At 55.2% G+C, this 136096-nt stretch overlaps 9 protein-coding genes and 2 long non-coding RNA genes across 16 annotated transcripts in view; 9 read left to right on the forward strand and 2 right to left on the reverse strand.

The window, feature by feature from the left end:
- Positions 1–12372: 12372 nt before the first annotated feature.
- Positions 12373–14648, forward strand: Hoxb13 (homeobox B13). Its single transcript, XM_003466886.2, has 2 exons — positions 12373–13215; positions 14033–14648. The coding sequence occupies exons 1-2, from the start codon at positions 12399–12401 to the stop codon at positions 14284–14286; spliced, it is 1071 nt and encodes a 356-aa protein (XP_003466934.2). The 5' UTR covers positions 12373–12398; the 3' UTR covers positions 14287–14648.
- A 4899-nt stretch (positions 14649–19547) lies between these two features.
- On the forward strand, positions 19548–75646 carry LOC100715121 (collagen alpha-1(I) chain). The gene is made up of 9 exons (XM_063249766.1): positions 19548–19963; positions 20488–20755; positions 21132–21322; positions 44909–45055; positions 60944–60996; positions 61161–62231; positions 71092–71201; positions 73248–73513; positions 74064–75646. The coding sequence occupies exons 1-8, from the start codon at positions 19548–19550 to the stop codon at positions 73335–73337; spliced, it is 2346 nt and encodes a 781-aa protein (XP_063105836.1). The 3' UTR covers positions 73338–73513; positions 74064–75646.
- Positions 75647–80211: 4565 nt separating this feature from the next.
- On the forward strand, positions 80212–84925 carry Hoxb9 (homeobox B9). Its single transcript, XM_003466887.4, has 2 exons — positions 80212–80894; positions 83417–84925. Exons 1-2 carry the CDS (start codon positions 80375–80377, stop codon positions 83650–83652), a joined length of 756 nt encoding a protein of 251 aa, XP_003466935.1. The 5' UTR covers positions 80212–80374; the 3' UTR covers positions 83653–84925.
- A 5338-nt stretch (positions 84926–90263) lies between these two features.
- On the forward strand, positions 90264–93601 carry Hoxb8 (homeobox B8). 2 transcript variants are annotated; one of them, XM_063251412.1, is made up of 2 exons: positions 90264–91762; positions 92536–93601. In XM_063251412.1, the coding sequence occupies exons 1-2, from the start codon at positions 91339–91341 to the stop codon at positions 92841–92843; spliced, it is 732 nt and encodes a 243-aa protein (XP_063107482.1). In that variant the 5' UTR covers positions 90264–91338; the 3' UTR covers positions 92844–93601. The 2 variants fall into 2 exon arrangements, with proteins under 2 accessions (XP_063107482.1, XP_063107483.1); XM_063251413.1 differs by having other exon boundaries at positions 92539–93601.
- A 1416-nt stretch (positions 93602–95017) lies between these two features.
- Hoxb7 (homeobox B7) lies at positions 95018–98385 on the forward strand. The gene is made up of 2 exons (XM_063251414.1): positions 95018–95411; positions 97474–98385. Exons 1-2 carry the CDS (start codon positions 95033–95035, stop codon positions 97725–97727), a joined length of 633 nt encoding a protein of 210 aa, XP_063107484.1. The 5' UTR covers positions 95018–95032; the 3' UTR covers positions 97728–98385.
- Positions 98386–100936: 2551 nt separating this feature from the next.
- Positions 100937–136096, forward strand: part of Hoxb3 (homeobox B3) — a 53632-nt gene continuing 18472 nt past the window's right edge. For 2 of the 4 annotated variants that reach the window (XM_063251410.1, XM_063251409.1), the window contains exon 1: positions 135789–136096. This exon is cut by the window's right edge and continues 4230 nt beyond it. The gene's annotated coding sequence lies outside the window, so the exon portion shown is untranslated. Of the gene's footprint in view, positions 101091–122292; positions 122752–130951; positions 131129–135788 lie in introns of those variants that run through there. The other 2 variants (XM_063251406.1, XM_063251407.1) reach the window with 2 other exon arrangements.
- On the reverse strand, positions 101515–115039 carry LOC134476539 (uncharacterized). Its single transcript, XR_010048301.1, has 3 exons — positions 114851–115039; positions 104881–104980; positions 101515–101639 (listed from the first exon to the last, which is right to left on the reverse strand). It is a non-coding gene; the product is annotated as an uncharacterized LOC134476539 (long non-coding RNA).
- On the forward strand, positions 107230–109676 carry Hoxb6 (homeobox B6). Its single transcript, XM_023563865.2, has 2 exons — positions 107230–107713; positions 108741–109676. The coding sequence occupies exons 1-2, from the start codon at positions 107299–107301 to the stop codon at positions 108998–109000; spliced, it is 675 nt and encodes a 224-aa protein (XP_023419633.2). The 5' UTR covers positions 107230–107298; the 3' UTR covers positions 109001–109676.
- On the forward strand, positions 111622–114221 carry Hoxb5 (homeobox B5). Its single transcript, XM_003466889.4, has 2 exons — positions 111622–112270; positions 112932–114221. Exons 1-2 carry the CDS (start codon positions 111706–111708, stop codon positions 113177–113179), a joined length of 813 nt encoding a protein of 270 aa, XP_003466937.1. The 5' UTR covers positions 111622–111705; the 3' UTR covers positions 113180–114221.
- Positions 123704–126547, reverse strand: LOC134476538 (uncharacterized). 2 transcript variants are annotated; one of them, XR_010048300.1, is made up of 3 exons: positions 126413–126547; positions 124790–124910; positions 123704–123939 (listed from the first exon to the last, which is right to left on the reverse strand). It is a non-coding gene; the product is annotated as an uncharacterized LOC134476538 (long non-coding RNA). The 2 variants fall into 2 exon arrangements; XR_010048299.1 differs by lacking the exon at positions 124790–124910 and having other exon boundaries at positions 126413–126478.
- On the forward strand, positions 126611–129440 carry Hoxb4 (homeobox B4). Its single transcript, XM_013149427.3, has 2 exons — positions 126611–127058; positions 127909–129440. The coding sequence occupies exons 1-2, from the start codon at positions 126611–126613 to the stop codon at positions 128205–128207; spliced, it is 747 nt and encodes a 248-aa protein (XP_013004881.3). The 3' UTR covers positions 128208–129440.

Raw genomic sequence — 136096 nt, forward strand, 5'->3', positions numbered from 1 at the left:
CTGATCTCTTTCACTGTGATTCCGGGCCCCTTTTCCGTCCCTGTCTGGGGAGGGGACAGACAAGACCCGCTTCTGCAGGGTGGGTGTCGGGGTCAGTACCTCAGGTCTGGTGAATTGGCTCATTGGGAAGGGGGACCTGGGCTACTGCCGACAAGGACAGACAGAGCCCTGATAGCTCTCAGCCCCTCTGTCTGTCCTTTGATTGGGGGCACGGTCTGCGGTGCATTTTGGAGCAGAAAAGTTAGCAATCCATTCCTCCCCCCCCCCACTTACTAAATTCCCACACACTTTGAAACTGAATCACACTTATTTGAAGCTGAAAATTCAAGTGGGCTGGAGAGAGGAAGAGGATTTTATTTTGTTTCAGTTTGGTGTCTTCTCAGCCTGCCCATGAGTAGGGGAAAACAAAACAAAACAAAATTTTGGATGGAAGCTCCAGCCAGACACAGATTTTGGCCCATTGTGAAGGGGCTCGGCCCTGCAGTCTGCAGAGCTCAGGGCTCCGGAGAGAACCTACAGATGTTTGAGATTTAACCTCTTTTTTTGACTATTAAAAAAATATACCCTGGCTTCCAAGTCAAGGGAGGACCTTGAAGAAGGCAGCAGGGAGGAGAAAACCAGGAAGAGAAAGGCTTCGGGACCTGTCTGGGCTCAGAACCCGCGGGGCACGGCGATGGTTGGTCTCCATTCCGGTTCAGTTCAGTTTCTGCTTCCTTCCTTCCCTCAGAGACCCTCTGCTCAGGCAACCTCCCGCCCCTTTGGTTAAATTCTGGCTGGAGGCTCCCCCTGACCTCTCTCCTCTGCCCTCCCACTCCCAGGTGCCCCCATGAGGGTTACTTGGCTCAAAGGTCTTGGTCACCGAGCCTCCCCTACCCTCGGGAGTGGCCAGCCAGAAGCCCCAGGTCCTGCCGAAATGAACACGGATGTCAGCTTCTCCAACTCTACCATCCCCGAGGATTTAGGAATGGATTGGACTCCTGCAGCTGTGGTCCTTAACAGGGACCCCTCACCCACCCTGGACACACCCTTGCTGGTGCTTGAAAGTTAGGCAGAAGGGAGAATGAACCCCATACGGAGTAACTGCAGCCCTCCTAGCTACCTGAGGTAAATGTGGATTCAAAATTCAGATCTGCCAAAGTAAAACTCAGTATAAATTTGTACTCTGACAGCTTCATGTTATCTGTGTCTTTTGCAGATATTGCAAGACAAGTGACTAAAATATGTAAATGTGTGTAATGTATATATAATATGCATATATAGAAAATGCGATTTTTTTTGAGGTGGAGACTTGCTATGCAGTGAGGCATGAATTCACTACGTAGCCCAGGCTGGCCTCAAACTCTGGGTAATCCTCCTGTCTCAGCCCAGGCATGCACCTCCACCCCTAGATATTCAGTCTGATTTTGTACATATTATATAACAAAACTGTATTTTCTTTTTTTTCCCAAAACTGTATTTTCTAAGAAAGAAATTTTGTGATATAAAGAGTTGGGGGGAGGACCAAAGCATCTCAGTCTCTTTAGTGCCCGGCACCCAAGGCTTCTGAGTACTACCTTTCTTCAGGCCCACCCTGCATGTGAGTGTTCCCCAGCCCCTCAGAACATAAATAAGAATTTTGTGTCAGCCTCCTCCTCTGGGCACCACCTGACATTCAGTTCACCAGGGCAAGTTGCCTTTCACACAGGAGTCTCCTTGAATAACCTGATAATTAATTAAAACCTTGTCCTGCAGGGGAGAATTTATAACCCGCGCTGGCTTTTAATGAGCGAGGTGTAGATTGGAAATGAAACACATCAGGGATGCCGCGCGGCTCTGGGGGTCCCCTTATACTCGGGTCCCAGGGAACAAGGCTGGGGACAGAGGGAGGCCCTGAGCGGGCTGTTTGGCGCTGCTCGGGGAGCTGCCAGCCAGCACTGCCCTGGGGGAGAGGCTGGGTGTGGAAGTCTTGGGGCTCCCAAAGAGGGAAGGCGGGGCGCGAGGGAGGCGCAGGAGGAGGCACAGGCCTGCAGGCCGGGCACCCCCAGGGCGCCTCTCTCCTCTCTGTGGGTTTGGGGGGGGGGCAGCAGGCCCGGCTTCCTTCCCCAAGACGGGAGGTGATAAACAGGGAGCCTGTGCGCGGCTCCTCTGGCTGAGCGGGAGGAATCCTTGCTCCCCTCTGCAGACCACCCTGCAGGGAGGCTGGACAGGGCCAGGGAAGGTCACTTTCATTCTGTGCAGGAGAAGGCGTCAGAGCAAGGAAATGGCCAGGCTGGGAACACATAGCTGGCCCAAGTGGCAGAGCCCCGTGGTGGAGTCACCGCAGCCCCCAACACTCTAGGAAACCCACCCTAAGACCCACCGGAGGACCCCTTCTTGGCTGCCTGGGAGTCAAGAAGAGGCCTAGTGGGGTGGGCAGGACATTGCTGGCCCAGGTCCCCATTCTCAGGAAGGGAGCCCAGGAGGAAACTGGAGACTCCTGGCTGTCCTCCAGGCTGCCAGCTAGAGACCTGGAAGAGGGAGGGGTCGGTTTAAGAATAAGGCGTTCGGGGCTGGTGCCGTGTGGCTCAGGGGGAGAATGCCTGACCAGGTTTCACCCCAGCACTGCAGAAACATGAACTAAGCCAAAATTGTGGCTGCACCTGTGGGGTCAGCTACGCTGAAGGCTGAGGCAGGAGGGTTGCCAAGGTCAAGGTTGCACTCCAAACATTGAGATGGGAGGCTGAGACAGGTCAATCAACCCAAATTTGAGGCCAGCCTGGGCTACACAGTAAGACTGTCTCAAAAAAAAAAAAAAAAATAGTGGCTGGGAATTTAGCTCAGCGGCATAAGCGCTTGCCTTGCAAGCAGCCGGTCGTGAGTTTGATACCCGGTACCGATAAAAAAAAGTAAGAATGAATAAATACATAAATAAGCTTAGAATGTAGGTCAGGGGTAGAGCACACCTAGGTTTGATACCCTGGTCCACAAAAAGGAATGAATAAATCAAATCAATCAATGAATCATGTGTGCAAAGTAGACCAGCGATCTTTTTTCTCCACGGGTGTTTGTTTTTTGAGGCAGGGTCTCCCTGGTCGGGAACTCATTATGTAAAGGGAGTTGGCCTCAAACTTGCAGGGATCCTCCTGCCTCGTCCTCCCAAATTCTGGGATTACAGCCACACACCATGCCCAGTTTGACCCAGATTTTAAATGCAATACACGTTATTAATAGGAGAGGAAATTGTTACTGTTGTAAGAGAATTAAAGATCTATCAACTCAATGTAGTTTGTGGGCTTTGTTTTTTAAATTTGTAAGGGCTGGGTTTAGATTCTGATTAGAACACACTAATTGCAACATTTGTGAGACAGCTGAGGAAACCCGAACCTGGGCATTACTAAGGGAGTAAAGATCCTTTTGTTTTGTGTGGTAATCAGATCGGGACAGTGTAAAGACAAAGAAAAAGAGGAACAGAACTGCCTGCCAAAGAGTCAAACTGATGCATTTTAGGTGAAGCAGTGCGATTTGCTTTGCAATACTTTAGAAAAATTTCCAGACCTCTGCTCTGCTGGTTCCCGTTGAAGCAGGAAGCTGAATGTGAGAACTTACATGATGAGACTTTAGTGCTTTTTGGAGGGAGTGAGATCTGCAGTTCGTACAGCCAGGTGCCCACAGCCCAGAACACCACCGAGCTCCAAGGTCCCCTCTACATTTCAAGGTGGGAGCCACCCGTGGAGTGGAGTAGGACTCCTTGGTCACTTCTCACCAAAATGTTTGTTTTCCCCCACAGAGCAGAGTTGGAAAGTGATTTGGTTTTGCTTTTTGAGGCAGGATCTTGCTATGTAGTCCAGGCTGGCCTTGAACCCCTGGGAATCCTCCTGTCTCAGCCTCCTGTGTGCTGGGATTACAAGCATGTGCCACCATACCCAGCTCAATGTTCTGATTTTTTGCCCTAAGTAACTTTCTGAAATATCTTAGATCTAGTTTAATGCCAGTTTGAGGGACTAGTGAGACTTACTTCCATTTTGAAAACCATCAAGGACTTATGTTTCACACAGGGAAGGAGCACGGTACCCTCACTGCCTGTAATCCCAGATACCACTGCCTGCCAGGAGGCTGAGGCAGGAGGAAAAGAAAAGAAAGAAAAAGGAATACAGAGGAGAAATGACATAGCCAGCTGGCATGGGGTTGGCACTCAAGCTTTATTATTTGCCTCTGTCAATGGGAGAAATTAATCTCCCAGCCTCAGTTTTCCTATCTACAAAATGGGAGTAACCCTCGCCCCCTCCTCCTACCCACTTTGAAGTGGTACAGATTCAATGAAAGCGGCTTACAGCGTTCTGCTTCAGGGGCAGGGACATAGACCAGGATTCTGAAGGAGCATCCCACAGAGCTCAGCCTAGCAGGTGGCGGGCACATGTGCACCTGCCACACAGAGGAAAGGAGCTGGGAGAGGCTCCTGTACCCCAGCTACTGCCTCAGCTCCCCCCCCCCACTCCAGGCCAGGCAGAGACTTCACCCAATAAGAGCAGCAGGCAAGCCCTGCTTGTGGGGTACAGCGCCCTCAATCACCTGCTAAGGATGCTCCTTGGGAGGCCTTGCTTCCCTGTGTGACTTCCCTGGACTGCACCCCTGAGAGATGGGGTTCTCCCCATGTCCCCAGCTGTGCTCCAGATCTCAGCCAGGGCTGAGGTGCTTCATTTCCCTTCTGTTGGAGCTGCAGGAGCACAGGCCTGGCCACTGGTCTCTGAGGTCAGTTTTCTCTGGCTTGGGCAGGGCGGCATCCATCCCGGCTCTGCTACCCGCCCTGTAAGCACAGGGTTGGGGAGACCAGGAGCACCACGGATTCTTTCTCCCAGCCCCAAAGGCTGACTCCTGGCAGGAAACCTGAGGAATTTGGAGTTTCCTCTTCTGCAAGGGAAGAAGGGAAGAGGAAGCCGCAATATTCCATAATCAGACACTGCCCTAATGAATGACTTCCTAGAAGAAAGCTTGTCTGTCCTCCTGAGCTTAAGTCCTCAACTCTCAGGGTTACTTTCCACCCAGTAACCCCCAAGATTGGAGTCTCCTGCCCCAGAGCTCCAGCCCCCAAGGTCATTAGGTTTCCCAGGGAAGAGGTCAGGCGTGTGTGTGTGTGTGTGTGTGTGTGTGCGCGTGTGTGTGATTTCACAATCTGAAGCCCTAGCATTTCATTTGCCAGGAACTCTTAGACCCCTCAGAAGTACCAGTGTAAACCCAAATGACCGGGGGCCTCGGCATATCAGGAGCTGGGTTTGAAACCCTAAGGATGCAGGGGCGCCGTGAATGGCCCAGGATCAGCTCTGGACTAGTAGCACCAGTTAGAAGGCCTGCAACCAGCCAGGCCAGGTGTGGCCAGTCTCAGGGGCAGGGTAGGGGTCAGTGGCTGACCTAGAGTCTGGAGGATGCAGAGCACTGAGTGTCCCCAGGCCAGAGTCCACAGGGCAGGGGCCGGGAAGCTCCTGACGTGCACCCCAACCTGGGGTGGGGGGCATTTCATGCACAGACTGGGCAACAAGAGGATATTTTTAAACATTTATTTATTGAGCCCCAATGGGTTGGCCTTTTGTGGGGCTCAAGGGTGGGACCCATGAGCACCACAGACGACATAGGATGGAGTTGCGTTAGGGCTAAGCTGGGGACCACTTTCCTTTCTTCCCTCCCACTGTGTGTGTGTGTGTGTGGGCGTGTGTCTGTCTGTCTGCTTCACTGCTGTCCCACCTTTTTTCCTGGAATAAATAATTCAGTGGAAAGAGGAGAGGACAGAGGTGGGCCACAGATGGCCAAGCTCTCTGCATTTGAAAAGGTCACAAGATTCCCAGCAGGAAAATACAGAAGATGGGAGGCTGAAGCAGGAGGATCTCAAGATGGAGCCCAGCCTCAGCATGCTGGGACTCAGTGAGACCTGTCTCAAAATAAAAAACACAAAAAAGGGGCTGGGGACATAGCCCACATGAAGGCCCTGGTTCAATCCCTAGGACTGAAAAAGACAAAAAAAAAAAAAAAAAAAAAGCAAAAACATGGAAAACAGAATAAGAATTGTTAAGACCCTGCTTTTTCCCACACCTCAAATGTACAGCTTCACTCCAGGCCACAAGGGTGGGCTTGGAGTTTGAGAGGCCAGAGTGTTAGTATGGAAATAATTTTGATGTAAGTTTTTGTCTGTCTGTTTGTTTTGTTTGTTTTGAAACAGGGTCTTGCTACGGGGTTCAAGCTGGCCTTGAGCTCCTGGGGATGGGTGCCCCTCACCTCAGCCTTCCAAGTGCTGGGATAGCAGGTGTGTGCCCTACACCCACCGGGGAGATTCCTTCTTGACTTCAGGAATGAGGACTTGGTCTTTGTTTCTAGCAGCAGAGCAGAGCAGAGCCAGCATTTCCTCCTGAATTTACCAACACCCGGATCCTGAAGGAAAAGAGAGCAGAGATGGAGGGGGAGTTTTGAGGAACTGAAATTGCTTTTTGCTTGCAGCAGGGACTTTTCACATAGCCTCCATTCCTGAGGGGATCCAGACAAAGGAGGCCCAGTCCTCCAGGCCCCGAAAGCTGCTGCAAAGCCCAGAGATGATTTTAAGTCCTGACTTGGTCTTTGGGGTCCTCCACTCCCGTACTGTCTTTGAGGTGATAGGTAGAAGGGTTCTCCCAGAAATGTAGGAGGTAATGCCTCATATTCCCCCTCTTTTCCCCTCCTTTTTTTTCTTGAATTGGACATTGAAACCAAGGCCTTTGCACTGAGCTACATTCCCCACCCTTTTAAAAAAAAAAAAATATATATATATATATATGCATATTTTGAGATAGGGTCTTGCTAATTGGCCCAGATTGGGCTTGAATTTCTGGTCCTCCTGCCTCAGCCTCCCAGAATTCTGGGATTACAGACGTGCACCACCATGTGTGTCCAGCTTCCAGTGCCAACTGGCTGCCATTGAATGGACTACGGAGGAGCTGACACGCATCAGCCTGAGGCAGCCGCTCTGCAGAGGCTGGAGGCCGGCCTGGACTCCCTGTGGGCCTTGGAACTTCCCTGCCCTTGGTCGGTGTGGGAACATCCTTCTCTTCCTCCTGCCTGTTGTCTTTGCCTTCCTTCAGGGTTCAGCTGGGGAAGCCGGCAGGGAAAGGTCCTTCCCTACACACTGACGGGCTAGAAGGACCTGTGTGCAGGGGACCATCTAAGCCCAGAATTCCTCTGGATTGGGCTAGATCTGGCCTGGGGTTCTCTGGATGGGGTGCTGGGGTTGCAGGATGGGCTGGGCCTCTGGGGCCGGCCAGCTTGGCTTCCTACTTGGCACACGTGGCAGTCAGGAGAGGCAGCCGGTTCCCAGGGCTGCAGGACCAGCGCGCCGAGGGCTCTGGGCCTCTGCCTGCGGCCCTTGGTCTCAGGCCCTTTCTTTTTCCCTTCTTACTTCCCCCATCCATCTGCTCCGGATCCCGCTCCTGGCTTCCCAGGTTGGACTCCAGGTGCCTGGACAGCTCTGGACACTTACATTTATCCTGAGAGGGTCGGATCCCGAGGGGTCCAGGGCTGCCAGGGCCTGGTCCTCTGTCCTCTGCACCTTCCCAGCTCTCCTGCCCGGCCGATCAGATCCCCCGAAGGATTCTCCCCGCCGGTGCCAGTGCCGGTGCCGACAGTCCAGCCTGACTTCTTTCTGAGTCCTGGTCACCCAGGTCCCTAGCCACACGAGCTCTGCCCCAGGGCCAGCCTGACCCGTCCAGACAGGAAGAACAAGCAATGCGACAGTGCCAGTGCGCCAGGGCCCAGGAGGAAGGTGTGGGTCGGGGGGAACAGGGGCAGCAGCTAGAGACAGGGAGAGAGGAGAAGGGAAGGGACACAAAAGCGAAGACAAAAATAATGCAGCGGGTGAGGGGGGAAGCAAAGGAAAAATGGCGACGAGGAAAACCTTTTAACAGGAGAGGCCAGAAAGTCAGCGACAGACAGACAGAGGAGATAAAAGGAAGAGACCCAGAAGGGGCAGACCAAAACAGGGTGACTGAAATCCAGGGGGAAATGAAACACAAATATAAAAGGGAAAAGAAAGAGCCAGGAGGCTAAAATGGAGATGGGGGGGGGGGACACAGAGAGAGACAGAGAGACAGACAGAGACAGACACCGCGCGGAGGACGGAGGAAGGGAGAAAGAAGCCGCGCCGCTCAGGCCGACCAGGAGCCTGGAGCAGCCAGGCCACCGGGGCAGGGACAGCGGCCCCAGCTCTTCACGACTTTTGGGAAGGAGACGACCCCGCTGCAAAGAATAAACCCTCAGCCCCAGGCCGCAGGCCCTCACTTAGCAAAAGCAAGAACAACCGCAAAACCAGTAAAACCCCAAGTTAGCAAAAGTCCCCCAGTGGGCTGGGTAGGCGACTCCCCTCCACCTCCCCCTGGCCGGTGGGCCCGGAGGTGACACCGAGGTGCCAAGTCTCCACGGCCGGAACCCCTGGGGCGCGGCGGCCACGCTCAAAGCCAGGCTGTAAAGGTCAGCGGCGGAGTGCGGCCGGCTGCACGGGCGCCCGGAGGTAAACACGCTCTTAACTTTCAACTTGGCCTTGAGCTGCCGAGTGTCTGGCGCGTATGTAAAGGAGCGGGCTGAGGCTTCCAGCGCCTTGGCTGGGTCTGTAAAGGGGCTGCAGGGGCCGGGCTCCTCCCGGTGGCCCTGCCAGGAGGGGCCCAGCGGGACACAAAGGACTCAGTGGGCTGGGGGAGGAGCAGGCCCGGCTGGCTGGGGGACCTGGGACACCTGGGTTGTGCAGGGATTCAGGGCTGAACTCCACACAGGGAGCCTCTCCCTCCAGGGGGTACTGGGACTCTCGATCAGAGCCTCAGTATTCTTAAACTCAAGCTCACCCTTCTACAAGGAAAAGTGACCAGTGCTCTCGATGACAAGTGTCCTTTCCGGACCGTAGACCCACAGGTCTTGGATTTATGAAATGCTTTCATAGACACTGTCACGGCATTCCTGAGGGGGAAAATGGTCCCTTGATGCCACCTGAGACCTCCGATCCGCCCCGAGGGCTGTGGACACACACAAACAGACAGGAAGTAAGGATGCAGGCTGGGGTGCTAAGTAAATGTGGGCTCCAGATCTGCTCCCTGGGATCTAGTAGGTGCTGAATAAATTGTAGAGTCAGGAAAACAAAACAAACTTGGCATTAGCATTGAAATGGAATCTGGGAGGGGGTCCTCCAGCCCTTCAGGATGAGATTCTCTGGGGGGCGAAGTTTTAAATGGACCCCTTCTGTATTCAGCCACCCCGCAGAGTGACCTGGGCTGCTTGTCTCCACTGGTGAGGCTTCTGACACTGAATCTTCAAAAAAAAAAAAAAAAAAAAAGTTGCAGGCAATGCTGCTCTGAATGTTTATTTTTTATTTTTTTGTCTTTTTCGTTTTTATCAGTACCGGGGATGGAACTCATGACTGCCTGCTTGCAAGGCAGGTGCTTACGCTGCTGAGCTAAATCCCCAGCCCCCCTGAATGTTTAGAAAATGATATTTTGTGGGTTTGAGGCTGGAACCCAGGGCCTCAGGCATGCTAGGCAAGGGCTCTGCCACTGAGCTGCACGCTGGCCCTGCTGTTGTGAATTTTTCTGAGTTTTTCATTAATTTACCTTTACAATTGAGATACTACTCCCGTCCAGAGGAGAGCAAAAATCCCGAGACTGCAGCTTGAGGTGTCCTTGCTTTCTCCCCTTCTTGGTTTTCATTTCTCTCCCCCCCCCCCTTCTCAGGATGGTGCTCACAGAAGCTCTACCACTGAGCCAACATCCCCACCCAGTCCTCCTTCTCCTTTTTCCTCTTCTTTCTCCTCTTTTTCTCCTCTTCCTCCTCCTTTTTCTTTTTTTGGAGAGAGGATGTCTCTTTAAATTGCCCATGAGGCTGAGGCAGGAGCATCACCATGAGTTCCAGGCCAGCTTGGGCTATAGTGAGACCCTGCCTAAAATAAATAAATGCATAAATAAATAACCTACTCAGGCAGGTCTCAAAATTTTGATCCTCCTGCCTCAGCTTCCCGAGTAGCCGGGATTACAGGTGTGTGCCACCATGCCCAGCTCTCCCGAGGGTAATTTCCACTTTTTCCTTTGTTTCTCTTTTCTTGATTTTGGATTTTTGAGAAGGGACTCCGCAGCGCAGGCAGGACTTGAACTTGAGCCCTGGGGCACCACATCCGGTGTATCACTGTGTGCTAATCTTTCAGGCTCTTGAACCTCACAAAATGGAATCATTGGAAAGTCACCCTCCGGGCCTGGCTTCTTTCCCTCCTGTGTCTGTGTCCAGCAGTGTCCAGCAGAGGTTTGCTCTTTTTGGTCCCTGGGTCGTGCTCCACAGTTTACAGCCTGTCTTGTTTCTCTTTTTTTGGTTACTGAGAATCAAGCCCAGAGCCTCTTTCACTCAGGCAGGCGCTGCCCAAGCAACCCCTGGGGCGTCCCGACAGCTGGATTTCTCGCCCGTCCTCCTGTGGATGCCATTTTTTCCCGTTAAGACCTTGTAGACAGCACTGTCACGAATATTATAGAAATTTCTAGCACTTGCTGCTACTCCTCCCTCTTTTCCTCCTCTCCTTTCTTCCTTTCTTTCTTTTTCCAGTCCCCAGGACTGAATCCCCCCCCCCTTTACTGTGAAAAACTTCACACATTTGCTTCTCATTCTTAAGCAGGGACCAGGCAAACCTCCACATCCGTCCAGTTTTAGGGTGTGTGTCGCCAGTGCAAGCACTGGAACACCCCTGCTGGTGGACATAAATTTTCATGTCTTTTGGGTTTATGCCCAGGAATGTGTTTTTAGCGTGTGATTGTGATTATTTTTTAAAATTTAGGGCTGTCTCCATGCCTGAACTGTACAGCTGTGAATAACTTGCTCACAGAAATCCCACTGCAACACGCATCTGTATACTTATGTATGTGTTTGCTGAGCTCAAGTTAAAAGTGAGGTGGTGTCCTAGGAATCCAGCACTTACCAGATAAAAAACAGTGAACCTCTTTCTTCTTTCCCCCTTCCCTCCTTTCATTTTAGGCTGGGATGGAGCCCAGAGCTTCACACGCTAGGTAAGTGCGCTACCACTGAGTTACCCATGCTGGGATGAACTTGATAATTCTCCTGCCTCAGCCGCCTGGAATACCTGGGATTTCAAGCATGAGCCCCTGCACCGAGTTCCTTCCATGCTGTTTATTAGCTGTGCTCACCAAGAGCGAGGTGCGCAGCAGATGCCAGCCCTGCGACGCAGGGACTCTCTTCCCCCATGGCTTCAGGGTGGTGTTCGGGACATAGCCAAATGGCCGAGCCCATCCGGAGCTCAGGGTGGTCTGTTCCAAGAACGGAAACTTTCCCGCCTCTCTACCCAGAAAAACTGAGGGCTCCGGAGGAGCACGGAAGCCTTGCTTTGGGAGGGGCAGTGAGGCAACAGTGTCTCCAAAGAGGATGGGGAATAAGCGGCGTCTGGGGAAGTGTCCAGCACAGTAGGCCCCCTGGGGAGGTCTCCCGCGATCCTGGAATGTTGGGGCTCCTCTCCCCTGCCCCCCCACGCCTCCCGCCTGCAAAGGTGACTTAGAGTCTGGAGGAGAGAGATGGGGTCTTGGGTTTTCAGGGCTCCTGGCTTGGGCGCGGGCAGCTGGGACAATGTCCTGGGCTCCTGGTCTGCAGAAGGGCAAGGGTGGAGAGGCTGGGGTTTCCCCAGCCTAGAGCCCTGCAGTTGTGGGGGCAGCACCCCACAGCCTCAAGGTCAGTTAGCCAGGCCCAGCTTCCTCACACTCCTTCCCGACGGGCACTCCGCAGGTTATAAGATTCTGTCCCCTCTCCTCCCTCCAGCTTCCGCCCAACTTGTGCTCCGCTCCCCCCCCCCGCCCCCTAGGTCCCTATTTTCCTCCCTCTCGGCTCCTGCTGTGTCTTGCTCTCCACCCTTAAACGGAAACCCAGACCCCCCCTTCCGGGGCCACTTGCAGAAGCTCCATTTCCCCTTAGGACCCGGACGTTGCGCATCCCGGACTCCGCATGGCACTTTTTCCTGGGGGTGAGGTGGGGTGGGGTGGGGTTCCCCTGCCTTCCTCACTCCCGCCTCACCCCGGATTGGGGCTTCCTATCCTTTAAGACTGTGGCCAAGTTCCCTGGGGAAGGGGTGTCCCAGGCACTCTGGCGCCAGAGGTGCTCAGTACAGCGCCAGGGGGTCAGCAGGGGCATCTGGAAGGAGCTGGGGCGCTTGCTACTCCCTAGGTCCCAAAGCCTAAGACTCCCCGTAATGCCGGCACCCCATTCGCTAGCGACTTCTTCCTGGGGCGCATTCCCGGGTTCTCCCCCCAGGAGATGGACACTTTACTGAGAGCGCTTTTTATTCTCTCGTTAAACCTGCCAAAGGCAGGAGAGAGCGCCAGGGAGAGAGAGGCAGTGGAGGCCCCGGGGGTGGGGCGGGCTCCTCGCCGCTGCCTCCCTCCGCGGTGCAGCCGGGTTTTATGAGCCGCTGTCCCCGCCGCAGCCAATCAGCGCGCGTGGCCGGGCCCTGCGTGACCTGCGTCGGGCGGCCCGGCCAGGCAAATGCAGGCGCCCTGCTAGCTGGGCTCGATTTAAAACGCTTTGGATTCCCCGGGCCTGGGTGGGGACAGCGAGCTGGCTGCCCCCTTGATCCTCCACCCCCTGCGCCCCATGAGCCGACCCTCGGCCTCATGGAGCCCGGCAATTATGCCACCCTGGATGGCACCAAGGAAATGGAAGGCTTGCTGGGAGCCGGAGGGGCGCGCAATCTGTTAGCCCACTCCCCGCTGGCCAGCCACCCGGCCGCCGCGGCGCCTACGTTGATGCCCGCTGTCAACTATGCCCCTCTGGATCTGCCAGGCTCTGGGGAGCCACCCAAGCAGTGCCATCCTTGTCCCGGGGTGCCCCAGGGGGCGTCCCCAGCTCCCGTGCCTTATGGCTACTTTGGAGGCGGGTACTACTCCTGCCGGGTATCGCGGAGCTCGCTGAAGCCCTGTGCCCAGGCGGGCACCCTGGCTGCCTACCCCTCGGACACTCCTGCGGCTGGGGAGGAGTATCCCAGCCGCCCCACCGAGTTTGCCTTCTACCCAGGCTACCCGGGAGCCTACCAGCCCATGGCCAGTTACCTGGACGTGTCAGTGGTGCAAACCCTGGGCACCCCTGGGGAGCCTCGCCACGACTCCCTGCTGCCAGTGGATGGTTACCAGCCCTGGGCCCTGGCCAGTGGCTGGAACAGCCAGATGTGTTGCCAGGGTGATCAGAACCCACCGGGTCCCTTCTGGAAGGCTGCGTTTGCAGGTAATCTCCACACCTTGGGTCCTCTTGGCTCTGAGGGCGGCTACGCTGGCACTTGCCCGGGAGGAGGAAGAGGGGGAGGAAGATTTGGGGCTGGTGAGGGGAGCCTGGTGCTCCTGGGTTGCCAATTAGGACTGGAATAAGGGTCCAGGCCACCAGAGGACCTGGATTGAGGGCCTAGGGGGTCAACGGCAGGTCTGCTCTGGGTGCTGGCCAACCTTTCAATATGTCGGACAGCTCCGGCCCTGTCCTGGCCGTGGCTGGTGTCCCTGCCCAGCCCCAGCTGTATACAAGCGCTAAGTAACAAATATAAGCGTGCCTGAGGGTGGGTGTGGGTGTGGGCCTGGAGGTATACAGGCAGGACCCCTCATCTTCTCTTAGACCATCTGCAGATTCCAAAAGAAAATGTAGGTTTCCTGCTGCCAAATGTGCCTGCATGTGAGTGCGTGTGTGTTCATGCGTGTGTGCGTGCGTGAGCATGTGTGTGTGCAGAAACGCATTTCCCCTGCACAGAAGGAGCCAGGAGAACCTGAGAATGCGCGTGAGTGTGGATGGCTGCGGTCCTGCGTGTGGAGACTCCGGGTGTGAGCGCAGTGGTGGGAGAGGGTGCTGCGGGAGCCGAGGCTGAGCGGCCCTGGGCGATCATGATCGATGGATCGCGAGGCAGCCAGAGGCCAGCGCCCCCTGTGCTTGGGGGACACCTGCGCTCGGCAGCGCCCGCAGGATGACGTAGCGTCGGGGCTGGTGGGGGCGGAGGGCCTGGGTCTGCTCCTGGGGATCTGAGCGAGCCTTTTCCCTCCTCGGTTTCTGTGCCACGCAGAGTCCAGCGTACAGCACCCGTCTGACGGCTGTGCCTTCCGCCGTGGCCGCAAGAAGCGCATTCCCTACAGCAAGGGGCAGCTGCGCGAGCTGGAGCGCGAGTATGCGGCCAACAAATTCATCACCAAGGACAAGAGGCGCAAGATCTCGGCGGCCACCAGCCTCTCGGAACGCCAGATAACCATCTGGTTTCAGAACCGCCGGGTCAAGGAGAAGAAGGTTCTGGCCAAGGTCAAGACGAGCGCTACCCCTTGAGGGGTCTCCTGGCTGGCTGGGTGGGGGGCAGGAGAGTGGGGGTGTCCTGGGGATACCAGGAACTTGTCAGAGCCAGGCTCTGGCAAAAGACTGCAGAGCTGACACCCCTGGTGGGCCACTGGCTCCCAGCTGTCGTAGGAGCACTTGAGCACCCTGTCGGTGCCAGCAGAGAGAGGCCGGGAGCTGAGTCTCCCAGAGAATCGGTCTGTCCATCTTTCATCCGCTCCGTGGCGTTAATCGCGATAACCAGGCCCAGCTGCGTGCTAATTCGCCTTCTGTTTTCTGTGTAGAGCTCGGTAGAGCATTTTAGACACTGCTTTCCTGGATTAAGCTGAATAAACTCGGAAGGAGACCCCTTTGCAGGGCGGCTTCCTTCAGGTCCCTTTCACCGCCCCTTCCCCTTCCAGGGACAGGAGAAGGGGCAAAGCATTCTTCTAAAATGACAGCTGGGCAGGACGGACAGTGCCAGCGGGGTGCGTGGCCCCTTACTCTGTCCAGCCCTGGGTCCGCAGCAATCAGAAGCCCCCATTCCTAAATCGACCAGAGCAGGGCAGTTTGGGAAAACGCTGGGGTAAATCCATGTTCCTTCCTTTATCCCCAAACTCTCAAAACTCCTTTTTTATTTTTTGATGCTGGGGATCTAACTCAACCTTGCACTTGCCAGGCAGGCACTTAGGCTGCTGAGCTAAATCCCTGGCCCACAACCTCCCTGCACCGCGTAATTGTAATTGTCGTAATTGCAATTTCGCTAGTGGTTCTGGCCCAAGCACGCTGGGTGTTGGGTTCGCTGGGCATCCAGGAGCCCAGGAAATGGCTCTTTTGTGTCCTTGTGGGTTGGGCTCCGGGGCACAAGCAGGTTACAGGTCACAGTGGCCTAACCTGCCCTCAGGCCAGTCTCTGAGGGCCTGTATAGCCCACTAGGAGGCAAAACCAGAAAATGGCTCCGACACTACTGGTGTCTTTTTTCCCTTTCCTGTTTGCCTTTCTGTGACTTCTGGAGGTATTTAGTTCTTGGGGTGCTGCAGGCCCTTTTGGGGAGGAAAAAAATCAGCCTAAAGACCCAGGCCCCAGGTGGAGGAGCCCCCGGTGACCAATGCCTCAGCGGCGGCCTCAGACTTGCCCTCTTCACCAGTGTCCGGCTCAGTCCGCACACCCTGAACCTGGGTGCGTGGAGGACGGAGTGGTTCCACCTCTGCTTTCTGCGTCCACTGGACTGAGACCCATTGTGCCAACCCCAGGGGCAGCTTGGCTGTTGGCCGAGCCCCCACCCTGAGAAGGCCCTTTGGTCGTCTCCCCCTGCTGCCTTGTACCTGGGCCCCATACTGGGTGGGATCTGGGCCTTGCCGCAGCCTGGCAGGGTGGGGTCCCTGAGATCCTAGGGTGCACAGGCCTGAAGTCTGCACTGAGCAGGTGGTGGTGGGCAGAGGTCACAGCTCAGATGCACTGTCCTGGGAGCCCTGGAGCCGCCACCGCAGCCAAGGGGGTCCAGTGTGTTCGGGTTTGATCCAGGCGTGGCTTCTCTCCCTGGGAAAAAGGGCGGAAGCAGCTCAGACTCAAATCTATTTAGGAAAAAGGGGCTGTGTGGGGTGAGGGCAAGGAAGGGGGGCCGCAGGGATGGAGCAGGGGAGGAGGGGGCCATTCCGTGACTGAAAATGTCCTTGCGACTCCGTGCTTCAGTCTTCCTTCCATGCCCGGCTCAGAGGCCACTGCTTTCCGCCTTCCACGTTGTCCTTCGAGAGAGAAGCCACACTTTTCCTCCTGCAGGTTCTTCTCCGTCCCTCTAAACTGCATGACAACGCAAGCGGACCTGGCCTCGCAGCTTTCAGCGCAAAGATAGGGCGCGTGGGAAGGATGCAACATAGGGGCGTGGGGAGGACTTAAGGGGCTGGGTCCCATCCGGCGGGACACAAGATGGATTAGCATCTCAACAGCCAGAGATGGCTCGGGTGGAAGCTGGGAGACTGAGGGGCCCGCTGACTCCCAGGGCTCTAACTCCTCCATTCTGCTATCAGGGACTTAACTGGGCCGAGGTTTCTATTTTTCGCTCATAATCATTTCAAAGCAAACAAAAGATGGGGGATCTAGGGATTTATTCAGCTGCCAGCATGTGCGCGGATGATTAAGAAGACGCGCGCGCCCCCTCCCGGCAGATCTCAGCCACTCCTGGGGACCCGCCAGGCCGGCGGGACTGCTGATTCTCCAGCGAGCGGCGCGCGGGTTTCCGGCCGCCTGGGCCTCGGGCCTCGGGGTTGGAGGCTTCCGGAGCCGCCTGGAGTTCGGCCGGGGCATCCACAGAGCTATCGACTCCCGTATGGGTCTGGATTCCGACAGACCCAGAAGGGCAAGGACGATCTCGGTGGAGATCCCCCCCCCCCACGGGAGGAATAACGCGCCTCCTCCCCGCCCTAGTCATTTTTCCTGATTTATTTGTACAGAACTTGTGCCCCCCCAACATTAATTTCGCCCTGTATTAAGTCCTTTTATGAAACCCTCTTCCAGAGACCTATCCCCCCAGGTGAGGGCCATCCACCAGCCGCCGCCCTGGAAATCGCTGGTTGTGCGAAGTGACAACAAAATTGGCCTCCCCACGCGGCCTCGCCTGTAGGGGTTCTCCTTAAATAAAGAGGGGAGCTGCGGAGGTGCCTTCGCTTAGCTACTACATCCGCCTAGCCGGTTCACCACGGGCAGCTCCGGCGGGCGGCATTCTCCGTGGCGAGGACCGGCAGGGTGCGCACGTGGTGCCTTTGCACCCGAAAAGGCGTAGCACGTTGCTCTGCGATCCCCCCTCCTTCTTCCCCCGGAGCCAAGCGGGCTCTTCCCGCCACTTCCGGGGAACCACAAGAAACAGGGTTAGAAGGTCGAGTCTACGCGGGCTCCGGGATCCGATCACGTCTAACTAACTCTAAAACAAGCTGATATTATTAGGCCTCCAGAAGCCAAATAAACAGGGCGTCAAGGTGAGGCGCATAGACGCGACCTCCAGAAGCTCTTTTTGAACCGACTCTGGCAGGAGCAATGCAGATAGCGACTCGGCCTTTTACACCCTCTGCAAAGGCTTTCGGCCGCCCCGGACCCAGCTTGGCCTCAGTAGATCAAGAATCGGCCCCGCCCCCTGTCCACCAGTGCCCTCCTCAGGCTCCCCAATCTCACGGCTCCCGCCGGCTCCCCGTCCCCACCCCGTGCAAAGGCCCCTCCCCGCTTCCAGCTCCACGCTCCCCTGCACAAAATTGTTACTCAAGGTCGGAAGTGCTGCACTTTAATTAGGGTCCCTTCTGGGAAGACACCTTACCTCCCGCCCCACCCCGCACTGTCTCAAAGAGACCCCCGCGCTCCCTTCGCCAACGAAGGAAAAGAGACGAACAGGTTACCGTCTTCGGCGTGTCCTAAAGCGCGGAGGCGACCGCCTGTAGAAGGGGCCAATGTTTGTATCTATTCTCACCCATCGGAAAGCGCCAGAGCCGCTGGGGTCCTGGGGTCCCCGGCCGATGCCTGGCCCCTCCCTCGGCGCGCCTGGAGGCAGTTTTGAAACATCCAATGGGGACCGATCCCCAGCGCGCTCCGTGCAGAGGTGGGGGACACGGGGGCGGGAGGAGGGGACGGAAGGAAGAATGCGTCGGGACCCCCTCCCCGCCCCTGGATTGCTCCCCAAATGGGAAGGTGACAGAGGGCTGCACAAGAATGCAACCGTCCGGAGAAGGGTGGGGAGGGAAGGCCCAGAGCGCCGGCGCCCCGGGCCGGGGGAGGGGCAGCGCTTCGCCGGTGAACTTGGAGACCCGGCGGGTGGTCTCCACCACCCCGCCCCCACTCGGCCCAGGCTTTACGGGGAAGGTGGAGAAAGGTGACGGGGCGAGGGGACTTCTCCGGCCTCGGGAAGGACCGAGGAGGCCCAGCGGCGGGGAAGGGCCGGAGCCACCGGGAGACCCGCTGCAGGACGGCGGGGAGGCCTCGGACTGCGCTCGGAAACACCGGAGCAGCAGGCGCGCCGAGCCCGCTCCGGACCCCGCGCCGCGCTGTGCTGCATCCTCGCCGGGCCCGGTTGCCGGATGCCTGCGGCTCCTGGGCCTAGGCGCCAGCTGGATTCTGGTCTCGGCTTTTGCATTGAGCTGGCCCACTGCTCCAACCAGGCACCGGCCGGTTTACTGCCTGCAGGCGTGCGTTGCTCTCTGATGAGGTAAACTAGCTGACCCCGCGCCAGGAGGGTCTCAAGTGCTGTCTGGGGGAGCCTCAGGAGCCTCCGGAAGGGGGTCTCCCAAGAACTCGGGGAATTCAAGGTCTCCACCTGGCTGGGCACCTCCTCTTGGTTGCTGGCAAGTGTCAATCCCGGGCGTATAGGAACAAAGAAAAGACTTCGAAGCATGCGGGACAGGCGTGGTGTTGGCAAGGGACAGGCAGCCGAGGTGACCAATAAGCCACCCCCCATGTAACTTTTTGTCTTCAACTGGATGCAGTCTCTGTACAAAAATATTGCTAATGTTATTTTTATTTAAAACTGTAACACTTAAAAAAACATATCTTTTGAAAAAACTGGGTGAGTTAACCGTGAGGACAATGGTTTACTGACTTCCAGAAGGAAAATATTCTGGCTTCTTAAAAACAATCTGCCCCCTTATCTTCTTGGTCTCACCTCCGTGTCCCCCAGTCCTGGAGGACTTGGGGATCTGAAGAGAATCGGAAGAGATATCCATCCACCATGGCACAAGCATGGCAGGGGCCCTGGGCCAGCACAGTGGCATTGTGGGGCCACGTGTCCCTCTCCTTGGCCACCACCGCAGCCAGGACCCAACTCCCCGCACCCAGCCAGCCTCTCCCCTCCCACTAGCCCTCAGAGTTGCTGCCCACAGAAATTAAGGCCAAGAGGGCAAGTTACTTGGTGGGTATCACAGTGGCAAACCCTGGGTCACAAAGGACAGCTTAATCTCTGTCCCCCATCTCCAGCAGCCAGTAGACTGGGAAGCCCAGTTTACCCTGCTCCCTGCTCTTCACTGGGTACCTCCCTGACTTTGACAAACACCTGCTTCCACCTGGGTCTGGCTAGCTAAGCTCCCATGTCTTAGACTCAGCCCCGTCTTGGGGCTCGAACACTGGACAGATTATTCTAGAGCACACACAAGGAGACGGTTCCATCAGTTGCTCATTTTTCAAGTGCGGGCTGAGCCCAGGAGAAGAGACAGGGGACTGCCGGGATGCAGCTTGCCTGGGTTCACTGCTGCCAGGTCTTTGGTCTGAGTCCCGACCTGTGTGTGTTCTGGCCAGGCGAGGCGATGCCTTTGCGAACGGTTACCATCGGGATAAACAGGGAACAGGAGCCAGAAAAAGTCACACAGGCTGGGGTCCGGGACGTTGGCGAAACACCCGGAAAGATCTCAGAATATCAAATCCGGGAGCAGAGGGAAGATGGGGAGGAGGCCGGGAAGCTCAGGTCTGGGGAGGGAATCGTTTGCCTCCTGGCTCGGCTAGTGGGTAACAGGCCGGACTTCTCACGGCTTCTGGGCCCCATCAGATATCCTTGGTGCGATCGGACTCAGATCTCGTTGCCTCCACCAGGCCAGCGTGGGCAAGGCACAGGCAAGGGGTGCAGCTTTCGGACGGAGGGCTCCACACCCATCCCGGGGGCCCTCAGCTCCCCAGCTGGGGCTGGGCCCAGCCGGTCACCAGCGCCGCCCGCCTATGTGTGCTGGTTGGAGCTCGCCGCCCTCCCCTTCCGTGCACGGTTTTGTCATTGAACTTGAGTCAGGATGTAAACATTCCTTGGCCCCTCCGGGAGGGACGCGGGGAAGGGGGCGGAGAGGGCTGCGGAGGAGCCGGGAGCCCGGGGGCCGGGCCTCTCCACCCAAGCCTGCCTGGCTGCGTCCACGGGCTTCTGATCTGTCCCTTCCGGCTCCGCGTCTAGTTCCCCGTTGTTGGAGTTGGGGGTGTAGCTCAGTGGTAGACCGCTTGCCTAATATTTTGGAGGCCCTGAGTTAGGATTCGATCCTCACCATTGCCAAAAATTAGCAAAAAATTAAAAGTCGATGTAGGCCACGCGGCGAGTTGGTGCATGGTGACACCCAAGTTCTGCCTAGAGAAAAGTTTCGCTTTCTGTCCCAGTTCCGTTTACCCGTTACACAGGCATTAAATTCCTTGCTGTAGTCCTGCTTTAAAAAAATTTATGTATATATATAACAAAGCACACCGGCCAAAGCTGGCGGTTCTCGGGCTCAGCAAGGGGGTGACCAAGTCCCCCACCGGCTGGGGCGCGGGCAGCCCCTGCGCAGCTGCACGCTTCTGGGGCGCCGGCTGCCTCCGGAGCTGGGCAGGGCCTGGGGCTCTGGGCTGCATCCGCAAACGTGACTGTGGCCGGCGGGGCGTCCCCGGGGCCCCGCGAGAGGGGGCGAGGCCTGGGCCGCCGCCGCACCGGGAATCGCGCACCTTCGCCCGCGGCGGCAGCGCGCAGGGGCCGGGTGGGGGGGGGGCGCAGCGCGCGGAGAACGTACTCCTTGTTGTCTGGTTTTGTCTTGCATGGTTTTAATTTTGTTTTCATAATTCGCGATCGTGGAGCAGGAGAGGCCCCCCCCCCCGTCCTTCTGATCGAAGGGAAATGAGGCGCGCTGGGCGGGCGGGAGGCGCGGGGCTCCCTGGGGTTCTTAGGTGGCGCAGGCCCCTTCCAGGTCCCCCAAGCTCAGCGACCAGCCGAGGAGACGCCACATTCCGGCGAGCAGCCAACGCAAAGCTCCGGCTTCTCGTTTGGGGCCGGAGAGGAGCGGGGCTGACCCCAGCGGCCTGGCAGGTCCTCCCGTCTCCAGGTTCCGCTGGGACCGTTTGGATCCAAAGCCTCGGTGGTCTCCTTCTCCCCCTCCCCGATTTAGATCGCGGGCTCCCCGGCCTTGGAAGGAATTCTTGCAAAGGCGCCCCCTTTTCCTGACCATTGGGGGAGAGGCCTGAGCGCCTGGTCAAGTTCACTGGCCGGTCCGCGTCTGGCCCCAGCCCCTGTGGACCGGGAGGGTTGGGCTCTGGGGACGTCGCAGGGCTCGCAGGGAAGCCGCGAGGACTTTGCAGGGTCAGCTTACTGTTTGAGGGTCACACTGCCCCATCCCTCTCCCCAGTTCTGCAGAGGAGAGCGAATTCGACACGGAAACTACACTTTTTATTTGTTTTTAAATAAATGCAAAGAAAGGTCTCTTGGTCCCAGCCCTGTCTTGGCTCCTGGGTAGTTTTATTTGGCTTCTGCGAGTTAAGAATTTTGCAGTTTAGACTCAACGGTTTCTTCGGGATCTGATTCAGGGTAGCCGAGGGCACGTCTACACTGCTTCCCCAAAGCTTCAGGCTACGAACATTAAAATAAAATTTCCCAACATTCTCGCCCCTTAGGAAAACAAAAGCTCAATGTAAAAAAGGAAATTCGAATCAAAAGAACAGCTACCCAGAGTGGTGGTGGGGAAATGTATATATATACAGCCTCAAACGTACACATGCTTTGAAACCTTTCCATAAAGGTTTTAAGAATTTTTTCCTTTGTTTTCACTGCCTGCGTTTCACAGCTTGAAACCGCTGTCCTTAGCGAATTTTTGCTACTCATTTATGGAGGTCATTAGTGGCCTCCTAAATTATCTTAGTCTTCTAAGTGGCTTGATGTGGGGTTGTTGGGTGCTAGGATTTAGCTCAGCAGCACAGGCGCCTGCCTGGCAAGTGGGAGGTTGTGAGTTTGATCCCCATACAAAACACAAACAAACAAAAACTAATACGGAGTTGTTAGACATTTAGAAAGGATTTCACTAATGTTGGTCGTTTGTGTTTTCCCAGAATTTATAAAGAAAACATTTCTTTGCATGATTGCAAACGTAGTACATTCTCATGGTCAGGAATTTCAAAAGTATTAAAAACCCACAAAGAAGGAAATAAAACCTCAGCGCTGCCCTGAGAGTTTACCGAAGCTAACCTTTTGTTATATTTTAGTCAGTTCTTTAACCTTATGCATGTGTGTAATTTCAAAATTGAAATTCTGCATGAGCTTCACTTATTTTTTGGTATCTTGGAATGCTGGACTTTGAACATTTTCCAGTGGCCTAAGAGATTTGTCAGAAGCAGGGTTTTCATGAATGCTCGGGCTCCAATCCATCATTTAATTATTGGTCACTTAGATGGTTTCCATGGTTACTTTAAAAAATGGTCCGTAAGAAGGAAATCGTTATGTCCTGTATGTTTGGCAGGCAGATGAGAACAGTCCCTCTGGAACACTTAAAAATTACTAGATTAAAAATTCCTCTTCTCAGTATTTACGGGGAGAGAAGAACAATAACAAAAAAGAAAGCTTAGGTATTTGAAATGTCCCGTGTTTTGACCAAAGTACTAACTTTGATGTGTGTGTAAAAATTCATTCCGCTGAACTTCTAAGACTGGTGCGTTTGTCTCTCCGGGTTTAAGGCTCTTCCTGGCCCCAAAGCCAGGGTCTGTGTCCACAGAGGGGCAAAGCAGGAACTCAGTAGAGGAAGGAGACCCATCAGACAGAGCAGTTTACCCCTGGCTGGGGTTTCAATCTTTGGTTGTGGAGACCAAAATATTTACCGAAAGTAAATATTTGACAGTGAAGGGACAGAGTTTGGCCCTTCTTCCCCACCTCTTTTCTGTGGCAGTTGAGCTCCTAGGACTTAGAATTCCTGGCCGCCGGAAAGGAACCCAAGGAGAGGGGGCAGAAGAGGGTGACACAGAGAGCTAAAGGCAGAGGGACAGAGCTCGCTGGCCTCAGATTGTCACGCAAAACAAAGGTGGGCTGCTGGGTGTGTAATCTACAAATTGCCAGTTTGTCAGAAATGCAGTCGGTTTATTTTTGGTTTTTGTTTTTCAGTCTCTTTTCACTTGAAAAAAATGTCAGGCAGGAATTGGAGGTCTGGGGCAGGGACAGCTGTTGTCCCGGTGACAAGGAGGAGACCAAGGAGTAGGAGGGGTGCAGTGGCCTCTACTGGGGTCTTTCCTGGAAATGCTGAGAAAATGGAGGGAAAAATTCTGATTTTATGCTTCAGATGGGAGACTGCTAAAACCACTCAGAGTCTGTTTACTGGGAACTTTTTGTCTCATGGAACTGCAGACTGGATGTGGGCCTCACCCGTGCTGAGGAAGGACTCTCCCGTAGAGACCCAAGTCCTTTTCATTTTTGGACCAGGTCTCACTAAATTGCCTGACGGGGCTCAAATTTGTGATCCTCCTGCCTCAGCCTCCCCAGCAGCTAGGATTACAGGGATGTGCTACCACACCCAGTTTTATTTAAAACTCTTTTTTTGTCTTTTTAGTTTTTATCGGTACCAGGGATTGAACTCACGACCACACACTTGCAAGGCAGGCGCTTGTGCCGCTGAGCTAAATCCCCAGCCCCAACTTTTTTTGTTGTTTTTAAGTTATCATCTCATTCCTTTTCATCGAAAATTAGGACAAAGTTGGGGTTTTGATATTGTATGAAGAAAGACATCAGAGAAATCTTTCCAGTGGAAAAAAATATACCATAAGCATTTTTCTGTTTTGTTTTGGTTTGCAGACATGGTTTGACTGTCTTGCCCAGGCTGGTCTCTCACCTCAGCAGAGGAGCTGGGTTTACAGATGTGTACTCTCTGCTTTGTGCTATTTTATTAAAAAACAAGAGTGTTTCCTCCTTTTTCTGAGGTTTAACATATATTCAGTAATGCATATTGGTTTTTTTTTCCTTTCTTTTTTTTTTTTTTTTTGTACCGGTTATTGAACTCAGGACCTTATGCTTTCCAGGCGGGCACTTATGTTGCTGAGCTAAATTCCTGGCTGTGTTTTTTAATTTTAATTTTTTGTTTTTTGAGAAAGTCTTACTGTGTAGTTCAGGCTGACCTTGAACTCACTATGTAGCCTAAGCTGGCCTGGAACTCCCAGCAATCCTCCTGCCTCAGCCTCCCTGAGCGCTGGGATTACAGATGTGCACCCACATGTCCAGCTGCAATTTTTTTTTTTTTGTAATAAGCATTGAACTCAGGACTTCAGGGCTTCCAGGCAAGTGCTATGCCACTGAGCTATATCCCTCCTCCACAGCTGCATCTGGGCCTGGGGATTTAGCTCAGTAGCATAAGCTCCTGCCTGGCAGGCGTGAGATTGTGAGTTCAGTCCTCAGTACCACAAAAAAATAAAAAATAAATAAAGTTCTGGTTGGCCTTGAATTCATTTTGTAGCCCAGCTGGGCCTTGAATTTGCAGTGATCTTCCTGCCTCAGCCTCCTGAGTGCTGGGGTGACAAGTGTGCACCACCAGACTTAGCTGCGTATTAATTTTAAATGCTGGCTTGATGAATATTTACACCACGTAACCACAATTCTAAACAAGATGCTGAATATTCCCTTCACCCTAACTATGCCTCTCCCCTTTTCCGGGGGGTAATGGTGATTTTGATTTTTACGGACATTAACTTATCTTGCCTGCCTTTAAACAGCAAGTAGATAGAGTTACCCAGGGCACACTCTTCGGGAGTCTGGTTTTTTTTTTTTCTTTTTTTTAGTACTGGGGATTGAACTCACAACCACGTACTTGCAAGGTAGGCGCTTATGCTGCTGAGCTAAATCCCCAGCCCTGGAGTCTGGTTGCTTTCACTTAACAAAATGTCTATGAGTTTCACACAGGTCGTGGAAGTTAGCAGGGAATTGTTTTTCATTGCTGTGTACTACTCTGCTATATGGGCGTACCACAGTTGTTTACCCATCTTCTGGTAGTGGACTTTGGAGTTGTTTCTGTTTTTCCCTAGCATGGAGAGACCTACTGTGAATGCCCTTGAACATCCTTAATGAATATCCTTTGGATAAACAAATTGACTCATTTATCATGGGCTTTCTGGACACATGTTTACCTGCACTCGCCATGGGGGGGCGGGGCTGTACAGCCGTCTGTCTTCCTCATGACTAGTACAGGGGTGAGATTTCAGAGAAAGAAAAGCAGCAGAATAAGGGTGTGATTGCGTTCATCCGATTATTATTATTATTACATTATTTTGAGACAGGATCTTGTTATATAGTTCAGGCTGGCCTTGGACTCACTAAGTAACCTAAACTGGTCTCGAACTCATGGTGATCCTCCTGCCTCAGCCTCTTCTTTCTTTCTTTCTTTCTTTTTTTTTTTTTTTGGTGCTGGGGATCCAACTCACAACCTCGTGCTTGCCAGGCAGGCGCTTATGCCGCTGAGCTAAACGCCCGGCCCCTGCCTGACTTCCTATAAAGAGCTGATGTGGAAATCTCCAGGAGCAGGGGATTTGGATTTCCTAAAGATGGAGCATGAAGATTCACGGCTTTGATTCTTCCCACAGCAGCAGCCTGTCCCCGACACAGCGCAGGGACATCACACCTGCCAGTCACCTCCAAGGGCATCCGGACTCCCCAAGTGCAAGTGTAGACAGGGGAGTCGGCAGCAGAGGTCACCGAGCAGGTCACAGGGACCAGAATCCGGAAGCTCAGAAGATGCGAATCGCTCTCTTGAACCCTGATTTGGAAGCTGAGTTTTGTCTGGAGAAATTTATCACCTGCTGGTCTTTTAACAAGACGCAGTCTGTCTTTTCCACTTCCACTTCTAGTGACAGGTGCCTGCAGCCAGCTTATGGAAAGCCACCGTTTCAGCCCTTGGGCGTGGGAGCTGTGGTGTACTGGAGCAGAATGCTAATCCCGGCCCCGTCACATGGGTGGGACAAGGAGAGACCAGTACAGGCACCTGAAGGTTCAAAAGAATTTTTGGTCTTTTTTGAGACAGAGTCTTGCTGTGCTATTCAGGCTGGCCTGGAGCTCAGCGATCCTCCTGCCTCAGCCTCCTGAGTGCTAGGATGACAGATGTGCACCGCCAGGCCCAGCTCCTTGGCTTTGGTCTCCAACTCTCCTGCAGGTTTCTAACTAGGACACCTGGGGGGCAGGAAGGGAGGGGGAGGGGGCTGTTTCCCGGTGATCTCTTAAGGAAGAGCCAGATTTCATGCCTCTTCCAGTCTCCTGGAAGTCCTTCCTGGCTGAGGGACCCAAATCAGGGATGAACTGGGGAGACAGGCAGCCCGGGGTGCACAGAGGCCAAGTAAAGGGAGATAGAAGGGAGAAGCCTGAGGGCCCGGTCAACAACGGTCACTGACAGAGCCACAGGCAGCTGTGCAGGGCTTTTATGGGAGACAGCGAATCTACAGTACTTGGAGTTGGGTTTGGGATTGGGGCTTGGGCCTGCTCAAGGGCCTGGGGTCAATCCACCTTCCTGCTCCACGGAGACAAACACATGAAATCCCTGCGGAGGGGCTGGGGGGGATTAGGGAAGCTGATTATTGGGCTGGATTTTGTTGGGGTCACAGTGTCATTTATGGCTGCATTTCCTGAGTTTTGCTTCTAGCTTAAGGAACAGTTTGCATTTTATTTACATATTCATTCATTTATTTGTTTTTGAGACAGGGTCTCCCTATGTAGCCCAGGCTTGCAGGAATCCTCCTGTCTCAGCCTCCTGAGCAGTTGCAGTTTATGCAGTTACTATGGTACATTAGACGTATCACAGTGTGCGTGGCTGAATTCATTTCAAACTTTGACAGTTTATGTTATATAAAACTGCCTTAGAAGGGTTTCTTTCTTCTTTTTTTTTTGTACCCCAGGTTGGTTTTGAACTCGCAATGACCCTCCTGCCTCAGCCTCCTGAGTTGTGGGATTACAAGTGAGCACCACCATACCTGGCTAGAAGGTTTCCTTCTCTCTTTCTCTTGTCTCTGTCTCTGTCTCTCTCCCTCTCTCTCTCTTAGTGCGGAGGGTGCCATCTAGGTTGTCACCCACACCAGGTATGTGCTTTCCCACTGGCCTACGCCCTCAGCCCCTACCATAATGCTACTCTTGAGCCAGGCTTGGTAGTGCAGGCCTGTAATCCCAGCACTCGGGAGGCTGAGGCAGGAGAATCGCCACAGGTCCAGGGCCAGCCCAGGCTGCAAGGTAAAACCCTGTCTCAAAAGGATAGTTTGGGGATTTGGGGGCATCTGGTCTACCCCTCTTCTTTGCCACTCTACCTACAGATGTGAGGTTATTTCCTTCTCTCCTCTGCCATTTGCAAACTGTTAGGGAAACCCCCGCCTCCCACACGCTTCTTGAATGGAGCCGGGCAGAGCCTGCCTGAGTTTTTCATCTGGGTGTTTAGGGCTGGGAGCCAAACGGCCTAGTGTCACCGCCTGTGGAATGTGCGAGGGTGACAAAGCACCGGAGGTGGAGTCGCTTGTTCTCTGGCTTCCGGGCCTGGGGCCTTGCCTGCCCCCAGGAGCCACCCGGCTGTGGGGAACTGAGACCCCGCAGGTGCCTTTCTGCCATGGTTTAGACCCTGATGCAAACCCTTACGCCACAAACACACTTTATTTGTCCCTGAAAGGTTTCCTTGGAAGCCTCTCTATGTGAGCCGTGGACTATTTTTACCCCGCCCAGGGTGATTTTTGGCACAGCCTGGGGATGCAGCGTCATCTGTCTGGGACCTGGCTGCTTGGGCTGGCCAGGCCCGTGAGGTTTGCCCTGTGGCTTCTGCCACACCTCTGTGCACGCTCTCTGCTTGGTCTTTCCTTGCTTATTTATTTTGGCTTTTAAGATAGGATCCCACTGTGTCCTGGCCATGAATTTGCAGCAATCCTCCTGCCTCAGCCTCCCCAGGGCTGGGATGACAGGTGAGCACACCGTGCCCAGGTCTGTATGCTCGCTGGTGCGTACGGACTTTAGAAAACACTGATTTTCCTTGTGCCGCTTCATACATGTGTGTAACCTGCTCTGATCATACCCACCCCCCACTTAGCTTCCCTTACAGCTTCTTCCTCCTCAGTCTGCTCCTCTGGTCCAGCTGTCATGTCACACCTTCCCCCCCTCGCTCCTATGTCAGGGTAAACAGGCTGGCGCGTCTTTCTTTGTGCGGCTTATTTTGCTTAACATGATTTCTAGTTCTGTGCATCTTCCTTCAAGTGATATGGGCCCATTCTTTTTAATGGCTGAGTAATACTCCGCTGTGTATTTATACCACATTATCTTTATTCATTCATCTGTTAGGGTCTGTATTTAGACCCCCAGCCCCCAAATGGGTACACGGCGAAGGCTCAAAGGAATGAGACACACAGCATGGTCTTTTTTTTTTTTTTTTTTTTTTTTTTTGTCTTTTTCGTTTTTATCGGTACCAGGGATTGAACTCATGACTGCCTGCTTGCAAGGCAGGCGATTATGCCACTGAGCTAAATCCCCAGCCCCTCACAGCATGGTCTTTAGGGCTGCAGCAGGACTGAACTCCTCCACAGAGCTCGTAACTCTGCTAGCTGGCCAGCCGGCCGACTGACCCTGTGCAGCCCGTATTTAATCAGACCAAGCATGGAGTTGGGTGGACAATGGAGGAAACCTGAGCAGGACCTTGGGAGGGGTTCAAGGACCCCTCAGAGCAACAGACAATGCTATTTTTTTTTTGTCTTTTTTGAGATAGGGTCTCGCTATGCAGTTCAGGCTGGCCTTGGGCTCACTTTGTAGCCCAGGCTAGTCTCAAACTCACAATGATTCTCCTGCCTCAGCCTACCGAGTGCTGGTTTACAGGCATGCGCCACCACACCCGGCTGCCTTGATTTCTCTTGCTCCACTTCCCTTTCCTTCTCCCTACTCTTTCTGCTGTGGATCCAGCCCACAGCCTTCACTTACCTCCCCTCCCCCAGCCCCTGGCTCTGCGGTCCACCTCGCTGTCCCCGGGTCATCTCTCTGGTCCTTGGCTGTGCCCCAGTCCCATCACCTGCAGGGCGGGCACCCTGAGAAGAATGTGCTCCTGGCTGACAGCATCTCCAGCTCTGGTTTCTCTCCCAGCCTTGACGCCCGAGAGGCCCCGGAGCCGGCATGGCCCCGAGCTTGCAGAGCCTTGGACGCCTCGGTCCCTTCCTCCGCAGGGGTGGAGTCCGCCAGACATTGCTCATGGTGCCAGGGCTGGGTGAATGCTGGCTGGAAGAAGAAGCCAGGAGCACGGAAATCCACAGGGAAAAGCATAAGTGGAGCCGGGCATGGTGGAGCAGGAGGCTGAGGCAGGAGGATCACTGCGGGTTCCAGGCCAGTCTGGGATGCATAGTGAGGTCCTGTCTCAAAAACAAAAGAAAAAACCCAAATTCAAACCAAAATCAAGCAAACAGAAAACATAAATAAATCAGATTCTAAAAACGGCATTATATAGTTACTACCAGCTGAAACTGAATTCCAAGTAAAACCATAAATCAGTTTTATAATGAAGTGAAAGTTTATTTGGTAACCAAGAGGTAACATTTTAGTACAGCTTCAGGGCACCTCATGAAATGCAAGTTTGTAAGGCCTCCCCCAGCCCTGCCGCATACTGGGGATTAAACACAGGTGCTGTGTTCCCTGGCTACATCTCGGCCTTTTTCAACAATTTTATTTTGAAACAAGGTTTGCCCAAACTGCCCTGGAGGGACTCAAGTTTGTGGTCCACCTGCCTCGGCTTCCCTCAGTGCTGGGGTTTCAAGTCCCGGTATCCAGAGCTGTTCAGGACAAAACCCAGACCCCGAAACCCAGGGGTGTCCCCTGCCCCGCCCCACCCAGGAGACCAAACTGCGCTCCCCCACCCCTAACGGCCCTCAGCCCATAGAGCCGTCTGCTGTCCGCTGCCCTCATTCACCAAGCTGCCCCATTGAATTCCTATAATAATGTGGGAGACAGTAATTTTCGTATTTATTTTGCAGCTGAAAGACCCCATTAGCCAGTAGGAGGTAGAACCAGGACTTGAGTCCACATTAATATTGTGGTTGTTTGTTTGTTTTCTTTTTCCAATTATATGTTTGTGTTCGAGACAGGGTCTTGCTATGCAGCCCAGACCAGCATCAAACTCGCAGTGATCTTCCTGCCTTAGCCTCTCAAGTGCTGGGATGACAGGTGTGCACCACCACACCGGCCTCCTTTCTCATTTAAAACCCTGCCCGTGGGGCTGGAGATTTAGCTCAGTGTGTAGTGCCTGCCTGGCAAGCATGAGGCCCCAAGTTTGATTCCCGGTACCCCCTCTGCCTACCCCAAACAATCCTGGTCTCAGGCAGGGCTTCCTCTGTGCACCCATCCTTGGTGAGCGTGGGACTCTGAAATCATCTCCACCTGGACCTCTGGGTCCCCGTGGCACATCTCACCCCGAGCCCACAGCCTAAAAGTCTGCAGCCCCGGACCTTTCAGTCCTCTGGGGTCCCCAGGGAAGGCAGGGGGACCCCAAACGGTCAGGAATTTTTCCAGCTTTGCCTTTGTCTCCCTGACTCTTGGGAGGGAGAAGCTGGTGTTGTCGGAGGTGCAGTCAGAAGGAAAAGAGGTGCAGAGAGCAGGGGAGAGCGGGAGGGGGGCTGCCCTGACTCCCCCAAGCTGCTGACCAGTTGGACCGCACAGCTGGACGCTTGTGAAGAAGAAATAAAAACCCGAGCGCTGTCCCGACCCTTGGTTTGCGTGTCACTGAACATCTGGATGCGAGGAACTGTCTGGCTGGGGAGCTGTGATTTGTTTGTTTCCGGCCACGTTTTTGGAGACCCAGGGTGACACCAGATGGCGGGCGAGAAGGCCTGATGCAGGCTCCCCAGGCCCTGCGAGTCCCAGAAACCCATGCAGCCAAGCCGGCCAGGGAAGCCGTGAGCTCAGAGTCCTGCCTTGCGCCCCCCTCCTGCCCCCCAGGACAGTGAGGCCACTGCCGGGCTGCCACCCTGACAGGCTCCCTGGTGCTTGGATACCATGGCAGTCGTGAAGTCCAGGCTCATCGATTTTTACTAGCTCGGCTTTATTGGTCATTCAATCACTAGTGAAGGAGCCAGGCCAGGAAATGAGCTGGGCTCTGAGCCCAGCAGCTTGTTCCAGGAAACGGCGGGGCTGGCACTGGAGGGTTTTTTCCAGCCTGTCTCTGGCCTGAAGCGGAACACGGTCCTGAGCTCGCCCTCCAGTACCTCCCGTCCTCCTGCTCCATCACAGGACTTCCCTTTGTCCTTCCCTGTTAGAGGGCTGGGATGGGAGAGAGGCCACTCTGTTCCAATTGTTTTGGGCGACACTCAGGAGGCTGAGGCAGGAGGATCTCTGAGAGTGCCAGGCTGGCCTGGTCTGAGTGAGCTTTGGGAGGCTGGGCCCAGCAGGGTCACACTCCAGGGGCAGCATCTTCCTAAATGCCAGTGGGATGGCAGCAGCTGCTTGGCCCTTTCTCATCAGAGTCCTCAGGATACCTGTTGTGGTCAGGGGTTGCCAGAACAGTTACATACAGGACACAGAATTCAGGGTGTTATTTATACTGGTCACCCGAGGAGTCAGATACAAGAAGCACAGGAAATGTGTCGACACACCAAACACCAGCCAAGGCCTGGATCCCATGGCAATGTCCTGCATGAGTCCAGCTGGAGGCCAGAGCCCACAGCAATGTCTCGTGCATTTCTGCTGCATGCATCTGCGCTGGGAAGGCCCAGAGGTCAGCGGTGGAAGCTAGAAAGTCTGTGCCAGCAGCTGAAGGATCTGCACTGGAACCAGGAAGCCATGCTCAAAGGACCAGGGCGCCCACTGAAGAGTGCCACAGCCGTCCTTGCCGACAAGGTCCCGAGCTCCTCTGATAACAGCTGAGTTCGTATCAGGAAGCCAGCAGGACGAGCTCCTCCAGGAGAACCAACAGCTCCAGACAACAGCGCTTAGGAGAACCCAGAACACTGCTCTTCCCCTCCAGGTCTCCTGTTTATGCTGGCGGCTTTCCTCAGCCGTACTGTCCACGCTGACCCAGTCCAGCTGCTGTTTAAGTGACCACCAGTTACGAATCCAGCGCACTGACCAATGGCGTTGTCATTATTTTCTACATTGCAGGCAAGGAGGACACTGAGGCTCAGACACGTCACATAGTCCTACCAGGGTCACGCAGCCATCGAGCCCTGCACCCGGAGCGTGAGTCTGGGCTGCCTGAGTCGAACGTGCCCTTCTCTTTCTCCAACGTGCGCAGTATCAGAGGCGAGACCGGCTTGTGGTGATGATGGGTGAAACCCAGGACTCCCGAATGCTGATCGTGCGCCCCAGGCCCTGAGGGACATCCCTAACCTTACAAAGTGAGAGTTCACAGTGAAAGGCAAGTGAGCTGGTCTTGCAGAAAGGAGAGAGAGAGAGAGAGAGAGAGAGAGAGAGAGAGAGAGAGAGAGACCTGCTTATTGATGTTCTGATTCCAAATTACCAGAGAGGACTGGAAGACTCACCCAACACAGAGAAACACCCAACAGAAAAGAGCCAGGGTTGTTTGTTTGTTTGGTTCATTAAGATGGGGCCTCATATAGCCCAGGCTGGCCTTGAACTCAAGGCAATCCTCCTGCTTCAGCCTCCTGAATGCTGGGATTTTATCCAGCTGCTTTTTAAAAATTCCTTTAAACCATGCAGAACGGTGTGGCTTTTTTCAGAGAAAGTTGGGTACATGTTAAAGTACCAGAGTGCTAGATGTTCAGGGCGTCAGGTCACAGTTCAGATCTGTGCTGCTCACCGAGCATCTTCTATGGGCAGAGTGTCTTGTGAGATGAATTAAAGAGTAAGCACAGTACTCAGGAGGCTGAGGCAGGTTGATCACCCCAGGTTTGAGACCAGCCTGGGCTACACAGTGAGCTGAAGGTCAGTCTGAACTACATAGACCCTGGCTCAAAAAAAGAAATCTAAACCCTCATCTCAAGAATCTGAGAGATATAAATCCAAAGCAAGAAGAAGGGAAGAAATAAAGATAGGAGCTGAAATTAAAAACAGAAAAAAAGACTGACAGGGGAAAATCAATGAAACCAGGTGCTACTTTGGGTTCTCATAAGACTGACAAAGAAGAGAAGGGAAACAGGGATGAAATAAGATATGGTGCTGGGCATGGTGGCGTGTGTGTGTAATCCCGGCACCCTGGAGGCTGAGGCAAGAGGATCACCATGAGTTCAGGGCCAGCCTGAACTACACAGGGAGACCCTGTCTCAGAAAAAGAAAGATAGATCTTTGGAAGCTATGATCTAGCCTCAGTAGTCTCCCAAAGATATAAGGTCCTATTCCTTGCTATCCACAAATAAAACTTTATTTGAAAAAAGTTTTTGCAGACGTGATTGTATTAGCTTTCCTATTAATGAGACAAAAATACCCGACACACCCAAACTAAAGGTGGGGGGCACCTGCCTGCCAAGTGCAAGGGCCTGAGTTCAATCCCTGGTACCCAAAACAAACAAAAAATGAATTAAGGGTGGGGGGTTTAGCTCAGTGGCACAAGTGCCTGCCTAGCAAGGGTGAGGTCATAAGTTTGATCCCTGGTCAAAAGAAGGAAGAGGAGGAGGAGATAGAGGAGAAGTGATTTCATTTGGCTCATGGTTTGGGGAGATTCGGTCCATGGTTGTACTGCAGAGTGTGACCTGGCTCCCTGAACATGCCTAGCATCCTGGTATTTTAACAGTGTGGAAGTGTATGGCAGAGGAAATATGCTCCATGGAGGCCGGAAAGCAGAGAACAAAGAGCAGAGCTGAGGAGGGAGAGATCCCAGGGACCTTTGCTGGAACAATCCAGGGTGCATAGCGCATCCCCATGATGCAGTCACCTTTCCAAAGCTACCCCTCGAGGCACGAGACTGGGGGAGACTTCGATCTACAGCATAACACTCTGCCCCTTCATCTTGCAAAGGCTCATGTCTATCTCATTATGTAAAATGTATTTAGTCCAAGAGTCACCAAAGTCTTAACTAAAAAATTAAAAGTATAATGTGCTGAAAAGTCCAAGTCCAAAGTCTCCGCTGAGACTCAAGGCAAACTTGTAGCTGGGAGCCTTTGTGAAAATCAAAAATGAAGTTAAATACTTCCAATACCCAATGGTACAGAGTACTCATTCCTAAAAGGAGAAATAAGGGTTGGGAATGTAGCTCAGTGGCACAGCACCTGCATGGCAAATGCAAGGTCTTGAGTTCAATTCCTGGCACAAAAACAAACAAGCAAAATAAAACAACTAACAACAGGGCAAACATTAAATCCTGCCATTCCAGGTCCAGCGGTTTGTGGGGCCAGCTGTGGACTGCAAAGCTCTGGGCAGCCCCACCACGGCCTTGCCAGTTGCAGCCCGTGCGGTATATCTGTGGCTTTTCCTTAGCAGGTAACCCATGTTCCTGGCATCTCCAGCTTCCTGGTGTCTCCTATGAGTCTTTGGGTTCATAAATTGCTTTTTTGGGAGAACACGCTTGGCTTCCCAGGTTTTACTCTGCAATCTGGGTGGAAGCCTTCATGACACCACAACTGTTGCATTCTGTGTGTCTGAAAAACCAGCCCCCCTGGGTGGTGCCAAGATAAAGCAACCACCTCGGGCAGCAACCAGGGCCCCCGCATCATGGCTCCAGAGACCTCTGAATACCCAGAGAGCTGACCTTGGGGAAACTCTTCCCTGTATGGACCTGAATGAGCAAGGTATCCTGGGATCTTCCTGAGGGAATTTACCCTTTTACACCCTTGGGTGTAACGGGCATCATCTGACTATTTCCTGAGACGCCCTCAGGTCATCTTTCCTATCGTCCTGATGCAAAGTACATGGCTTTTTTTGATGGTGTTACTCTCTGGTGCTTCCTCTATTTTTGCCCCAACTTTATACGTGGGCCAAAATGTAAGTTTCTCAAGACTTTATGCTTTATCTTCTGCCCTTGATTCTGCCTATCAATCTGCAAGCAGTCAGTGGGAGCCATGTTGCAGTCCAAATGTTGGGCTGTCTTGAAAAAAACTTTTTTTTTTTGTACTAGGAATCAAACTCAGGAGTTTAGGACCCAAACCCTAACCCTCACCCTAACCTGGTCTGTATTGTCCACATTCTGGCGCTTTTCTAACCCAAATCCTCAGTTCCTTCCACAAACTAGTTTCGAAGGCTTTCCGATCAAAATCAGGTATAGTCATAGCCATGGGAGAGTCTTCAGTACCAGTTTCCTGTAGAAGACACAAAACACTGAGCCCCCATCATTTAAAAGAGCAGACCTTTCATTTGGCTCGTGGTCTTGGGAGATTCTGTCCATGCTTGGCTGGCTCCAAGGCAGAGGTTGAGGGTGGAAGGCTGAGGGTGCTAAGCTGCTCAGGTCAGGGTGACCAGGACAAAGAGGACCAAGCGTGAGAAGAGAGACCCTCCAAAGATTGTCCCCACGACACACCTCTTCCACACAGGCCCCCTCTTCCGAGAGCACTTTCAGGTATGGATTCCTCAGGGGATTAATCCCCATGAGAATAATGACCTCTCAGATCCAAGTGATTAAGAATTTTGAAATGAGGACGTTATCTAAGCAGGCAGTTGGGACAGGCATGCTGAACGTGTGAGGCCCTGATTGCTATTCTAAAAAAGAAAGATATAAAGGGAGAACCACATTAATTGATGCGGAAAAGAGCATTTGAAAACATTTATTTACTTTTTTTTTGTTTTTTTTTTTTGGTGCCGGGGATGAAATTCATGACCTCACGCTTACCAGGAAGGTGCTGAAGCCACTGAGCTAAGTCCCCAGCCCCTTATTTACCTTTTTTTGAGACAGGGTCATACTATGTAATTCATGTCACCTCGAACACACTCCATAACCCAAACTTGCCTTGAACTCACAGTGATCCTCCTGCCTCAGCCTCTTGAGGGCTGGGATTGAGGCATGGTCCCACCACACCCAGACATTTGACAGAATTTATTGCTTGTTTAATACACTTAAAACGTTTCAGAAGTGCTCGCTTCTGCAGCACGTGTACTAAAACATCGCAGAAAGGTAGGTAGAGAGGGGAGGGAGGGTCCTTAAAGTTCACGCACAGCACAATTAAAAAGCCATCAATATTTATTTAACTCTGTAAGCCTGGACGTCTGGCCCCGAAGCCTGGGAATAAGTGCCACTTTTAGAGGACACACTCCTGGTGAGTCTCTCCAGTATGGAAAGGAAGAACATGAAATAAAGGGCATATAATTGAAAGTGAGGAGGGCTGGGGATTTAGCTCAGCGGCATAAGCACCTGCCTGGCAAGCCAGAGCTCATGAGTTTGATCCCCAGGGCCGAATAAAATAAAGGTATTTTTGCCGGGCGTGGTGGCTCACGCCTGTGATCCCAGCACTCCGGAGGCTGAGGCAGGAGGATCGGTGCAAGTTCGAGACCAGCCTGGGCTACAAAGTGAGCTAAGGGCCAGCCAGAACTGCCTAGTGAGACCCTGTTTTAAAAAGACACACACAACCCCCCCAAGACCCCTCCATCTTTCCTGCTCATCTACTGTACCTCTAACCCTCCTGGCCCCTCCCTACTCCCAAATTACATCCTGTGTTCGTAAACCCCCCATCATCCACAATATGAAGTCCTGCATAATTCAGGAGTTCGATCCCCGGTACCAAAAAGAAAGTACACTGAAAGCCCACACATCTGTATCTAATGATAAAGTGTACAAATGCTGGGTGTGGTAATCCTAATTCTCCTGGAGGCTGAACCAGGAGGATCTCTGCGAGTTCCTGCTTCCTCCGGGTGGACATTTATCCTGCCTTTCCTCCTTTGCTCAGCCCAAGCTCACTCTACGGAGCCAATTTCCCTCAACTCTTCACTCTAACTTTTTCACATAAATGTTGCCACTGCTTAAAACAATTTAAAAAAAAAAAAAGCAAAACGGAAGTGAGACAGAAACCTACACTCAGCTCTTCCTGACAGACCTGATCAGCATCAGCTATAGGATTCTGGGTGCCTGCAGCAGGGTCCTCTGTCTGCACACTCAATTCTGGCCTTACCTGAAGGGCCTTGGGACCACGTGTGACACCTCGTCTGCACAATCGATTGCCATTCACAGGAGGCGAACAGCTGCCCTGTCCTACATCTCGGGTCCACAGCAGCGGCTCCCTCCTGTCCGGAAGGCAGACCTGTTGCAGAGGCCTTCATAGGATTGGGGGCCATTTGACGGAAATCTGTGTCCCATGGGCCTGGGACGTGGCCTAGGGTTGGAGGTGTTCTCACGGTAAGGGGTCGCTGGACTCCTTCTACTGGGCAAGACTGGCCTAAAAGAAGGCAAATCCGTGTCCACGGGCGTGGGAGGGCCTCTTCCCTGAGTCTGAGCTCAAAACCACAGCTGAATTTTGAAATTTAAAGTTGCTAATTTTGCCAGGCCTGGAGTGGTAGTGCACCCCTGTAGTGCCAGGATCAGGAAGCTGAGGCAGGAGGATCGATGAGAGTTTGAGGCCAGCCTGGGCTACACAGTGAGTTCAAGACCGGGCTGGACTACATAGCAGGACCCAGTCTCAACAAAACAAACAAAGTGCTCATTTCCAGAAAAGTAATCTTCGTAACCTCATACAATTAATTCCCCCAGTCGAGCCTCAAGAGAGTTCCATCAAATGCATTTGCATTTGAGCAACAAAAGTACATTCATATTCACGGTGAGTGGGTGAAATCCAGACTGTGGATAGTCTCTCCTGGCACCCCAGTAAATCCCAGATAGGGTTTGAGTCAGATTCTGCCACACACTGGAGAAAAAGCTTTTCAACAGTCTGGAGGTTTGGGGCCTGGGGCTGGGGCTCTGCGCCCATTGCAGTGTGGCCCACTGTGCCCTGCAGAAGCCCTTCCAGCCTCCCTCACCGCTAGGGGGCTCTGCAGCCGCGGCCCCACCACGGAGCAGGAGCAGAGGGGAGCAAAGCCCCGGGGTCTCGGCTGTCACACTGGGCCTGCATTGTCCCCCACTTTCTGGGCGCGATGGTGTCTGCTCCCCAGCCTGTGTCCAGCAGATGAGGATGAAATGCTCATGGGTGGGTGGGGGCAGCAAGCAGCAAGATGGAAAGAACCAGCGTCTCTGGATGGTCAGGCAGAGCGGGAGCCTCTGCGGCCTGGTCCACTCACCGAGAGAGAAACCAATTTTTCCCAGCACCCGGAAGGCTGAGGCAGGAGGATCCCTGTGAGTTGGAGGCCAGCCTGGGCTGCACAGCAAGACCCTCTCTCCACAAATCAAAAACTAAATCCACAGTTTTGTGAGACCAGGTTTGCTGCACACAATGGTCCCCTCAGGGGGAGCTGGCGCCTGTGCAGAGCATAGTTTAACTCCTGCATCCCCGTCCCCTCCCCCTCCTCCCTTCTCCCATCTCTTGGTTCCCTTCCCATGAGAAATACACATTGTATTGGTTTTTGTTTTTCGGTACCAGGGTAGAACTCACCATCTCGTGCCTGCCAGGCAGGCCCCGTGCCCCCGAGCTGTGTCCCTGCTGCATCACTGCCCTTCCGAGTCTCTGTGCTTTTGAGCCTTGGGCTCATCAATACAAGAGGCCAACCAGGGCATTTTCAGGATGGTGAGGCATCGCCCTCATAGTCTCAGGTTTGCACTGTCGCCATGGTTTAAGGGTCACCCGCTCCCACACCAGTGCCCCAATAAACAGTGCTTCATGCCGGGGTAGCTGCCTTGGATGAGGTCCCTGAGGGGACAGCACCTTGGAGAGTCCAGTGTGAAGGGTGAGGAAGAGTGGTCAGAAAAAAAAGACTGGTACGGGTTAAACTGTGTCCCCCTCTTCTGTCAGGCATGTCCGGGTCCTGAACCCAGCACCCTAGGCTATGAACTTCCCCAAAGAGCCAAAGTCGTCGTGTTACAGTGACCCACGTACACCCATGTTCACAGCAGCACAGTTCATAATAGCCAAGTCTCGGAAGCGGACTCAATGTCCACTGACAGAGGAATGGATAAGAAGATGTGTTTATCCACAGTGGAGCACTACTGTGCCCCGAAGAAGGATACATCAGAATCATTTGTGGGAAAATGGATACACCTTGGACCCTAATGTTGAGAGAAACAAATCAGATACCCACGTTTAAATACTGCATAGTTTCTCTTAGAGGAGAAACCCAAAAAGTAAACAAAGAACAAGATAAAAGATAGATAATAGGAAATGGAGATCTTTCGCAAACAGGAAGTGGACCAAGAGATGATGGGGGGAAGGAGGGAGAGGAGAGGAACAGGGAACATGAAAAGAACTAAGCTGTTTTAGGGGCTGGGGATTTAGCTCAGCGGCATAAGCGCCTGCCTTGCAAGCAGGCAGTCGTGAGTTCGATCCCTGGTACAGGAAAAAAGACAAAAAACAACAAAAAAGAGAAAACAAAGAATTAAGCTGTTTTGCACATGCGCCCCTTCCCCTGGGATGAAGGTACCACTGTGTCCTTCCCAGGACAAGCACTGATAAAAGTGAAAAATGGAAAAAACTTCACAAAAAAAAAAAAAAAAAAAAAAAGAGCCATCACAGATGTGGCCCGTCAGTACAAGGTCAGACTGGAGGAGATGGGGTCCAGTCCAATATGGCTGGCAGGCTTTTTAAAAAGATGGAAATTTAGGGGTTGGGGATTTAGCTCAGCAGTTTAAGCACCTGCCTGGCAAGCACAAGGTCATGATTTTGATCCTCAGTACCAAAAAATAAAATAAAAAATAAAAATAAAAAACTGGAAACTTGAAGCTGGGTGTGGTGGCTCACACCTGTAATCCCAGCACTTATGAGGCTGAGGCAGGAGGATCTTTGTAATTTCGAGACCAGCGTGGGCTACAAAGTCAGTTCAAGGCCAACCTGAACTGCACAGTGAGACCCTGTTTTTAAAAGGAAAAAAAAAAAATGGAAATTTGAGCTGGGCGTGGTAGTTCATGCCTATAACCTCAGCATCCTGGAAGGCTGAGGCAGGAGGATTGCAAATTCAAGCCCAGTTTGGGTAATTCAGTAATTTAGCAAGACCCTGTCTCAAAACAAAAATCTAGAAAGGGCTGGGATGTGGCTCAGGCGAAGGCCCTGGGTTCAGTCGCCAGGGGGCCCTCAGAAAAAGAGGAGAGAAATCTGGATGCAGATATAGACATCGGGAGTGTCACTCCGTGAACACAGGGTCACACCCACATGGGAACAGAGGCAGAATCTGGGGCTGAGCTTGCGCCGGGCCGGGGATGTAGCTCAGCGGCATCAGCGCCTGCCTGGCAAGTGCAAGGTCCTGAGTTTGATTTCTGGTACAAAAAAAAATAAAAGGCCTGGGCCTGCTTGAGGCTGAAAGATGCCAGGTTTCTCTGGAGGAAACCTGAGCTGGGGTGGTGGAGCAGATCTGCAATCCTAGCCTGGGCTCCAGGCAGTTTACCGAGGCCTGGTCTTCAACAAATCAAAACAAAACAAGAAGGAAACCAGAATCACGAGGGCACGGCTGAAGGGGTCTGCCGAGTGACCTCCAGCTGCGGCTGTGCTAGGGAAGCTCGGTGTGGAGAGGCGTCTCCAGCCTACATTTCTGTTGTGTAAAAGCAGCCCACTGGCCGGGTGTGGCAGCGCACACCTGTGATCCTGGCACCCATGAGGCTGAGGCAGGAGGGTGCCAAGAATTCGAGGCCAGTCTGGACTCCATAGTGAGAACCTGACTCCAAAAACCAAACCAAACCAAGACGCCACCCAGTCTGTTAGCCCAGGGGCACAAACACAGGGCGTTTCTCCAGGTTGGCAGGCTCCGCATTTACAGGGCATAGCGTGGCCCGTGAGGACCAGTTCGCTTATGGTGGGGGGTAATTTTAACAAGCGGAAATAAAGAAAGGTGAAAATAAAATACAAGGTACCTCACGATGGTGAAAGTTAGGGCAACGCGCTCCCTCTTGCTTCCTGTCGTCCCTGTAACGGTATCTTTTTGGGGGTTGAAACAGGGTCTCACTATGTAGCCCAGGTCGGGAGTGCTCAGCGATCCTCCTGCCTCAGCCTCCCCAGTGCCAGGATCACAGGCATGCACCGCCACGCCCGCCTGTGGGGTTGGATTTTCGTTGCCGTCTGGGGATGGACTGGCACAAGCTGCTCTCTCCGCAGCTGTGCTGACCACAGGCCGCCTCTCCTTCGCCCTCTGGTTGATGTCACCCTGGACCAGAGCACCTACTATGCCCGGGAGCTGGGCTCAGTCACACGGCTCACGGCTCATGGCCCCTGCTGGGGCTGGAACCCAGGCCTGCTAGGCTGAGCTGTGTCCCCAGCTCTGTTTAGTTTTAAATTTTATTTTGAAACAGGGCCCCATGCAACTGCCCAGGCCACTTTGAACTTGGGATCCTCCTGCCTCAGCCTCCTGAGTCCCTGGCATTACAGGCGAGCACCGCCACGCCCCTGCAGGGACCCGGACCTGGGACTCTGGGCTCTTTTTCCCATTCGGAATCTCTGTCTGCGCCCAGGCAAGAACTTGCCCATCGCCCACCTAACGTGTGCGCTTCCGGGGGTTGCAGGTGACTGGGGCAGGGGCAGCCAGCAAGGAGCCAGGAGGACCGAGGTGGCGTCCAGGGCCGCAGAGATCTGGTCATCCAGGTCACAGCCAGGCCCAGCTCCAGACCTAGCTCGGAGCTAGGCCCAGCCCAGCCCAGCCCAGCCTCGCTGACCGCGGCCGACACTGCCCCCTGCCGGCCACCGGGGGCGGGGCAAGGCTCTGTCGCTCCAGAACCCGCGACATACAAGTGAGGTCCCCTCTCCGAGCCTTTCCGGGCAGTCCTTGTCCCTTTACGGTCTGTTTGTCCAGCTGTCCTGCGGATTGAACCTTGGGCTTTGGTACTGAGCTACCTTTTTGTATTTTAAAACAGAATCTCCTTCAATTGCTAAATTGTCTAGGCTGGGCTCAAACATGCACCCTCCTGCCTCAGCCTCCTGCTGAGGCTTGGATGACAGGTGTGCACCCCCCCCACCTGGTCGTATTCCTTCCTATAAAAGAAATCTCGGAGGAGCTCCCTGCAAGAGACCTTATTTGCAGTTCCGTCTGCGCGTGAGGGGGGGCAGTCCTTTCCACACCTGCCCCCGCGTGGGCACAGGGACCCCACCGGTGTCTCCTGCGCACCATGCGCGAGGCCTCTCTGAGGAGAGTCAGCCCCGAGCGTCCTATATCGTTCTCACCGCCCCTCTGTGATCAGGTAGCTTCCTCATTTGTCACTGCAGCACTCGGGAGGCTGAGGCAGGAGGATCCCCAAGAGTTTAAGGGCAGCCTGAGCTACATAGTGAGTTGGAGGCCAGCCTGAACTAGTATAGCGAGACTGTCTCAAACAATTAAATTAAATTAAATTTTTAAAAAGGTGGCTCCCCAGTTAAGCTTCTCAGGTTTTGGGTGACTCCTGGCTACATTTGTCTCGACTTATCACAGTCATTTATCCATTCACAGATACTTGGATTATTTCCACTTTTCCATTTTGGCGTTGATGATTCTGTGAGCAGTCGTAGACAGCTTTTATATAAATGCATGTTTTCAGTTCTTTGGGTTACATATGTCAGCTTACAATCCCGGGACACACAGTGACTATGCTTAATTTTTTTTTTGATACTGGGACTCGAACTCAGAACCTTGTGCTGGCCAGGCAGTCGCTTGTGCCGCTGAGCTGCACCCCCAGCTATGTTTACATGTTTGAGTGTTGCATCTGTGTCCTTAAATACTGTCTAGATCTGGAGGAAACCCGGGAACATCTTCATCCGGGCCTGGGATCCCTGTCTCGGGCAGTGTGCCGTCTGGCCGTTGCTAAAAACCCAAGTCCAGGTGCAGGGCTTCGGGACTGTCCTGCTCATGCGTCAGGGGTCCAGCCCTTCTCAGGTCTGTGGGCTTCTCCTGCAAGCTATGTGGCGCCCCAATCTCCTGCCTCGTGGGCTTTTTTCCTTTTTCTGGCCTCGCCATTTGCACACCTCAAAACAGCATCGTGCAGTGGCGGGGTGCTGATCTCGGCCGCCCCAGAGCAGGCCAGTTCTCGCTGTGAAGTCGAGGCCAGCCGGGCTATGCAGCGAGGCCTTGTCTTGCTTCTCCTGTGTCCTCGGGGTCTAAGCCAAGGCCTGGCACACACTGGACGCCGGATGCCCAAAGCCTGCACCCCCTTCTGCGACCGCCCCGGCTCCTGGGGTGTCCTGAGGACTAGGCTTCGCTGTCATCTGTGTTGTGAGCCAAATTAGCTGGGGGGTTTTTTTAGACAGGGTTTCCCTGTGTATTTCATGCTGGCCTCGAACTTGTGGCGATCCCCCTGCCTCAGCCTCCTGATGGATGGGATGAGGGGCATGTGCCATCACACTTGCTTAGGGCTTCTTTCAGGAAATGTTATTTTGCAAGAATGACTGAGAGAAAGAAATCCTAGGTCTTCAGATGGTTATGTGGAAAGTCTGTCTGTCTTCCTGTCTTTTCTTTTGGTTTGAAACAAACAAAACAATAACAACAAAACCTGGACTCGGGTTTTTAAAAACTTTCTGTTGATCTATTTGCTATTTATGTGATGCTAGGGTTGAAGCCAGGGCCTTGGGCAGCGAGATGCATGCCCCGCCTCGGAGCCTACCTGGGCCTTTGAGTTTCTGTCTTTAGCGGGGAAGACCCACGGACATGGATCATGAGCACGTGGACACCAAAACAAGACGCAGACACGAGAGCTCTGAGTGCTGGGGAAGAACGCTCAGTGCTGGGGACCCGAACATTTGGGGACCACTTAGCTGGAGGTGGGGAAAACAGTGACCTCCCTCTTTTGCATAAAGACGAAAGTCCCATTCCTCAAAGGTGACCGTCTAAGCTGTACGGTTCCGTGGCTTTGGAGACAGGGTCTTTTATCTACTTATCTTTTATTTTGTTCTTTATTTATATCTTGGGTTCCTCACGGAAGAGAAACCAAGCTTCTGTGTCTGATTTATTTCACTTAACGTTAGGGTCTCAAGGTGCTTCCATTTCCCCACAAATGCCTCAGAGCTATCCTTTTTTGTGGCAGAGTAGTACTCCACTGTGTGCAAATACAATTTTCTTTACTCATTACTTTCTCGAGGGACACACAAGCCACTTCCAAGATACAGCGTTACAAATTGTGCTGCCATAAACATGGTGTGCATGGATTCAAGGATGTTTCCATCTACTAGAATGAAGTCTGGCTCTGCCTTAGCCAGCCAACCCCAAATCTCCACAGATTTGCCCACCCAGATGTGTAATATAAATGGAATTGCACACTGCAGGTCTGTTTGTAAGTGGCTTTTTCATGAGCTGTTGGGTGGATCAGGACCCCTCCCTTTTCATTGTAGAGTAATATTCCATTCCCGAAGGGAGACATTTTGTTTATTTAGTCATCAATTGCATAGACATGGACAATTCCCTCTTTTGGGTGGTTCCAGGCAGTCCTGCCGTGACATTCATGCAGGAGCGGGCTGAGTGCCCAAGAACGCTATGTTGGCTCTCACGGTGGTAGGCGAGGCCTCTGATTTCTCCGTGTCGTTGCTCACCCTTGTTACGCGGGCTTTATGTTTGCTTCTCTGTATCCCCAATAGCACCACAGCTGCTGCTGTTTTGATTGAGGTCACGCTCAGTGGAGTGGGCCGCTGTCTCATGGTTTTGATGGGTTCCTGATCTTGGGGGTCTTTTCCTCTGCTTTCTCATCACGAATAATTCTTCTTCGGAGAAATGCTGGTTCCAACACACGCCTGGTATTAAATGCATTATTTACCTTTCTTTCTTTTTTGTCTTTTTGAGGCAGGGTCTCACTATGCAGTTCAGGCTGGCCTTGAGCTCACTTTGTAGCCCAGGCTGGTCTCGAACTCGCAACAATCCTCCTGCCTCAGCCTCCCGGCACCAAAGCATCCCAAAGCCCCAAATGGAAATCAGCTCCCCCCAGTCCTCCTGGGTCACCTGCAGTCCTGGATGCTCAGCCAGTAGGACAATGGGCGCAGGCCGAGGGAGGGAGTCACCCTGCTCCATCAGCCACGTGCTGTCCCCTCCTGTTTCCCCCAGAGCCTTGATTCTAGAATCTAGGCTGCAGCTGCGTGGTCACCGCGAACCCCCTGACTCCCAAGAGTTCGGTTCCGGCCGGGACGCGCGCCGGGGCTTAAGCTTCAGGGAGACGCGCGGCTGCCGAGCGCCCTCTAGCGTCGGCCTGGGGTACGGCGGGGCGACGCGGAATCCCGAGACCCTCACTGAAGGCGGCGCCCCTGGGCTTGGCGCTGCCCTGCCGGGGCTCTTCAGGCCTCCGCTGCCAAAGAGCTGAGGAAACACCAGCTGACCCCGTTGCCAATGCTACGAGCGCTTCCTATGCGCCGGGCCCTGGGCCCAGCTCCCAGGCTTCTCCACCAGGGAGTGGGGAGTTTTTTTTTTTTTTTTTTTTTTTTCCGGGGCTGGGATTCGAACCTGGGGCCTCTCAATGCTGGGTGGGCGCCGTATGGCTGAGCTGCAGCCCCAGTGCAGCTGAGGTTGTGCTGCGCTGTTAGAAAGGTGAGCCCAGGAGAGCCGTAGGCAAATGCCTCACTTGGGAAATTCGGAATATAAGTACATCCAGCAAATTTATGTCAATTCTCAGATATGGAATGGTAATAAAGAGTCTTTCCAAGTTTGTAAAGAAAGGGATAGAAGCCAGGTGCACGCCTGTCATCCCAGCCTCGGGAGGCTGAGGCAGGAGGATCGCTGTGAATCTGAGGCCAGCCTGGGCTACACAAAGTGAGTGCAAGGCCAGCCTGAACCTTATAGGGAAACCATGCCTCAAAACCAAAACAGAACAGAACAAAACAAAAGGCTGTGTAGGTTAGGGGTATTGGTTTGGTTTTATTTGGGTTCTTTGAGACAGGGTCTTAATATGCAGTCCAGACTGACCTTGAACTCAGTGATCCTCCTGCCTCAGCCTTCGGAGTGTTCAGATTGCAAGAATGTATCACTATGTCCGGCTCTTCTGTCTCCTTCTCTTTGGCTACCTTTGTTCAAGCTGCTGTTTTCCACCTCGCTGGGCAGCGGCTTCCTAAATGGCCTTGCTATTTCTGGGATTCATTATTTGTAGAACAAAGCAATCTTCAAAGTCAGGTCTGCTGCTCGTCTGCCTAACCCTTCAGCGAATGCCCATCTCACCCAGTAACAGCTGGGCTCTGGCCGGCTGTGGCCCGCATGCCTGCCATCCCTGCTGTGGGAGAGGTCACGGCAGGATGACTGCAGGTCTGAGGGCCAACCTGGGCAATTAGGGAAATCCTGCCACAAAATAGAATTTCGGAAAGACCTGGAGTGTAGCTCAGCATGAGGGTCTTGGCTGTCACACATGAGGCTCGGGATTCAACCCTCAGCACAGAACAAATGACAAAAAAACAAACCAAAGTGAACACTCCACTCTGGTCTCCAAGGGCGGGCATGACCGGGCCTCTGCCTGGCCTCCCAGCTCACCCCGCACCCCTGTCCTCCTCCTGTGTTCCTGCTGCGTCCTGTTCCTTCAGTGCCCCAATCTCTCTGCTCCCTGATGTGGCAGAGGGTTCCTTGGGAAAGCCAGGTGTGGTGGGGCACACCTATGTTCCAACACTTGGGAGGCTGAGGCAGGAGGATCTCATCACTGGGAGTTCAAGGCCAGCCTGGGCACCATAGTGAAACCCTGTCTCCAAAAAGAAGTGAGGAGGGGGATCCTTGGAAACTCCCTTTCATACTGAGTCCAAATCTCCTTCCAAACCAATTAAATTGCAAAACAAGAAATTTGGTCATATGGTCATCAAACTATATACTCAATAATACCAAGCTAGATGCATGGGCCGTTTCAGGGAGAGGGGAGGGGAGGGGAGGAGAAGGAAGAGAAGGGTCAGGGAGCTGAATTAGTTCTAGAACCTGGCTGATTTGCATCATCCCTAAGGCAGCTTCAGAGACAATCAGTCACAAGTCCTTAATTATGTGTCAGAAGAAAGCCCGACATTCCTTAGAAGAACAGGAGGATCCCTAGCACTCGAAACCCCAAATGCACAGTTCAGCAGGAAGCTGGACCCGGTGTACACACCTGCAGTCCTGGCTACTCAGGAGGCTGAGGCAGGAGGATTGCTCAGGAGGCTGAGGCAGGAGGATTGCTCAGGCCCAGAAACCCAAGGGCCAGTTTGGGCAGCATGGTAAGACGCTCATGGCAAGACACTGTTAATCAGGTAGTCAGATGGGAAAAGTTATCCACAGCCAGAAAAGCAAGCAAGCAGCAGCATGGTGGGGGGCCAGGACCAAACTCAGGACCTGGCGCTTGCCAGGGAGGCGCTTGTGCTGTTGAGCTCCAGCCCCAGCCCCGAAGCAGCAGAACAGACAGCAAATTTAGAGATGCTGGCACTAATACACAAGGGCATTCCAACAGTCACTGTAAATCTTACAAATATGCTTAAAAGTGTTAAGAAAAAGATATATATGATGAGGAATGCTAAAGAAAAGATTAGTGACCCTGAAAAAAATATCAATAGCTGGGCGAGGAGGCGCATGCCTGTGATGCCAGCACTTGAGAGGCTGCGACACGAGGATTTCTGTGAGTTTGAGGCTGGCCTGGACTATAAAACAAGACCTTGTCTCAAACAAAATAAACCAAACCAAACCACAACAGAAAAATGAAAAGCAAAAAAACATACAAAATAAAGCACTTTAAGGTTATGCTTGTCTGTGCCAACGCGTTTGGCCTTGGAGCCACCAGCGACTAGTGGGGCACAGTTCTGAGTGTGTCTGGGGCTGACCCTGGCGCTGTGACCCTGCGTGCTGCAATACAGTCCCTGGCTTCCTCTCTGCACTGTCCCCTGCCCTGCTTCCCAGACACCAAGCACGGGGCAGCTCTGCCCCTCCACGCTTTTCCACCACGGTTTTGATGCCGCTGCCACGGACTGCATCTCCTGGAACTGTGAGCCCAGTTAACCTTCAGCAGAACCTTCGTGAGAGAAAAGCTAAAGTGATGCACACAGACACGCACACACACACACACACACTCACACGCACTCATACACACACTCACACACACACACACCAATTTTAAAAATGCCTTTTGATAATCAAGCCGAGGTAAACCATAATTAAAATGTGGAAAACCTTAGCTTACCCAAAGGAAAATGGGTTCGTTACCTAGACGAACTGAGAAGATCACGTCAGACCTTCTGTTGTAAACTGTTCGAGCCAAAAGATGGAATCACAGCTCACAGCACGGAGACGAAATCTTAAATTCCCGTCCCCCAGGGAAAGTCCTTAAACTGTGAAAGTGAGGAACACATTCACCCCAAAGTGTATGCCTTCAGGGCGGTGATGAGAAACACCAGAACTATAGCTGGGGACGCTCATAGGATAATTATTTCAGCTTTTTTATTTTTTGGTACCAGGAATTGAACTCAGAACCTTGTGCTTACTAGGCAGGTGCTGTGCCACTGAGCTAAATCCCCAGCCCTTTTCTTGTTTTCTTTTTCGAGACAGGGTGTTGCTAGGTAGATCAGGCTGGTCTTGAACTCACGGGGACCCTCCTGCCTCAGCCTCCCAACCATTGCAGCCAGCTTTCTCAAGGCTTTTGGGGCCTGTTTGATCGCTTACCTGGCTCTGCATGGAAAGCTTTATTCAGAGGTGCGTAAAGCTTTCTAACACCCTGTGTTATATTACTGTGTTATATATACCATGAATATACGTGATTGTCATCACCAACCCTGACACTGATACTACGTTTTTGATAGATATTTGACTCATTTCCTGGGCAGCAGCCCCGAGGCTGGGCGTGGTGAGCTGAGTGTCTTGGGCCGTGGCCCCACCCCTGTGACCCCTGCTTCCTCCCAGCGGCCTAGGGATCCTGCAGCCTGTGTCCAAGCCCAGGCATGGAGCCGCACTGCTCGGTTGTAGTCTGCTGAGCACTGCTGAAACTCTGCTGGAGATTTACCAGAGCAGAACCAGAAGCTTCCGCACTGGCATTTTGAGGCGGGAGCCTAGGACAGGTGCCATCCTAAAGTTACTGGAAACTCTGTGCCCGCCTGGACTGTCAGCAGCTCACACAAAGTCGCTCAGTGGCCTCAGCTGCCTGCGGAAGCAGGTCATGGGCTCAGGCCAGCCTGGATGATGCCTGCGCTCTGCAGGGAGCTTGGGGAGAAAGACAACGCCCGCCCGGAACAAGGCCCATCCCGTTCAGCTCGGGCAAGCAGGACAGTGCCGGGAGAGCCCAGGCACGGACCCTTGTTTGTAAAAAAGTAACCTGGAACGAATGTGTTACCTCTTTCCCCTTAAAAGACCGGGAGGCACCGTCACCACACAGGCAACTAGAAATGGACCAGAAAGAAGGAGATCTGCATGAAATACTGTCATTTAGCCGGGCGTGGTGGCGCACACCTGTCAGCCCAGTACTCGGGAGGCTGAGGCAGGACATACTGTGAGTTCTAGGTCAGCCTGGGCTACAGAGTGAGACCCTGTCTCCAAAACAAAAACAAACCAAACAGCTGCTAGAATCACTGCACGACGCCTGTGATGCCTCGGTTCCACCCACTGAGGTCCCTGTTTTAGTACAAACCACACATGTTTGGTTTTGTCCCTAGCTCCCGGCTGTCTGAGAGTCCAGAGGTTTCCAGAGTGGTAAGTGGGTCTTCTGCCAGCTGATGAGGTGGCGGGTGGCCAGGCCAAGGGGACGGAGGGCTGAGACCTCCACTCCCTGCAGACCTCCAGGTGTGGAGAGGGCCGCACCGGTGATCTGGAACTGCGATGGACAGCGTCAGCCAGGGGCTTAATCAATCTCCAGCAGCCCTGGGCCTCCGGGCTTGGAGTGCGCCAGGGTCAGGAGCACATCGGGTCTGCGGCTTTGCCTGGGGTTTCTCTTCCTGAGCTGTGACCTTTATTTCTGCTTTTGTTTTTGAAACGCGTTCTCACTGTGGAGCCCAGGCTGGCCTTGAACTTGTTGTGGCAATCCTCCTGCCTCAGCCTCCCGAGTGCTGGGATCACAGGTGTGAGCCACCACGCCTGGTATCTTAATCTCTGAAGATGGACTGTGATGCCTGAAAGAGGCAAACTGGGCCTCTCCGACGTAGTGGCTCATGCGGGTGTCACCTTGCCGAGGCCAAGGCTGTGGGGCGCTCAGGTCCGTGGTGACACATTATCCCAGAGCCTTTACCACAGTGGAGCGGCTCACTCTCCCAGGGGGCGTGGCCACCCCATCACTGGATGCCTGAGGGGAACCGAGGCTTCTTCCGGGCGTTAAGTGCAACAATCGCGTTTGTCGCGGGAATCGGTATGGATGCGTTTCACATCTGCATCTTTTTTACTTCCTCTTCCCCTCCTCTCCCTCTCAATCCTCCCATCCCCAGTTCCCCTTCCTATTTCTCCTAAAGCTATTTATGCTTTGAGTTTCTCCTGAAAAGAAACCATGCCACATTAAACCTCTGTGGCTGGTTTATTTCATTTAGTTGTATGCTGCTGGGGTGTGTCCACTTTTCTACCTGTGACTTAAATTTATCCTTCTTTATGGCTGAGTAGTACTCTACCACGCAGAAATATCACACTGATGTATGCATTTATCTGTGGATGATTTCTCTGCCTCTCTGTACTGAAATACCAAACTTAATCCATTTGGCATGTTGGCTCTTGAGGGCAGTGTTGACACATTACGGACCTGTCTGTCGTATGTAACCGTTTTGCCTCTGATCCGTGGTCACAGATTCAGTTCCTATCGTTAAAAGCCGCAAATCAGGCTGCGGGCTCAGGGTGTTGTTTTCCAGGCCGTGTTTGATGCTGTTGGTACCATGACAGCCAAAACTGACATCATTGTTCTGCACAGCTGTGGACCCTGATAACCCATGACTGAGACTGGCTAGGGTCACAGAGGACACTGAGGACACAGTGACAAAGAGTCAGGGACCAGGCCAGGCGGGCCACCGCTTCTGTCTCCAGCAAACTGAGGAGTTAAGCTCTCCCCACGGACTCAGAGCCCAGAAAGCAGCTACACCTGGAACACGCCTCAGGAAGTGATCATCACCTGAGTGTCATAAATAAATACGAACAAAGCAGCCCACTACAGCAGCCAAGAATTAAGTGTCCCTCCAGGAATTACACTAGACAAGCAAAGAAGCCAGAGGACACTTTGACAAGACGCAACCTCAGAGCCCAGTCCACCCAGGGCACAGTGAGGCTGGAAATCCGAAAGCCCCCTCCCAGGTTGTTGCGAATTGCTAAGAGGCTTTAAATTGCATGAGGCTCTGGAAAAAAATGAAAGCAGAAATAATCTCTCAAATAGCTACAGAGATCACCAAAATACACACCATGCTTAGTGATGTTAGAGCAGAGCAAAAAATAGACGAGCTGAAGCAAATTACGATGCAAAACAAATGGAATCCATTAAGCAGATTCAAGCAGACATCCCGGAGAATGAAAACACCACTGAAAATATTTAAAGCAGGTAAGGCCAGCGCGAGGACAGGATCTCAGATGTGAAAGACAGGCTTGCAGTTAGCGACCCAGGAAAGAAAGATTTCTCAAAACCAGCAAGAGACCATGAGAAATCAAGTCAGCAGCTGCTAGATGGGCAAAGGAGAATAACATAAGATTGATTGGTGTCAATGAACAAGCAGGAGATTCCACAGATGACATTAAAAAAGCATTCACAGATACCGTGACTGAAAACATTTTTTTTGTTTTGGTACCAGGGATTGAACTCACAACCTCACACTTGCCAGGTGGGTGCTTATGCCACTGAGCTAAATCCCCAGCAAGGAAACTTCTGGTAGAGAAAAAGAATTTGACATATAAATGAGTGAGGCATACAGAAATCCAATTAGCAATCTACATCCATATCATAGACAAGATTCCAGAAATTCAACACAAGAAGAGAATCTTAACAACTGTTAGGGGAAAGAAACAAATCACCTATAAAGGAAAGCCCACCAGAATCACAGCAGATTTCTTAGCACAAACCCTCAAGTCAAGGAGAGCTTGGAGTGAAGTGCTCCAGGTTCTAAGGGAAAACAACTTTCAACCCACAGTGATGTATCCTGCACACTATCTCTCAAAATTGATGGAGAAATAAGATATTTCCACGACAAAGAACATTTGAGGAAATTTATGACCACCAAACCAGCACTCCAAAATGCCCTGAAGGACATTCTAGAGACAATAAGGGCCTCAGCTCTGTGAGCCCAACAAAAGGAACCCACCAGGGAAGGCAGATAGTTGGGGAGGAGAAGAAAGGGGGAGCCAATAACAGGCAAATTACAAGACAAGGATAAGTCAATACCTACCAGGTTTTTTTTTTTTAACTTTTTAATTGGTACCGGGGATCAAACTCACGCCTGCTTGCAAGGCAGATGCTTATGCTGCTGAGCTAAATCCCCAGCCCCAATGCATACCAGTTTTAACCATTAATGTTAATGGTCTCAGTTCACCAGTCAAAAGTCACAGACTGGCAGAATGGATCAAGAAGCAAGGGCCAGCAATATGCTGCATGTAACAGACACATTTAACCCCAAAAGAAATTCATAGACTGAAAGTCAAAGGATGGAAAACAATACTCCATGCAACAGGAATCTAGAAAAAAGCAGGGGTTGCTATTCTGTTTGCAGATAAAGTGAATTTCAAGCCAAGACTGATTAAGAGAGAGATAAAGGAGGTCACTATATCCCGGTGAGGGGGACAATCAAGGGGAAGAGATAAGAATCATAGATATATATGCAACAAATATTAGTGCACCCAGTTATGTAAAACAATTATTAATGGACATGAAAAATCAAATAAACCTCAATACAATTGTATTGGGAAACCTCAGTACCCCACTGTCACAAAAAGAGGTCAACTAGACAAAATAATCAATAATGAACTCTTAGAACTAAATCTAACTTTGAACCAATGGTCCTAGTAGATGTCTATAGAACGTTCCACCCACAACATCAGAGCATTCTTCTCAGCTGCATACAGAATGTTCCCCAAAATAGACCACCTACGGCCTCATAGCACAGGCTTCAGTAAGTGCGAAGGAGCTGAAATGGTCCCAGGCAGACTGTCAGGCCACAGTGCATGGAACTGCAGATCCACGGCAAAGGCAACCACAAGAACTTCATTATAAACACATGGAAATTAAATAGCACCCTGCTGAACAGCCAGTGGGTCGCAGATGAAATTAAAGAAGAGATTAAACAGCTTTTACAGTTGAACGATAACAACAATACAACACAGTCGTGAGAGGGAAATGTAGAGCAGTAAATACCTGTATCAGGAAAACAGAGCAAGCACAGATAAACAAGTTAATGTTGGGGCCGGGGATGTAGCTCAGTGGCACAAGTGCCTGCCTGGCAAGCGCAAGGTCATGAGTTCGATCTCCGGCACCAAAAAAACAAACAAAACAAAAACCCACAAAGCAAAACACAAAAACAACTTAATGTTAAATGTTAAACTTCTAGAAAAAGAAAAGCAGGCTAAGCCAAAAGCTCATACAAGGGAGGAAATTATAAAGATCAGAGCAGAAATTAACTCACTGAGACTAAAAACAATACAAAAAATCGATGAGTTGAAGAGTTGGTTCTTTTCAAGATTAAACAAAATTGACAAACCCTTGGCCAACCTTATCAGAAAAGGAAAGAAAGGATTCAGATCCATGGAATTAGGAAGGAAAAGGGTGAAATCACAACAGATCCTGTAGAAATCCAAAAATTCATATATACCCACTTTGAAAACTTGTATTCTAACAAGATGAAAAATACACAAGAAATGGATAGATTCCTAGGTACACATGAATAACCAAAGCTGAATCAAGAAGATATAAAATCCTAAATAATCCAATATCAATAAATGAAATTAAAGATGTAATTAAAAATCTATCAACAAAGAAAAGCCCAGGCCCTGATGGATTCACTACTGAATTCTACAAGAAATTTAGTGAAGACCTAACACCACTACTTCTAACTCTTTAATGAAATTGAAAGGGAGGCAACACTTCCCAATTCATTCTTGGAAGCAAGCATTACTCTGATTCCAAAACCAGAGAATGACCCGACTAAGAAAGAGAATCACAGGCCAGTCTCCCTCATGAACACTGATGCAAAAATCCTCAATAAGATACTAGCAAACAAACTCGCAAATCATCAATAAGGTTATACACCATGACCAAGTGGGATTCATCCCAGGGATATCGGGATGGTTCAACACAGGTAAATCCATAAATGTAATGCACCATATTAGCAGAGCCAAGGACGAAATTCATATGATCAGGCTGAGGATTTAGCTCAGGGGCACAAGCGCCTGCCTTGCAAGTATGCGGGCGTGAGTTCAATCCCCGGTACCGATAAAAAAATAAAATAAAATAAAATAAATCATATGATCATCTCAGTAAGTGCAGAAAAAGCTTTTGACAAAGTCCAGCACCCATTCATGTTAGAAACTGTACAGAAAATTGGAGTAGATGGGTTTTATCTCAATCTGATTAAGGCTACCTATGAAAAACCAGCAGACAACATCATACTAAATAGACACAAACCGAAAGCTCTCGCTCTAAAATCAGGAACAAGACAAGGATGTCCACTGTCTCCACTCTCACTCAACACAGTCCTGGAAACTTTAGCTGAAGCAATTAGACAAGAGAAGAAATCAGGGAATAACGATAGGAAAGGAGGAGCCAAACTATCGTTATTTGCAGATGACCTCGCACCCTACATAGAAGACCCCAAAAACTCCACCAAAGGACTTTCAGACTTAATAAACAATTTTAGTAAGGTAGCTGGTTACAAAGTCAACACTTGGGGTCAGGGATTTAGCTCAGTGACATAAAGGCCTGCCTTGCAAGCATTTCAGTCCCCGGTACCAATAAAAAAAATCAACAGTCTTCTGTACACAAATAACAAACTCACTGAGAGAGAAATCAGGGAAACAATGTCCTTTACAATAGTATCCAAAAAATGAAATACCCAGGAACTAATCTAACGAAGGATGTAAAAGACTCCACACTGAAAACCACAGTGCTCTGAAACAGGAGATGGAAGAGGGTGTTAGAAAATGGAGAGATGCCCTGTGCTGTTGGGCAGGGAGAACCAATATCGTGAAAATGGCCATGCGTCCAAAACTGTTTCGCAGATTCAGTGCAATCCCAATCAAAATTCCAGCAGCATACCTCACAGAATTACAGAAAACAATACTAAAATTCATTTTGAACCAAAAGAGACCTAGAATAGCAAAGGCAGTCCTGGGCAACAAAAGCAAGACAGAGGGTATCACAATCCCTAACTTGAAATTATACTATAAAGCTACTGTGATAAAAAACAATGTGATCCTAGCAAAACAAACAAACAAGAAAACCAGACCTGAAGATCAGTGGAATAGATTAGAAGATGCAGAAATAACTGCACATGCATAAGCTACTTTATCTTTGACGAAGGTGCCAAACACATTCATTGGAAGAAAGACAGCCGCTTTAATAAATGGTGCTGGAAAAGCTGGCTCTGCACATGCCAAAGATTAAAACTGGACCCACATCTTCCACCATGTACTAAGCTAAGATCAGAGTGGGTCAAAGATCTTAATATTAAAAGAGAATCTGTTGGAAGAGAGAGAGCAGGGGAAATCTTGAACACACTGATGTAGGTGAAACTTTATGAATAAAATCCAGATTTCACAGGAGGTATCGCAAAGAATCAACAAATGGGATCTCATCCTACTGAAAAGCTTTTGCATAGCAAGAGAAACCAACAACAGAGTGAAGGGACAGCCCACAATGCAGGAGGAAAGGTTTTCCAGCTGCTTCTCAGATAAAGGATAATTATCGAGAACATAGCAAGAACGCAAAAAAATCAGTCCTCCCAGATTTAAAGATTCAGTCTAAAAATGGGCATCTGAGATGAGCACACACTTCTCAGATGAAGTACAAACAGCAAAAAAATACATGAAAAAAATGTTCAACCCGGGTGGGGATTTAGCTCAGCAGCCTAAGCACCAGCCTGGCAAGCACAAGGTCATGAGTTCGATCCCTGGTACCTAAAAAAAAAAAATCAGCACCGACCATTTGAGAGATGCAAATTAAAACAACACTGAGGTTCTGCCCCACCTCAGAAAGAACGACTAGTATTAAGAAATCAACCAATAAATGCTGGAGGGGCTTTGGGGGAAAAGGAACCCTTCTCCACTGTTAGTGGGAGTGCAGACTGTGCAGCCACTGTGGAAATCAGTGTGCAGAGTCCTCAAAAACTAGGGTGGGAGGTCCCATTTGACCCAGCTGTTCTCCTGGGTGTCGTCCCAAAAGAATTAAAAACACCATACCACAGTGATATATGTGCACCCATGTTTATAGCAGCACGGTTTGTAATAGCCAGATCTTGGACACAACCTAAATGCCCATCGATTTGAGGAATGGATAAAAAAGATGTGGTATTTTTTTTTACAGTGGAGTACTACTGAGCCATAAAGAAGGATAAGCTGGACACTTTTATAGGTGAATGGATGTGCCTTGAGAACATGCTTACTAGTGAAATAAATAAGACACACGTATTATTTCATTAGTATGACAAGTGGCGAGAAAAACATGTATATGTGTGTGTAGATGTATATAAAATATAGTTTTAAAATAGTTTTTAAAACAAAGAAGCATAATGGTCTCCTTTGTGGTCTACATGGCCTGTTCAGAAGCAAATTCACCTCTGTACTTCCTTCCCTGCTACACCTTGTCCCCGTCTGTTTGTCCCAGAGAGAATGACCTCAGCCAAAGCAGTGACTCAGGCCACACCTGTGAGTCATTCTGAGTCGACTTCTGGATGTCTTAAGACATTCTGGGTATGCTATCAGGTTTGGGCTTTTGCATGTGGACACCCAGGTGTTCCAGTGTGTTTATTGAGGGTACAATCCTTCCTCCACTTAATTGCTTTTGCACCTTTGCCAGAAACCAGTTGGCTGCTACGTGGGCATCTATTTTGGGGTTTCATATTGGTACCTTGGTGGTTTGTCTGTCTTGATATCAAAGCTGTTCTGTCATGATTGGTGCAACTTTGTGATAAATTGTGGGGTTGGGGAGGGCGGGAGCTCTGATTTTTTCCTTTATTAAAGTTATTTAGACTATTTTGAGTCTTCTGTATTTCTACAGAAATGTAAGAATCAAAATGTTAATCTTATGACAAACGATGTTGGCATTTTGATAAGGGATCGTGTTTTCTGATCTTTAGTATTTTCCTCTATTTGTTTTTTGGTTTTATTCTGTCTTTTATTTCTAACTTCTTAAGGGAAGATATGAGGACATTTCTTCTTTATTAATAAATGTACTTGGTGTTAAAAAAAACCCCTAAGAGTCATTTTTATTATGATTGACAGATAAAAAGTTAAAAAACAAAACAAAGGACAAGCAAACAAACAAAAAAACCTCATTGAGTGTGGTGACGTTCTCTTGTAATCCCTGCACTCTGGAGGCTGAGGCAGGAGGATCACTTTGAGTTTGAGGCCAGCCTGGGCTACATAGAGAGAGCCTGTCTCAAAAAAAAATTTTACCCATTCAAAGCTTTAGCTTAGTTTGTTTCTTTGTTTCTTATTTATTTTTTTGTGACAGGGTCTCAGTACTTAGCCCAGGCTGACCTTACGCTGGAGACAGTCCTCCTGCCTTAGCCTCCCAAGTGCTGGGATTATGGGTGTGCAGTACCACACCTGGCATGGGAAAAATGCTTCACCAGCTGTTCCTCAGATAAAGGACTGCTATCCATAATATATAAAGAACTGAAAAAAATCAGACCCTCACATTTAAAGACCTAATCCAAAAATGGATATCTGAGATGAATACACATTTGTCAGATGAACTACAAATGCCAAATAAATATATGAAAAAATCTTCAACACCACTGTTCATTCGAGATGCAAATTAAAAACACCGAGTTTCCACCTCACCCCAGAAAGAATGGCTATTATCCAGAAATCAACCAATAACAAACGCCGGAGGGGCTGTGGGGGGGGGGACCCCTGCTCCGTGGTGGGAGTGCAGACTGGTGCAGCCACTGGGGAAATCAGTGTGGAGATTCCTCAAAAAACAAGGACTATTTTGATTCTTGGCACAAAAACAAACCCCAAGCCAAACCAAAACAACAACAAAAAACTTGGACTCCAGGCCCCGTTTGACCCATCCCCCCCTCCCCACCCCTCCAGCCGTGACGGCAGACGGTTCATGGCACCGTCCTCACCGAGTCAGAGGCTCTGTCTTCTTTCAAGACCAAACTGGTAACTGTGTTGCTTCTGTGCCTTGGCTTGCACCCCGCCCAGGCTCTCTCCCCAGAAAGACCAACCCCTTGGGGAAATGTCTGCACCGGGGATCAAACCCATGACCTTGCACTTGCCAGGCAGGTGCCTGTGCTGCTGAGCTAAACCCCCGGCCCTCACCTCCTTTCCTCTCCGGCTCACTCAGACACTTTGGACGGGAGTCCCCATGGGGCCAGGCGTACACCTATAAAACCCTGTTTTTCCCCATTTGGTCTCTCTGACCTCTTGGATTCTGCAACAATATCTGTATACTGCGTTTATAGCTGCACCGTTTGTAACAGCTGAGGCTTAGAATAAATGGATAAAGAAGATGTGGTTTTTACATACAGTAGAGTACTAGTCGGTCATAAAGAAGGATAAACTCAAGACATTTTTAGATAAATGGAGGCACTGTGAGACCATACTGCTGGCCAGGGATTTAACTCAGTGACACAAGCACCTGCCTGGCAAGTGTGAGGTCATGAGTTTGATCCCTGGTACCAAAAGAAAAGAAAAGAAACCATACTGTTAAGTGAAATAAATCGAACACACAAATTTAAATACCATGTTGTTTCTCCTATGTGGGAATCCAAAAGGGTAAATAAGGACCAAAATGTGTAATAGGTATTAGCAAATGGGAAGAAGAGGTTCAAATGGAAAGGAGAAGGAGGAGAGGGGAGGCAGAAAGGCAAGAAGAGACAAAAAGAGAGAGAGAAAAAAGGGAAAATGGAAACAAGACCTTTTTAAATAAGAGGGGAAGAGAGGTTTGAACTTTGAATCCTCCTGCCTCAGCCTCCCAGTGCTGGAATGACAGGCCTGCATCACCTCCCTCAGTTTACCACGGCCTTCTATAAAAAGGGTGGTGGCTGACTGGCTGGGCACATGCTTTGCATGCCAAAGGTGCTGGACTCAGTCCTTGACTTCACACTTGCACTAGAATACACCTTTATGCGCGGGTGCGCGCGCGCATGCACCCACATACACACTCTGAAAATCCGCAGTGGTTACTGAACTATATGTTTCTGTCTCTAGAAACAGTTTTTAGAAATTGTTTCTATCACGATTAAAAACAAATGAGACTTCTCTGTGGCCCTATTTATTTAATTTATTTATTTATAGTTGAGACCGGGTCTCCCTGTGCAGTTCAGCCTGGCCTTGGGCTCACTTTGTAGCCCAGGCTGGTCTCAAACTTGCAAGGATCCTCCCACCTCAGTCTCCCGAGTGCTGGGATTACAGGAGAGCGCCACCACTCCCAGCTTGAAATTAATTTTTAAAAACCAAATAAAAAACAAAAGAAAGAAAGTCAGACAGGCAGACAGACAGACTACTAGGCTGTTAGAAGCAAGAGATGCTGTTACGTTACCACATGGAACGACCTCGAAGACACTGCGGGGAGGAAACCAGTCAGAGCAGGACAAAGGGCCACCCCTGTAGTTCCTACTGGGTCCAGACTCAGAAAGACACGAAGGGAATCGGGGTCACCAGGCGCTGCAGGGAACAGAGACAGGAAACAGAGCTGTTTTGCAAAGTGAAGGAAGTCAGGAGCCCCAGCACAGCGCTGTGCAGGACTCTGCTGAGCTGTAAACTTCGCTGGGTCAGCTGCGAGCTCCTATCACAATGTTTAAATGCGTGGGATAAACTCACGCATCATGAGGTCACCAGACCCCACCAGGAAGCCAGAAATAACCAGGATGGTTCTTTCTGGTTGAGGGCAGGACACAGCACAGCCGCTCTCACTTGCATGGCTGCTGGACCACTCTCCCCCAGCTGGCAGCGGGGTCACGCCTTCCCACCTGGTGCTATCTCTCCTGGGTGTCCAGCCCAGGTGCCCTTTACAAGACGGAGATATGGTCTTAGAAGATTCTTCTGAGTGGCCCCAAACTGGAAATTACCCCCCAAATCCACCAAGAGTGGACTGGGAAAACACACTGTGATAGCGCCACAGTGGAGCTAGGCACGGTGGCACACACCTGCAATCCCAGCACGCAGGAGGCTGAGGCAGGAGCCTCACCATGAATTCGAGGCTAGCCTGCACTGCATAGCAAGACCCTGTCTCAAAAAACCAAACCAATCAAATAACCAAAGAACAGCCAAAAAGCCAACCAATCTAGGGCAAGCAGACAGAGTAATGGAACTGTAGGGTGGGGAGAATTAGAGGGACACAGACTGGAAGCAGAGGAATGGGGCAGGGATATGGCTCCGTGGCACAGAGCCCGCCTGGCAAGTGCAATGCCCAGCTTTTGATGCCTGGTACCAAACCAAACCATACCAAAACAAAAAAACAGTGGAAACAGAGGAGTGCAAGTTGGACGCACGTCTCTTGGTCTAAGTGGTGATTACACAGAGGTGCACGTTTGCAAAAATACACTTGGCCACGTGCTTGTCTTTCCTGTCTTTTGCCACACGTGGACTTCATGAATAACAAGGGTAGAAAAGAGCTATAGAAAAACAGCCCCATTCAAGGAGGAAAAACTTAATTTGCCATTTCCGTGTTTATGTTTCTGTGGATATAGAATATAACTGACATTTGGGTGTGTTTTGTTGTTTGTGTTTTAGACAGGGCCTCCCTGCACAGTTAGTTCAGGCTGGCTTTGAACTCACTGTGTAGCCCAGGCTGGCCTACAATGCATGGAGATCTTCCTGCCTCAGCCTCCTGAGTGCTGGGCTAGTAAGGATATTTTTCTTTCAGCAGTTGAGCTCACCAACACTACGGGAGGCAGGACTGGAATTTTGCTGTCATTTTACACCGGCAAAAACAGAGGCCTAAAGCAGAGAGCTGGGGGCTGAAGGTCCACAGTGATTGAGTGGCAGGACCAGGTCTAGAACGCAGCTTTCAGGGGCGCCCCTGCAGGCCAACTGGATCTGGGCTTGTAGGGAGCGGCTGGACTCTGGTCCTCAGTGCCAGCTGGCTGAGGAGGAGGCCTGGGGTCAGAGCCAGCGGGAGCCCAGAAGGAGGCGACTCTGCTTGTTTGTTTCGGTTTTTTGTTTGTTCACTTCTTTTGTTTTTGCCATGATCTCACAGTGTAACTCAGGCTGGCCTGGAGAGCCTCCTGGTTCAGCCTCCCGAGTGCTGTCACCGCACCCTGTATAGTTTCACAGACTGCCAGCAAGCTGCAACCTCTCTTTGGCTCTGTGAGGGAGATAAAACAGGAGCCTGCGTTTTCAGGGTGCTGCTCTAGTGAACCTCAGAGCCAAACCACCAAGGAGTCTGGAGAGGGGGCAGATGTGGAAAGAAAACTTCAAGCTCTTTCTTTGACCTTGGCTAAGGTCGTTGCCTCTGGCTTCACTCGCCCGCCCTTCCCGTTGTCTTGGCCAAAGGCGCTGGGGACAGGAGAAAAAGGCGCCTGCAGCTCCGTGCATCTCCGCCAACTTCGGGGCAGAAAGGCGCGGGCTGAGTCCGGCTGGACGCCGCAAAGGAGCAGGCCAATCCCGATCCCAGCCGGTCCCATCCGGTCCCATCCGATCCTATCCGATCCGCCCGGCGGCAGGGCCCCCTCCCGCCTCCGCCGCTTTGGCCGCGCCCCGCCCCCACACCCCAACTCCCAAGGACACTTGTCGCGCGCTTCGGACGCCGGGCGGCTTTCGGTCTCTATCGGCTCCTCCTGCGCTGCTTTTGTCTTTCTGCGCGCGGTGGCTTCTCCGGGCGCGCTCCTCGGCCTGCGTCTTCCTGCCTGTTATTCTCGCTTTCTCTGTCTCGCACACGTGCGCGCACACGCACACACTCACTCACACGCGCGCACACTCACGCCCTCTCTCCTTCCTCCTCCCGCCGTCTCCGCGCTGCTCCTCCCAGGAGCGCAGGGCCCATCCCGGCCTCGCCACGCGGGATCCGACGGCGTCCCGGGCGGGCGCGGGTGGGACCTGCGGGGACCACGCCCGGGGGCAGCGGGGAACCGAAGCGCCAGTCCCCGTCCCGCCTCCGGCCCTGATCCAAGCCCCCACTCCCGGGCGCCAGGGGACGCCACACACGCGAGCCCCGCGCCCCAGCGCCGTCGCGCCACCGCGCAGAGCCCAGACGCGGCCCCCGGGCCTCCTGGGGGCGGGGACGAGGCGGCGACCCGGGGCCGCCAGGCCCCTCGCCCCGGACGCGTTCCCCCTTCGTCCCCAGACGCCCAGGTTCCCGCGGCGCAGCAGGACGCGCGAGGCCCGTGCGGCGGGAGAGGTAGGTGACGCGCTCCGCGCCCGGTGTCGCCGCTGGGGGGCCGCGACCGCGCAGATCCGCGCTGCGGAGACGGAAGCCGCGCCAGAAGGGGCAGCCTGGAGGCCCGAGCGCGGAGGGCGGGAATCGTCACCCAGGGCCGCCGGTTAACCTTGAGCCCCAGACCGGCTCAGTTTCCCAGTGGCGCCTGGGGCGCCCTGGAGACGCCTCGGCCTCGCGCCCGCGTCCGCCCCGGGGCGCAGCGGGTCTAGGAGGAGCCGGGGTGGGGCGGCGGGGTTCCTGCGCTCCTGGCGTCTCTGGCGCCCCAGGCCCGGTCCTCCTGGGCTTCCCGCTCCCAAAGCCGGGCCAAAGCGTTTGGAGAGACCCGGAGCGGCCTGGCCAGGGGGACCCGCCGCCTTTCTCGGCACAAATGAGCCGTTTCTGTCTGGAACTCGGGGTCCAAGGCCAGGCCCCGGGTCTCCCGAGGTGCAGAATTGGCGCTCCCTGTCCCTAGCTGGGCCTTGGAAGGGATTGGGGAGCAGTGCTCAGAGTCACCTCGTTTTCTCTTCCCTCCCGAGCGCGGACCGGGGCGGGGGTGCGTGGCGCCGCCATCTTCCGGGACCCTCACGGAGACACCGCGCGTGCGGGGCCGGGGAAGGACCCAAGGGATCGCAGGTCTGTCCGCAGGCGCTGCTGGGCCAGTGCGAAAATGCTTCCCCTTCCGAAGGGCATGGAGAGACGCGCGTGGGAAGAGGAGCGCGTCCTGGGCATTGTGGGGGCTGCGCCGACTGGGGCCCCGCTCCGGGGAGGTGGGCGACGCGCAGAGACGCGCCCAGGGGCCATTGTGCTCCGGAACAAAGGTGGCGGGCAGGAAGTTTGTGGGTTCAGCCACCTACACGTCCCGCACGGTCTCTAGACCGTGACCTAGCCCGGGCTGTGCCTCCTGGGGTAAACAGAGGCACAAAGCACCGCCATGGAGGGGGCGGCCCTCGGCCGGGGGAGTGGGCAGGTCCTGCTCTCCCCACTCCTCCCCAGGAGCCTGACCCGCTCCGATCTTCCTTCTCTCCAGGATCCCCGAGGAGGCGGCAGCGCCTCCTAGTCCTCAGGCTCCAAGTCCAGCCAGCGCCGCCCCACTCCCGGCACGGCGGGCCGAAGCCGCCTCTGCTCCGTCCACACCGCTGTTGGGTCTCTTGGAGCGCAGCTGCTGCCCTCGCCCTCGATTGGGCCCCCCCCCCATTCCAGGGTCATCCCACTCTTACACGCGTTCCCAGCAAAACTGCACGGAGAAGCTTCCCAGCCGCGGGGAGGTCGAAGAGGGGCGCTCTTAGGAGGAACCCCAGGGCCACACTACAGGAGAAAGACCCAGAACAGCATCCCTCTGACCCTCAGGGTGTCTCTCTGTCTGCCTGTAGCCCCCGCAAAGGCAGTGACCCGGCTTGGGTCCCTTGGCCCGGTGTCTCTTCCCAGTTAGGACTCACAGGCTTTTTGATTGGAAAGAAGGTTGGCGACCATGGAACCCTCTTCCTCACTTTCTTCCCCCACCCCCGTGTCTTACCACTCTTTGTTTTCCCTTTCTGCCCAGACATAGCAAGATGCAGGAGCCTGTCTTCCCAGGCTCCCCCCCCCCCAGTCTAACAGTCTCCTCCTCCAGGGGAGCTCACAGCACCGGGCTGCCACAGTTTCCAAAATGAAAGAATCACTGTGGGCAGTGGGGTGGTCAGATGGGGAGCCCCGAGGGCCAGGGGAGGGATGGGAAGCAGGGCCTGCTGAGCCCCGATTCTGACCTGATTCTGACCCTGCTCAAGGGGAACATTGGGCTCTTCACCAGGAGAAGCTGAGATGAGAAAGCAGGCACCTAGATGCACCAACGACCCCAGGAGCCACCATATCAAGAATAGCTGAGAGAGAGAGAGAGAGAAATCCTGAAAACACCCCGGTATATAATCAGCATGGACACTGGCTCACCCTGAGCCCTGAAATCCGAGACTGTTTGTGGAGCTGGTGGCCCTGCTCACAGGACAGCCTGGGTTTCATTGCTGGGGATTGGGGAGCTGGAGACTAGGGCTGCTGCACCTCTCACCTCTCCACACTTCCTCTCCCACTCTCCAGAGTGATCTACCCACTTCTGGCTTTCTTGTAGAACCCTGAAATCCTTCAGAGGGTCTCAGACTCCCTCAACTTCCGGTGAAGACCTCCCCACTTGGATGGGTCGGGAGGTTTGTGCCGCGTAGATTTTTTATTTTTCCCTCTTCCCTCGATCTCTCCGTGCTAAGCAGGTCCACCTTCACCTCTAAGCCCACCTCACTGGCAGTGTGGCCCTCCCCTGCCACTGTCCCTACATCAGAGACCACCACTATTCAGAGCCCACAAGTGGAGCCCAGAATACAAATGGCTCCTTTTTTCTTTCTAGAGAGACACCAAGTGTCCACCTACCCCCAGACCTCGGAAGTCCATCTTCACTTCCTCTGCCCTCTCCCGGCCAGCCGAGTTGGTAGGAAACAGCCTTTACCTTACAGTGGTGATTAAAGCCAAAGTGGCCGCCAGGGACCATTGTGTCCCTGTCTTGGGACCTCTGAGTGGCTTCCATCTTGGTCTCCTCCTTTGAAGTACACCCAGCCTGGTGTTCTGATCAAGGCTGAATTTCAGCTGGAGTTAAGGGGAAGGCGCCTTAGTCTGAAATAACCTGGATATTAAACCATAATTATGGGGCTGGGGATTTAGCTCAGCGGCATAAGCTCCTGCCTTGCAAACAGGCAGTCGTGAGTTCGATCCCTGGTACCGATAATAAGGAAAAAGCCAAAAAAAAAAAAAAAAAAAAAAAACATAATTATGACCCCCAAAATAACCTTAGCACCCGGAAGGTATGGGTAGAGTATTTGTCCAGTTTGGGTGAGGCCCTCTTGGTTGGATCCCCAGCATTGCAAAGACAAAACAAAACAAAACAATAACAAATGCCCTCCCCCTCCCCTGAGCCCCCAAGCCTCTGCTGCCCCTTGAGTGGGGGATCCTTGATGGAGCATGCAGTCAGTGCCCAGGGGCTCTAAGCTTTAAAAACAGGGTGCAAATTTCTCGACTTGGTCAACTTCTTACCTTCCATTCGGTCCCTTCCCTTCTTGGCACCCCGGGGACCCAGGCTGCTGGATTTCGAGGTGAACCAACCCAAGAGAACCGGGGCCCATGCAGCCCTCCGCACCTTTTTCCTCCGCTGCTCCTGGGCGCCGCCGAGAGGCCCCTGCCCGGCTGATCCCGCTGCAGCTCCCGGGGAGGCCGCGGCGTCACTGTCCGGGTGCGTGGAGTCCTGTGAGGGAGGGGAGGCCGCTGCAAAGCCGGTCCTGGCTGATTCCCCAGCACAGCCTGCGCACGGACCCCGATGGCGTGCGCCCGGGCTCTGCGCCTTCGCCCCGGGGCCGGACTCGCGAAGATTTCGGTGCCATCTCCGTGCCAGACGCCGCCCACAGGAGCCAAAGGCCTTGGAACGGGAGGTGGCCGCGCCACAGCTCCAGAGCGGCTCTGGAGGGAGAAGGCACCGGCACCTGGGGTTGCACCCGCTCGTGCGCGGGCTGGGAAGGTTGGCACCGCAGGGGTGGCATTGGGGAGCAAAAGAGGGCCTGGCCGGGAGCCTCCGGAGCCCTGGAAGTAGAGGTCTGGAGGGCAGGGACCTACTAGACGGATTTTAGAAAGGAGGCTTTCAAATCGCCTGGGTGTCCTGGAATTTAAGGGCGTTGGAGGTTGTAGGTACCCAGATGAGCCCCAGCTCCCCACCCCACCTCGACTCCATGGCCCAGTGATGCTGGGGCGGATGAAGTGGGGTGGGGGCTCTGCCCAGACTCCAGCGCGGGGAGCGGCGCCTGGCCCCAAGCCGTGCCCCTGGCTGGAAAGCCTCTGTCGCCCGATTTCCCGCCCAGCTGGGGACTGGGTCCGGCTCTCAGGATCTCCACACTCCCGGATACCTCGGCGGCTCCTAAGGCACAGCTCCTGTGCTCCCTCCAGGCACCAGCTCCTTTCCCCACTCCCCCAGCCCTGGATCTCCTGGCCCCCGGACGTCACCATCCTCCCCACCATTAGCCAACGCTGTAGCGAAACCCCGCGGGGCCGGGTAGAGCGGCCCCTCGAACCTCCGAGCTGGCTAATTAATCAGAGAGCAAAAAGAGCCCGAGGAGTTGCAGTGGGGAGGCTTGGAAAGAGGGCGCTAACGAGATCATTAACCTGCAGCCAACATGAGACTGGGTCTCTCCTGGCCGCTCTGCACCTCTGGGGTCCTGTCACCACTGTCTGGTCGCTCACCTCTCTACAGCTTGGTTGCCCCCCATCTTTTTTTCTCTCTGTCTGGTGGACTTCTAGGACCCCTTTCTTTGTGCCTATTTCTGACTCTGTTCATTTGACCTTTGTAACATTTTAAGGAACCCTTTGGGAGGGCCTTAAGAACTCATAGGACTTGGGGATGGGCCCCTGCCTCTGCTCAAGAGCCTTAAACGTGGCTCTTTAGACCAGGATGTCATTGTGGGAGCCAGAGACCCCCTAAATACCTGCCGCACCAAGTGGAAGCTTTTGGAGGAAGAAGAGAGCCCCCAAAACTTGCAGCTCAGACCAGGTCAAGCCATGGCAGGGAATAGCAGCGAAAGGTCCAGGCTCAGTTTTGATTAGCGTCGAAGACCTAAGTGTCCTTAGGCAGAGATGGGGTTTGGGGGCGCTGTCTTGCCTCAGCCCTGGTGTTTCAGCAGGTGACAGGCACACAGGGGCCCCATAGGCCAGGAAGGGACAGTGACAGTGACCTGTCTGACCTCCTGCTGCATGCAACTGTCCCCCTTCACTTGTCTGAAGTGTACTTCACTTCTACCCTCTGCTTCCTATTTTTGGTTGTTTCTGGGTGAACACTGGAGGAGAGGATCTTAACATCTTGGGGTGCCCCATGGCTATTTCAAATTTTGATCAACAGTGCTGATTCTCCCCTGCCCAGAAAAAAAACACACCTATGTAATTCTCATAATCCCATAAATTCAGAAGGTTCAGACTCCAGGTCCGCAGAATTCCTACTTAGAAGGCTGAGACCCCGCTGGGCTGGTGGATGTGGGCTCCACTCTTGGCCTTCAGCTGAGAGCTCTGTGCTTGCATGGCCAGCCCCCTGGTCCCACCACTTCCTGCAGGGTCTGGGCCCTGGGGAGTGGGTAGGTCCCTTGGGAGAAGAGGAGGGTTGGAGACAAATGTTTCCCTGGGGAGAGTTGGTCTGTCTTTCTTTCTCTCTCGCTCTCTCTCTCTCTCTCTCTCTCTCTCTTTCTTTTCTTTCTTTCTTTTTGAAATCAGTACCAGGGATGAGAGCTGATCTTGAAGAACCAGTGTGGGCACCAACTGCAGAGGGGAGTTAAGTTGGACAAAAGCCTATGTGCTTAAAAAAAAACCCCAACTGGCGAGGAAGGCTGTCTGCAGACTGCCCTCCAGCTCATCCTGCGATCTAAGAAAAATGGGGGTTGGGCAGTAGAATGTTCCTTTGTGTCCCTTAAGGATTTCTCTATTGGGTTTTCTCAAAGAGCCCCCCAATTCCTCTCTTTCTTTCTTTCTTTCTTTTTTTTTTTTTTTTTTGAATTTTTGAGGCAAGGTCCTGCAGGTTCCAGGCCTTGGACTCAAGCTGGCCTCAAACTCACAGTGATCCTGTTTCTCCCACCTCAGCTTCCTTAGTGCTGGGATTACAGGTGTGTGCCGCCCCGCCTGGCTAAGAACCCCAGTTCTGCATGGGGTGTGGACCCAACCCAAATTTACAGGCTGGGAGACGTGGAACTCTGAGTTATGGGATTTGCTCCTAAATATTTTGATAATCTTGTTTGAGGTAGGAGAAACAGGACCTCTGTGAGTTCAAGGCAATAGCAGGACCCTGTCTCAAAAATTCCAAAAAAAGAAAGACATTGGGAGTCCCTAAGAAAATCCAAGCAGCAGGTGGCCCTGACAATCCCAGGGGTCTGCCTGGCTTCACCTGGTTTTCTATATTGTGGTTCATTTCCACACAGAAATCCCAGGCCTTGGGTCTTCTCCAGCTTTGTGAAAGCCTGGCCTCCTCCCAGAGAAGTGGGGGACCTGTGGGAAGGAAAGTCAGGCTTGCTTGCACTCTGCCAACTGAACAGAGTCTTTCTGAGGGTGGGTTCAGACGAATTAGGGAAGTGGAAGTTCTGTGGTTGATTGCACCTCTCAGGCCACACACCACACCGCCCAAGGGCTCCTGGCTGCCCCCCAATTGTCTGCACACTTGAAAAAGGGACCTGGGAGGCCCCACCCCGTTCCAGGCTGCTACAGTGACTCCCTGCGGCCCAGCAGTTCTGATCTGTGACTGGAAGCCGGTAGTTGGTTAATAGTATTCAAACCCCTGCTTGAAAATAAAAAGGGAAAAAAATAAACAATTTTCTGCTTGGGACACTTTAAACTGAATAACTCTGGCCGTGAAAACCTGACCTAAATGCGTTTAATCAGAGCAGAAGAAACATATGCCCATTTGCTCTTCGCTTTACTAATTAAAGGAAGCTAATTGGGGTTTACGGGCACTTCCAACTGGGGGTCAGCAGCCTCCAGTCATCTCTTCTCCCCTCTTTGCTCCTGTAGGTCCTGCCCTGCCCCAATAGAGCCCCCTCTCTGAGAAGGTGGCCTCTTTCCCACAGACAATAGGGAGGGGGCGCCCCAGACTCGGCTCCACCCCGTACGCCTGCGCATGGGGGGGGGGGGCTTTGGCCCTGAAAAAGAAAGGCTGCCATTGGCCAGAAGTTGTCCCCCCCCCCAGCAGGTCTGTCCCCATTTACCTGGCCCTGGACTTGTTTCTGGAGCCAGACCAGCAGCCAGCCAGCGGGGTGTGGCCCCCACGAGTGCCCAAAGCTCAGTCCAGCACCGCACACAGGAGGGGCTCTGGAAGCCTCTGCTGAATATGGAATAAAAGTCTCCACTGGGCAAAAGTCTACGTACTGTGGAGAATTTCTGGGGCGTCTGGGGAACTCCAAGGCCTTGTGGCTGCCCCAGGAAGAGCAAGACCTGGTTTTTTTCAAGCGTTTCTCCGATACTTGATTGCAATCCTCTGCCCCCACTCTTCTTTCCTAAGGCAGGCCAGGGTGTTTGTTCGCCCCAGCAACAGGGAAAAGGTTCACCCTGTGCCCATGCCTGCTCCGCCACCACTGCCCTGCCCTGCCCCTCCCCGAGAGCCAGATACGACAGGCTCAAGGGAGTTTGAACCTGAAATGAGCCAGATAATTGCCCCAATTCTCTGATCCTTATTGAGGAGGTAGTTACAGGCCAAGGGGTTCAAGGGGCCTCACTTTTATGGACAATGGACATGGGTCTGAGCCAAAAGAAAGCATTACACACAGGCAGGCTGTCTCACACCCTAACCCAGGCTGGGGCCAGAGAACAAAGGGGTATCCTTCGCCTCTCCCTGCCCTCCCCTCCCCTCCTCCCCCTTCTCTTTCTTATTAATAGTTTCTATTTATTAAGTGACCCCCTTGCACCAGGCATCTTGTTAACCTCAGGCACCCAGTACATTAATTAATCACCGTGACAATCTTCGAGTTAAGACAGCCGGATTTCGCAGGTGTGGACGTTTAAGAGTTACTTTCGGTCAGAAATCCTGCGTGCGTATGCATGTGTGTGTGCATGTGCCTGCGTGTTCCATAATGTCGGTGTGCAAGTGTTTGATGTGATACCTACATGAATATTCCGGGATGTCCTGGGGAGGGACATAATCAGAACTGCAGAGAAGACCTTCAGGTTTTGAACCATGGGATGGGCGCGGGCAGACAGTGTTCCCTGCCGTGCAGGAAGCGAAGCCATTAGCTGGCAGATTCCGGGCCCCAAATGCTTTGCCTGGGAGCGGGCGGATGATGGGGCAACAGTCTGTTCGCAGTTTCGTTCGCCGGGTGTCGCTGCATTTCCGCCCACGCCTGTCACTCGGGCGCGCGCGCACACTCGCGCGGGGGCGCTGACACCGCGCGCATCCTGCTCCATTCCGCCGCCTCGGGAGGCTTTAATGACTCAGCCTTGGGAATGAAAATGGGCTGGGAGGGGGAATGCCGTGCCTGAGGCCGGCTGGGGCGCAGCTGCTCCAGATGTGCGTTGGGTAATTAGGCTTCCGAGAGAGCCGGTACCCGGCTGGGAAACGCAGCTCTCCGGGGACCCCAGACCTCTGCTGCCTGCCTCCAGCGCTCTGTCCTTTCCCTGCCTCCCTGTCCTAAGAATAACCTTGTCCCCGGGAGCTCCTGGGTATAACCCGGTCCCTCTGCCTCCAGGGGAGGGGAAGAGGGACCTGGGTTCCTCCTGCCCTGCGCTTCCCAGTTCCTGGTTGACTCTGACCTCGGATTTGGACTGGCTGCACCCCCACCCAGGACCGTGACCTCCTGCAGGCCACACTGCCCAGGCGTGGGACACATTCTCCACTTCACAGCCTCTGTCACCCGGCTTCACAGCGTCTCTGTCCTTTTCTTTGTGGCCTTAGAGGGTCCTGGTCCTTGGCAGGAGCTTGGTTATAAAGTGACTTTTCTTGGGAGGGGGCGGGCTGGATCTGTCCTGCCTCTGCGTCCTGATTGCTGCCTTTAATTCCACCTCCAGGGTTCATAGGCTGCTTGCCCAAATTGAGAGTCCAGGGAACCCCAAACTTCTCATCAAGACAGCCCCCCTAGGCTGCCAGGTGTGGATGGCTGGCAGCCCGGATGTCAAGTTGCCCACTTGGTTCCCTCAGCCCCAGGGTCACCTTCTGTGAGCTGGAGGGAGGGAGGAAGGAAAGGGAGGAGGTCAGAGACGCTGCAGGGGAGAGAAAAGGGGGCTTGGGTCTGGAATGGGGTGACAGCGGGCAGGGCCTGATTAGCGGTCTCTTCCTTTCCCTGGCCCGGGCTCCTCTAACTTTGTTTCTCTTGCTTGGTAGAGGACGCCAAAGGCGACACCGCAGACCAGCTCCAGGCCCAGCCAGTGGCCTCAGGACCCGGCCTTTCCCTTCCCTGCCCGGAGAACGCAAACCCAGGGCGCCGCCTAGAGGTCGGCGACGGCCTCCGCATTCCTCGCCTGCCTGCGACCCGGCGCTGGCTGCCGGCTTCCCAGCTGCCGCCAAAAACTGCAAAGAAAACAAAACAAATTCCAAGCTTGGGCCAGCAGCTAGGCTTTTGGCACCTCTGACTTTTAACAAACGCACTTCCCTCTGCCCCATGAGAAACATCGGGACAGGGAGCCGGGCCAGGAGGGCTCAGAAAGGCGTCCTTTTGCTCTCCTTGGATTATTTCAGGGTCTGATTTCTGCGCTGCCTCTTCTGGTCATCTGCACTGTCTGGCCCCCTCCCGTGCTGCTGGAACTGCCTTCCTTCAAGGAAGCAGTGAGAAGTCCCTGACTGGCACAAGCCGGGCCACTCAGTTCCAAACTAATTTGGAGTTGGACATGTTTTGGGACGAATATTTGGAAAGCAAAAGTCTGGGGGGTGAAGAGAGCCCTGGGCCCTGGGAATGAGGATCAGGGGACACAAGAGGGGACCCTAAAAGCACATGCAAAGGGTGTGTTTGTGTGTGTTGTCCGAAGCCAGAGCCCTTTTGGGTTTTTCCAGAGAGTCCTGGGGGGCAAATAAGGGATCCTGGAACCAGCACACCGCCCTCCTCAGCCCCCTGCAGCCCTGGCTGGGTGTACCAGGAAGGGATGGAAGCCACTTCCTGTCCTGTAACTGCTGAAGGGCTCCTCCCTCCCTCTCTCTCTCCCTCTTGGTGCCAGGAAGCCAAGGGGCACCCCCTCCACCACCTCAGTGTGGCTCACTCCCAGCCAGGCCGTGGCGCACTCAGCCTGTAGCACCTCAGCCTTTCAGAGAAATTCCACATGCTAGAACGCAGCCTGATGTCTCCAAGCCCATTCCATTTAAAACATGTTTATTTATTTATTGTGCTGGGGATTGGATTCCAGGGCCTTTCATTGAGCTATATCTGCAGCCCCATTTTATTTCTTGGTTTTAAAATTTTGATATGGCGTCTCAGTACGTTGCCCTGGCTGGGCTCCAACTTTCCATCCTTCTGCCTTGGCTTCCCAGGGCACTGGGATGACAAGCCTGCACCACCCTGCCAGGGCCCTCCTCATTTCCCATCAGTTCTTAAAAGAACATCTCTGGCAGGGCTTTTGCCTCCTGTTGGGGCAGGGAGAGCTGCACCTGTGCGTCTGTGGGACCCTCGGTCCCTGCACCCCAGGGGAGCCCATGGGCCTCTGACCTGAATCTGTGGTGCTGGGAGGCTGTGTCCCACGCCCAAAAGAGCCGCTCTACACAGGTCCCTCAGATAGACAGAAAAGAAAAAAAAGCAGAGGTCCGAAATTCTGTTCCTAATTCTCTCAAAACCAAAGCTTTGGAAAAGCAAACGATCGATCTTTAAAGTTTCGGTTTACAGCAGCAAATCCAAATTCCACAAAATGTCCAGAGCAGAAAAGAACCAGGGTGGGGAAGAGGAAGCACAGGTCACAGAATTTTCTTTTGGAATTTGACGCTTTTAAAAAGCAGCCAGACAGGAGCTGGAGGGGGCCCTTCGAGGAAGAGGAGGACGAATAACAAGGAAGAATTTCGAATTGCGGCCCCTCGTGTCCGGTGTTCCCTGCAGGAGCCTGGGCCCTGCTGCTGGCTCTGTCCCCTGGGGGCCTGGTGTTCCTTATCTCCAGTCTCCTCCCCAGGCACCTGGCAATAAAAGGGCCGGGCAGGGCAAAGTTCTGGTGGCTGGAGGGAAAGAAAACCGAACCACACAAAAAAACCCGCATGGGGCGGAACGGTGTAGAAGCAGAGGCGGCAGCAGGCTGAGGCTGGGGAAGCAGGTGGAGGCTCCCGCGCCCCTGCCGGGGTTGGGGCTGGGAGTTGCCTGGAAGCCCTGGTCACACTGGCTCCGGATGCTGGGGAGCCCTGGAGGCCAGGCGAGGGGACAATCGTTGAGCAGAGGCGTAGGCCCGCCCGGCATCTGGCTGCTTCTCTCCACACGGGCCGACGAAGTTCGTGCAAGCGGCTTCTTGGGCTGGTAAATTTGTTTCCCCCTTCTTGTAACCTGCCTCCTCCCCCGCCATCTTTCTTTTCAGGCCAGGAGGGGAAGGGAACCTTTTGAAGTTCTTCAGCACGGTGAAGTTTATTGGATTTCCGGTCCCCAAGATTTATACCCAGGAGGGTGAGTGGGAGGCCAAGGCAGCCCGTGGTTACCTTGGGTTTCCCAGCTGGACACGTGGCCGCTGAGACTGTCACCAGGACAAGCCAGGAGGGAGCCCCAGTGACCCGGACAGACAGGGACTGGAGCTTGGCACCGTGTAAGAGTCGCCACCACCACCACCGTTGCCACCCACTAGCTCAGGTGAGCATGCACTGCATGGGGCCTGGGATGTGGGTGTCTGCAGAGGTAGGGGCGGGGACTGGGAGACACAGGCTAGGCAGCAGGGGCAGAGACCCCAGACTGTAGGGCAGGAGGATGGGAAAGGGACCCTGTTCCGGGTCCTAGTCCAGGTCCTCAGCCTCCGGTTCCACTGCAAATTCAGAAGGGCTCTTTCTTACCTGGGGGGCTCAGCCTGCAGACATTTGCAGGGTGACTTCTAGTGACTGTCCGAGTCGCTTTGCTGTCCTCTCCGACTCCCACTTTTCCCTTTGCTCCGGGGAGTCCTGGTACTTACTGACACTGCTTTTCCCGTTTCTCTGTGGCTTCCTTTCTCAGTACCGGGTCCCCCCACTGTCCTGGTGACAGCCCAGTCTCAGAGCTGGGGGACCGGACCACGGAGGGCTGGAAGATTTGACCTCTCAAAGCCACCAGGGGGAGGCCAGGAGACCCTGGGGCGGGCGGGCGACTGGTGCTGCCTGGAACACCTTGGTCCTAGGGGAGAAACTCAGAGCCGTTTTAATCTGTGTCTCAGAGTGGCCTTGCCTGAGTTGGGGGTTCTTCTAGAAAACAGAAGTTTCTGCAACCCAAGCTGGACCAGCTCCTCCGGGCAGCTTTTCCCTGTAGCCGTGGGTCCAGTTCTTCGGATGGGGTGTTGCTTGGTGGCCACCGGATCTGTGGGAGAAGGGGCAGGGGAATAAGCAGAGCACAGGAAGTTCAGCGGTGAGCAGAGCCGGGGGCCAGGGAGGGCTGCAAGGTGGCCGTGGGCCCTGCCCATGAGCCCTTGGGCTGGTGCTTGAACTAGGACTGCTGGGTGAATTAGGTAGTTTCATGTTGTTGGGCCTGGGCTTCTGAAAACAACAACATCAAACCACCCGATTCACGGCAGTTAAGGCTCCTGCTTAGCTGGAGGAGTGAGGGTGGCAGTGGGGCTCAGGGCTGGTGTGGTACCCTAACCCCAACCCCAGACAGATCAGGGGCGTTCTGGGGTATCCTCCCACTTCTGGACATTTTCAGTGTGTTTGGGGTACAAGGGGGCAGTGGGGGAGCACAAGACTTTCTGAAGCCACCTCCGGTCTGCAGAGCCTCAGCCTCCTGCCCCAGGGTCTCGGGCTCCTGTCTGCTCTCAGAAGCTTCCAGAGACTTCTCAGTGTAACTATACAGAGGCACCACTGCTTGAAGGTTGGGCTTCCACAGGGACATGGGAGGCCTGAGGTCTTGGTAACCTTTTGAGGGGACCAGGCTCCTCCTTCAAAGGAAGTTTTAGGTGCCTCTAGAGGGCTCTATGGGCCCCTTTCAGTGGAAGGAAAACCTGGGAATCCCTGTAACCTCAGCTCACAGACCCTCAAGTCTCTCCTAGGCCTCCTAGTGGGGTAGGCGCCCTAGGGGTGGCTTCAGAAAAGCTGCCTCCTCTGCTGGGCTCCAGCTGCCTCCTTTCCCGCTGGGCTCAGGGCTGGGCATGGGGTCCCGCAGGTCCTCGGGGCCAGGTCCTTGCAGCCCTTCTTAGGAAGGTGCTTGCCCTGCTGGGCATTCAGCACAGGCTGGTGCCGACACAGAGCCAGGCAGGGACGGGTGGACCTGCGGCACCCTTTCTGACCCCGGCCCTCTTAAGACTGCTGGCTGTGTGCCCAGCGAAGGGGCCACTAGAAGCGAAGCCCTCCCCAAAGCATAGGCTCACTTTTGTTCCTCAGCTTCCCCCCTGCCTGAGGGAAAGGAAATATGCAAAGGGGCCCGGAAGAGGCTGGACCGGATGGGCTCTGGTGGCGCCAGGCTGACTTGGAGGGCCAAGGGGCTGGGGGAACAAGGGGTCTCTGCTGGGACAGAGAAGCCGGGGGACCGGCTCAGAATAGGAAGGCAAGGGAAACACAGCCTCACTCTGTCTTGATACCTTAAGGCCTGGACATTTGGTCATCTCGGGTTCAGTCCAAAGGGCTGGGGTGCCTCCTCCTCCTTACCTTGCTTCTCCGGCTGCCCCCAAACCTGCCCCAGCCTTGGAGCCATCCCTGGCGTCTCTCGGCCACCCCCTCTCAGGAAAACTGCTGTAAAAACAGAAAAAAAGGGGGATATTTGAGAGAAAGGAGGAAATAAAGTCTTTGGAAAGCGGAGGGTTTTACAACAGCTACAGGTTTTATGGACGCAATTCTGTAATAACCTCCTACCTGCTCGCCTCTGCTGCCCCGCCTGCCAGCCACCCCGTTTGGCCTCCTGGACACCCCCCCAACTCCCAGGAAGTCAGCCACCCCCACCCACCGCCCTGGATACCCTTGAGGGCTGAGAGTCCCTAGGAAATTCCCCCGAGCTCAGAGGAGGCCTCTGACCTCCCAATTCTTCCTTTCACTGAACTCTGACATCCAGGGGAGTTTGGCCAGTGAGGTGCCCACTTGGGGGATCTGGAAGTGTCACCGGATTCAACCCCCAGAGTGTGCACAGTGCATGGGATACCTGTTCGGGAGGTTGTTGGGGGTCCCTATTTCTACTACCAATGGGAGGAGGAGTATTTCCCAGAGTGACTGTGGACCCTGGTCCTGGGACAGAAGGAAGCTCCGTCCTTGCCATAATGGGGGCCTTTTCTCCTCTGGGTACACACGGCTGTGCTTTGGCGTGAGCACCAGCAGTTACCTGAGGACTTTGCACACTCAGTTCACATTGTCCCTCTGAGACACATGTATGCACATCTAAATTTAGTACTCCTACCCCCAGGAAGCAAACGGCACACAGCACAGGCCGTCTCTGCAGCAGGGAGCCAGACACTCAGGAAAGAATTTTATCATCAGAGACAAAAAAAGAAGAGAAAGTCACCAAATTCCCTGAGCTTTCCCCAATCTGAAGCACTTCTGTCATCTTGCAGAGAAAGCCATAATAAAACTCAGTTCCCAGGCACCAGCCTTGCTCGAGGGGACGGTGCATAGGTGTACATTTGGCTTGAAGATCCATTGGCTTTTCAAGTGAGACCCCCACAACTAGCCAGTGATTCATAGCCACAATTCAGATGCACAAATACCCAGGTTTTTGGCTTTTCCCTAGGTGTGCGGATGATTACAAAAATGGATCTTCTTCATATGAGCAGAAGCATTAATCTCCGTCCCCCAAAGGCTGCATATGAATGCACTTATGCAAGACTAGGTGTCCTGTCTGGATGCCCAGGGACGGGAGTGGTAGCCGGGCAGATCTGTCTGTCACACATTGTGTGTATCACACACAGCACATTTGCACATAGCTTCCCCCCACCTCTGCTTACACACACTGGGATTTGAGAGACACACAGGAAACATTTACCTATGCAAATGCACCATGGGTCCAGTTTAGCTTCCCTTAATAGTTTAAAAAAAACCCTAAACTATTTCCGCCTTTTCTCACAGCATGGTTTTGCCTTTTCTCTCCCCTCTCCTTTCCTCCCTCTAGATTTTCTCTCTTGTTACAGGCAAGGACCCTGATCCAGCCTCCCCCAAAGGGTAGCACTCACCTGCTGGCTCCGGCCAGTGGCCAGCCTCAGCCGCTGCTCTCCAGCCCTGGGCTCCTTTCTCCTGGCTGCTCTGGGCCCCTGCTTGGCCAGGGCTGCCGCTCTTTCCTGTCCGCTCTTCTCAGCTGTGCTCATAAGAGGCTCCAGTGCGAGGAGAGGATGCCAGAGAAGCTACGGAGGAAGGCAGGGTTCCCCTCCTTTTTCTTTAGGACTGAGGGTGAGGTGCACAGCAGCTGTGCTGTCTCAGGACCAAGGGACCCTCATGGAAGTGACCCCCTTGTAGGCGTCTTTAGGAGATGGGTTCCAAGGACCCCCATCCTGTTTGCTCCCTTTCTTCATGGTGGGTGTCATTATCTGGGGAGAAGATAACATTGCGGGAGGGGGGGGAGTGTCCCCAGATTCTCAGAACATCTAGGCAAGGGGCCTCCTCTCAGTGATCCTTTAAATAATTTGCCTGAGCTGGAGTTGAACTGCACCCTGGGCTGGAGATGCTTTATAGAAAGGAGGTGGTTTTTTTGGGGGGGATTGTTTCCTGGTCCATCCATACCACCACCCAGAAGGAGATGAGGTGGGGTGCATACCCCAGGGATTAGTGGGGGCAAGTTCGTGCTCTCCCCTCTAGAATCACCTCTAGGCAGAAGACCAGACTTCCTAAGCCTGTCATTTTCAAAATGTTCCTATTCTGTGCTCCGTTGCAGGAAACAGGCCTGCGTCCCCCTCCCTAGGAGTTGGGGACCACTGCCCCTGCAATTAGCACCCCACAGCCCTAAACCGGGCCTGCCAGAGCAGGGAGCAGTGCCCTTCCTTGGGCTCAGTGCAGCCTGGAGCTGAGCTGGAGCTCTTTCTTCCCATAACTTCTTCCCAAGGCAGTGAGGCATCCCTGAACTCCCAGACAGGGGGCCGCTGGGTCAGGGCAGGGGCAGTGGAAACCAGGGAGGAGGCTGGCCCCAGCCAGAGCCCAAGGCCTGCACAGCTCGGGGTCTTAAGGACAGCCCAGCGCTGTGACTCTTCCATAAATAAAAAGCCCCAGCCCACCGTTTGCACGTCCTTTTGGGCCCTAATTTATACGCTACAGAAAATCATACCCTCGGCCGCCATGCTTCATAACACCGTTACTTATGGCTATTTAGAAGAGGAGGTTTTTTTTTGTTTGTTTGCCTGAAGAGTGTATTTATCACAGGTAAAGCCTCCTGCACACTCCACGCGGCTGGCCACCGAGAACAGGTGCTTTGCCTGAACTGCGAACCCTGCAACCCGTGCCCTGCTTGCAGGCTGGCCAGCCTGAGCCTGGAGAGCCCTGACTTTCCCAGGCGCCCAGAAGCCACTTAGAAGGATCTGCACGGGGTTTTGCACACACACACACACACACACACACACACACTCAGTTGGGTCCTACGGAAAAGGCAAATCTTCACGCGGTATGGTTCCCGCTATTGCCCTCTAGAGCAGGGGGAGGGGACGGTGGTCTAGGAGGGGGCTGTCTGGGCGCCAGCACTGATCTTTAAAAAATCATTTTGAGATCGCCATAATGTGAAGAAATACGGCGCGGCACCCTCGTATTTCACCAGTAATGACACGAGATGGCTTCATTTGGAAAGGGAAGCCGGCGAGAGCGTGGCTGTGCGTGTCCGGAGGTGACCTGCAGCCTTCCAGGGTGGAGGGGCGACTGCCAAAAAGATCAAACCCCAAGTTAGCAAGCACCCGCTTTGGTTCAAAGGACTGGGGGGAGGGGAGACGGCGGGTTGGAGGGCAGCGTGGTCCAGAGTAAGAAATTGCACCCAAAGCCTCAGGGGGAGCCCTGCGTTTCCAGGGATGGCGGCGCCCCAGCTGCAGGCCAGGAGCAGAGACTGCACCCAGGGCACAGCCCAGCCTCGGTGGCTGGGAGAGGAGCCAGGGCCCCAGCCGGTGGCCCCAAGAAGACTGCGAAGGGCCAGGAAGTGGATTCTAATAAACCCGCTATCCAGAAGCTCTCGCGGGGGACACTGGGCAGGAGGGCAGTGGCAGATGGGGGACAGCCTGACCCTGGGGTTTTGGGTACCACTGGTGCCTAGGCCGGCATTCAAAGCTGCCTCCGCCAACAGCAGCAGCCTCGGGAGCACAGAGCAGCGCCGAGGGTCGCAGAGGTGGCCTGGGCGCGCGCTTTCCGAGTAGAAGGCTTCTAACCTCGGACCATTTCCCTTCCCCAGGTGCCCGCTCCGGGCACACCTTAGGGAGCCCCGTCAGTCAGAGCGGCTCTCTTTGAGCTCCCTCCTCTGTGCAATCTGAGGGTCCCGGGCGGCTTCCCCAAGAAGGAAAGGGGAATAGGTGAGCACCCGCCCAGCCAGGAAGGCCCAGGGAGTTGAACAGAGTTAAAGGCCAGCTTGGCTCAGATGTGTTAAACTCTTCCGCGGACCTCAGCTGCCAGGGCCTGGAGAATCCCATTGACCTCAAGCAGGTTCTAATTTCGGACAGACATCAGGTCAGATGGTTGGACTCTGGTCGCATTTCCCCTTCTCCTCCTCCCTCAGCTACTGAGGGGGCCTAGTCCTGTACATCCCCCCCAGCTCGAGAGCGCACCGCGCCCCCTCCAGAGTGGATCAGGTTCTCTGAAACCCCAACTGCTTCCCAACCCTTTTCCTCCATCTCCTGTGGCAAGCTGGCTGCTGCTGTTGTTTAATAAACAGCTTTTGTCAAGGGGCCGGAGGAGAGGAAGTGAGGGCCCAGGGGTGGAGATGGAGGTGTTGGGTAGTGGGGGGACAGGGCCTTCTCTCCTTTAATTATCCTGCGAGGCCTCTTGGGCTGGCCTAGCTCGGTCTCCGTCTCTCTCTCTCTCCCTCTGCGCTCTCGCTCCCTCCCTCCCGTCCGGGGAGCGCGCTCCGCAGCCCCCGCCTCTCCGCCCCCGCGCCCCACGCCGAGACCCCCCCTTTCCTGAGAAGGCGGGGAGGGGGCGGCCGGCGGCGGCCCGGGCTGAGGTTACGTGGCCGCCGGAGCCCTGACGTGGTAGCACATTGCATCAGCATAAAACCATCCATCCTCGATATGGAGCGCGGTGCGCAAGGGTGACAGCGCGAGCGCAGCCCCCGCGCCCGATTGATTGATGTCGGAGCTGACGCTTTATCAGGCTGTCGGAAAAACTTTGACCAATCATTTTGCACGGAGCGCCGAGCCCGGCCGCTCCACTGTACTTTGTTGGCTGAGAAGTTGAGCCGGGGGGTGGTGGAGGTGCTGGAGGTGGTGGGGGTGGGAGGGTGGGGGGCTTGGGGGTCGCGTCCGAAAGCCCTCGCCCCCGGTCCGGGTGCCACCTTCCTGCACCGCCTGCCCGGGCGCCGCTGCGAGCCAGCCAGCGAGCCAGCGAGCCAGCGAGCGCTCCCTTCCCCTGCGAGCGGGCGCGCGGATAATGTCTGAGAATGTCCATTTCTGGGACGCTTAGCAGCTATTATGTCGACTCGATCATAAGTCACGAGAGCGAGGACGCGCCTCCAGCCAAGTTCCCCTCCGGCCAGTTCGCCGGCCCGCGGCAGCCGGGCGCCGCCGAGCACCTGGACTTCCCGTCCTGCAGCTTCCAGCCCAAGGCGCCGGTGTTCGGCGCGTCCTGGGCGCCACTGAGCGCGCACGCGTCGGGGAGCCTGCCGCCCGTGTACCACCCGTACCTGCAGCCGCAGGGCGCGCCGGCCGCCGCCGCCGCCGAGGGCAGGTACCTGCGCACCTGGCTGGAGCCCGCGCCGCGCGGCGAGGCCCCGGGCCAGGGCCAGGCGGTGAAGGCGGAGCCGCTGCTGGGCGCGCCTGGGGAGCTGCTCAAGCCCGGCGCGCCCGAGTACAGTTTGGAAACTTCGGCGGGCAGGGAGGCCGTGCTGGCTAATCAAAGACCCGGCTACGGGGACAATAAAATTTGCGAAGGAAGCGAGGACAAAGAAAGGCCGGATCAAAGTAAGTTATAAAAAAGTGAGGAGGAGGTGGAGGAGCTGGAGGAGGGGGAGTGGAGGAGGAGAAGGTGGAGGAGGAGGAAATACTCCGGGCCGGCCGCGGGCCAGGCGAGGAGGGGGAGGGGACCCGAGAGGCCATAAACCGCCGACAATGTGCTGGGATAGAGCACGGCGGTGGCCCGGAGCTGGCCAGGGTGGAGGGCGAAAGGAGGAGGCAACAGGGAGTCCCGCGGGGCGCCCCGGGCCGTCCCCACCGCTCCAATCCTGCAGGAGACCGGCGCTCTGGGACCCCGCGCGGCTCCCTGCTCCCTCTGCGGCCCAAGGCCCGGGCTGGCAGCTGGCAGGAGAGCCGCACAGCGGGGCGCGGAGCCGGCGAGGTCAGGGGGAGCCAGTGCGCACGGGGACCGCGGCTGGCGGGGGGCCCCCGTGCCACGCGCAGCCGTCGGCGCGGCCGAGGGAAGGGAAGGGGGAGGGGGCTCATTAGGGTTTTATTTGCGGTGCCACAGCGGAGGGTGCAGCCCAGCGGGTCTCGCGCTGCTGCAGCCGCGCGGGTCCGCAGCCGGCGCGGGGAGGGGCGGGGGAGCCCGGGACGCGCGGCCGAGCCCCCACCCCACGCGTCGGCCCCTCCTCGGGCGCCTTCCCCGCGGGCAGCCCCCACCCTTCTCCCGCCCGGATGGCTGCGGCCTCTTCGGGGGCTCCCACTGCTCTCCGAGGGGGCAGTGGAGCTGCGCGGGCCTCGCGGGGAGCCGGGGCATCACTTCCGAATTCCGAGAAGGGGGCGTCCCAGCGGGACCCCGAGAGCGGAAAGGTGGGAGGGAGCAAGAGTTGAGGAGGGGCGGAGAGTTTCCCCCTGCGTGGGTAGCAGCTTTAGTCAGCTCCCCCTCTTCCCCAAAGCAGCTCTGGAAGACCCCGGGTCTGGCCACCTCCAAAAGGTGCCCTCCTGCTCCCCGGGGGCGGGAGAGGCGCAGGGTCCGCCGCGTGCTTATTTAAGGTCGAGGAGGGCAAATCGGTTGGGAGCTCTTGGCCGCAAACAATAACGCCCAGGCTGGCCGGCAGAGTCCTCCCGCCCTACTCTTTTGGGGGAGCAGAGACTGAGAATCCTGAGTCTCTGCCTGCTGTTTTGCCAGCAGGGTGGCCAGCTGGGCCGTCCTGGCCTGCCGGACTGTAAAAGAGCTGCGCTGCTCCCCAGGGGGCCTCCTGGGTCCAGTCACCTCCAAGCTGCCAGGTTAACTTAAGGAGCTGGCATTTGAGGAAACAGTTCACCCCAATCCCTTGCACACAATCTCAACCACCCCACACCCAGACCCCAAAGCCGGCCTAGAAAGTCCATTATTGCTAAGCAGCCGGTTGGCTGGGAATCAATTATTAACATTTTCTTCCCCTCTTTCATATTTAATGCAGCTGGGTGCCCACCCCGGCAGGCACAGCAAGGAAATAGCACTGCAGATGGATAAGGTGCTTAGTGGTGGATGAAACGAAACCAAAGAAAACAAAAAACAAAAGGAAACAGTCAGGTGCTTTTCACTTGGGGAGAAGGAAGCCAGGGGTAGAGTGGATGTTATTTTTCATAAGCTCAGCTTTTATTGGCAACTTTTTTGAGTCCCAGGGCCTGGGGAGAGAGGAGAAGGGGAGGAGAGAAAGAGGCCTGTGTGCATCTTGGTCTCCCCTGGTGACCCTCTTCCCCTTACCGACCTCTTCCTGCTCCACGCACTGGGCTGGCTGTGCCGCGCAGGCCTCTCTGCTTCCCCACCACCTCTCTGTCTGGCCCCCACCCTGAGATGGGGGGCAGTGTCTCCCCCGCCCGCATTTCCCTGAACTTGCGTTAAGCAAACCTCGGAGCTGAGCGCGGAGGAGGAGTGTATTGAAGCCATCCGTTATCCGGCGGCCCCCGGCGGCCCCTGTCTAGGGCCGCACTTGATCAATGGTCGCAATTGGGTCGCTGTGAACAGCCGTGTGCTGATGTGCAGGAGCCTCTGAATGTGGACCCACACGTGTTGTGTGCTTGCGTGGCTGCGGTGGCCGGGAGGGAGGAGAGCCTGGACTCAGATGTCTGCTGTGCCTCCTGCCACGGGGGCCTGAAGACACGGGCAGACAAGGAGGTCTCTTGGCTGTGGCTGACCCTGAGTTCCCTTGCCCTGCCCCAGTCCACTTATCTTGTCCCCAGACTCAGCCAGGCACCCCCTAGTCGGTGGTGGTGGTGGTGGTGGTGGCGGCAGTGTCAGTGGCAGGTGTCTGACTGAGTCCTAACCAGAGCAGAAGCAGGAGGCCAGGGCTCCTAGCAGGCTGGCAGCCCGCAGCGCAGGGAAGGAAGCCAGCCGGGCACGCGTTTGCTAGGCTTCGTCCTCTCAGGCCTTCTACCTGCCCGGAGCAGCCACTGTGGCGGCCTCATCTCTGGGTCTCCTTCTGGGGCCTTGGAGGCCCAGGCGCCCTTTCTCTGATGCAGGATGGGGAGCTCCCTCCCCCAGCGCAGGGGTGCAGCTGCCTCACCCCTTCCTCGATTTGATTCTATCGCTGCTTCTCTTTCAGCCAACCCCTCTGCCAACTGGCTGCACGCCCGCTCCTCCCGGAAAAAGCGCTGTCCCTACACCAAATACCAGACGCTGGAGCTGGAGAAGGAGTTTCTGTTCAATATGTACCTTACCAGGGACCGCAGGCACGAGGTGGCCAGACTCCTCAATCTCAGTGAGAGACAAGTCAAAATCTGGTTTCAGAACCGGCGGATGAAAATGAAGAAAATGAATAAGGAACAGGGCAAAGAGTAAAGGACCACGCTGTCCCCAGCCCCAGCCCCAGCCCCGTCCCAGTCTGGCCCTTATTTATGTGTTGGTTGCAGAGCCAGCACTGTCTGGGATGTGATCCGGTGACAGGGAAGGGCACCCCACGCTCCTCTCAGCCCTTCAAGTGCACCTAGAGCCCTGGCCCTATGTCCCCCCTTCTCTCCAGGCACCAGGAGAAAGTTCGGTCCGGTTAGAAGCTAGGAATAGTTAGTTCTTGAGGGCACAGTGGGTCCCAGGGCGGAGACCCTACTGAAGGTCCTGGCACCCCTGGCAGTTTTTCTGGGAAGCCCCAACCCCTCTCTTCCAGCCTGCTTGATCCAAAGCTCCCTGCACCCATCTAAAATGACCCCCCCAGGACGCCCCAAATGCCCGAAGCCCAGTGCATGGCCCAGGTGGAGAGTTTGGAACCCACAGTCAGAATGAGGACTGGAAGAAAAATGAAGGGTCTCGATGCCAGTGTGGCAGAAGTGCCCCCCCAAAACCCAGTAGACAAGCCCTGGTCCTTCCCCTGACTCAGAAGCACAGCAGGCAGATGTCTGGGTACAGACACTCAAGGAGGTGCCGCCCAAAGCCGGCCACGGCCCCCCAGGCTGCCGGGCTGGAGGGGCCCAGGGAAGGCAGTTGGAGGCTGCCTGACCCGTCGGAGGAGATGCTGACTCTGTGAGGATTTCCTGTACTTCACCCAGGGAGGTCACACTGGGCTGTGGAGCCTCTGGCCTGCTCCCCTACGCCCCACTTGACAAACTGGAGCTTTTCTTGCTTTCCACCAGCCCTGCATTTTCCTCTCTGTCCCTGAGCCCAGCCGCACCCCATAGAGCTCCCCGTACCCCCCACCCGACGTCAGCCCCGCCGTGGTAGACAGAAGGGCAGATCAGGAAAGTCTGATGGACAGAGGGACAGAGGAGAATGTATTGGAAGTCAATTCCCCGGTTCCCTTCCGGAGTTAGTTGTCAAGACAGGAAGAAGCAGAGACCCCAGTGCGCAGACCTGGCGCCTCACCCCAGCTCGCCATGCCTGCAGAGGAGTCCCCAGCCAGCCCCCCAGCCAGCCGTCCAGCGCTGGGCTTCACCTCCACTGTGGGCCGGCAGGGTTTGGAAGTGCTGGTGCCTGGCCCAGGACAGGGGCCACAGCACCCCTCACTTTGCTTAGCTGCTTCCCCCTGACCCCCAGCCTCTCAGTGCCCCCTAGTAGCTGGGCTTGCCCCCACGCCTCTCCTGACCCTGCCAGGGGCTACCCCAGTAGAACTTTTTTTTCTTTATTGGTGGCTGTTGTGATATTGTGCTTGTGTCTTGTGATTTCTTTGGGGGTGATTGTCTGGCTTGTTTTCAGTTGTGGCTTCTGCGGGAGGGTAGTGGGTGGGGGTGGGGAGGGCGAGGGGCCTAGAGCTCTAATTGTTTGTTTTGGAAAAAAAAGAAAAAAAAAAGAACAAAAAAATATATCACTCTGGAAAATAAACCTCTCTGAGTCTTATTCCGTGCTGGCTTTTCCTCCTTGCCTGGCCATGGGCAGAGACCTCAGTTGCCAAAAGTGCAGACTGGAAAATAGAGGTGACTGTGTCCCCTCCATGTCCCCCAGACTTTGTCCCCCAGGCCTTGCAAAGCAGGATCCCTGCAGAGCTGTCTGCTGCAGGGCACTGACAGCTGGCCAAGACCTGGCTCGCAGGCTCACAGGAAGCCCAAGGCTCCCACAGACTGGGGACCTGACAGCCAGGCATGACCAGACAGCAGTGGGGGTGCAGAGAGAGCTGTCCCAGAGCCCTGGCTGCCCTGCGAGCCAGAGCAAGAGAAGGCTCCAGTGCCCTTGGCTCGGGCACCTAGAAACCCCAGCAGGAGAGAAGGGTCACTCTCCCAAGTCTGCGAGTCTGCGCTGGGGCAGACAGAACCCTGAGGGAAGCTGGGCTGCTGGAACCCGGAGCTCCGAGAGCTGTTTGCCGCTGGGTTGGGGCAGGAGCCACCGGATAGCAGGCTTGGTCCAAAGCCCTGAGTGTGCTGGGGCTCAGGCCTGGGACAGCAGCTTTTGAAGGCTGGGAAAGAGCACGGAGTGTTGAACAAGTCGCAGGAGAGGAAAAGTCATTCCCTTCCTGCGCCACAGTGAAGCTTGGCTTCCCGAGGCGGCGCCTTGCTGTTTCCCTGAGGCCTCCGGCCAGGCAGGCTGGGGTCCAGGCCATCGGGTTCCTCTGCGTGCTGGGGACCCTGGACTCCGCTTTCTCTCCTGGTCGTGCCGCGTGGCAGCCCTCCAGACCCCGAGGGTGGGGACAGAGCAGGGACAAAGGCCGGCTGCAGGAAGGCAGCCGCACGGGCCTGGCCTACCCCTCTCTAACGAAAAGACGATCGCAGGGTGAGATCGCAGGAGGAGGCGCAGCTCGAGCTCAGTGGAGGCTCGTCAGGTCCAGGCTGGCAGCCACCGGGGAGGGATCCGGTCGGGACGGAAAGAGGATCGGGCTTCACAGAGGGTGCAGACCGGGCTGTTTCCATCCTGGGCTCCCAGGGCTCAGCCGGCGGTGAGACAACCGAAAAGGCCCATTTCGGCCACAGGGAGACGTGGAGGCCCGGCTGGGGCAAGGCTGACCGAACGCTGTGGGGCGGGGGCCGGCCCAAAGTGGCCTCAGGGCGGTGGCATCTGGGTCCCCAGCCCGGGAGTGGCTTCTTTCTGGACAGACAAAGGCGAGAATTCGGAGGCTGGGAAGCCGGAGATGGGGAAATCAGTTCTCATAAAAGAGAGCGATTCAGAGAGAGAGACAGACCAAGGGAGTGGGGCGCTGGGAGAAGCCGGGAGAGGAATTCAATGCCGTGTGCGCAGCAATAAAAGAATATGACCACTATAAAAGTTTATAGCGTATAAATTTCTGAAGGTTAAGAAACTAAGCAGCTCCAAAGTAAACAGAGAGGAGAAACTCCAGAGCTGAGAACGCATCGCCCAGCCCAGGCTCTGGCCTGGCAGAGGCATGGTGGCCCCGGCCTGCAGCCCTGGCCTCACCATGTGGGTTTGGGGTCCCCAGGGCCCCAAGGGGAGCTCAGAGAGGGCGCATGGAGGGGCATTTTTTGTTGTAAATGCTGCGGCCTTGGCCGTTGGGACTCTGGTCTTTGTTCTTTACAGTCCCTCCAGCATCGTGTCCTAAAGAAGTGCCTGCACGCACGTGTGTGCCCACACACACACACACACACACACACACATACACACACACACACACACACACACACACACACACACACACACACACACACACACACACTGGAAGGTCCCCAGGGCCAGACGTCTGGGCCAGGGCGGCCTCTTGATCCTTTTATAATCCCATCTCATTCTCCCCTCTCCCCACAAAAAGCCGGCTTGTTACTCCTCGAGTTTGAAGCGATCTTGAGGGGTTTGGAAAGGGCTTCATTCTCCGTCTCCCGGCTATAAAGGAAGCCTGCGCGCCTGGGCCGGCAGTGCGGGCTGGGCAGGGAAGGTTTAGGAAGGAAGGGAAAAAGCAAGCAAGCAAAGCGTGGAGCTCCTTTTTTTTTCTTTTAGGTCCTCTGCACACTTTTGAGAATCTTTTCTTGATCCTGATGCCTTCCTCCCCTCCGTTGTTGCTTTTTTCTTCTTTCTTTGCTAATGGTGAACGTTTGTCCGGGCTGTGTCTGTCGCCTGCGCGGCTTGGATCTCGGAGGTCGCGGGCGCCTTTGCGCGGGGCTGCCGCTAGATGGCACCCTTGCTCCACGCGAAAACCTGGGGCGCCGTGGCTGGCGACTCTAGTGGCTTCACGCCGCACCTTGTGCGCGGCCCTGAGTCGGAGAACCGAGCGGTACCAAAAGTCATGAATAATTTGCACGAAATAAAAATATAGGGATTATTATAGCTCCTTCCCCCTATTTGATAGGTTTCGGAGATAGTGGTGTCCCCCTCCGTACCGCTCCTCAAATGGTCAATTTTCCGAGTTTCCCCCACGAGGAGGAGGAGGGCAGTGTTACTCGCCCTGCTGCTGGGCTCGGCTCGGCGAGGCAACGAATGCGTGGAAGCAGGGGGTCATGGTGATACCGGGAATAAGGGGTGCAAAGCAAGAGGAGGCTTGGTTTGGAAAGCTGAGTTTTCTGCAGGGGGGCGCGAGTGCTGCGGACGATGCGGGGGAGAGGTCAGGTGAGAGGGGCGGCGGGCGCGGGGACCGAGCCGCCCGCAGGCGGCTGCTGGCGTCAGCTGCAGGGGAGCCAGGTCCGGGGGAGGGGGTACAGGCCTGGTTTTGTGGTGCCCCGGAGGTGCCCTAGGCCTGGGCCGAGCTCCCCACTTGGGCGCAGGATTGGGAGCCCGGGTGCGCGCCTGGCGACCCCCGCGCAGGACAAGGGTCTCCCAGGGCGGCCTGCCACGGGGAGGTTGGAACAGCTCCTCAGGATGCTCTGCGTACCCCACATTGGTCCCCCCAAAACCCCTCCCTTCCGGATAGGTGTGGGTGCGGGCATGCATGGGAGCTCCGTGTCCCGCGTGTCCCGGCGTTGCATGGCTTCCAGGTGAGATCAGCGGCTCGGTAACCCCGGCTCCAGCGGGTCCCCCACCCGGTGCAGGCAAACCTTGGGGGCACCGGTCTTTATGTCGTCCAGCAGCCGGAGGCCTGGACCCCAGCGCTTTGAGCTCTGAACCTGTGCGCTCAGCTCGCCGCCCGATTCCAAATTTGCAATGTTCCCTCCGGCCCAGCCGGGTCGGTCCCTGCTTTTCTTCCCCAAAAACCTGCGCGACAATTTGCCCCCCACCCTCTGCAAGTCACCCCAGCCTCAGCCTCTTTCCCTTCTGTCTGGATCCGGTGCGAAGAGGCGAGCTGAGTTTCTCAACTTGAGTTTCTCCAATAAATCTGCGCTCCGTGGGGTGTTTATAAATTATCTCCTCGCTCTCGCTTGTTTTTTCTTCTAATAGAAACATTTTCCTTCCGTCAGAAATTTCTGATGTAGGCACGGTGTGGGGATGATTTAGACCCAGCCATTGAATTTTTACCTCACAGGTGAGGCCTCAAATCATGACCATAAAATCCCCCGCACTTGAGAAAAATGTTCTTTTCTTCCGCAGCTTGGCGCCGAGGCCCCTCAGCCACCGCTGCAAACCAGGCCCTGCTCTCCCCGCGCGCGCTCTCTCTCTCTTCCCCTGCTGCACCTCTTCTAGTTCTCTAGATTCGCTTTCGAAGGACTGAGGTGACCCCTGTGGTAACTCGCCTTTGGCAAGGGTGATGGCTTCATTTTTACCCAGGCTGGGGTGTCTGGGGCCCCCAAATGGCGCCACTCTGAAAGCAAGCCACTGAGTCCTGAGTAAACAATGAAACGACATTATTTGTGAAGCCACTTCCTTCCGCCTCGGTGCTAGAGATTTTCTCTCCCTTTCTCTTTTTTCTTCCTCCCCTTTCTTTTGCAGAAGGGCTTCTGGGGGCCCAGGGGTTCCGGCCCTCAGACCTGGCCTTCTGAGTCTGTCAGCCACCTCCTGGGCCAGGGCAGCAGGGGAGGCCGTGGGCCCTAGGGTGTCACCTCCGGCCAGCTCAGTCGTGCTTTCTGGTTTCCAAGGCCTCAGGTCCCCAGGTCTGCAGGGAGGGCCAGGTTCTGTAGAGGCACCCCAAGGGGAGAAGAAAGAAAATGGGGAGCTCAGTGACTTGGCTCTACCAGGGACCCCTGCACTCCAAGGTCAGTGTAGGTAGTGACAGTAGCTCAGGACCATGGACCATGGGGAGGCAGGAATAACAGTCCCTGCCCACAGCAGAGGGTTAGGGCAGCAGCAGCCAAGGCCCAGAAGCAGGGCCTGGTGTCCTGGGCACCCCTCCGTGTCCTCCCTGGTTTCCATGTGTGGATGGCATTGGAGGCCCAGGTAGGAGCTCTGCCTGGTGCCAGTTGGGCTTGGGTACTGGGCCTGGGTGCAGGTGTGGGGCAGCCCCCCTTGAGTGCCCCTCTTTGGTAGCATCTGACCCCTCTCGACCTCACACAGTCTGCTCCCCAAAGCACTGACTGGGCCAAAGTATCTTGGGGAGACCCCCAGGACTCCTACCCCAGCAAGCAGAGATTGGGCAAAACTGCAGCCTTCTGCCCAAAACCAGAAAGTTTTTTCTTTTTTCCCCATCCCTCCCCAGAGCTCCAACCCCTGCTCGGTAGAAAACCCCTTGCTTGTTTGTTTAATGAGGGCAGAGTTCTGTGAGTGGCTGGGCGGGGCGCAGAGGGGACAGCCCGGGTCTCCCAGCGGCCTAGGGGCAGGTGCCTGGCACAGGGGCTGAGCGAGCCCAAATTCTCAAAAAAGTCACGATTTGTGACAGAATAAAAAAACCCCAAAAGCAGAAACCCTCCATAATCGTTCTCATTTCGGCTTCCTCACCCCCACCGCGCTGCAGTCGGTGGCGGGGGCGCTGGGAGCGGCGGTTTTATAGCTGTGGAGGAAAGAACTCGTAAAACGCTAACAGCCTTTATGCGCTTCGGCATAAACAACAACAGACTTCGGCTTTATTGCGTTTTATAGTTTGTTAAAGAGTTTACAGCCGTTTTTTTGGGGGGCCGGTTACCCAGCCAATTCCCCCGCACACGATAGTTAAACCTTTATCAATAATAAGGAAATTGATCATTAAAGCTTTAAATATGACTACCTCGTTTGTTTGGAAATATGTTTAGGAGAGGAAGCTGTATGATTTGATAACTTGTATTAAAATACCAATTACATTTATAGGACCTTTTAAAACTCGGCGCAATTAAACCGTGTTCTTTTACATTTTTCCGAAGCGACCCTGACATTTAGGAAGACTCCAAATGGCCTCGTTAAAATCGCGAAATTAACAGCGGTGCCTGCGCCCGGGCGCGCGTCGTGTCTGCGCGCCCCGAGTGCGCGCGCGCGCGCGCGTGGTTTTTTTCCGCGACGCCCCCACACCAGCCTTTGGGGGTGGTCCGCGAAGGTATTTGATTTGTTGGGAGGCGAGCGATATCTCATTAATGTAGGTAGTTAAGCAGCCTCAATCCGCACTCCTCCTCCTGCTCCCCGCGCCCCCTCGCCTCTGCGCCCCCCTCGCCTGCTCGCGCGCGCTCCCCGGGTGTTTTTCTCCCTTCCCCTCCTTTTTCCTCCGCGCTCCCCAGCTCCCCGGCGCTCTCGCCTCTCTGCTCTCTGCTCTCTGCTCGCACCCTCGCGCTGCGTCCTGTCCGGGAGGAGTACCGGGAAGCCAATAGGATGCCGGGGCTCTAATGGATGCAAATGATCGTGAAAAGACAGTGCAAAATATGAAACAAGTCATTTGCAGGGAAGTAAATCACCGAAAACTGTTTATGAACTGGCATCCCTTCTTCGAAATGTAAAGCGAGGACCTCCTTAAGTGGCGGTAGATTTTTGGTGTGGGGGTGGGGGTGGGGGAGGGCGCGTCCGCCGCGGCCGCTGCCGCAGGCTGAGACTTGGGGAGCCTCCGCGGTCCTGTTTTTTTTTTTTTTCCCTATTCCTGGAAATCACAAAAAAGTGTGGCGGCTTGGAGATCTTCTTCGCCTTTTTCTTTCTTTTCTTTCTTTTTTTCCTTCCCTCCTCCCTGTCCCTCTCCTTTCCTGGCCAGGGTGACCAGGAGCCGGCGAATCCGCGTTTTTTCTCTGTCTCTGTCTCTCTCCCTCTCTCCCTCTCTCTCCCTCCCTCTCCCCCTCCCCACCCCCTCCCCAACAGCCCCCAACTACAGCCTCCGCCGCCGCCGCCGCCGCCTCAAAATTCAATAAAATGAGCTCTTATTTCGTCAACTCACTGTTCTCCAAATACAAAACCGGGGAGTCCCTGCGCCCCAATTACTATGACTGCGGCTTCGCCCAGGACCTGGGCGGCCGACCCACCGTGGTGTACGGTCCCAGCGGCGGCGGCAGCTTCCAGCACCCGTCGCAGATCCAGGAGTTCTACCACGGGCCGTCGTCGCTGTCCACGGCGCCCTACCAGCAGAACCCGTGCGCCGTGGCGTGCCACGGGGACCCCGGCAACTTCTACGGCTACGACCCGCTGCAGCGCCAGAGCCTGTTCGGCGCGCAGGACCCAGACCTGGTGCAGTACGCGGACTGCAAGCTCGCGGCCGCCAGCGGCCTGGGCGAGGAGGCCGAGGGCTCGGAGCAGAGCCCGTCGCCCACGCAGCTCTTCCCCTGGATGCGCCCGCAAGGTGAGCTCCGTGGGGCCCGGCGCGGGGGCCGGCGCGGGGGCCGGGGCCGGGGGGCGCGGGCCCAGGCCGGGCGCGGCGCCTGCGGCTCCGGAGACTGCGCTGCGCTGCGGTCGCCCGCGCCTCTTCCTCCCTTTCTCTCCGTCTTCCCTTCTCTCTTTCCCTTTCCTTCTTTTTTCTTTCTTTCTCTTTCCCTTTCTGTTTCCTTTGAAGGGGGGCTCGCCCAGCGACATTTCCTGGACCCATAAACCCCCCACCCTGCCTCACCTCTCCTCCTCCTCCTCCTTTCCCGGCTTTTACTGTTTTATGGGGGGTAGTGGAGAAAGGGAGTCGGGAGTGGGGGCGCTCAACTTTTGCACTTTTCAATGGCTTTATAGTTTAATTACCCTGAAGAAACTTTTCTTCTGGGGCAGAGGCTCTGGGGGGCTTTTCAAGGTGGGTCCATTCGTCCCCAGCATGGCTTTTTAAAATTCTTCCCCCCCTTCACTTCCTTCCTTGCTAACTTTATGGCACTTTTAGTGGAACTGAGCCCCCCACCCACCGACTGTGGCGCTGGTTAGCAGGGGAGGGGGCTCCCTCGGGTTAGGCGCTGTCTGAACCCCTCGCTCTGCCCCCCTCGGCTGGCGCGGCCTCCCGCGCCCCCCGCCCCCGCACGGAGGAGAAGGGTCCCCTGGCCCGAGCGCCGCCGCGGTCTCCTAGGCTGGCTCACGAATCTCGCCCTTCCCCGTCCCCGCCCCTCCCCCACCCGCCCCGTCCCCCCTTTCCCCCCTTCCCAGCAGCCGCCGGACGCAGGCGAGGCCGCCAGACCTACAGCCGCTACCAGACCCTGGAGCTGGAGAAAGAGTTCCTATTTAATCCCTATCTGACTCGCAAGCGGCGGATCGAGGTGTCGCATGCGCTGGGACTGACAGAGAGACAGGTCAAAATCTGGTTCCAGAACCGGAGGATGAAGTGGAAAAAGGAGAACAACAAAGACAAGTTCCCCAGCAGCAAGTGCGAGCAGGAGGAGCTGGAGAAGCAGAAGCTGGAGCGGGCCCCGGAGGCGGCGGACGAGAGCGACGCGCAGAAGGGTGACAAGAAGTAGACTCCAGCCGGGACACCAGGGCCGCGGCCCCCCGCACGCCTGCCCGCCCGCCCGCCCGCCCGCGGCCCCCGACCCTCGCGGTCACGCGTCCCCGCGTCCCCGCGCCGCGCTCCGGCCCGGGCCTCCCAGCGCCGCGCAGCGCCCCGCCCGCCGCGCCCCCCGCTAGTGGTAGTCTCCGTGATAGCTTCCGTGTGTGCGCCGCGTGGGTCCCTTCCCTTCCCGGGGGCCGGGGAGGGAGCGTCGGAAGCCAGGCCTCCCTCGCCCGCGAGGATGCGAGGTGCGCGGCCGCGGCCCGCCGAGCCCCCACCCCGCCCCGTGTACAGAGCCTCGTGGTGCAAACGGTCTTTTTCCTTTGAACGTGCTTCTTTGTGTAAAGGCCGAGGTACCGATTCTGCAAGTTCCCCAACAACATGAAACTGCCTATTCACGCCGTGATTCTTTCTGTCTCCCTCCTTTCTCTCTGGCTCTCTCTTTCTCTCTGCCCCCCCCCCGCGCCCCATTCCCCTCCCGACCCCTCTCCCACCAGCTTCTCGCTTTCTCGCTTCTCTCTTCTCCCTCCCCTCCCCTTTGGTTTGACAATTTTGTCTTAAATGTTTCTCAAAAAAAAAAAAAAAAAAAAGATGACTTTAGTTAGCATGCGCGCCGTGGGCAATTGTTACAAAGTGTCCCTAGGGTTACTGTGAAGAGAGTGTATCCTGTGCCCGTGAATTGCTTTATGGGGGGAGGGAGGGTTAATTATATATTTTGTTGTTCCTCTATACTTTGTTCTGTTGTCTGCGCCTGAAAAGGGCGGAAGAGTTACAATAAAGTTTACAAGCGAGAACCCGAGACTGGCCCGGGGGGCCCCCTGCGCTGCTCCTCCATTCGCGCCAGGCGCCGGGTCGGGCCGTGGGCGGCGGGGGGCGCGGGTCACCTCGCCCCGGCCTCGGTGGCGGCGACGGGAGGGGCGGGGGGCTGAGGGCAGGTGGTGAAGTCCAGGGCCCAGGGGCGCAGGGGGTGAGGGAGGAGGCTCCACGCGATTGGAGGAGCCGCGGCCGAGGGAGGGGAGCCCACAGATGCCCCCTCCCCTCGCGTTCCCAGGCTGCCCGGGGACCCCCGCGCCCGGGCCGCGCAGGGGAAGAGACGCGCCGCCCGGGTTGGTGACTGTGTCCCCGGCCGCCTCTCCCTTTGTTTCCGTGTGTGTGTCCTCCCGTGGGGAGTGGGGCGGGGTGGGGGAGGCGCGAGAGATGAGCTGGAAGCTGCTGAGTGCGCAGAGATTTTTATTTTTCTGGGACTGTGTTGGGGGAGCAGGAGCTCTTCTGCGCCTGGCCTCTGGGGGACGTGGCCACCTCTGCCCAGCTCCAAGGCGGTGCCTCCTGGCTGCCCCGCTGCCTTCCTTCCTCGGCCGCCTCTGCTTCTCTGGCAGCCTCGCTCCACTGAGGCATCCGGAACCCGGAAAGCGACGAGCCCGAGCCTGGTCCGCCCTCCTCCCTTCCTTTCTCTCCCCGCACCCCACACCCCACTCCCTTTCCTTTTTTTTTTTTTTTTTTTTTCCTCCTTTCCTTCCAATATTTTTTATTTTCCACCAGAAACCGACACCCACAGGCCGGATCTCCCCCCCAAGCCAGCACCTCGGCAGCCTTGCGTCTCCTGCGCCCGGAGACCTGGGGGCACCGAGAGGGCCACGAGGCCAGGCCGGCTGGCTCCTCACCCCGGGAGGACCGGGCCGGCCTCTCCAGCGGCCCGGGCTCCTAAAGGCCCGCGCGGCCTCGCACGCGCACTGCCCCGCGTTCGTGCCCCGCTCGCTGGGGACCTGGGTAGGGGCGACGGCAGGGTCGCTTCGGGGTTATTTATGTCCCTTCCACTCCATGCCTCCCCCCAGCCTCGCCTGCAAGCTGCCTCCAGCCCACGGGGGTCACAGCGGCCCTGGAGCCCCCCAGCCCCAATGCACAGCGCTCGGCTTCCCCATTCATTATTGATCATATTTTATAAATCCAACGCCACACAATTTTTTCCACATTACCGGGAGCCGTGGGGAGGCGGCGCGGCCATTGGCGCAGGGGACGTCACGTGGGCAGGGGTCACGTGGCCCGGAGAGGAAAAAGGGGGTCCTTTTTGGTGTAAATCTGGACTCTAATTCTGTAATATATCAAGGAATCTCGTAAAACCGACACTAAAACGTCCCTGCCTACAAATCATCCGGCCAAATTATGAGTTCATTGTATTATGCGAATGCTTTATTTTCTAAATACCCGGCCGCGGGCTCGGCGCTCGCCGCCGCCGGAGCCTTCCCCGAGCAAACTTCGTGCGCGTTCGCCGCCAGCCCCGCGCGCCCCGGCTATGGCGCGGGCGCCTCCTCCTTCGCCGCCGCGGTGCCGGGCCTGTACCCCGGCGGCGGGGGCGCGGCGGGCGCAGGCGGCGTCTACGCGGCCGGCTACGGGCTCGAGCCGGGTTCCTTCAACATGCATTGCGCGCCCTTTGAGCAGAGCCTCTCCGGGGTGTGTCCCGGCGACTCCGCCAAGGAGCAGAGGGACTCGGAGCTGGCGGCCCAGAGTAACTTCCGGATCTACCCCTGGATGCGGAGCTCAGGTAACCGCAGCGCCCGCTCCGGGCCCGTCCCCGCGAGGGGCCGCTGCCCCGGCCGGCCGGGCGCCCCCTGGCGCGTCCAGAGCGCTGTGGGGCCCGGAGGCGGTACCCCGGGGACGCCGCACCCCCACCCCATCGGCCGCGACCCGGCCCTGCCCCCACCCTCCCACCCCCAGTTTTGCTTGGTGCTCTTAGGCTGGTCTGCTTCCCGGGCGGCGGCGGATCTGTCTTCGGCGCTGCGGCGCTCAGAGTCCCCAGGCCGCCCCCCAGCCTTTCTCCTGGTCTTTTAGCTTTAAATATTTATCAGCAGCGCCGGCACGGGCTGGAGACCAGGCCGTTTGTCTTGTGGAGGAAGGCTGGGGTTTGCAGAGAATAGCCATTAGGGTCTCTCCCTCCACCCCTCTCCCCCTTTTCTTTGCCTGGGAGCTCAGTCCTGGGTGTGTCCCCCAGCCCAAGCTCAGACACGATATGGGGGAGGAGACCCCAGTGCTAAGCTAAGCAATTCTCCCCTCCTCCTTGCCTCCAGCCAACCCTGCTCCCCTGTCATCCCTGCCAGGACAATTAGAGGGGGGCTCCAGAGGCCTTCCGGAGGAGGGGGTAGCCGAGACCCAACCAGGAACCCAGAGCCCCAATGGCAGTGAAGGAAGGAAGGCTGAGGCCATCGTGAGGCCTTTGATCCCCCAGTGACCTTGGGGAGCAAGAGAACTAGGGAGAGGGAGGAGGCCTGTAAGGAGCATGCTGGCTTCCTTTGCACCCCTCCTAAGAATCTTAGGCAGCCCTGGGGAACTGGCCTGCTGGTGTCCCCTAGCAAGGTGCATCTCCTCTTGGGGAGGGCCTGAGACCCCAGAGAGCAGAAGCAAACTTGGAGCCTGAGGCCACCCAGCAGCTGCTGCAGGAACCCCAAGAAGCCAGGACTCCCGTGAGCCCTCCTGCAAGGCCTTTTGCATCCTGTCTTATCCTAACCCCTAGGCAAAAGGACTTGGGAGCCACTGCACCATCCAGGAAGCCCAAGATGTGTGGCCCAAGGCTCCCAGGCTAGCCAGGTTGGGGGTCAGGAGGGTCCCAGTTGTGTCACAACATCAGTATTGGTGGCCACGGTCCCCTTTACCTGCCTCGTAATTCAACTGCCTTTCCAGTTGATTTATCAAAGCCCAAATTTTTCTGCTCATAAACATTTGAGCTGGGCTTTTATGTGACTTAGAATTAGGGCCCCCTCCTTTCTGCAGCTCCTTCCTAGGAGGGCTGGCACCAGCATCTCAGGGCCTCCCCCAAGTCTCCCACTTGGGATTCTGGGCCTAGGCAGGGAAGGTCCCTCTTGTCCTTGGGCCCCACAGGTACCCTTGTGTTCTGCTTTAGCCAGGCTGCTGTCCCTTCTGCCCTGGAGGCCCGAGGATGGCTTTGCACCTCCAGTTGCCCTGGTAGCCAGGTAGGCAAGGCAGGCCAGCCTGGCCCTGGCTGAGTGAGCCTCAGCCTTGCACTGGGGGAGAATCCGTGGGCAGGATCAGTGGGAGAGAACCAGTGGGAGAGAACCTGCAGAATTTCACCTCCCGATTCCATAACAGGGTGGGGCATGCTGGACCTGTGCAGTCTCTTTGTCTCCTTTTCTTCTTGGGAAGCTCTCAAACCAAGCCTGAGCACCACACCAGAGTCCCTGCTAGGTCTCCATAGCTGCAGACTCCAGAGACCACCACAGTCTGCAGCCAAATGAGAAGGCTTGGAACCTCTGGCCCCAGAGAGTAACTGGGGATCAACCTCCTGCACCCCCACATACATGCCTTAGGAACGAGGCCTTCAGGAGCCTGAAGCAGCTTCAGAACTCTAGCAGGATAAGATTTCTTGCAGGGACAGTGGCCTTGAGTGACCTGCAGAAAGTCCTGCACAGGAGAGCAGAGGGCAGCATGGCTGGGGAACAAGAGTTTGATTTAGTTGGAAAATGAGCTCCCCCCCCCCCTCCCTGGGACCTCCCAGTCAAGGTCTAAGAGGGAGGTGGATACTGTTTGGCCTTTTCAACATTTTTGATTTGAAAAGACTGATCAACTCCCTCCATTTCATATTTTGGGCGCAGGAACTGACCGCAAGCGAGGCCGCCAGACCTACACGCGCTACCAGACCCTGGAGCTGGAGAAGGAATTTCACTACAACCGCTACCTGACCCGGCGGCGGCGCATCGAGATCGCGCACGCCCTGTGCCTCACCGAGCGCCAGATCAAGATCTGGTTCCAGAACCGGCGCATGAAGTGGAAGAAGGAAAACAAGACTTCGGGGCCCGGGATCTCGGAGCAGGGCAAGCTGGAGGCAGACGAGGAAGAGGAGGAGTAAGAGGCAGAGGAAGAGAGAGAGACACAGAGAGGAGGAGAGAGAGGGAGAGACAGACAGAGAGAGAGAGAGAGACAGAGAGAGAGACAGAGAGAGAGAGAGAGAGAGAGAGAGAGAGAGAGAGAGAGAGAGCCGCCCAGTTCTGGGAACTGAACTTGGAAACTCTGTCAAATAGGAAAAATAAAATAAAAACTATTTAAACATAAAGCAATTTTAAACAAATCAAGGAGAAAGGTGAATTTCTGGTTTCTAGACACTGTAAAAAAAATACTACCTAAAGGAGAGTCTGTGGGTCTGTTTTTGTACAATGTGGGGAGAGCACATCTCCCTGTGTCGTGGCTTTCTGACTCCCCCGCTTTTCTACGTTGCTCTTGTAAGGTCTTTGTACAGTCTCGCTGTTTTGTAAGCCTCCTTTGATGCCTGCTCTGTGGACGCTGGGTCTGGACTAACTGCTGGCTCCCACCCGCCCTCCAGAGCCGCTTGCCTTCCCAGTAGCAGAGCCTCAGGGCCTGGAGCCCTGCAGCTCCGCCGACTGACCGGCCCACTAGCTCCTGTGTCCATGCGACTGACCGCTGCCCCTTGCGCCCAGTGCCTGCCACCCTTCCTTTTTACATTCTGCGTGTATCGGAATGATGCAAAAATAAAACATGATTAAACAGGAGGATCTCTATCTTCTGTGTCTCCTTTTGCCCAGGAGGGAGAGGGTCAGGGTCAGTGATGGGGGAGCGTCCCAGATCCCACTGCTGCTGTCCTTGTGTCTCTGGGTTGGGTCTCCTCTTTTTCCCAATGCCGTCCTGCTCTGGGGACCGCCAAGCAGTGACCTCTGATGGCACACACTCACACGGATTCCCCTAATACTGCCTACCCACAGGCCTCACCTAGTACACAGGATCACCTAGATAAATGCACAGGGACACAGGCATACACAAACACTCACCTTCCTGTGATCACAAAGACACACACAGGCATTCACGCAACCTGGCTGGCTCCTTCGCATTCACACCCACAGTCACTCACGGACACAGACCCAAGCACGCACCCACAGGTTGCTTTGTGAGCAGGGCTTCACTTCTGCCCCAGAAGAAAAGCTTCCTTAAGGCTGTGTGCTCAGCCATACACCCACAAAACAGAACAAAAAACAGAATAAAAAACCCTCATAGCTCCAGACACACTTCCGTGCAGGCCTTGGAAACAGGCTGCTGCAGGAGCTGGTCACTGCCCGCCACCAACACGGAGGCGAAACCCGCGAGGCGAGGCTCCGTGACAAGGAAGAGCTGGTGAGAAGGAAAGCGAACCCCCAAATCCACTCCAGGCCCTTCGGCGACTTCTGGGCAGAGGCCGGGTGGCAAGTGGAGGCCTGGGAGCGGCCTTCAGCTCTGGGGCACCCCAGCTTTCTGCTCCTTATTTTTATTTTTTGGTGGCAAGATCTGTTCCTTTATTTTATTTTCAGTGATGTTACTTTTATGTGTTTTAATTTCTCTCATGCTAAACTGACCCAGGCGATGCACTGAGAACTTAAAAATAGGGACTAAAATCAGCACCCGGCGCGAGGGCTGTGGTGTGAGATTACCGAGATTGCCGGCGGGCTGGTGCGCTGTCCCTCGGTCCCTCGGTCCCTCCGTCTCTCAGTCCCTTCCTGCACTGTGCGCCTGTCCAAGCCGCCCGCCGCCGCTAGGACTTCCTGCAAGCTTTTGTGCCCACTCTCGGGGTTGCCAACAACCTGGAACCTTCTCAGGGGAGCAGAGGGAGAGAGAGAGAAAAAGAAAAACATTCCGGGGGAGGTTATTTCGTTTTTCTTTGCATTTGGTCGCAGGCGGCTTAACCGAAAATCCGGGCACCGCTTACAGAAACTGGGAGAAGCTGAGTGAATTAATACTGTGCACCCCGTAACCTTTGATCGAGTCACAAAACCCCGATAGACAGGTGTCTGTGCCACCAGACCTACGCTGCTGATTCTCAGCAGTCAGTGAATAAACCCGACTTGTTAAATGTAAAAACAGGTACCCCGAAAAGAGCGCGAGGAGGGCTGGCTTCAGGAAGGTTGGCTCATTTGAGTGCGTAATTGAAAGGGCCCTGAACCTCGAGTTTCCCCAGTAATGACCACGGAACCCCCTTTGGCGAGCACGCGGAGCTGCCCAGGAAACTCGGCCGGCCAGCCTTTAGGCGGGAGAGGCCCCGTAAGTGGTTGTACCCTCCCCCCCCCCTGTTTCTGGGGTACAGGAAGAGGATCCGGCTGTTAGATTGCCCGATTTGGCCCTTATCCAGGACGCCTCCCTTCCTGGGGGAAAAAAACTAGGCCCTGGGGACCTAATCTAGGCCCCCACACCCGCAATGCTGTAAACCGCACAGGTGGGGGTCCCTATTTTTAGGGCTAAGAAGGAGGCAACCAGATCAGAGGGGAGAGGGGACACAGTAGCTTTCACTTTGCTCAGAGGAGGATGCAAGAAACCAACCGCTGCTCCATCTCACCTCCAAATTTGTCCCAGGCAGAAGATTTAGGGGTGATTTTTATTAGAAAAGAGGCACAGAGCTTCTGAGGAAGACAGGGAGATTTCTAAAGGAACCCCCTTTCCTAGCTGGATCCTGGTGGCTTCACCACCCTGAATCTCTGTACCCCAAATCTCACCCCTTCTCACACTGGGGTTTCCCCCCAAAAAAGAGAGAAGGAGAAAAGATGGCGCCGAGAAAAGGGTAGCTGCTGGAGCAGCCAGGAAGAAATGCAATAAATTCCTTGTTGTTTTATGAAAATTTACAACTTTGTGATAGAAGTTTATGAGTGGTTGGATCCAGCGATTGGCCGGCGCCGGTCATGTGGCCGGGGGATCGTGAACATGAACTTTTATCATTTCCCTGGTGGTTATAATGCAGCATTCTTTTGGACACCACACCTAGGTCGGAGCACTGCCGTCCTTCAGGGCTCCAACCTCTTGATATTTTTATACTTCAATATCAGCTCGATAGAGCAAAAGAGAGGGAGAGAGGGGGGAGAGGAGAGAAGAGAGAGAGGCAGAGGGAGAGGGAAGGAGGGTGGGAATTATACAAAAGAGCAAACCAAAAATAATTTTGCTTCTTAAGTTAATTTGCCCGCTGATCTGGGATTTTAGTCATCATGAAAGGTAAATGGACAATCTGCCCAGGATCGCAGCCTGAGATCATTTTTCAAAGCCAGAACTTACTCTATTTTCTATGCAAATGTCAGAAAAGCGAAACACCCTCTCTCCTCAAGTCTGAGAAGGGAAGTGACGGCTCTCAGGTTGGGACAATATTATCGGGAAGCCAAAGAAGAAACCGAACGCTTTTCCCCCTCCCGCCCTCTCTCCCCACCCTTTTCGATCCGGAGGAAGAAAACCCCCAAGGTCTGCAAAGGTAAGGGAGATTCTACAATTCTCTTCTGATTCCTTTGCATTGCTTTTGTAGGGGGTGGGGCTTGGGATTTTTCTCCCTCCCCCCCCCACTCCCAGTTTGGGGCTGAACCCCACCTTTGAGTGCTGCTGGGAGAGACTTTCCAAGAAATTCGGGGCTGGAGAGAGGGGTAACTGCTTCCTGGAGGGGGAGTCCAGGCGAGGAAGATGGAGGAGGACAGAAAAGGGCCACGGAGGCCATCTGTGAGAGCCTTTAGTAAGGCACTGGGAGGAGAACCGGGCTGGGCCTGGCCTCGAAAGAGTAGCCAGGGACATCTGGGCTTCTGCAGCCCCGGTGGTGGGAAGAAGCCCCTTGATCCGGCTCGGTGGGTTCGTGCCCCCTCCCCCCTCCCCCCTCCCTGGCCCTGGCCTCCTCCGATCATCCCCCTGCGCGGTTCTCTTGCCCAGTGTGGGTATCGGTGGCTTTCTGGCAGCCTTGGCATGAGGGCTGGGGTGCTCGGGGACCTCCTGGGCTCTGTAGGGCCTGGAATCTCCGAAGAGGCCGGTGAGGCGGCTAGAGAGACAGAGAAAAAACAATTCACAGAGAAATGCTCACATTTTCCCTCTGGAGACATTTCGGAATGAAAGGGCTGTGGCTGGAGGCGCCCGGGGGCCTCCCGGGAGACTCCCCAGGAAGCCCGGCCACCAGAGGATCGCGCCCAGGTCCCTGGCCACTTCCTCGGGAAGGAGCCTGGCTATGAGCTTGCTCTGCGGGAGTTGAGTGGTTTGAACGCGGTAGGTCCCAGCGTGTTGATTTCGGTGGTGCAACATTGATTCTGTGACTCGTGTGGAATCGGTCCGGGGCGCGTGGGTTTCCGTGGAGGAGAAAAGGGCCGTGTGTGTTTGAGGTGGAAAATTCAAACTTTCCTGCGTCCCAATGATGTGGCGATCCTGACGGGTTGCTTAGCAAATGGATGTTTAGGCTTGTACGAGGAAACAGGAGAGAATGTGGTAAGAAAACCCTAGAGGAAGCACAATTGGGGATCGGACGGTGTCGGGACCGCTGGGCGCTGAGCTCGCAGCTTAGTGTTGGTCCCTCAGGTGCCCATTGCACCCCCAGATGGGCCTTGGGGTGACAGGAGAATGGCTGAGACTGGGGGGGGGGGCCAGGCTCCTGAAGCGGCTGCTGGGATGGAGAAGCCGCTGCAGTCACAGGCAAGGACGGAGGTGTGGGGCGGGAGGGCTTTGGGGAAGGCCGTGCAAGGCGTGGAGAACCAGAGCTGTTTCAAATTAGATTTCAGCTGGGTTTGCACGAATAGGTTGATCGTTGATTTTTCTTTCTTCAGAACAGACACAGGGCGGTCAGCCTCAGGCCTCTGATGGCCTGTGATGCGGGCTCTGGGCATGTGTGTGTGTGCGTGCGTGCGCGCGTGTGTATGTGTGTACATGTGCGTGTTGTGTTGGCCATCTCAGCTCTGAGTTGGGAGGAGAGAGACAGGGCGGCCACTTGTGGCACAGGAGGGGGGGTCCTGGGGGCCCAGGTAGATGGATTCCCTAGAAACAGGCCTGGCCCGGGCCCCCCAGAATTCTTTCGGTTCCGTAGCAAGTGAAGTTATTCGCCAGCACCCATTACACTGGGGGTCTATTCTCTGCGAGAGAAATTTCCCAACCCCACTCAGACTGAAGGTCTTTTTTCTCCCTGAGTCTTGCCGGGTTATAAATGGCCCCTTAGACACTTTGCTCTGACCCAAATTATGCGGTTTGCTGCCATCTACCGACCGTTCCGAGACAAACGCGCGATTTGGGTGCCGCGAGCCTGGCGACACTGCCCAGCCGTACCGGTGCCTGCAGCTCGGGCCGGCCACGCGGGTAGAAGGGGTCGGGTGGGGGGTGTCTCGGGGCCATTCCGACGCCCTCCATTCCATGTGGGTTCTCGGGGGGGGATTGCGGAGCAAAACAAATCTCTCCCCTCGGGGTCCCCAACTCTTTTCCTACCTCCCCTCCGAACCTGGTGCCTGGCAGGGGAAGCGATTTCTCCTAGCACTAATACCGTAACCCGCCGACAGTGATTACCCACGGAATTGGGGGTTCACAGCCACGACCCCGCCCCCAGCGCACACCCAGGGCTGGGGCGAGGCCCGGCCGCGGGCGCGCAGGCTGCTTTGCAGGTTTATTTGGTTTTCTCCGCAGCCAAGGGAGGGGCCGCGCGGTTCCACCCGGCTGTCAAAAGACAAACCGAGTCTGTGTTTTTGCAGTTGAGTCTGGTCTCGCCAGTTCCCTGGCTGGTGGGTCAGAGGTGGAGGCATTGAGCCGAGTTTTTTCTGGAAACTGGTGGTGTCTGCAATGGGTGCGGATCTCCTCCCCGCCCCCACCTCCACCCCCCCCATCGTTTCGAGAGAAATCCACGCTGAGTACGCAATGGAGGGAAACTAGGAGTGGGTGTGGGGATAAACCACGAAGGTGGCAAGCCATTGTGACTTCCGTTCCCGCCAGACTCCACACACCCGCTTCGCGCGACATTTTCCCCAGAGGGGGTGGTGAAGCGGCGGCGCGCGCGCCCCAGAGCCGCGGTTGTCGCATTGGCCCCTGTCTCGCGGGTTACTGATTAGCTTGGGCTTTCAAACCGCAGGAGGGAGCTCCTTTCAAGGTGCGGCGGCGGGGCCTGCAGGAAATTGCCTGTGGTGCCAGGTCAGCAGAGGTGCTACTGGGATCTGGCTGCAGGAGTCTGGGGCCAGCGGTGGCAGTGCTGGGGGCAACGACCCTCGCTTGCTGCGTCCCCCTCCCCAGCGCCACCTCCCTTGCCTCTGGAGTCCAGGCTTCTGGGCGGCTCTCTGAGGTTTTCTGCAGCCCCAGTGAGTTTCTGGAGGCTAGATGGCCTGGCCAGCTCTGCGGGAGGTCCCCAGGGAGCCGGCCCGGGGAAGGCCTTGGGCCCTAGGAGATTTTCTTTTCCCTTTTGAGCAATGGAAGGACAGGTAGGGAGAGGAATTCAGACTGGTAGAGAGGGTCGAAGCACTTCAGGGCTCTCAGGGTGTCCGTGGACCTGGCAGAGGGCACAAGGATAGCTGCTGAGAGCCACCACTTCCTCTAGAAGGTCAGAGGGGATGTCTCTCATTTGCATAATGGAAATGAAGGCTTTCTACCTCCTTTCCACCGGCGGATTTTAGGGCAGTGCAGCCAATGTGAAGAGCCATTGTTAGCTTAGGAGGGGCACCGTGCTGCACCCCTGGGAAAGGTTATGTCCCCAAGCCCAGTCAGAGTCCAAGGGGCAGAACTGGATTGAGGCGGTTTCCTCTGCTCCACCCAAGCCACTTTGGGGTGGGGGAAAGGTACCCCTCAATCCCAAGAGCTGAGGGAGGGCGGCTCCATGGCTTAGAGGGAGTGGGAAGCCTGACTGGTGTCTCAGCCCCAGTCTCCTGAGCTAAACGCAATTGAGGAAAAAACTGGGCCCTGGGGACTGGAATGAGTGCTTAGCGCTGTCCTTAGCACAGAAGATGACAATCAGGCCCTTGGGGGGTCCCTGGGATCCCTGGCTTGTGGACCCACGCTCCTTTACACCCACCTCTCTTGACCTGCATACTTCCCCGCTGAGGCCTGAATAGAGACGCTCCAGCCGGGCCAGCAGGTTGCTAGGCCCGCAGTGTATGTATTTACATATTCCCCCATGGAGACAGACAGACAGACTGCCATGCTGGATGGAACCACAGCAGATTCTCCTGGAGATCTGGCTCCAAAAACCAGGCAGTCTCTGGCCAGGGCCTGCCGGCCTGCTCTTTTTCCCAAACAAACGGATCAGAGGAATAAACGCTCATAAATACCTCTGGGCTTAGATAAGAGCAATGAGGCGCTAGTTCCTTTCATGCCGGACTCCAGGCGCCTGGGCCCTGCCTGCAGTGGCTCCGTCTCCCAACAGGCAACCTGCAGAGGTGAGGTTAATTTAAGGGCTGTGACTCTATTACAGATAAGGCCAATATTTCCTGCTTCTATCAGGGGCTCCCTCACAACCGCTTAGATCCCCACACCCCACAGGGAAGATCACACCATCTGAACCAGGGACAGGGACACTGTGACCAGGGAGGAAGGCTGAGGCCCAGGGCTCAGCTTCAAGGGCAGGGCAGAGAGAGAGAGTCAGGCAGCCTCCCCTTCCCTGCTCCCACAGCAGGTGTGGGCCCAACAACAGAGGATGGAGCCTTTGTGCTCCCCCTCTATCAGGCTGGTGCTTTGAGTTTTCTTAAATCTTTCAGACTCCCCTAGGATCGGGGTAGTGGTAGCCTCTTTGCAGGAAGTGCAGTCTAAGAGTTGCCCTACCTGGTGGCTGGAGGTGAAAGCCTCTGAGAAGCCACTTGGCAACCAAGTCAGTCCCCACCCTCGGCCCTCTGGGCTGTGCACCTTCCCTAGTGTCGGGGCCTCCGCCAGCAGGCACAGCTGGCCCCTTAACGGAGTCCAGGACAAGGCAGGGTGGATCAGCCTCGCCTGACCTCAGACTTTGTTTCCCACCCTGGCCCCTTCCTGTCCCCAGGTGGAGAAGTGTCACCCTTCACTGCCTGGCCTGCGTGGGCCTCTTGAAATATTGGACACACACTGTAGCCCTGGCTCCCAGCCTGGGCTCCACGCTCACTCATTTTCCTCTTGGGGGGGGGAGAGACAGAGAGAGAGGGAGGGAGGGAGAGAGAGAGAGAGAGAGAGAGAGGAGAGAGAGAGAGAGAACAGCACAGATGTACAGCCTCACACACAAGCTTGCTCAGCAGCAAATCGAAAGCTGATGATTCAAATGTGAAGCCTGGGAGGAAACCAGAGCTGTTGAGGCACAGATGAAATCCTTGTGTCTGGAGTGAGGATATTGCAAGGTGGTTGCTGTATCCCCAGGAGGATTCAGTCACCCCTCTTTCTTACAAAACTAAACCCAAACCAAGCATTGGAAGGAACTCAAAAAAGAACAGCCCAGCAGCTCTCAGAGAGACCTGGAAGAGAGGTAGGGCTCCTTCCCTCCCAGGGCTCTCTCTGTCTCTGGGAGGAGCAGGATTTGAAGATCTCTGTGACCAGACTTCCTGCAATAGCCTTGATTTCTAAAAAATCTACAGCCCTGAAGATTCTTCTGTCATTGGGGTGACAGGTGGGGAGTGGAAGGTTGCAGGCAGGATGAGGATCAGATAAACAAAGCCACCTGGGTTTGAAGGGTCCTCTGGACTCCTCTGTACCCCTCTGCACTCTATGCCCAGTAAAGGGAGTGCCGGTTTCTTTCCCTGGGGCACTTTCCCTGCCAGGACTGAGCGGAGCAGCGTGGGCTGGAGCTGCAGTCAGGCGAGATGTCTTGGGCAGCAGCCGCAGAAACCTTCCAGAACCTACCAGCCCGGCTGAGGAGCCAGGGGAGCTGGGGCTCAGACCACCGGGCCAGCCTCTCCTCCTCTGGTCTTGCAGGCCAAGAGATCTGGCCAAGCCCTGAGCCTCCTCAGACCTAAAAACTGTGGAGAAGCAGAGATAATACCAGACCCAGGCTTGGAGGAGAGAAAGCAGATCTGACAAACAGGAGAGTGGGGAGGATTTCCAAAGCCTGGGAGAGAAAAGATGTTTTGCTTCTGCGCCTCTGTTCCAAGCCACTGCAAATTAGCAGAGAACTCTGATTCTCTTGTATCCTCAGAAAATACCAGAAACCTGGCCTCCTGCGTTTCTCTCGAGCAATCTGAGATTCGGGGACATTTAACCGGCGTTTCCCTTGAGGGACCCGCTTGAAGCAATGCAGGGGTTAACTTTTCTCAAAACACAATTAACTTTTTCCTATTCTGCGTGGGGGGTGTGGGGGAGGGATATATTTATTTAATCGCTGGGGAATGGGGTGGTCTCAGCCCCAGCGCTGCCTCCTCCCTCTGAGGCACAGACAGACGCCTGTTTCGCAGATCCTACGTAGGTGGAACAGGACGCGTTGTGTTGTTGGGGGAGAGAGAGAGAGAGGGAGAGGAGAAGAAGGAGGGGGAAAAAAGGTTGATAGGTTTGTGCGCGGGTCCCTCGTGCGGGCTGCGCTCCTCCTGGGTGCTATTTGACAATTCCTGCCTCTGCCATTGGTCAGTGTTGGATCAGATGGTTGTATTTCCTTCTGGCCTTCACTGGCACCTCGCCATCCCCCCTCAGCTAAAACCCAATCTCGGATATACTACTAATAGGCGCGGCGCTCGGAGTATAAAACACAACAAATCATAAACCCGGCGGAGCAGCAGCGGCCGCGCGCGCCTCCCCTCCCAATGAGTTCCTATTTCGTGAACCCCACCTTCCCCGTCACTCTGGCCAGCGGGCAGGAGTCCTTCCTGGGCCAGCTGCCGCTCTACTCGTCCGGCTATGCGGACCCGCTCAGGCACTACTCGGCGCCCTACGGGCCCGGGCCCGGCCAGGACAAGGGCTTCGCCCCTTCCTCCTACTACCCCCCTGCCGGCGGGGGCTACGGCCGGGCTGCGCCCTGCGAGTACGGCCCGGCGCCGGCTTTCTACCGCGAGAAGGAGTCGGCCTGCGCGCTCTCGGGCGCGGACGAGCCGCCCCCCTTCCACCCCGAGCCGCGGAAGCCGGACTGCGCGCAGGACAAGAGCGTGTTCGGCGACTCGGAGGAGCAGAAGTGCTCCACGCCGGTGTACCCGTGGATGCAGCGGATGAATTCGTGCAACAGTGAGTGCCACTCTGCGCGCCCTTGCGGGCCCCCCAGCCACCCAGGGAGGGAACCGGCCAGCGCCCCCTCCTCCTCCCCCCACAGGGTGCTGGGTGGACATCTGGGTGGGTTTGGAGATTGAGGAACACGGGGTGCCCCGCGGGGGTCTCCTGGCCCTGTCCTCGGGGTCGCGGGAGTTGCAAAGTTTGCAAAGTCCCAGCTGCGCCGCCCGGGGGCCAGGGGAGCGAGTGAGAGGGCGCCCCAAAGCGGAGCGAGCGCCAGGCCCGAGCCAGGATTCCTGCCAGGAAGGGGGCAGGGGCGCAGTGGCCGCCCCCGTCCCCCTCCCCCTGGCCCCAACGGGTCCCCCACCCAGGACCGCTCCATTAAAAGCCGAGTGCGTCATGAAGGGGTGGAGGCGGCGTGACGCCGGCGAGGGAGAGCAAGCGGTCCCGGCCCGCGTCTCCCCCGGGGTGGGGGCTGGGAGACAGGCACCGGGGAAGGGTGGGAGGCAGAGAAAGGAGGGAGGCAAAGAGGGCGAAGAAGCGGGGACCGGCGCGGCGGGAGAGCGGGGGAAACAGGCGCCTGGGTCTCAGGTCGGATTATTTGTCCGCCTTATATCCCAATTGATGTCCATTAGCGGGACACGAAAGTGAGGAGCTGTTAATGCGGACTGGAGATCGATCCGCGTCATTACGGATTAAGGGTCAGAATCTATCATGGAGTGGAGTGGGGGTGGGGCAGAGCTGGAAGAATGGCGGGGAAGGGGGAGAAGGACCCGGCTCGCTAGACACACCTGGCCAGCCCCTCCCCCCCGGCGCAGGTGGGAGTGCAAGCGCTGCTCCCACCCCCACCCAAAGTCCACCCGGCACTCGCAGGGCCAGGAATCCGGAGGAAACCCGGAGGGGGCGCTGGAGGGGTGGGAAGGAGCCAGGGAGGGGGGCTCCTGAGGGCACCCCGGGACAGCGCACGTTTAGGGGTCCAGGGGGGAGGGCGCCCTGGGCCCGCTGACCCCAGGCCTCAGCGCCTCCGCTCTGCTCTGCGTAACAGGTTCGTCCTTCGGGCCCAGTGGCCGGCGAGGCCGCCAGACCTACACGCGCTACCAGACCCTGGAGCTGGAGAAGGAATTTCACTACAACCGCTACCTGACCCGGCGGCGGCGCATCGAGATCGCGCACGCCCTGTGCCTCACCGAGCGCCAGATCAAGATCTGGTTCCAGAACCGGCGCATGAAGTGGAAAAAGGAGAGCAAACTGCTCAGCGCGTCGCAGCTCAGCGCCGAGGAGGAGGAAGAAAAACCGGCCGAGTGAAGGTGCTGGCCAGGGAGGGGGGACGCGAAGGGAGCGGCCAGTGCGGACCCCAGGGCGTCGGAGAGGCCGGCAAGGCTCTGCGGGCGGCGGGGGAGCCAGGGACCGGCTCTGGCCGGCGACAGGCTGGGGGCGGACCCCGCGGCCCTCCCGGACCCCGCCCGCAGAGCCTCGCCGCAGCCGCAGCCTGGGCTCAGGCCGCGTCGCCGAGCCCACCCGCACCCCAGCGCCTCCTCCCTCCCGAGGAAACCGCCTGGGCCTGGTCCGGCCCCGGGTGAGAACTGAGGATCGGACTCACTTGATGTTTGCTGGAAGCAGAGTGAAACGCTCTTGTAGGAGTCGCGTCTCATTTCGTCCATGTCACCCCCTCTCGACCGTGTGCACGGTTCAATGGTAGATTCGCTGCCCCCCCGCAGCAGGGGCCTCCAAGACTCCCTGACCCCAGCCTCGTCGTGTCTCCCGCCCCCTCCCCAAAGCCACTGGAAGGAAGCAGCACATACTACCTAGAAGTAAGAAGAGGAGCCCGGAAGAAAACAAAGTTCTATTTTATTAATTTTCTATGTGTCGTGTTTGTAGTCTTGTCTTAGCTCTGGACGTGAAATACTTCGGTAATAATATTAATATTATTATTAATAATTATGATGATGATAATAATAATAATAAAGACCTGAAAACTCCATGCTCCGTCATCTCCAAGCCTCCTCTACCATCCCTTCCCTCCTCGCCCACCCCCAGGCCTCCCCATTCTGCTGGAGCCCTAGCTTGGCTTCTCGGGCTCTGGTCCGCCTCAGGGCCTCCGTCAGCCCAGCCGCCGGCCGCCTCGGAAATTGCCGCTGAAATAAAGGCTGGGGCGATCACGGCGCCTGGGCCCCGGTGCTCTGTCCTGCAGATGCTGAGGCCTCAGTCTGCCTCTCCCAGCGCAGACTTAGAGACAGACCGAAGGGAGAGCTTTTCCCTCTTATTTTGTAGCCTGTCTTCGTTTCCACCGCCACCGCCGCCGCCACAGAGGGGGTGCCACTAGGTCCCCTGAGCCCAAAGCTCCTGCGGAGACTGAGCTGGGGCTTGGGCGCCTTAGCAGTGCTTTTCTGTTTGCAGGTGGCTGAGGCACCCCGCCTTTGGATGGTCCATAGACATGGCCCAGTTTCCACAGGCCTTTGGTCTGCTCCAAAGACAAAAATGGGGCCACTTTCAGCCAAGGCTTGGGGTACTCCTTCCCTCCTTAAATTGGGGCTGGGTGACAAGCAGGAGAATCTGCAGCCTCGGGAGGCACAAACCAGAGCGCATTGACTGGGCCCCTGCTCCTTGAAACCCCTGAGGGCAGGAACGGGATGAAGTGGTGTTTGGTCTCAGCCTCTCCACCCAAAATGGCCCATTCTCTCTGGGCCCCGCCCTCACCCAGCCGGCAAACTGTAGACACTGTTTTTCTTTTTTCTTCCTCCTCCTGCTCTGCCTTTTCTATTTTTAAAGAAAATAGCTGCCTCGCAGAAGGGGCCCAGCTGCAGAGCTCTCTGGCCGCCCAGCGCGCTCAGCAAGGTGCCATCGGTCCTCGGAACCCCTTCCCAGGGAAGGTGGCAGGCTGGTGGCCACATTTTCCGACTGCCCTGCTGCCCGTTGCAGGAGCCTGGCTTGGGGCCTCCGAATGCAAAAGCCTGCATCTGGCAAGAAAGCTCGTTTCAACCCCAAACTCTCAGACGTGCGTTACTGCCAAACCCAGGCCACTGCTCTCCAAGGCGGTGGCTGTTGTTATCTTTTGGCAACTAGGCCACTTAGGCCAGGCCTGGTTCTTCATCTAGCATCCCTGTCCTGCTTCTCCATTTCCAGGCCTGGGCTAGGGACGACCAGATCAGGAGGAGGATTCTGAGCTTCCAGGGGGCCTGGGTGGGTTGAAGGTTTTTGCTGCAGGGTCTTGGGGCTGGCTCAGCCTCGGGGCTGTGGACCAGCTACCGCAGCCCCACCGGGAAGCAAGCTGCCGTCCCGGGGTTGAGCTGGGACAGAGAGGGGATTGTAATAATTATTTACCGCCCCCCCCATGCAATTTCCAAGTCTTTCCCTCATCTCTGCCCTCAACTCGGGCGACTTGCAAAAGCCCTAAGAAGGGACCAGCAAGTCCATCTTTGATGGTCTTACCCAGAGTTAAAATCCTGGCAATGACAAGGCACAGATACACTAACTGTGCCCCGAGAAAGTGGATAAAAGGCTCAGATTCGTCTAGCGACAAAAGGCTCAGCTCTGCGGGGGAGTCACGGCCAGGTTTCTCCCTGGGCTGGCGGAGGCACAGAGCTGAGAGCCAACACCACCGCCGCCATGGCAGCCTGCGGCCCGCGCTCCCGCCGATCGCCGGGAGGTGGCGCGCTCTGCTCAGAGGCCAACGCCAAGCTTCTCCCGATTTCTCCCCCTGCTCCTTTTCCCCCCTCTCTCCGAGGCTCGCATTGAATCGGCCCTAACGATTCTCGGATCGTCATTATTTGTAACCATAGAGCATGAATTACCTCTTGAGGTCATCAGCGAGAATTTACGACTGGTCAACAAAAGCACGTGATTCCCGAACGCCCCCCCACCCCCTTCCAACCTGCCCCCCCCATATTTGGCCGCATACATAGCAAAACGAAGTACAGTGCATCGCTATAATTCATTAATACATCATAAATCGTGAAGCACAGGGTTATAACGACCACGATCCACAAATCAAGCCCTCCAAAATCACCCAAATGAGCTCGTACTTTGTAAACTCCTTCTCGGGGCGTTATCCAAATGGCCCGGACTATCAGTTGCTAAATTATGGCAGTGGTAGCTCTCTGAGCGGCTCTTACAGGGATCCCGCGGCCATGCACACCGGCTCCTACGGCTACAATTACAATGGGATGGACCTCAGCGTCAACCGCTCCTCCTCGGCCTCCTCCGGCCACTTTGGGGCGGTGGGGGAGAGCTCGCGTGCCTTCCCCGCGTCCGCCCAGGAGCCCCGCTTCAGGCAGGCGGCGTCGAGCTGCTCCCTGTCCTCGCCCGAGTCCCTGCCCTGCACCAACGGCGACAGCCACGGCGCCAAGCCCTCCGCTTCGTCCCCCTCCGACCAGGCGGCCCCGGCCAGCTCCAGCGCCAATTTCACCGAGATAGACGAGGCCAGCGCGTCCTCGGAGCCCGAGGAAGCCTCCAGCCAGCTCGGCAGCCCCAGCTTGGCGCGGGCGCAGCCGGAGCCCATGGCCACCTCCACGGCCGCGCCCGAGGGGCAGGCTCCCCAGATATTCCCGTGGATGCGGAAGCTTCACATCAGCCATGGTAATTCTCAGCCTCTTTTTTGTCTCCTTGGCTTCCCTTCTCTGAGTCTGGGGTGGCGGGGAGGGTGGCCAGGAGAGCTTGGCTTTCGTCAAATACAAACGTATTTTTCCAAGGGGGAGAAGTCCTGAGAGGGTCCCCCAGGCTCCATGGACAGAGCCAAGCAGGGTCTTGGGGAGAGGGTGTATTTTTAATTCCCAGGCTCGGCTTAGGGTTTAGCCGCCCAGCCAGGAATCAGCTTTAGAATGAAGGATGGGGTGTATGTGAGGTAGGGCAGGGTCCCCCCCACAAAATCTGGAGACTGCTGCTGGTCCAGGAAGGCAGACAGTCCGAGGAGCTCTCCAGCTGTGGAAAGTGGGGTTGCTCTGCTCCCTCCCAGGGCGGGCAGGCCGCCTGTGCCCCCGAAGGGTGAGGCACTGGCTCAAGAGACAAAGCCAAAGCCAGCGCCCTCGCTGCCAGCAAAAGTGGGGGCTGTAGGACGAGGGGGTGCAGAAATGGGGCTTGGGCGCGGGCATCTGGAGTGGGGAGCCTCGGGGAGCGAGGTGCTGGGGACGCCCGGGTCCTGCTCCCCGCCCCCTCCCGCCCGGGGCCCCTCCTGGAACCGCACTAGGAATCACTAACGCGGCCTCCTCCACCTCGCCCCGCTCCGTTCTGTCTGCTCCAGATATGACCGGGCCGGATGGCAAGAGGGCCCGGACCGCGTACACGCGCTACCAGACCCTGGAGCTGGAGAAGGAGTTCCACTTCAACCGCTACCTGACCCGGCGGCGGCGCATCGAGATCGCCCACGCGCTCTGCCTGTCCGAGCGCCAGATCAAGATCTGGTTCCAGAACCGGCGCATGAAGTGGAAGAAGGACAACAAACTGAAAAGTATGAGCCTGGCCACAGCCGGCAGCGCCTTCCAGCCCTGAGCCCTGAGCCCTGAGCCCGCCGCCAGCCCACAGGAGCCCTGGGCGGCCAGAGCCGCGCCACCCCTGCCCTGGCCCCTCCACCCTCCCTGCGCTGCCGCCGCCGCCACCCGCCCGCCCGCTGGGGACCGGGACCGGCTCCCAGGAGCCCGCTCGCCGGCCTTGTGTTCTGCGTTTTCCTTTGGTCTTAGGTCCTCCTGTGGCTCCCTCTCTCTTGGACTGGTTGTTACCATTGTTAATAATAATACTAATGATAATAATATTAATAATGCTTATTATTTTCCCTCCAGACTCCCTGCGCCCGCCCCCTCTCTGCTCACCGCGAGCCACCAGTGTTTCTAATGTGGGTGTCTGTCGTGGCACTCTTTCCCCAGGAAGAAAAAAAGAAATCCGCATGTTTACTGTGAACGTTCCCCTCCCCATCTGTGTCCTAACTTATTTATAAAAGGGTGATAGCTGTATTTGGAGTTTCAGCTGCAGACTCTAGGGCAGCAGTGGCGTGGCAGTGCCCGGCGGGCCCAGCCGAGCTGGCCTCTGACATGGAGTCCACCACTGTGGTCTTTCCACCCACTCCTCTTCCTCCTCCTCCTCCTCCTCCTCACTGCCCAGGCCTGAGGCTCGCAGGGGCTTGGTCCTGGGTGGGGAAGGACCAAGGAGGACTCACAGGGGTGAAGTGGACCAGAGGAGAGAAATAGTGAGATTTCAGCCCCTGCTACCTGAGAGGCCTCTCAGGGCCTGGTCTGGGAATGGACAGAAACAGAAGAAATAAGCCTCCTCCGTGTAGACTGTCTTGTGTGTATTTCTCTGTGGACCCACGGGTCTAGCCGGGAGGCCCAGGCCCGAAGCTTGTAAATATGGGGCCAGCCTAGGCCAGACCCAGCTCTTCCTCCCTCAGCCTTTCCGCTTCCGAGAGACCGTTTATAGTGAGCAGCCAGTGGATGCAGTACCGTGTGTTAAATCTGTCTTTGCCAGGCCTGTCTCGGTGATTCGCTTTTGGTATTTGTCTGTAGCTTTCCTTAAAGTCTAATAAATGTTTCCGCCCTTCCCTCGCCCTCCCACTTGTCTTTTCTGTGGGGGCTCTGCCTCCCATCGCTGGGCACACCCTGGAGCGGTCTCCAGAAATCTAGGGTGCAGGCCAGGATGGTGGGATGTGAGCATAGCCCTTCTGGGTCTCCAAAGTCCTGGCTTGGTTGGTCAGTGGTACTTGGGTCAGGGGACAGGGCTTCAGGCCTGGAACTGAGAGGTTCCAGAAGCTCCTGGGTGGCTGGGCTGGGCCCCATCTTGGCCTCCACCACCTGACCACTGAGAAACCCTCTGGAAAACTCTCCAGGGAAAGGAATTTGGGCCTAAGTCCCATACAGGAGGCTCCTGGCCTTCTGGGAGCCTTAGAGGCCTACAGGCCACTGTGTCCCCTCCTTCAAACCCCACTTCAGCTATGTGACCCCACTAAGGCAAAAAAGGGAAAAAAAAAGGAAAAAAGAAAAAAAAAAAAGAGAGGGGGAAAAGGGAAAATCAGATCCATTTCAAAGGGTTCTCAACTCAGCCTTGTCTGTAGTTTTCTAGGGCTCTTTCTCTCCAGGAGGCCGACAGATTTTCCCTCTTGGGTAGGAGTTAAATTCCCTCCTGAGAGAGCTCTGGTCCCCCCTGAACACAAGAGTCAAGCTGGACACTTACCCAAGTCAATCCCTGCCAGCTGGGCCCAACTTCTCCCAGGGCCTGGGAGGAGGGGGGCTTGGAGAGGAGGCTGCCGAGGGTCTTGGAGGCTCTACTGGGCCCTGCTTCCCCTTCACCCCCTGACTTTGTCCCCTTTTGCCGATAGCAAACTATCCCAAAAGTCGCTATGACATTTAGATGTCAAATGGATAGGGGTTTTATCTCGAAGTTAGATCGTAAAAATCGCCGAGAAGTCAGACAGATACCCCTCACTGGCTCGGGAAAGTCACGTGAGGTCCATAAAGTTAGTTTTATGGTTTTGGGGAGTTGACACTGTGCGGTATATTTCACATTCTCCAGAATGTTAAGTGACACTTTAACTGCTCGCAGTGGTGGGGAAGGGGCAGAGGTAGGTGAGCTCTCTCCCAGCCTGGAGCAGCCACCCAGCCCAGGAGGCGATGGTCGCCCAGCAGCCTCACAGTAAGTGGCTCCCAGCTTTCGCTTTCTGCCCTGGCTTCGCTGGTACTTTTGAGGGGTTTGGGGATGGGGAATGGAATCTGGCTTCCAGCAGGGCTGTGGAATGGTGTCTCCAGCTGGCTCTGAGAAACTGGGTGTTTGGAGTGGGGTTCTCTCTCTCGGTTCCAAAAAGCCTCGGTGGTGGAGGGCACCTAGATTTTATGCTCAGGACTGTTGGGTTTTGGGGGACAGGGGGCAAAGAGGTTGTGTGAGATTCCCATTCCTTCCTATCCTTCCTTTCCTTTTGGTGTGCTGGCAAATTTCAGGGCACAAAGGGGTACGTATTGCTGGAGGAAGGGGCGCCATTTCACAGCTGGCTGCCCAAAGACTGGGTTCTCTCCATCCCTAGAAAAGAAACTTATGCCATTCATTTGTCAGGAGGATGCGGGGTGCATTAGCGGCCACTTTTATCTGCATAGCTCTGAGCTGAGAACAGGCACCAGGGAAGGCCATTGGGGGCTGCCTCACCCTGGGGTGCTTCTGCCTTTCTGGTTTTCCAGTCCCAGGCTCTTTGGCCTGGTCAGAGATCCCCAAGAACAGGGGAGTGCAGAGCTTGTGTGCCCCGCTCCAGCCTGTGGGTCTCAAGTGACCCCTTCCTTCAGCTGGGGCTAGAGAAGGATCTGGGGTCAGCGTGGGCAGCTGGTAGCAGGCAGCACAGAACCCCAAACCTAGTAGCTGGCCAGGAGGTGGGGAGCAGCGAGTCTTTTGATCTGGCCTGCAGAAGGGCGTGTTTAAATAGACCCCTAGAAAGCTCCCTCCACAGATCAGACCTGTCCAGGAGCTTGGACCCCAACAGTGACAGAAAAAAGGCAGGCACTGGGGGAGAAGATGGGAAGGTGCTCTTCTCTCCTCTCCCGCCAGATCCTCAAAGATCTCTTTGTTTTGTGGCACCATGAACCAGGGGGACTTCAGGAGCCAACCCTCAGGGACTTGTTATTTTCTAAGGAAAAGTCCCCCTTCTTCCAAAAGCCATAGGCTTGTCCCTTTCCCCTGAAATTTAGGGTCCCTGGGTGACCTCCAGGGACACAGCCTCTCCTTTGCAGGCTACCATCTCTCTATGCAGCTCCCCAGCTCCCGCCGGTGGTCCTTGGGATTGGACATTTGTCTTCTTGGGGAGCTTCTGGTTCGGGAATGAGGAGGGGATCCCCAGATTCCCTGTTTTCCCATTCAGGGGTGCTGGGCTTCACCCCGCCCTTGTTTACCGAAGCGGCTAGTGTTCTGCTTTCTTGAGCTCCCCCTTCTCTGTGCATCTCACAGGAGACCCCCAAAGGCTTTGAGCAGAGTTAGAGCTCAGAAGGCTTGGGCTCCTCAGCCTGGGGGTGAGGACACGTATTCCAGGACTGATGGGCACGTGGACCCCTTTGGAAAGGACACAAAGGATACCCTGGTCAGCTCCATTTAAACATGAGTAAATTTCAGAGACTGGGCCTCCACTCCTCTGCAGGGCAGGGGGATGGCAGGGTTCCCCAGGAAGTACCCCACACTGACAGCCCAACTCAGGGCTCCAGGGGAACCCTAATCCTACAGAGCTCTGGTCTCCTTCTGGCCCCCCTCTCTTGCTCAGCCTTTTAAGGTTCCTGAAGATTTCCCCGTCTGGTATAGCCCTCAGGCAGCTGCCGATAAGGAGCTGTGTGGGGCCTGAAGCTCTGGGCATCTTTGGGGCACATCTGGCCAGAGGTTTTTGGAAGGATGAAGTGCAGCCCCAGGAAGGGGCACCCACTTCTGCCGCAGAGGCCAAACTTCCAGCTCTGAGGGGATCCCGGAGAAGTCCTGCCTGAGCTGTCCTCTTTTCCACTTGGGGTTCTGGGCATTTGCCCTCCCTGATCCGGCCAGCAAGTTGGGGGAGGGGATGAGAGGTTTGGTGAGGTTTGTCCCTGGCTCCTGCCTGACCCCAAGACATCTCTCTCCAGAAAGGCTGCACTCTCCTCTCCAAAGCTCTTCTCTCCCTTCTCCCCTTCTGCTTCCGCCCCCTGTTCAGGTCAGGCCTCAACTTCGGAACTAGCACAACATCCTCTGGCTAAGTTCGCACCCTAACCCCGGAGTGGGGGGCACTCCAGAAGGCAGCAACCAGAGACAGAGGCTACAGTTTCTCTCGGGCTCTGAGGCCAGCCTGGCTGCCACTCAGCACACAATTGGATTCTGACTTTTTGTTTTGTTTTATTTGGTTGTTTGTTTTGTTTTGTTTCTCTGTGGCCTCGGGTGGGAGGAAGTAGGAAGCAGTGTAAACAGGAAAGCCAGTGGGCCTGGAGTTCCAAGGGCCCATATTTCATCAGCTTCTTTCCATAACTGTGGAAGGGACAGTTAACCCTTCACTGACTGGAAGGAGCCCTTTGCTGAGGACCGGGAGGACAGGACCTGGGAGGTCCAGGAGGAAACTCCTCAGCTGCCTGGCTCCTTTATTCCTGGGTTCTGGATGCCAGAGCGGAAGCAGCACCTCCAAGCAAAGGAGGAGATAGATTGCTTGGCATGATCCCCCAACTCAGCTTTGGGAGCAACCTGGCTGGCTTTGTGGGACACAACCAGCAAGGACCAGCTCCCTGTTTTTGAAGAGGGGCCACTTGTCACCCTCACCATTTCTGGAGTTTCTGGGAGTCATTGGATTGTGAGCCTTCATGAGATCTGCCCACAGCAGGGATGTATCCATTGTTGAGGTGCTGCTGTTACACATCCATGTTAATTAACCCAGACACACCGCTTGGAAACGGGCTGTTTGGGGAGGAGGAGGGGAGACAGGACATGGGGGGGGCCCCCTTCGGGAGAATGGATGTTTCTCCCTAAGTGTCCCTGAGGCCCAGATTGGAGCAGGGCTTTCTCCCCCAAGAATCCTGCAGCCTTCCCCAAGCCTCAGGTCACAGCGAGGGTGTGCAGCATAACTTGGGGCTCCACAGTCTCAAGGCAGGAGCCATCTCCTAATCACACCCGGGCAGCCAGGTCCCTGCAGGCCCTGACCTGGCTCACTGGTTGGAGGCCAGTGCCCCCAGCTTGTGGCTGCAATCTTTCTGGAGGGAGCCACATCTCCCTCCCTCCTACCTTCTGCTCCACGGCCCAAAGGTAGAAGCTTTTGATGGCTTTGTGGTTTGTTTTGGTTTGTCTGACTTTAGTGTCCCGTTTGTTGAGGGTGCTACTGATGGTATTTATGGCCTTCCCCTTTCCTCCTCACCCTCCCTCCAAAAAGTGATTAAAATCTGTTAAAAGGATTTAATTAAGAGAGTTAAATGAAAAGGAAGGAGGCGCAAATGAGTTGGGGGAAAAAGAACCCACACCAAAGCTATTCTCAACGATTAAATCGCCATTTTAACAGTATAATGGAGTTTGCATCCTGAAAGGGGAAATCAAGCTTATACCTCATCAATAATTCATAGAGTCCGGGATCACGCAGAGGTCAGCAGACGCGGGGGCCGCAGCGCCGGCCTGCTTGGGCTCCAGGCCGCTGCCGCATGCATTACGCGCCGCGCGGCCGCTGACCAGGGCGCAGGCAGGCACCGGGGCGCTGCAGGCCCGGCGGGGGTGAGCCGGCAGGGTTAGGCAGATCCCGTCCCCTCTTAGGTAGCAAGCTCGCTGAAAACCGGAATGCAAGCTCAGAGAGGAAGTGCAGGGGTTTAGGAGCCGAAAGAAGATGGATTTTGAGCAATTAGGAACCTGTGGAACCCCAACAGCAAGCACCCCCGCTCCTTTTCATCTCTCTCCCTCCTTTTCCCTTTCCTTTATGGTTTGGCTTCTCCTTTCCAGTCTCTTCTCTCCCTAAATTTCTCCGGGAGAAGAGGATGCACCCTGGCTGTGCAGCGTCTTGCAGTTTTGTTTTTTTTTTAAAGAAGCTTCCAGGCCGCCCCGCCGCGCTCTGGCCTCGATTCCCGAGTGGACTGGGACTGCGCCCACGCGGCTGCAGCCTCAGGCGCAGCGCGACGCCTGGGTTCGGTCGGTGGCGTCGAGCCCCGGGCTGGGAGTCGGTGGGGACAGGGAGGGCTCCTCGCAGGGAGGGAAGGTGCTGCCAGTGGCCGGGAGATGACCCCGGGCAGGTTGAAAGGTGGGCAGGCGACATGGCACAGGGCACGCAGAGGACAGGTGTGTGGGTGGGTCGGGGAGTGGCAGGCCGAGGAGGAGACCTTTGTGGGGGCGCCCTGGGGATCAGCCCTGTACCCGGCTTCTACTCTTGCGTTCTCATTCGTTCTCCTGCTCCCTCCCTTTATTCGTCTCTGATAACTGAAGGCCTCCCAGGAAAATCGAAATGAAACCCTGCCCTCCCTGCGACAGATGGGGTCCTGGCAGGTGACACGCGGGAAGGAAGGGAAACCGAAAGTGCGCGGGGAGGTCCGCAGGGACGCGGCGCCGGCCGCGGCAGAGGCTGTAACGTCCCCGAGCTGCCAGTAGAGTCCGCCTTAGACCAAGTTCACAGCCACGCCGGGGCCTCCCGGGCGCCAGCGGGCGCCGCGCAAGGTGGCCCGGGGCCGGCTCGCCCTCGCATTGTTGGGACACAGCTGTCCTTCTGGTACTATGGACACAGTGCTCGCCACCCGCCCCTGCTCAAGGAAACTCTGCTCCAAGCTTTGCCATTTTTCCCACCAACACCCTTCTTAGGTCAGCCCATTCTGTGGGGGCGCTCGCGCAGCAAGCACGTCCCTTGGGGAGTCGGGGAGGAAGAAGGTGGGTGGTTAAAGCCCTTCCAGGCCTCCCCAAAGAAGAGACTTGTACAAACGCGGGCGGTGCTCAGGCAGGCATCCCCCACCCCGCGTTATTTAACAACCAGAGAGTCCCGTTCCCCAGGTCTCCGGCCACGGGGCGCGGTGGCCGGGATGGACGGACGCGTGGGGAGCGGGCGAGGCGGCGCAGGAGGAGGGGCAAGGAGGGCGTTTGTGCGCTTGGGTTTCCGCAGCCGGCGCAGCAGAAAGAGACCCTGGCGGTGAGGCCAGTGTTATTGCCGGAGGGGTCGCAAAGTTGGAGGGTCAAAAGTTTACAGCGTGCGTGAGCCAGGGACCGCCAGGCGTCTAGAGGGGGCGGGGGCGGGGAGCATGAGGTGCCTGCGCCCTAGGAGGGGGCGGGGGCGCAGGGGCGAGGCCAAGGCTGGGGAAGGAGAAACTGAGGAAGGAAGCAAGCCTTCTGCAGAAAGACAAACAGCAACAATAAACCAGTGGTGCTGGTCAGAGAGCTGCACAAAAGACAGCGCTTGCTTGGGGCGGGGCGAATTCTCCGGAGCAATTTCTCCCCCAAAGATAACCTTTGAGTCACCATATAAAATTTAATTAAAACTTACCCAGCCGCACACATTTGAAAAATTCAATTACCCACACGCCATTGCAGCAGGGCCAAAGAAAGCTTCCAAGATGAAGGCTTGCTACCCACCCTACTTGCCCTAAAGGGGCCAAACTTGGGGCAATTCCACCTGACCTCAGGTCTCCCTGTTTCTAGGAATTCCCCCACCCTGCAACCCTCCAGCCTGGTTCTAGTGGGCTGGAGTTCAAGACCGCGGACCAGTGCCAGAGGCTTTTGAAACTATTTCTGTGCCACTGCCTGGCTTTAAAAACTAGGATATGGAAGGTGATTAGTTTGTTAGATCTCCCCCTCTCTCCCAAACTTCGTCTGGGTGTAAATCTTGGCTCCCTGTCTTCCTATTTGGAAAAGGGAGCAGAAGTGCAAAGGAAAAATACTGAATAGTCTCAGGGAGCCCTTTCTAACTGGCGCTGGAACAGGCGACCTGAAATGAACCTTCATCCATACATTAAGCTCTGCTTATGAGTAAACCGCTCAGAGAGACTGCAATTACAACACCAGGGCGTGTGTCTGCTTTGGGAATCTGTAAATGACTGCGGCCTTATGAAATGCTGTTATAGTCTTTTTCCAAACACTTAGGAGAGAGGAGGTGGCCTGTGGGTGTTTGTCCTTCCAGAATGGAAGATGGCCAGAATAGAAGAAGGTTTCATAACAAATTTTAAATCAATTTGACCTCCACTTGTGTGTGTGTGTGTGTGTTCCACAGAATCCTCAATGGAACTTCTCTGGGGTGTCAGGCCAGGGAGGAATTCCTGGGGGTGCTAAAGGTGCAGAGGTCAAAGCTTGGCTTGGAGGATCAATCTCTTTCTGTTCCCCCCCAGTCTTCTTTCCTCTATGCTAGGACAGACGGCATGGTAAATCTGGACCTCTCTGGAATACACTCCTGGGTCACCTCAAACTTGTGAAGCACTTTCCTAACCCCAGGTCCCCACCCTGCCACCCCTCCTAGACCTGAGCCTTGAGCTAGAGAGAAGAGGTGTCACCTGCTCTATCTCTGCAGTCCTCTTGGGAGGGAGGAAGGACGGGCATGCTGTAGGGATTCTCGGGGTTCTAATCCTAGAGCTACAAACCTGGAAAATGTTTTACAGCCTTGCCAATTTTCTTGGGACCCTTCTTGTGGTGATGGGGGGTAGGCAAAACGGTGGCTGTGTTTAGTACAATGGTCTTTAAAAAACCCCTTTATCTGGTTCTGTTTTTAAAGGGTAAAAGCCAAATCTGAAAGCCAAATCCCCAGGTCTCTAGGTTTGATCAGTGCAGCCAGCACCTATCTGGGGTTCTCTCCGTGTTCCCCAAACATGCTAGCTATGGATCAAACTTGCCTTGGTGAGAGACTGAAAAGTCATTTTTGAGGCCCTGGAGCTTCTTCCTGGGCAGAAGTAGGGGTATCTCTGGGATTTGGGGGAGCAAATAAAGTGGAGAAGAGTGTGGGATGGGATGGGGGACAGGCCCCGCCGGTGCAGGATTTAGTGGGGAGAGGCCCTGGCCTAGGCCTGCTCTGAGGTTCTGATGCCCGATGCCCACCAGGTTGCAGTTGTCTTGAGTGCCAGCTTCCTACCCAAAGCTTCCTCCTGGAATCTCAGGCTCTCCTGAAAAAAATACAGCAATGATGGGGAAGTCAAAGCAGGGCGGGGCAGCCTGAACTCTACCGGAATGGGACTTTGGGGGGGGGGTGTTGGGTGAGAAGGTTCTGGAAAAAGGATGCACAGAATCAAATTGCTGCTCCGTCATTTTTCTCCCATGTAATGACCTGCGCAAAATTCAATATGACCGAGCAAACCGCGCCAGCATATTACAGCCACCGCCCGCTCGTGGGGGAGGCCGGCAGAGGGGTGAACCGCAGGTCACGGCGTCTAAAAATTATTAAAATGTTCGCGAGCCTTGTGACGCGCCTAGCTGTTTAACAAAGACTGCCAAAGTAAGAGATGAATACCAAAACTTGTGCTCTAAAAACAAAAACACCAAAAAAGAAGGAAAAAAAAAAGTCCTGTTCCGGCCTCGGAGGGGGCTGGGGACTCCTCTTCTACCCGCAGCCGCGGTTCGCTTTTCCGGACTCACGATAGTGGACTTCCAGCGAGCTCAGCCGTTGCCCAGGGGCCCTGGTGGGTCACCCGGGCCGGCCCGGAGGCGCGGGGAGCGGCCCGGTGAGTACTCGCGCCCGCTGCGCTCCGGGGCTCCTGGTCCTCGGCGCGGCCGGCTGAGCCCTGGCGCCCCGGCCCTTCGCCTTCCCCGGCTCGCTGCGTCCCTTTTTCCGCGTTCACACAAGGTGCATGATTCTTTGGGGGCCCTGATGGCAGAGTGGGGGTCTGAGCAGCCTGAGGTCCCCTGGCAACCTGTGGCTGCCTGGAGAAGGGGTCTGGCCCGGAAGCTCCGAACGCCCCGGGAGCGCAGGAGAGGTGGCTCTCCGCGCGAGCCCTTGGTACTCCGGGTACCAAGGCAGCCTCCTGCTCCCGGTGAACCCGTCCTGGGATCCCTGTTAATCCCCGTCCTCCTCCGCGGGCGGCTGCACCCTGCTGGAGCTGCGTTGCACAGGGATGGGTGCTGTGCCCCGGCGGGAAGAGCAGGTGACCGGGTCCCAGCGCTCAGGGAAGAGAATCCTTGCGCTCAGGACCAGCCGTGCTCAACCCTGCGGTGGTTCTGTGCCCTGCGAATCGTTTCTGGGGTGCTGCGGGCACCTGGGCCACATCCTGCGTGGAACAGAGCAGCAGAGAGGCCCCCGCGGCCAGCCCTGCGGCCTCCTAAACTACCGAACCGCCTGCGGGCTGGACGGGCTTCCAGGAGCGGGCAGGACTTGGAGGTATGGGGTGGGGGAGGGGCCTGAGCCATTGAAGTGGGTCGCAGAGGCCCCAAGTGGCTTTTGGACTTCCACAGGTCTTTGGTTGGTGTTGGGGGAGCTGGTGCCACGTGAGGCCGAGGGACCAGACTCCTGTATCCCTGGATGCCCAGATGGGGTCTGAGGTTACCTATTGGGCCCTCTTCTCTTTGGCAGAGATTGCAATACAAAGTAATTACGTGGGGGTCCACACCCCATTAATGTGTGGCCCTGGCCTACCTGGGAGAATGGTAGTATTAGAAACCAGGCCTAGAGGTCATCACTGGCAATGAACAGATTTGGTTTATTTTTTTAAAATGCCCCCCCCCCCAAACAGAGGGTCTCTGGAGCTGGTTGCCAGCAGCCAGGAGTGTTCCCTGCCCACCCTGCAGGAGTCTCATCTCTAGAGGGCAGAGGCTTCTGGCATGTGGCCGTTGAATGGCTGGTCCTGGTTTGTTGTATTTGCTCATGAGTTTGGTGGCATTCTGCGTTGTTCTGGAAGGGATGCATCTCTCAGACCCTAAGAGATGGGCAAAGGGGTGTGTGTGGGGAGCAGGCCACTGGGTACACAGGTTATGCAGCCTGATCACAGCTTTCAGAGTCAAAGCCTCCAGCCCAATCCTCAGTGCCCTTGTTCTGTAAATTCAGGAGTTCCTGGGAGCCCCAGAAAGTGGGTTCAGTAGCCCCAGGCCCCCTTTGGAGCCCTATTGCCAGCCATCCAAGCAGGTGGCTGGGCCAGGGACTGGGCCAGTGATGTCAGAAAGAGGGGACCCACCTGGGGCTAGAGAGACAGGGGCCCTGGGTTCCTCCAAATCCCTCTAGGGGATCAAGTCTCCCATTCTGGCCCCCAGGGGCTGCAGGAGGTGGGGAGGGGCCTACACATCATCTGGCAGCATCTTTTATGGTTCCTCATTGCCCTTCATTCGGAAATGAAACGTCTTTGATCTTTTCTCAGGTTGTAAACGGAATTGCCCGTCGTTAAATATCCGGGGCCCCATCTGCTTGGTCTCCCAGCATTTTTCTTTACAGCTGTTTCTCTCTCTTTTTTGTACCATTGACTTTTTCCAAAAGGATTTTATGACACCCCCTTCACACCCAGCCGCCTCTCCCTCCTCCCTGGGCTGAGAAGCGCTTTGGAAAATATCTAGATATTCGTTTGATCCGCAGACTAAGGCTGTGAAGGGCACTGGAGGAGCCCATGAGGGTTTTGTTTTTCTCTTTTTTAAAAAAATACAGTCAGGGGGAGGGGAGGGACATGAGGGCACCCAGAAAGCCCTGAGTCTGACTCCTGGCAGCCTCAGGATGACCCTTCCTCCTTTTGTGCGTGGCTAATGTTTACATGTCATAATTCATGAGCCGCCCAGAGTTACCCGGCGGCCGCGGGCTTCGAATCTCTGGCAGACCGTCTGCTTCTATTCCTCTCTCAGAGTGGAAAACCTTGTAATCCCAGGAATGGATTCAGACCCTTGCTCGGCTCCCAGAGCTCAAAAACTAGAACCAAACGAAATAAAATGAAAGCACTCCGACCACATCCCCCACAAAGAAGAACGAAAGTAGAGCTGGAAAATGTCTGGGCCAAGAAGATCTGTCTGTCTTCTGTATATACCCTGTAGGTCCGAATTTGTGTAAGGAATTTTATGGTCACAAATTCGTATCTAGGGGAATATGTAGTTGACATAAACACTCCGCTCCTTTTTTTCCAGAAAGAAAAAAAAATACATTATTTTTCTAAATGAGGACAATTTGGTGACTGGCCACGAGAAGACTCCTTCCTTTTTCTTTCTTCCTTTTCTTTTCCTTTTTCACTGGTTAGAGATGGAGGAATCCTCTACCTGACCTCAGCTCCTGCCCACCCCTGGAAGCTTTAACCCTTTTTCACTTAAGTGACGGTTGTTGATGGTGTCTTTAATTTACGTTCTTATCCCAAGCCCACCTATTTGCCTGGGTTGGAGGGGGCTTTATCTGAATTGTTTTCAAAGACTGTTTTCTGCAGTGTGCGAAGGCAAAGGAAATTCGCTTTCCAAACGGATGCTGAGGTCGACTTTCCGTTTGGGTTCAGAAAGAGGCGCCTTGGAAATACGCGATTGCCAGGGGTGTTACTGTGTGTGCTGGGAGGTTGGGGGGGGGGCTCGATGCTAGGGCTTCTGTCCCCAGCATCAACCGGAAAAGAAGGCTTTATTTGTTGCTGCCAAGGCTGTGGCATTAGTGGCAACTACAAGGACTGGGCGCCACCGTCAGTGTGGCTCGGTTGGTTCTGGAATTAGCAAGTTGTTATTCAATTTGCTTTTAAGAGTTGCAGGGTTTTTGACTCCTGCTCATCTTCAACGGGGAAACCAAGCCCTTTCTTTGGGCTTGGGCTGGAGGAGTGGCCAGGAGAAGGGGGACAGACGGACTGACTGATACGGTCAAGCTAACAGTGCAGCTAAATGCGATTTGGAAGGCGAGGTCTCCCCGAATTAGTACATGCATTTGCTATCGATCCGCTAGCGGTTCCATTCATCTCTGACAAGACCCTCCGCGCACCCGCCCTCCAGCTCCCCACGCCTCCTCGCTCATCCCCTACCCCCCTCCTCATTTGGCTGCAGAGAAAAGCCCCCAGCTCGAGCCCCTCGCCCCCAGTGGACTCCCCAGTTCGAGGAGGAGTCCCCAGCCCGCCGGCCACTGAACTCCCCACGCGGACGCCGGGCGCACGGGCTCCGTTTCGCCCTGGGGAGGACAGGGAGCCCTTTGGAAAGCACAGAATGCCAGGCAGAGGTGAGGCAGGACCGCAGGGGCCACATCGGGAACCCCAACTTGGAGGGGATGCGGGAATCGAGCTCTGCCCAGCGCGCTGGCCAGGCCTGCGTCCGAGCGTGCCGCCCTGGCGTTCCCCTGCGCTCTGAGCCTCTGAGCTCTCCAGGAGCGCGGCGAGGAGGGGGTCGCCCCGCAGGAGCCCTATGTAAATCCTGGCGGCCGCTGGGTGGGGAGGGGGAAGCGGAGAAGGGGAAATAAACCTCTTTGGCTGGAGTGGGGTCCGGGTGAGCAGATTTCCTTATCCGGGAATCGCAGGCGGGGTGGCTATTGGCTCGGAGGATCACGTGGGCCCCAACTTTGTTCACTTGACAGTAAGTAGGAGGGCTCTCGGAAACAGGAAAACGAGTCAGGGGTCGGAATAAATTTTAGTATATTTTGTGGGCAATTCCCAGAAATTAATGGCTATGAGTTCTTTTTTGATCAACTCAAACTATGTCGACCCCAAGTTCCCTCCGTGCGAGGAATATTCACAGGGCGATTACCTACCCAGCGACCACTCGCCCGGGTACTACGCCGGCGGCCAGCGGCGAGAGAGCAGCTTCCAGCCCGAGGCGGCCTTCGGGCGGCGCGCGGCGTGCACCGTGCAGCGCTACGCGGCCTGCCGGGACCCCGGGCCCCCGCCGCCGCCCCCGCCGCCCCCGCCGCCGCCCGGGCTGTCCCCTCGGGCTCCCGCGCCGCCACCCGCCGGGGCCCTCCTCCCGGAGCCCGGCCAGCGCTGCGAGGCGGTCAGCAGCAGCCCCCCGCCGCCTCCCTGCGCCCAGAACCCCATGCACCCCAGCCCGTCCCACTCCGCGTGCAAAGAGCCCGTCGTCTACCCCTGGATGCGCAAAGTTCACGTGAGCACGGGTGAGTGCGTGGGCGCCCCTTCCCCTCCCACCCCCCCCCCCCGGCACTTTCCGGAGGCATGGCGCGGGAGGGGGGGTTGGGAGGGCTGGGGGAAGCCAATTGTCCCCGCTATAAACTCGCCATTGCCGGAGATTTACGGTCGCCTGTTTTCAGAGCCACATAATTACATCCCCCATAAATTTTTATGGCCTGGTGGGCCCTGCGCCTTTGAAGTTGCTTGTCCATGCTCCCCTCTGTTCTCACCAGCGACTTTTTCGCCGGGGAGATGGAGTCCCAGGGAAGTTGGAAGTTGGGGAGGGGGGTGTGTGGGAGGTGGAGAAGGAGGAGGAGGAGGAGGAGGAGGTAGTAATCCGTATTTAAGCCAAGACCGCAGTCAACTCCTAGTCTCCCCCACCACCCCGCCACCCCTTTCTTCCAGGCCGGCTGGGGATGTGTACAAAAGTTTTTTCCTGGGGGCAGGCTCTGCTGGGGATCCGGGCAGCCAGGGAGGGTGGGCACTAAACGCGAAAGGTGCAGGGCAACACCCCTCTCTCGCCCACCCCTCGATCTCCCACCCGGGCCCCAGGCCAAGGGGGAGAGGAGCGATGAAAACCTCGCAGAGATTTCTCCCTGCTTCCCCTAGACACCCAAACATCCACGCTGCCAGCACAGCCCCGCGCGGCTTGGCGTCTGTGCTTTCCCTGGTTGTCCGCGGCCCTCCCGAGGCGAGGCGCAGTTCTGCTCCACGCCGGAGGTGGAGGTGGATGGGGAGAGGGGGCGCCGCCACCGAGTTAGCTGGAAGAAGGGGCCCTGGCTCCTCCCTCTGGGGCAATAAAACTTTCTCTTTCTCCCTGTCTCTGTGTGTGTCCAGTAAACCCCAATTACGCCGGCGGGGAGCCCAAGCGCTCGCGGACCGCCTACACCCGCCAGCAGGTCCTGGAGCTGGAGAAGGAATTTCACTACAACCGCTACCTGACGCGGCGCCGGAGGGTGGAGATCGCCCACGCGCTCTGCCTGTCCGAGCGCCAGATCAAGATCTGGTTCCAGAACCGGCGCATGAAGTGGAAAAAAGATCACAAGTTGCCCAACACCAAGATCCGCTCGGGTGGCACCGCGGGCCCAGGTGGAGGGCCCCCTGGCCGGCCCAACGGAGGCCCCCCAGCGCTCTAGTGCGCCCCCCCAGCTGGAGCCGCGGACCTGGGGGCGGGGAGGGCAAGGAGCGCAGATCTGGGGCATACAGGGGATGCGGGAGGGGGCCCAGGCCTGGGCCCCAACAGGCTACCCGCTCTCCTCCCCACCTCACTTCATCTATATCTGAGTAAAGGCAGAGAAGGAGGGGTGGGGTGCTTTATTTATAAAAATGACAGCAGGGAGCTTTGCGAGCACCCCCCTTTCGCCCCGCGCGCCCCCAAGCAAGATCCAGTCTGTTGCTTTCTTCCTTTAAAAAAAAAAAAAGAGGAAAAAAAAAAAAAAAAAAAGGAAGAAGGAAGAAAGAAAAAAAGAAAGAGCAATAGGAGGAGGCCGAGCTCCTGGTTTGCAGCTTTCGCGGAGAAGATGGATCCACAGTTCATCTTTAATCACGCCAGGCCCGGCCCATCTGTCTTGTTTACTCTGCCGAGGAGAAGAGAGGACGGCCTCGGTGGCGACCATTACCTCGACATTCGCTAACAAATGAGCCCGGCCAGGCTGCCGCCGCCTCTGCTGCTGCCGCTGCTGGGAGACAGCCTGGATTTTCTTTCTTTGTCCCCCTCCTGACACCCAGCGAAAGCACCCTGGGACTGCCAGAAAGCAGGGTTGTGGCTGCCCACGGTAACACACACACCCACACCCAGCTTTGCTCTTCCTCCGTGCCCGTCCACGGGGGACCGCTGACTGCTCACCCCCTTCCGCCTTGGGGGTGAAGGGGGGACAGAAGAAAGAGGCCAAGTGGGGGAGGGGCGACCTCGGCCACGCAGGAGCTGGCAGGGAAACTGAGTCAAGGATTCAAAAAGAGTGACCCAGACTCACGCTTGGCGGGGTGAGGGGCCAGTTTGGGGGAGGAGGGGAGGCTAGGCGTGACCCCCACACACACCCCAGCCATTCCGGAGTTGTACAACAGAGGCTTCTCTTAGACTGAAGATGAATATGAAACTAGGGAATAAAATGTGGCCATTGGACTGGCGGGGGACGATGTGACAGAGCCCTCACCATAGTTTATCCTTGTTGCATTGTTTATTATTATTAATATTATTATTACTATTATTTTATGTCATGTGCATCCTCTCTCCTGTTCTTTCTGACATTCCAAGCCAGGCGCCTTCCTCCCTAGGGGTGGAGGGTGCCCAAGCCTAGAACCTTGCATTGGTGTGAAAATTCGTGTCCTGTACAGAGTGACAATAGAAATAAATGTTTAGTTTCTCGTGATCATCATCACATCCGTGTTTTTGTTGGAACCTCGGTGGACAAATGCCACCCAGTGTGTGCCCAGCGTCCTAGCTAGCGGGTTGGCTTCACATCCTGTGTGGTTGAAGATCCACCCTGCCCTGCTCGGAGATCCAATGGGAATTTCTGTCTCAGAGGGGTCCAAATTGTGGTAGTTGGTTTATTTCCCTTTTGGGATGGGTGTGTTTCTTGTTTCGTTTTAATTTTTTTCTCCTCCCATCCAAAAATGGATCAGAAGAACTGGCAGGGCTGATTCCAGCCCCTAATGGTTGGGGGAAATGTTTCATTGTAGGACACAAGAGGTTTAAGTATGGCAGAGCCTTTCATATTGTGATTTATTTGTCATAAGCAAATAAAATGCGGTTAAGCTGTCTCCTTCTAGACAGACAGCTCTTTGGTTATTAAAGTTCCGAGAGAGAGAGAAGATTCTACCAGGCTGGCCTCTCTCCTTGCTGCCTACGAAGGTACCGCTTTTCTCTGAGGTGTTTAAGGCTTTAATGAGTCTAATTTTTTGCACAGATGTTTCTGGGTGTTTGCAGGTTTTCAGAGTATTTTTATATTACAAAAGAGCTAGCCGGTGCCATAGCTCAAACTCTGACAAGCAAATAGATAATCAAGAAGACAAATGGCCTCTTTTGTGAAGCCCTGCTCCTGTATTAATTTTCATTTTCTTTCTCATAGAAAGTATGGAAAGTGAGGGGGGGCAAATAGCTTTTTGTCTCTGAGGTCCCGTTACCCTAGAATGGCGTGGGGGAAGGGACAGGGGTGCAGGTGACCCTCGGAAAGCTTGGTCAGGCTTGGGCCCTTGCTGAGATGTCCAGGGGTGAGGCTGGATGGAGCCCTGGTCTCAGGTCCCCGTGGTGGGTGGTGGTCCAGGGTGCCACCACCACCTCACTGTCAAAAAGCTTGGTGCTCCAGGAGTACATGCAGTTAAAAGTGGCTTAGTGTTTTGTTTCAGTCCTTTCTTTCAGAAAATAAAAACAGCCAATCTCACGCACATGGTTTATGGTTATTTATTTTGCATCTCTCTGGTTTGTAGTGATGGTGATAGGGGGCTGGGGACGGCCAGGCACGGGACAGGCCTGGTGTCCTCAGTGCGGGGAAAGGGTGGTTGAATTGTCAGTTTATAAACAGCCTGGAGATTCATACAAAAAAAAATCGCCTGGGCCTAGAGGAGGCTGAGGGGTGAGTTTTGTTTTCTTGGCATCGCAGTGTGATGTTTTAGCTGCAAAGAGACGCAACTAACCCTCGGTTGAGGGGGAAAGTATTTCTTAAAAAGCATACACCCCCAGGAATGTCTCTAAAGAACTAAATCAAAGCTGCTCCTTGGAAGGTATGAATAGAATTAAAAAAAAAAGATTTCTATGGAGCTTAAAGTTCACAGCCATTCTGTGTAGACAAGAGCTAAGAAAAATGTGAGAATTATACAGAAAACCATTAATCACTTCTTTTCTTTAAATACGTACCCTCTCTCCTTTGTTATTATTCAACAGCAAATCTCCGCAGACCGGCTGTTGGGGGAAAAAAGTGTTAGCCGGCTCTCCCGGATCTGCAAGGGGGAAAAAATTTGGAACCCTAAAGTTGAGAACTTTTTTCTCAGTTTGGAAGAAGCCGCTCATCATGAATGGGACCCTCGGAGCTCGGGGCAGGAGGAGGCGAGAGGCGCAAAGGTAACAAAGCCCTGGCCTGGGCTGGCTTTTTCTTTTCCTTTCTTTTCTTTTTTTGATCGTTTTATGAGGTCTTTTCAAAGTGGCAGAAGAAACACTCGCCTCCTCTTTTCTTTTTCAACTATCTTTGAGGGGTTTTATGGTGGACACTTGGTCAGATTTGCTGCTTTTATGATGACCGATGTTTGGGTCAGAGGTGGCCGGAGCCTGACACCTGGAGAGTGTTTGAACTGGTCCGGACAGAGGTGTCGGGGTGGGGTGGGGGGCCCTTGAAAAACCCCAGCTGAGGCTGTTTAGGAGGTGGCTTGGAAGCAGAGGGCCCTTCTCGTTTTGGAAAGGGCAGGCTGTGTGGGGAGAGGCAGCTGGCGTGGGGCCTGCATGAGTCTGGTGAGGTGCAGGTGTGCGTGGGATTCTGATTGTGGACTCTGGGGTATGGAGGGGTCCGTGTCCCCTCTGCCTGTGTACAGCAAGATGTCACTGCAGCCTCTTGGAAAAATGGAACGGAGTTCTTGGATGGAAAGCCCCGGCGACGTTGGAAAGGGTATAAGTGGATTCGTTTGCTTTTCATCTTGTGTATGGCTTGAGATTCCAGCAGAATCTGTGCTCCTGTGTGGAGCCGGCAGCGTGCTGGGTACACAGGCTGGGTGTGCAACCCAGGACCGCTCTGCTCTGCCCTTCCTGGAGGCACGGTCCATTTAGTTTCTTCCTGCTCTCCTGGCTTCCCAGCTTGGGGTTCTGGTTTCTTCTCTGGGCGGAGGAGTTCCTGGGCTCTGCCTAAGACCTGACGTGCTGGCCTTTTTTTCCCTGAGGCCTCTCTTAGAGTTTGGAGGCAGGAGGCTGGCAGGAGAGAGAGAGAGAGAGAGAGAGAGAGAGAGAGAGAGAGAGAGTTCATGGAAAGGCCACGCTTTCTAGGCGATTAGCTCAGCATTAGAACCACAAAATGACCTCGGCAGCCCCTTGGCCTCTGTGAGACTGGACATTGTGCTGGCTCCTGCCTCCTGGGCCAGGAGGGAAAGCCGCACCTCGGCAGGCAGGGAGGGTCCCTGAGCTGTCAAAAGTGTGTTCGGTCTTCTCTATTCCCCTCCTGCCCCCTAACCTCTCCTTGATAGCTCGGAATTCCTGGATTACTCTTCTGTAAGTGTTCATCAAGGAGAAAAGGAATAAAAGAGAGAGTCCGGGTGTTAGACACCCGGGTGGGTGTTAGGGTGTTAGTGTGCGGGGTGGCAGGGTGCTGGTCTAGCCTTACATGGTCCCTTCCCTAGGCTGCAACCTCTGCCCCTTGTAGTCAGTTCATGCCTCCTTCCCTGCTTCCCTTGGAGGGAGCCTGGGAAGAAAGACAAAGGGTTATGGATGCTGTGCGGAGAGCTGGACCGGCCCAACCCTCAGGCTGCAGAGGGCCAGGGAGTAAGCCCTTGCACTGTGTGGTAAGGAGCTGGCTCCCACCTTGAAGGAATATCCCTTCCCCACATCCAAACCTACAGCTACAGATCTGCAGTGCCTTTGTTTAGGAAGCTGTTTCTCTTCTCACCTTTATCCTGGCCCTCTGTTCCCAGACAGACCTAGCCCAACTGCTCAGAGTGCTTGAGAGACCTCACCTTCTCCCCAGCAGCAAGAGGAATGGGAGAGGGTGCAACACAGGGCAGGCCTCCCTGACCCTCCCCAGGGCCAGCTCTACCACTGAACCAAAGTTTGCAGGAATTTTGGTGTCAAGAGATGGGTGAGAGATATGTGGAGGGAGGAGCTCGGTTTGTGGAGACCTTCCCAAATTCGTATTCTGTTTGCTGCCTCTTAAAAATCCACGCCAGCGGGGCATCCTCTCAGGGGCAGGCGGAGAGGCTGATTCTAGCTGGGAAGAGGAATTGCTCCCCTTGAGTTAGGAAAAGGAGAGACAGAACCGTGCTGGGATGTGTGTGGAGTGCTGGTTTGCCTCTGGTAAATTGTTTCTTTTCTTTCTTTCTTTCTTTCTTTCTTTTTTTTTTTTTTTTTTTGACTTTTTCCTTTTTATCGGTACTGGGGATTGAACTCACAACTGCCTGCTTGCAAGGCAGGCGCTTATGCCGCTGAGCTAAATCCCCAGCCCCGGTAAATTGTTTCTTGTAAGTTGGACCAGGCTCAGGCAAGAAATAACCGGAGTGATAGGAATCTTCTCTTTTGTCCCTGGGTGTCATACATGGAGGGGCTGGGAGCCTCAGGTAGGAGTGGGGTAAACAGAAAGTCAAACTGTCCCACTCCTGAAAATATTGGGACCTGGGGAGGACCCAGTTGCTGGGACTTCACAAAGTGCTCTCTGGGATAGGAGGACTTAGGGGTTCAGCAGAGAGAAGCAGGAGGGGAAGAGAAGACTGGGGTTCAAGAGTTTCAATCCCATCCACCCAGGCCCAAACACAAGATCTTTCCTTCCCTCATTCCAAAACCCCAACGTGTTTGCATGCTGGCTGCTGCCTGGGTGCACTTTCTAGGGTCCCAGTGGCCAGTCCAGGAGACAGGGCCTCTCCTGAGGTGTGACCTGTCTTCCCCCAATTCCCTAGACCCTCCTCTTGGCTTCCTGAGCCTGCCACCTGCCTGCCAGCTTGGGCAGAGGCGAGCCCAGTGCCGGTGGCCCACCCTGGAAAGAGGCTCTGAGGAGGGGGTCGTTTGGAAAACCAAGTGGGGAAGTTTCCCAGCGTGAGTTGAGCGCTGACGGATTTGTGATCGGCCATAAAACCGGCGTGTTCAGATTCGTAAATCAATCTCGCCTTCCTCGCAGTCTAAACGTTCGCTTTATCGGCCTCTAGCAAAGCGCTGGGCCTCCGGGCTGGCTCGGGCGGCTTGTTTATTTGGACGTGGTGGACGTGGACATTCCCAGGATTGGAAAGGAGGGAGACAGTGTGGGGCGCTCTGAACAGGACCCTGGCTGGCAGGGCTCGGGTCCCTTCGTTGCTGTTTCTTGCCCTTAAAAAAGAATCTCTGGGTCCTGAAGATGAGTGTCTTTCTCTCCCTCTCCCTCCCTCTCTCTCTCTCTCTCTCTCTCTCTCTCTCTCTCTCACACACACACACACACACACACACACACACACACATCTCTCTGCCTCTCTTTTGTAGACCTCAGTATGTCTTTGCGGGGCCATTTTTAATGAATTGGTGGCCAGGACCTCCTCGCAGGGAGTTGTCTTAACTAGAGCCAGAGCTGGGCGGGCCGCAGCCAGGCGGGAGCTGAATTCAATACCAGTCTGTGTTTTGTATCGGGACAATCAAAGCTGACCACCCCTCCTACCGAGCCTGGGCCGTGCTGGCACCCCCAGCCCGTGGGGAGGGCAGGATTCCAGTGTCTTCCTCAGGGGACCCCCGGCAGCAGCCAGATCTTCCAAGGGGCTGCGGCTGCTTCTTGGGAGTGGGGGTAGTTTCTTATGGTAACAGCGATGTGCAGCTCTTTCTTTGGGGTTAACATGGTATCCAAGGGCTTTGGGCTTTCTCCCTATGGGGTCTACGGGGGGGGGCAGCCCCACACCCCACCCTAAAGTGCCTCTGCTGTCTCCTGGGCCAGGGCCCTGCTGAAGCCTGAAGCCGATAAGCTGGAATGCGGAGCGCTGGCCTGGCTTCTGAGGAATGTCTGTCTGTCTCTGCTTCCCTCTGCCCTCGCCCCCTGCTGTCTGTGGTCTGGCCCAAGACTGAGACTCTGATTGGAACTTGTGAAGTTTGGGGGATCTTTGGTTTTGTTTCTGTTTGAGTTGGAGGAGTCTGTGTAGGTCTTGCACAGGCCTGCGGGGTGGCTTTCTCTTATCCTGGGTGGTTAACCCTTTACCACAACCGCCCCAATTAATGGGGCTCTATTGTGTGCTGCTCCAAACCTAGGATGCTAAAGAGCACCTGGGAAATTGGGGGCCCTGGCTGCCAGGCCAGGCTTCAAAGCTTTCCTCCCTGCTCTGTCTTCCTGGCTCAGCTCTCAGTGAGGGTTCTGTTGGGCTCTTGAGGGACTGAGACACAGGACAGGGTGTGACTTGGGATGGAGAGGCTGGTGTCCACTTCTTTTGTGTAGGAACCTTCACCCTGGTCCTTTGTCTGGAGAGCCTGTCTGAAGCAGTCAAGTAGCATCTGGCTTCCTAGGGTAGCAACAACACAACGAATCCAAGTCCCCCTGGCGGCTACACTCAACTCTGGAGGCCTCTTCACCCTGTCCCTGACCCCTTCCAAGGTACCACAAAAGCTCAGAAAGAGACCTGAAGCCCCAAGGCCCATTTGCGACCTATGAGTCATCAGGACTTAGGAAGTGTTCCTTTCCAAGTGGGTCCCTTTAGAAACCTTGTTGGTTATCTTGGAAGAGGGAGCGTGCTTGTCCCCCTAAAATAAATACCCCAAGAGTGGGAGTGAATGGAGTTGGATGGGGAAATGTGAATCCTAAAGGGTACAGGCAGGAGCATTGGAAGCGCAGGAAACAGGGGCTCGGAGAAGGGCTTGGAGCCCACCCCACCCCCACCCACCCCTGCAGACTGTTTCTTCACCTCCACGAAATAAGCAGAAGCAGGAGGAGAAGGGAGAGAAGAGAGGTGGGCTGTGGGTAAGTGTGTGTCTGGGGGGAGCAGGGGCGCGCACCCAGAGAGGCAGGGATGTGTGCGTGGGAGAGAGGAGACCTCGCTTCTATTCCATTGGTGGGCGGGGGGGGGGGGACCTATTTTACAGGAAAATTTCTCCTCCTGAAGGGGAAGGTCACAGTGGTCCTTTGAGCCTGAAATCGAAAGACCCCCTTCCCCCTCCTGGTCACGTGATTCATTAAATAATTAATGCCGAGGTTGCAGAATAGATATGTATTCGTCAGGAAAATCACGGGCTTGGTCTCCCTGTTTCTGACGTGCAATTCAACTGTCCTTTGAAAAACAAGCCTGTACCCCGAGAAAAAAAGAGAGAGAGCCAGATAGGGGGAGAGAGAGAAAAGAGAGAGAGAGAGAGAGAGAGAGAGAGAGAGAGGAAAAGAAAAGGAGACAGCAATAAAAGCGC

The sequence above is a fragment of the Cavia porcellus genome, unplaced genomic scaffold (genome assembly GCF_034190915.1).
Source record: "Cavia porcellus strain 051 isolate PalLab524CR breed Dunkin Hartley unplaced genomic scaffold, mCavPor4.1 scaffold_6, whole genome shotgun sequence".
NCBI lineage: Eukaryota > Metazoa > Chordata > Mammalia > Rodentia > Caviidae > Cavia > Cavia porcellus.

Bases quoted from the DNA above. Each gene is read 5' to 3' on its own strand.
- LOC100715121 (XM_063249766.1), top strand. From the start codon at position 19,548: ATGCCTTTGCGAACGGTTACCATCGGGATAAACAGGGAACAGGAGCCA. The intron at 20,756-21,131 runs GTACTCCTTGTT...TCCCCGATTTAG, and splicing joins GGGCGCAGCGCGCGGAGAAC to ATCGCGGGCTCCCCGGCCTT. The intron at 62,232-71,091 runs GTAGGTGACGCG...CTTGCTTGGTAG, and splicing joins AGGCCCGTGCGGCGGGAGAG to AGGACGCCAAAGGCGACACC.
- Hoxb6 (XM_023563865.2), top strand. From the start codon at position 107,299: ATGAGTTCCTATTTCGTGAACCCCACCTTCCCCGTCACTCTGGCCAGC. The intron at 107,714-108,740 runs GTGAGTGCCACT...TCTGCGTAACAG, and splicing joins GCGGATGAATTCGTGCAACA to GTTCGTCCTTCGGGCCCAGT.
- Hoxb13 (XM_003466886.2), top strand. From the start codon at position 12,399: ATGAGCCGCTGTCCCCGCCGCAGCCAATCAGCGCGCGTGGCCGGGCCC. The intron at 13,216-14,032 runs GTAATCTCCACA...TGTGCCACGCAG, and splicing joins CTGGAAGGCTGCGTTTGCAG to AGTCCAGCGTACAGCACCCG.
- Hoxb5 (XM_003466889.4), top strand. From the start codon at position 111,706: ATGAGCTCGTACTTTGTAAACTCCTTCTCGGGGCGTTATCCAAATGGC. The intron at 112,271-112,931 runs GTAATTCTCAGC...TGTCTGCTCCAG, and splicing joins GAAGCTTCACATCAGCCATG to ATATGACCGGGCCGGATGGC.
- Hoxb4 (XM_013149427.3), top strand. From the start codon at position 126,611: ATGGCTATGAGTTCTTTTTTGATCAACTCAAACTATGTCGACCCCAAG. The intron at 127,059-127,908 runs GTGAGTGCGTGG...GTGTGTGTCCAG, and splicing joins CAAAGTTCACGTGAGCACGG to TAAACCCCAATTACGCCGGC.
- Hoxb8 (XM_063251412.1), top strand. From the start codon at position 91,339: ATGAGCTCTTATTTCGTCAACTCACTGTTCTCCAAATACAAAACCGGG. The intron at 91,763-92,535 runs GTGAGCTCCGTG...CCCCCTTCCCAG, and splicing joins CCCCTGGATGCGCCCGCAAG to CAGCCGCCGGACGCAGGCGA.
- Hoxb7 (XM_063251414.1), top strand. From the start codon at position 95,033: ATGAGTTCATTGTATTATGCGAATGCTTTATTTTCTAAATACCCGGCC. The intron at 95,412-97,473 runs GTAACCGCAGCG...TTTTGGGCGCAG, and splicing joins CCCCTGGATGCGGAGCTCAG to GAACTGACCGCAAGCGAGGC.
- Hoxb9 (XM_003466887.4), top strand. From the start codon at position 80,375: ATGTCCATTTCTGGGACGCTTAGCAGCTATTATGTCGACTCGATCATA. The intron at 80,895-83,416 runs GTAAGTTATAAA...CTTCTCTTTCAG, and splicing joins CAAAGAAAGGCCGGATCAAA to CCAACCCCTCTGCCAACTGG.